Source organism: Dipteris shenzhenensis, chromosome 10 (assembly GCF_047967505.1).
Source record: "Dipteris shenzhenensis isolate YYH24624 ecotype China chromosome 10, Dip_SZ_1.0, whole genome shotgun sequence".
Lineage (NCBI taxonomy): Eukaryota > Viridiplantae > Streptophyta > Polypodiopsida > Gleicheniales > Dipteridaceae > Dipteris > Dipteris shenzhenensis.
Genome location: NC_141605.1, coordinates 22291010 through 22435188, shown reverse-complemented (window position 1 = coordinate 22435188; position 144179 = coordinate 22291010). Strand labels below are relative to the sequence as shown.

The 144179-nt window shown below is 41.9% G+C and overlaps 2 protein-coding genes and 1 pseudogene across 2 annotated transcripts; all 3 read left to right on the top strand.

Moving 5' to 3' along the window:
• Positions 1–16809: 16809 nt before the first annotated feature.
• Positions 16810–17797, top strand: LOC147897559 (uncharacterized). Its single transcript, XM_087380046.1, has 3 exons — positions 16810–17077; positions 17167–17573; positions 17714–17797. The coding sequence occupies exons 1-3, from the start codon at positions 16810–16812 to the stop codon at positions 17795–17797; spliced, it is 759 nt and encodes a 252-aa protein (XP_087236172.1).
• A 12457-nt stretch (positions 17798–30254) lies between these two features.
• Positions 30255–95024, top strand: LOC147897558 (uncharacterized; annotated as a pseudogene).
• Positions 95025–118969: 23945 nt separating this feature from the next.
• LOC147897557 (cystathionine gamma-synthase 1, chloroplastic-like) lies at positions 118970–143360 on the top strand. The gene is made up of 11 exons (XM_087380355.1): positions 118970–119591; positions 119882–119985; positions 124684–124757; positions 124851–125019; positions 138568–138627; positions 141249–141452; positions 141559–141645; positions 142239–142346; positions 142531–142626; positions 142713–142831; positions 143006–143360. The coding sequence occupies exons 1-11, from the start codon at positions 119114–119116 to the stop codon at positions 143127–143129; spliced, it is 1623 nt and encodes a 540-aa protein (XP_087236481.1). The 5' UTR covers positions 118970–119113; the 3' UTR covers positions 143130–143360.
• Positions 143361–144179: the final 819 nt, after the last annotated feature.

The following is a 144179-nucleotide window of genomic DNA, read 5'->3' as shown; positions in this document are numbered from 1 at the left end:
ACCTCTCCAAAGTATCTCTAGCTCATCAATCAAAGGCTCCAAATAAACATCAGGATTTTTGACTTTATGTTTCCCTGGAATTAGAAGGGACAACACAACATGTCCTTTCTTAATAGCCATAGAGGGTGGAAGATTATAATTCACCAATATCATTGGCCATACACTGTAAGAGGTGCTTTTGAGACCAAATGGGTTCACACCGTCCATACCCAATACAAGTCTCAAGCTCCTAGGTTCTTCCTTGAAGCTTGGCCATGTGTCTTCAATATGCTTCCACGTAGGAGAGTCTGTGGGAGTTCTCCACTTGCCATCGGTTGATCGATGGGAGGAATGCCATGACATGAGCTCTGCAATGGATTTGCACTTGAGCATATGTTGGATGCGAGGGATTATGGGAAAATGTCACAGAACCTTACGAGGCATGTCCAAAGTTTTGAGATTTGCTCTATATCTTGCCTCTCCACAAGTAGGGCACTCTGTTGCATCCTTATGTAGTCCACGAAACAAAATGCAATTGTTGACGCATGCATGGATATGCTTGTAATCTAATCCTCCAAGAGGGGTCACATGTTGCATTGCCATATCTCTTGAGTATCTCTTGAGGTCGGTAATTTATTCTCCCTTGGAAGCATTTTACACAATAGCCTACATGTGAAGACCATAAATGAGGAAAAGCATTCGAGTAATTGACCCACTAGCATAATTCACCATGTTTGCAAAATAGACTTTAAAGCTTACTTGAGTAATGCATTCAAACTTGCATTGCTCCATCCATAGATGGTTTGCAAGTTTAGAAACTCAAGGGAGGCACGTAGAACAGAGAATGTGCACCCCTCAAATAGTCACTACTACACACGGATCCTATTGCAACGTTTACGTACCGATGTTTAGCGCCCGCTTAGCGTTAATCATCGGTATGAAAAACGGGTTTCGTAAATCGTCGCTATATAGCGACTGTTGGTAAAAGTCGCTATATAGCGACACTGATACAAAATATTATAGCGACGTTTTTACAGAGAGGTTTTTTTTTTAATAGGCCTTAAAAGTTAGTTTTTTCCAATCACAAATTTTTTTAAATTTTCATACATGTTTGAGCTCATAGAGAATTAAAAAATGAGAGCATGTACATCAAGCCTTTGAAGCTCATATATTCATGTCCAAGTTTGAGATGAGAAAAATCAAATAAGAGCATTTACATCAACTGTTTCATCTTGAGCCAAGTCTAAGGTGCCAAGCAAGTCTATCTCCAACTCTATACCGAGTTGATCTCCCATATCATCATCGTACTCTAGCATCGTACGTTCACCTAAAAGTATTTGATCATCTTCTTCAATAAAGCTTAAGTGTGGTGATTGATCTTGATGATTGTTGTCTTCTTCATCAATATCGTGATCTCCATCCTCCTCCCGTGCGATGCCATTATGCGCATCTTCCTCTTGGCTCATATGGTGATCTTCCAATATCAATGATGGGGCTACGGTTCAATCTCATCCTCAATGAGATCAACCCTTGCCAAACTATCTACTTCAAAATCCAAACAAGTGTTTAGATCTACAAATACATTCAACCCACTACTACACTACTACACACGGATCCTATTGCGATGTTTACGTATCGACGTTTAGCGCCCGCTTAGCGTTAATCGTCGGTATGAAAAGCGGGTTTCGTAAATCGTCGCTATATAGCGACTTTTACAAGAGTCGCTATATAGCGACTTTTAAAAGTCGCTATATAGCGACACTGATACAAAATATTATAGCGACGTTTTTATAGAGAGGTTTTTTTTTTTATATAGGCCTTAAAAGTTAGTTTTTTCGAATGACAACTTTTTTTAAGTTTTCATACATGTTTGAGCTCATAGAGAATAAAAAAATGAGAGCATGTACATCAAGCCTTTGAAGCTCATATATTCATGGAGATGAGAAAAATCAAATACGAGCATTTACATCAACTGTTTCATCTTGAGCCAAGTTTAAGGTGCCAAGCAAGTCTATCTCCAACTCTATACCGAGTTGATCTCCTATATCATCATCGTACTACTCTAGCATCGTACATTCACCTAAAAGTATTTGATCATCTTCTTCAATAAAGCTTAAGTGTGGTGATTGATCTTGATGATTGTGGTCTTCTTCGTCAATATCGTGATCTCCATCCTCCTCCCGTGTGATGTCATTATGCACATCTTCCTCTTGGCTCATATGGTGATCTACATCTTCTTTGCTAGATTCATCAATTGGATCCGGCATTGGTAGTGGCATCTCCATATCCACATCTCGATCTTCAAAAATTTGCTTACTTCGTGGTGAAACTTGGATCACGTGCCACCATCTTGGATCAGAACGATCTGGATGAAAAACCACCTATATTGAAGATGGGTGCCAAATGTCGTCAATTATATATATATCAATGGACTTTAAAAACGAAAGCTTCGACTAACTAAATCATTAGTATGCACCTGCTCACAGTGCTCGGGAAGAACAAAAGTATCACTTTCATCGGTCCAATGTTTGGTGGAGTCTATTGCAAAGAGACCACTACTATCTTTTCTCACTGTCGCATGGGGACTGTTGTAAGTAGTTCTAAACCATTTTACATCAAGAATGAAAATAGTAAATCGTCTGAAATCAATTTCATAGATGTCGCGTATGGTTCCACAATAATCCAACTGTGAGGAGAGAAGATTGGTATCCGAAGCACTTGCTCGGCTATCTTGTGTGAAGTTAGCCATGACTCCACAATCATATGTGACTCTCTTTGAATCAATGCGTTCCACGCGAAAATGTCGTCCATATGACCATAATGCACTGTACTTTTTGTACTGTAAAAGAGCATCATTAAAACAATGAAGATGCACCTATTTTATAGCATATATTGCCACAAATAATTACTTAATTACGTCAAGAGATAAGAAACTTACATGCACCATACATCCAGATGATAACTCCCGCTCGCGCTCGTTTATTATCTCTCCATCACGTTCGGCTTTATGTAGAGCCAGTTGTAGCCAATCAAGTGACATGTGAGTAGGGAGAAGAGCCAGATCTCGTGGATATGGTTGTGATCGCCTGTACATTACTATGAATCTCGTCCTTGCATTTATTCTTTCTGCTTTGACCACTTCATATCTCTCAATCCACTTCTGCATCTCAGGGCTATTGAGGATACAAAACTTATTGAATTTCTCCATTTGCTCTTCGCTCATCTTTCTTTCAATCCCTTTTCCTTGGGGAACCTCGCCAATGATGCGATCATCATCCTTGTTGTGCCAAGCTTGCAGAGCATATCAGGATCCGTGGATGCAAGAAACTCTGTGATATATACTTATGACTCTTGCACAAGCCATCCCTCTGCCATGCTTGCTTCCGGTCTTGCTCTTTGTCTTACAAACCCCTTTAAATTTTTCATAAACCGCTCGAGAAAAAACATCCATCGACTATGAACGGTACCTGCTATAGCCACCTCATCAACTATGTGCACAAGCAAGTGGACTTGAGTTGTCATAATGCTTGAGGGAAAGTGCTTCTCAAGCAAGCATACGGCTTCGATGGATTCCACCCTAGCCTTCTCGATGCTCGATATAGAGATCTCTTTTTGAGATATCCACCTATTTCACATGTCCATGCATATGTAAGATATTTGAGATATCCACCTATTTCACATGTCCATTAAGAAAATACATAATGCGATTTGATAGTAAGCATACCTCACAATACCACAAATCTTGAATATAGCATTTCTAACATCTTCTTGTAAGCACCCTTTTATTGTAATTGGGAGGATGAACTATCAAAGCAACAATGAAGTCATGTCAACAATGTAACATAATAATAATTACGCTAACGCATCACTATTATTGGTACATTAATTCTACTTAGAATACCTGTAAGACCTTGTGCCAACCATGGGACTTGAGGCCACTAAGCTTATTGTCCTTTGAAAATGCTCTTTTCAAGCAACGCATGTACCCTGTCGGTGTTTGAAAAGAGGCAATGTCTGCCTTGACCGTTGCCTCCTCCCTCGTAGAGAGGATCCACGTTGCTTTCGGGAGGACAACTTTTCCCGAAGCATGCACTTGGGGCCACAAACGAGACATCCTATTCATAGCACGCAAGTCTTCTCGCACTCCTCTCGAGTCCTTGGAACCAACCAAGTGTGCCCAAATAGTAGCCCCCACATTCTTGAAGATATGCATGGGATCCAAGAGATGATTGATTTGTAACTGACCCCAATAAGGAAGCTCGTGAAAAATCGATGCCTCTTCATACTAGGAGGAGGTTCCTCTCCATTCACCCTCCAAGCTTGAATCCAATCACTTGCCTTCAAATACGATGGTGGTGGATCAAGCTGACCTCCACGTGCGAGATGGTCGAGCGGAAGGTATCGAGCATGACCTTCATAAACATTTTTCCTCATATGTTTGGAGTAGCGTTGTGCAAGCGATTTCAGAGTCGGTCCACAAACAGGACAAGCATGGTACCCACTTGTAACAAGTCCTGCACGCGTGCATGAATGTGTTAGTACAAGACATGCATGCAAAAGAGAGTAAAAAGGGCATAATCCCTCATTGTACATGTAAAGACACAACCACGTACCTGCGCACTCTCCATATCCTGGGTAGTCATGCATGGTCCACATCAAGATACCCCTGACCAAAATATCATTGGTATGTCTAGGAGCTCTGGAAATATCAAAGACCTGCACTCCTCTCCATAATATCTGTAACTCCTCTATCAAAGGTGCCATGTACACGTCCATGTTTTTTGCCTTGTACTTTCCTGGCACAAGTAGTGCAAGCATGAGGTGTCCCTTTTTTATTGTTAGCCATGGTGGGATATTGTAATTCACCACGACTATGGGCCATGTCGACCAAGATGTCGAGCGTAACCCGAAAGGATTCACGCCGTCCATGGCGAGTCCAAGATGTAAGTTGCGTGGCTCCCTCGCAAAGTCCGGCCACTCATGCATGAGCATGAGCTTATGCTTAAGTTTCCGCATGAGCTCATGCTTATGCATGAGCTTATGCGGAAATAGAGAATGAGAGAAGCTTATGCTTCTCTCATTCTCTATTTCCGCATAAGCTCCTTCTCTTTTTCCACATGAGCATAAGCATGAGCTTATGCTTATGCTTATGCTTATGCTTATGCTTATGCATAAGCATAAGCATAAGCTCATGCTTATGCTCATGCATGAGCATGAGCTTATGCTTAAGTTTCCGCATAAGCTTATGCTTATGCATGAGCTTATGTGGAAATAGAGAATGAGAGAAGCTTATGCTTCTCTCATTCTCTATTTCCGCATAAGCTCCTTCTCTTTTTCCACATGAGCATAAGCATAAGTTTCCCCCTTCTCTATTTCCCCCTTCTCTCATTCACATAAGCTCATGCTCATGCATGAGCATAAGCATAAGCTCATGCTTATGCTCATGCATGAGCATGAGCTTATGCTTAAGTTTCTGCATAAGCTCATGCTTATGCGTGAGCTTATGCGGAAATAGAGAATGAGAGAAGCTTATGCTTCTCTCATTCTCTATTTCCACATAAGCTCCTTCTCTTTTTCCGCATGAGCATAAGCATGAGCTTATGCTTATGCTTATGCATGAGCATGAGCTTATGCTTATGCTCATGCATGAGCATGAGCTTATGCTTAAGTTTCCGCATAAGCTCATGCTTATGCATGAGCTTATGTGGAAATAGAGAATGAGAGAAGCTTATGCAGAAACTCATTCTCTATTTCCGCATAAGCTCCTTCTCTTTTTCCGCATAAGCTCCTTCTCTTTTTCCGCATGAGCATAAGCTCACGCTTATGCTCATGCATGAGCATGAGCTTATGCTTAAGTTTCCGCATAAGCTCATGCTTATGCGTGAGCTTATGCGGAAATAGAGAATGAGAGAAGCTTATGCTTCTCTCATTCTCTATTTCCGCACAAGCTCCTTCTCTTTTTCCGCATGAGCATAAGCATGAGCTTATGCTTATGCTTATGCATAAGCATAAGAATAAGCATAAGCTTATGCTTATGCTTATGCTCATGCATGAGCATGAGCTTATGCTTAAGTTTCCGCATGAGCTCATGCTTATGCATGAGCTTATGCAGAAATAGAGAATGAGAGAAGCATAAGCTCATTCTCTATTTCCGCATAAGCTCCTTCTCTATTTCCACATGAGCATAAGCTCATGCTTATGCTCATGCATGAGCATGAGCTTATGCTTAAGTTTCCACATAAGCTCATGCTTATGCATGAGCTTATGCGGAAATAGAGAATGAGATAAGCTTATGCTTCTCTCATTCTCTATTTCCGCATAAGCTCCTTCTCTTTTTCCGCATGAGCTTATGCTTATGCATAAGCATAAGCATAAGCTCATGCTTATGCTCATGCATGAGCATGAGCTTATGCTTAAGTTTCCGCATAAGCTCATGGCATAAGCTCATGCGTATGCGTGAGCTTATGCGGAAATAGAGAATGAGAGAAGCTTATGCTTCTCTCATTCTCTATTTCCGCATAAGCTCCTTCTCTTTTTCCGCATGAGCATAAGCATGAGCTTATGCTTATGCTTATGCTTTTGCATAAGCATAAGCATAAGCTCATGCTTATGCTCATGCATGAGCATGAGCTTATGCTTAAGTTTCCGCATAAGCTCATGCTTATGCATGAGCTTATGCGGAAATAGAGAATGAGAGAAGCTTATGTGGAAACTCATTCTCTATTTCCGCATAAGCTCCTTCTCTTTTTCCGCATGAGCATAAGCTCATTGCTTAGCTCATGCTTATGCTCATGCATGAGCATGAGCTTATGCATAAGTTTCCCCCTTCTCTCTTTCCCCCTTCTCTATTTCCCCCTTCTCTCATTCCCCCTTCTCTATTTCCTCCTTCTCTCATTCGCATAAGCTCATGCTCATGCGGAAATAGAGAATGAGAGAAGCATATGCTCATGCTTATGCTTCTCTCATTCTCTATTTCCGCATAAGCTCCTTCTCTTTTTCCGCATGAGCTTATGCTTATGCTTATGCTTAAGCATAAGCATAAGCTTATGCTTATGCTCATGCATGAGCATGAGCTTATGCTTAAGTTTCCGCATAAGCTCATGCTTATGCATGAGCTTATGCGGAAATAGAGAATGAGAGAAGCTTATGCGGAAACTCATTCTCTATTTCCGCATAAGCTCCTTCTCTTTTTCCGCTTATGCTTAAGCATAAGCATGAGCTTATGCTTATGCTCATGCATGAGCATGAGCTTATGCTTAAGTTTCCGCATAAGCTCATGCTTATGCATGAGCTTATGCGGAAATAGAGAATGAGAGAAGCTTATGCAGAAACTCATTCTCTATTTCCGCATAAGCTCCTTCTCTATTTCTGATGCTTATGCTTAAGCATAATCATAAGCTCATGCTTATGCTCATGCATGAGCATGAGCTTATGCTTAAGTTTCCGCATAGCTTATGCTTATGCATGAGCTTATGCGGAAATAGAAAATGAGAGAAGCATAAGCTCATTCTCTATTTCCGTATAAGCTCATTCTCTATTTCCCACTCTATTTCCCCCTTCTCTCATTTTCCCCTTCTCTCCTTCTCTATTTCCGCATAGGCTGATGCTTATGCTTATGCGGAAATAGAGAAGGAGAGAAGCATAATAGAGAATGAGAGAAGCATAAGCATAAGCTTATGCTTCTCTCCTTCTCTATCTCTGCATAAGCTCATTCTCTATTTCCACATAAGCTTATGCTTATGCTTCTCTCATTCCCCCTCATCTCTTTCCCCTTCTCTATTTCCCCCTTCTCTCATTCTCTATTTCCTCATTCTCATTCTTTTCCTTCCTTTCCATCTTCTTTCCCTCTTTCCTTTCCCTCTTCTTTCCTTTCCCTCTTCTTTCTTCTTGCCTATGCCTATGCCTATGAGAATGCTTATGTTTGTTTTTTTGTTTTCTGTTTTCGTGTTTGTGTCTATGTTAGACATGGGATCACGTCGCTTATCCGACGAGTACGGACAGCCTCGCAGGAGGAGAGCTCATGATCTATATGCTCCAGAGGACTTTGATTCCTCTCAGGCTACTACCTCGAGGACTACCCCTGGTCCAACTCCTCTCGGACCTAGCACTACGACTACCCCTGGTCCGACCCCTCTTCCACGTAGCACTGCGACTACCCCTCGGGGAACTCCTTTGCTAGCCGCGCATGGCTTTGTTGGGAGTCCCGATGAGTTTGTAGCACAGATGAGCGATGAGGAGGCAGTGAGATTCTTCTCTCTGCTCTCTCAGAGGACCTCAGCAATTCCTCCCCCTACATCGATGGGTGGACGTACTGCCCAGCCATCCCCTCGCGTCCCTTCGACCGCAGGATCATCACCTGCGCATGCCTCTCGCAAGGGAAGGAAGAGTAGGATGGGCGGCTCATATTGTGCTGACTCGGGGGATGTAGATGAGTCAGCACATGCACGCTCCTTTAGGTCTCCACTTGGTCCGGAGACACAGTATCAGTCAGGCCCCTTTCCCTCTCCTACTCCCACTGCTACTCCTCGCTCCGGAAGTGCTCACACAGCTTCCACTCCTTCAGACTCTGCTACCGTCAGTCCCCCTTACTCATCAGGGGATCTCTCCTATCAAATCACATCTGCCAGAGAGATAATAGAAGATAAAAAGGGCAAAGCAGTCATGGCTGCCATGAGGAGGTTGATCAGTCATCACTTCAAGAGCGGCATAAATACCGATTGGCGGTATCAAGATGCCCAAAAGAAGCAGGCAGTGATCGATGAGTTAAAACAAAGATACCCTAATCCGCCAAATGTGGAGTTTAATGATGATTATATGCGAGAGAGCATGGGTTTGGTCCTGAAGCATTGTAGATCAACCTTGCGTACTTCCATTACAAAGGGGTTGGCTAAACCCAGGTGGGCAGACAAAGCTGATTGGAAGTACTTCAAGAAGAAACATAGGGACCATCCCGAAATGTTCGAGGGTCAGAGGAGGGCTGCGAAGAGACGGTTGGATGTCATAGGTACTTCGCGCAGGCGGATGGTGTGCGTTCGAGGTAACTGTGGTAAGTCTACTTCTTCCCATTTAATGTATTGTTCTATTTGTTTTACTTACATATTACATGCACTTTAGCTAACTCTAACTCTCGTAAATTGGATCCATAGCAAGCTGCGATGGGTCGTCTTCCTACAGATGCAGAGACACGATGCGCATTTCGGATCGGAACAAAGCCGTGGTTCATTGAGCAAGAGGCAATGGGAGCGACGGTCGATTGGGCTGAGGTGGCTGCTCGCATGGTATAAGTTTACTCCTACTTGTAATCTCACTTTTTAATTTAAGTTCCAATCTAATTTTCGATTTATATGGTTCACTCTTAGGGCCAAAGCTCAAGCGTCCCATCATCGGAGGCGAGCGATCAACAGGGCCAAGGATCGCGGACGCAGGTGGCGAGGGCGAGGGAGAAGACGCAGGTGTCGAGGACCAAGGAACAGGCCAACAAGACGAAGATGATTCGGATTCGGATGAGTAGTGGTAGTAGCATTTTGTATATCCGCTCGTTTGAGCAATTTTGTATTGCCCTTTCGACAGGGTAATTTTGTTACAAACACTGTTGTATATGTCCGACATGTATATGCATTTGTTACTCATCATTTCACAAGAACAATTTTGTATCACCCTGCAAGCAAGGGAAATGTTGTTATAAAATACTTTCTTTTGTAATTACCAAAAAAAAAAGGATTAGTGGGGCTAAACAGGGCCAAAAGGAAGCCCTGTTTAGCCCCACTAACCCGTTTTTTTTACTTCTGTTAATCGTCGCTATATAGCGACGTTTACCAGTGTCGCTATATAGCGACAATTATCAGTGTCTCTATATAGCGACGTTTCGATCATCGCTATATAGCGATGTTTGCCAGTGTCGCTATATAGCGACGCTCCTTTTTCGATGCTTTTAGCGACACTTATAGCGACATTTGCGCACGTGAAAAAAAAATTTTAATGTAAAAAGCGTCGATATTTCCATCGAAAAATGGCCTATGCCTTGTAGTGCTACTTGTGCTACTCATGTGCTCATCAAAATCAGCATTACCAATGGTAGGCTCGTCCTCACGAGTAATGGCCTCAATATCTGTATCTCCTATCTCATGATCATCCTCCTCTCTCGTATCACGGTCATCATCACGTCCATGGCCATGATCATCCTCCATATGCTCCATATTAGTAAATGTACTATACATCACTTTGGAACGTGGCATAATAGGTATGACATGCCACCATCTATTATTATCCACCATTGGTTGATAGACAACCTAATTCAAACACAAATACAATCATGTTATTTTTCTTGCATCAAATATTTAAAAGCGAGTATTTTTATATGTGTGCACAGTACCTGTTCACATTGTTGCAAGAGTACTAGTGTGTCCTTCCTACTTTGCCAAAACTTTGTGGAGTCAATAGTTACAAAGCCACTTGCATGGCGTTTTTTCAAGTTAGTTTCGTTAAGAAGCTAAACTTTTATATTGGCATCGAAAGTTTTATGCCCTAATCAAAATAAATGTTTGAAACATTCGCCAGGATTTGACACTTTTATGCAAAAAAATTCAAAGTTTCGCTAGGATTTACATTTTTTCCTTCAAAATTCAAATGAACATATATAAAGAAGTACTGCATTTTACTAATATTTTGTGAAACTAAAAAAACAATCTTGAAAACTTTCGCCAAGATTTTATACTAATATATAAGCATAGCTTCGATAAAAACATCCCTGGTTTGATTGTTGCATTAGGGCCTCTTTCCACCACGTCCTTAAACCACTTTACATCCAAAACATACACAAAGAAGCGTCGAAAGTCAAGCATAATAATATCTTGGATTATGCCACAATAATCATGCATGGCTCCATTGGCTCCCTCAAAGCTAGCAATGACGCTGCAATCTTGTGTGTTTCTCCTATCATCAATCCATTGTGTTCGAAAATGCTTGCCCTCACACCATATAGCATTGAACATAGTGCACTACACCAAAAAAAAATCAATTAAATAAGCAATCTAAATTATTGAAAGCTCCTAACTTATGCATAAGATTCTATATACCGACCTTGCTCATGCATCCCTAGCATACTCCTATTCTTCCATTGTGATATGCATCCCTTCGTCTTTCTCTGCTTTCTCCATTTCATCAAGTAGCCAATCCACATGAATATCCTTTGGAAGTGCTCTTAGATACTGAGGGTATGGCACACGAGATCCGTGGTGTGTATGAAAGAGGGCCCTTTCTTCTTGTCTTCTTGCCTTTGCATCCTCATATCTTGTCACCCATCTTTTCATCACATCACTATTAAGCACGCAAAAGAGGTTGATACTATTATGCAACTCCGTGTCTATTACTTTGTTGCGTCCTTTCCCTTGAGGCACAATAGAGGTCATCCTTAGGTCTTCATCATCTCTCCATAGTCGTGGGAGAGAGCTATCCACATCAACAAGAAACTCAGAAATATATACAAGTGACTCTTGTACCAACCAACCCTAGGCCATGCTACCTTCGGGTCTTGCATTTTGTCTCACGAAGCCCTTCAAGGTCTTCATGAAGCACTCGAGGAAGAACAACCATCATGCATGTATAGTACCGCATATATAGCAATCTCATCCACCAAATGCACTAGAAGATGTAGTTGGCTTGTGAGAATAGAACGTGGAAATGTCTCCTCCACTAAACAAACCACCTCCACTGACATAACTCAAGCATTCTCAAGCGTGGTGGGATCTATTTCCTTTGAGCTCACATACCTAGAAATGAAAAAGTACAGCATATTAGCAATATGCATTCAAACTTGCATGGAGCATTGATACGCATCATATTTTGTATCATGTAAAGTACCTCACAAGCTTGCCCATCTTGTAAATACAATCTTTCACATCCTTCGATGCACTATGTGAAATGCTAGTAGGTAGTATGAACTGAACCCATGAGGAGGTGGTTGATTAGTTGCTTATAATTATTCACTCACAAATTTGAAAGGAAAAAGATATTATGCACATAAAATACTTGCTTGGAGCATCTTGTGTCAATCATGAGATTTCAAGCCATATAATTGCTCTACACCTCTTTTCTTGCTCTTTGTAAAGGCTCCCTTCAAACACCTCATGCATCCAGTGGGAGTACGAATTGTAGTAATAGCACGCTTCACCGTCGCCATCTCTAGCTTTGATAACATCCACGGTGCACGAGGTAAAAAAACACACCCATTTGGTCTCTCTTATGGCCAAGCTTCATGCATCCTCCCTGTGATACATAGATCCTCCCTTATGCCTGCGGAAGCTCGTGTCCCATTCAAATGCTCCCAAATGGTAGATGCCACATTCTTGAAGATATGCATGGGATCAAGCAGGTGATTGATCCTAAACACTCGCCATAGCCAGGGAAGTCATGCATCGTCCACATCAAGACTGCTTTGCAGTTGAAGTCTCGTGACGAGGGAGGCTTGCTCACATCATGCACCTCGATACCTCTTCAAAGTATCTCTAGCTCATCGATCAAAGGCTCCAAATAAACATCAGGGTTTTTGACTTTATGTTTCCCTAGAATTAGAAGGGACAGCATAACATGTCCTTTCTTAATAGCCATAGAGGGTGGAAGATTATAATTCACCAATATCACTAGCCATACACTGTAAGACGTGCTTTTGAGACCAAATGGGTTCACACCATCCATACCCAATCCAAGTCTCAAGCTCCTAGGTTCTTCCTTGAAGCTTGGCCATGTGTCTTCAATATGCTTCCACACAGGAGAGTCCGCGGGAGCTCTCCACTTGCCATCGGTTGATCGATGGGAGGAATGCCATGACATGAGCTCTATAATAGATTTGCACTTGAACATATGTTGGATGCAAGGGATTATGGGAAAATGTCACAGAACCTTACGAGGAACGTCCAAAGGTTTGAGATCTGCTCTATATCTTGCCTCTCCACAAGTAGGACACTCTCTTGCATCCTTATGTAGTCCACGAAACAAAACGCAATCGTTGACACATGCATGGATGCGCTTGTAATCTAATCCTCCAAGAGAGGTCACATGTTGCCTTGCCATATCTCTTGAGGTCAGTAATTTATTCTCCCTTGGAAGCATTTTACACAATAGCCTACACGTGAAGACCATAAATGAGGAAAAGCATTCGAGTAATTGACCCACTAGCATAATTCACCATGTTTGCAAAATAGACTTTAAACCTTACTTGAGTAATGCATTCAAACTTGCATTGCTCCATCCATAGATGGTTTGCAAGTTTAGTAACTCAAGGGAGGCACGTAGAACAGAGAATGTGCACCCCTCAAATAATGGAGTCGATGCTGCAGTAAAAAGATCATCCTGCTCCATGCTATCATCCCTCCCTTGATGGACATATAAATCCCGCACCATATCATCAAACACCTCCTCCTCCACGGCTTCATGAGGTAATGGCGGAGGGCTACTATCACCATCACTCCATGCATCCGTAATGGTCCCTCCTGAAGATCCCACCTCATATCGCCGATGCTTCACCTCCTCACGGCGAGCATAGGGCAACATATGCGGGTGTGGCACTGCATCTTATATCAAATTAAAACGGGATCATAACTCAAACATATGAACACCCATAGGTATCTCAATCAACCTTAACTTACAAACCCTTACCCTGTTTACGGTCACATCCCATTCTCCATACTTTGAGATGTGATTGAGTGTAATCCTGCGTGCACGATACATGTTTCCTCGACATCGATCACACATACATTTGATTTTTTGCTCCAACCACATTTTGCAATGGTGGATACGGACGGATTCATCCTCACTGGAGCTACTTGTTGAAGATGAAGACATCCTACAAACAAACAACCCACCAAATTTGCTCTTCTTCAAATGTTTAATTTTAAACTCTGTGGCGTGTCTAAAGGCGCGTCTAAAAGCGCGTCTGTTTGTTCTGTGGTGCGCATCTAAAACCGCATCTACTCTGTGTATTTAGACGCGGCTTTTAAACATGCTTTTAGTGCGCTCGCTTTGCTTTTCTTCACATTACTTATACTTCGCACGGCTTGCTTGCTTCCTTATTAGCACATCCACATTTTCGACGCTTAAGAGGAAGGCTCCCACACTTACTTCCAAGCTTAAAGGAGAGGAGGACGAACAAGGAGGAGAAGCAACTTTGAAAAAGAAGAAGAACCTTCCATACCTCTATCCAAGGTAAGTCTTTTTGCAGTTGATCTTTTTTGGAAGTTTGCTCTCTTTGGATTTGTACTTTCTCGTATCCAAAAAACACATGATCTGGGTATCAATGTCACGTTTGTGTGTCGGGTGCAATGTCCTTTTCTACTTTTTAGAAAAGTCCGTCTGTCGGAGCACGTCTCAGAGCGCATCTAAAACCGCATCTAAAGGTGCGTCTAAACGCGCATCTAGCCTATTTATAGACACAGACAGCCGCGTCTATAGATGCGTTGTTATACACGAAAATAGATGCGCTCCGACAGTAATCCTGTCTTTCCTTCCCCTTTCTTCTCAGCTCATCAGCAATAGATTTTTTTTCTTTTTTCCAGTTCAACATGTGGCCAGGAAGCGCTTCTAGCTCACCTGATCCCTGGGATTCTATTTGGAGGGACTTATATAACCTTTTAGGGCACCCTCCTAGTCCTACAGAGTTATACGGGTATATGACGGGTACTCTAAACACCCCCCAGGAGTCGGCACTACAGACTCCAAACCACCCCACACCAGCTGAGATCACCCCAGCAGAGTCAGCACAGCCCAGCCGGCTACACAACGCATGCCCATCTCCCATGCCGTCTTATGCCCCTTCCCCCATGCCGTCTTATGCCCCTTCTGCCATGCCGTCTTATGCCCCTTCCCCCATGCCGTCAGGAGGTCCTTCTGTCTCGTAGAGCCGTCAATGTACTCCTGTGCAGTCGAGACTTGGTTCTCCAGCTACGAGTGGTCAGCATAGTCCCGTGCAGTCTCCAGCTACGAGTGCAGCATACGAGCTCGACATGACACGGTAGCAAGCGTAGTAGTAGGGAGAGCGGTGGGGGATGCATGGCACAGTGCTTTGGGAGGGGTGGCGGTGGGGACGATGATGATTCAGATGATTTAGATGTGCCTCCGAGTGATGGTACGATATTCTATGACATCACTCAGACAGGAGGCATCTTGATGGATGCGCGGGGGAAGGACATCATGGCCTTCATGCGCTCTGTAATTGCTAACAATTACAGAGATTGCTTTATCCACTTCAAAGACCAGCCAAAGAGGTTGGCTGATGAGACCCTCGCTGTTGTTCGCTCTAGGTATCCTAACCCCCCCCCCTTGCCAATTCACAAATAAATGGGCCAAGTCAAAGATTGTTACGATACTTGGCAATAAAAGATCTTCGCTTAAGAGGCAGGCACTAGCGGAGCTTGCCAGGCTCAAGGGAGATCAACCCCCAAGGGGCCCGCCCCACACCGCTCACAAGCACGAGTGGAAGAAAGCAATGAAGTCAGCAAGGGAGGACCCCAGTCTGCAGCATGTGGAGGCACGAAGGATCCAGATGGAGGAATATGGAAGCGCGCATTTTGGAGCAAGGGGTGTTGAATCATGGGAGGCCCAATTTGTAAGTATCGATTTCAAATTATATTGCTTATGTAGTTTATTAGGAGGTTGTTTCTTTGTAATAATCCCTTCGCAAATTGTGTCGTCTTGCAGCTTGAGATCGTGGGCAGATACCCTACTCCTGTGGAGACAGCCTACCACCGCCACCATCGTAGAGGAGATACATGGAGGCACTTCTATGATGACGGGTTGATTACTGAGGAGTAGTATACCCGGGCTACTGGAGCGGCCCCCGAGGTATTTGAAAGTAATTAAATAATGCCAAAATTATAAGTAAAGATTTGATTTTTCATACATTGATATATATTGTCCCTTGTTTATAGGCCCGTGCATAAGACGACAAGGAAGATGAGAAAGGAGGCGCAGAAGGGAGCATGGAAGGCAGCGAGGATTAGTCGTAGAAGTAGTGCTAGCTACTCTTTTTTGTACTTAAAGCCACTGGCTTGGCTTCGTGCCTCTTGTATATACACTCCTCTTATTTTTTGTACTTGAAGCCACATGACGTGGCTTAGCTTCCTTATTTTTTATACTTGAAGCCACATGACGTGGCTTAGCTTCGTGCTATATGTACATACAAGCACTTTTTGAGCTTTCAATTTAATTGCGTTTTGGAGTTGTAATGTTTTATTTGGAATTGTAATTAAAATGCAGTTGGCTGTAAGAATTGAATTACACAATGTGGAAATGGGATTCTTGTAACTATATAGCATACACAACATACACTCATGTTTGTGATTGCTAGGTTGATTCAAAGACTTGTAAGTTTTGAGATATCAGGTTACACAATGTGGAAATGAATTACACAATGTGGAAATGGGATTCTTGTAACTATATAGCATACACAACATACACTCATGTTTGTGATTGCTAGGTTGATTCAAAGACTTCTAAGTTTTGAGATATCAGGTTTCTCATTATCCAACCAAAAATATTTTTGGGGAACACTATTGCAATCTCGTTGTCTGTAGCGTTGAAAAAAGACATATGTTGTGTATTACAACTTTACAACCTTCGCAACAGCCGCCTTATCAAAACCCGACATGACATTACGTTTCAGTGACTACGACAAAAAGAGGCCAGCCCAGACGCGTCCTCGGCTCCTCGCTCAGCTGGATTCCAAACACGCTCGCTTTAAAATCGGACAAGCAGGCCATCCCTCCTCGCATTCTTGCAGATTCAGATTCAGTATCTTGCCACAATATGGAACGTCACCCCCGCATCTCTCCTGCCCCCATGCCCCGGCTCTTCCCTTTCATCTTCTTGTTCCTTGGCTTCACCATCATCAGCAGTATTGCTCCTATACCAACAGCCGCCCAGGACTGCACTCCCATCACCCCTAGTTCTCCCGGCACTACCCCATTGCAAGGAGCCGTCTCCATCATTAAAGGCGGGGATTATTATCTGCTTTACCAGACGGCGGTAGCTCCAGCAGCTGGCTTCGACCTCATCAGTTTCACTTCGGCGGCGGCAGACGTATTCAGGGGGGCGGGCATTATCATAGGTTTGTGCCAAATGCAGTTGGGTTGCTGTGCCCGTGACAGGAAGCGCTAATCAACATCGCTAATTGTTGCTAATGCGGGATGCATGCAGGTGTCCTTGTTGAGCTGTTTGAAGGAACTGCTGTGTACAATCTTCCCAGCAATGCCTGCTGGAACGTCGAAGGCAACTATGGTTTCCCAAATGGTAGGATGATCAGCTACCCTTGCCAGTGGGGCCCCTTCACCCAGGTGAATTTCAAGTTCGGAGTGACTGAGCCTGACAGTGACGGTTGGAGCCAAATAGGGGCAGAACCCTCAGGAATAGCATATTGCTTGAATGCCGGCCCCGCAGGCGGTGATCCCTTGTTCACTGTTGACTGTGATAGCAACGATGATAAACAAAAGTTCATGTTCCTCCCCGTCGGTGGCTCCGATTTCTTGTTCATAAACAAGTCTACATCAGAGTGCTTATTCTTTGCAAATGATGGGGGCATAGGCACCACTACGTGCAATGTGGATGTACGTTCTTCTCCAGATGATGCCTTTCATGATTTGGATTTTTCCTTTGTGATTAATTCCCTCTCTAAACGCATTCATCGACATAGCAAGTATATTCATGTCTTTCTCACTTTGGTGGCTTTTGCTTCTTTGTCTTATAGGATCCAACTCAATTGTTCCAGTGGTGCGATCATCTTTCTCAAAATTGCGTTGAAGCAAGTGGAACTATCTTCAATCCCTGTTGAGGATCATTTGGGGCTACTCATATGGCCCGTTCAAAGCTTCATGTTTGACATCAAAAGGTCCTTATGGAGCTTTTATTAATTTTTTATTTCTATTGAATAAATATTATGGGTCGCAAGCAACTCTTTGGTTCTCTTCAATAGCTAGTAACTATTGCATATGATCATGTTGTGGAGATCAAAACATTCTAGGCTCATGGTTTGAAGGTTTCTCAAAAATCAAGCATGTTCCATTCTTTTTCAAAGGGACTAGAAATAAACATGGTCTTTGTCATATTCTATATTTTATGGATTGATTGTTGAAAGGTATTTATTTTTTATAACTCAAGTTTCAAATTACCTTTCGCTTTCCCCCTTGTGAAATCCAATCAAGTGGGGCAAATGAGACAGGTTGATGAATGCAATCAAGAATGGAGTATCAATGCTTGTTAGCATTACTTTCATTCAAGTAGAAATTATTGTAATATGTTTTGGATTGAATAATCTATTAAACTTTTGTTTTGACCTACCAAGCCTTTTACAAGGCCCCTTTGAAGCTTTCCATTTGATGTCAAAAGATCCTTGTGTATTTTTTCTTTTTTTGTTCTCTTTTACTATTGTCAACAATTGCAAGTTTGTGTTCTCAAGGCCAATGTTGATCGAAGAGTGAGTTTTGTTAAGAAAACAGTCATCCCTTTCTGCTTCACAGGGATGAGAAATTAGAATCATGTTTGAAATATTACCATAAATTAATCGTTGAAGATTTTGGGTTTTGATTGGAGATCTCTCGGCATTTTTTATTATGCCTCAAGTCGTAAAAAGTGATCTTTCGCTTCCTCTCTTTGTAGATCAAGCCACGTAGTTCCAATAACATGATTTGATGCACAACATCAATATGACAGTTTGCGGAGAGTATCAATACTTATGATTCACTTATGATTCAACACTACGTGTATCAAATTAACAATGATATTTTTGGCACACAATACTATTGGATGAAAATTATATTTTGTATGGTTTAAATAAAGGTCAAATATGGGTGAATCCATGGATTTAAAACGTACGTTTATTAAAAAATAAATACATACTTTTTTATTCAAAAACGCATCCTAGAACCCTAAACTATCGATCACGAACATACCGCATGGTTTCGTGGAATACCGTGCAGTATGTCCCTTCACACACCACATAGTGTAATATCACACCGTGCGATATGAAGGATCCCGCATGGTGCCTCACTTATACCGCGCAGGTTTTTGTAGGGTGCCATGAGACACTGTCTATGGTGCCACGTGTGGCATCAAGGACCGTCCAATTTGCAAGGGTTTCCAATCGTGGTCCTTGAGACACCGCGTGGTCTGACAAGGTATCGCGCGGTGTCTGTGCAATATGTTATAAAAAGTTCCCACCCCACCTCCACCATGCTTGTAGCTTTCGCTTTCGTCCTCCTGTGTCTCTTTTGCTTTCGTCTATCGGTGAGATTTTTTGCTTTAGTATTTGGTGTTGGTGAGTCAGGCTCGGTGATGGCTCACCTTGACCGGTTGGAATCACCTCACCCTGGCTGACTGTAGGATGTTAGAGAGGGAAAGAGAGAGAGAGAGAGAGAGAGGCCATTATGATAATACATTTGTGACATCTCAAAGATCACAAATGTAGGTGTCTTAGAATATGTTTTTTTTTTTTGTGTGTGTGTGTGTGTGTGGTCATCTCAGAAAGTGTGTGGTAATCAAATCGACCCAAGGTTCATTTGTTGTGTTGCTTTGGGAAAACTCTCAAAATGATTCTATGTATGAGTGATCATCTAATCGACCCTCAAGGGGGTCACTCTTCATATGTTTTTTTAAATTTTCTAGCAGAGCGTCTATTTACGCGTCTATATGCACGTCTATCTGCTATATAGATGCGCCGTTAGATGCGGGTCTCTAGATACACAAATAGACGTGCAAATAGATGCGCCCGTAAGTTTTTTTTTAAGTTGAGTAAATGCGTCGGTGTGCACGTCTGTAGGTGCTTTGTCTTGTTGTGATATTGCTATCTAAGCTTACCCTCGTTTGCCTGCCGCCCTCGTTTTCCTACCTACCTCTATCATCTCCCACCCCAACTGCCCTCCCTCCGTCACCTACCTCCCCCATCACCTCCCTCTCCCTCCCCCATTGCCCTCCCTCCCTCGTGTGGCCTGTCCTGCTATTGGGGGGATCTACTGGGGTGTTTTGAATCCTATCAAAGACGAATCCCGTCACCTCTCTGCACGTCCTCTCCTACTATTGGGCATCGCCTCTCCATGTGGCCTTTCCTACTATTGGGCTTCACCTCTCTATGTGGTGCTTGTTCGTGGTTGTGAGTGTTGGAGGAGCTTGTGGGGCTACTAGGGTATGTGAGGATTATGATAGACGTGGCAAACATAGTAGGTATCTACAATGTAGATAGCAATACCTCATAGTAGGCTGTTGCAATGTAGATAGCAATACTTTAGGGTGGACGTGTAGGTGAGTTAGGGGTGGGTAGGAGGTAGGCTAGGTAGGTTGAGTTAGGGTAGGGATTTTATCTCCCCCTCTTAAAAAATTCAATATTGCATTTCTCCCCCACCTCTCCACCCCTTTTAAATCTCTAGCCCCTCTCCTAACTTTTAAATCTCTGTCCCCTCTCCTGCCTTTTAAATTTCACCCCATTTTATGACTCCCATAAAATGCTAGGTTTCAATACATCACAACCGACCTTTGGCCCTTTGTAATTTAGCACGTCTTTTGAATTTTTAGATTGCGTGTGCTTCCTTGTTTAATTTTTAAGTTGTTTTAATTTAGGTTTTTAATTTCACGGTCATGAAACCCAAATGCTCAAAGTGATCCACGATCAAAAATCAATGACTGGAAATGGTTTTTTATGTTTTCAAATTGAGCTAAGGTCGATTCAAAATACGAAAGAGATCTAAGGAAGGTGCACAACCCCACACCCAAACATAGACACACACAAGCACACACATGCCATTGATTGAAAATGGATCTTGGATCAATTTCATAGCTCATCGGATGTGATGATGACAATGATGGCTTGCACACATCATATGCACAAGTGCACACACTCATTCAAAATGGAGATTATGTTGTGAAGACAATAAGGGGACCAGATATTGCCAATTGACCTTGGGTAGATTTTAAAACTTTGACCATGTGATATGGGGATTTTCAATGATGTGAAGAGCACTAGATAAGGCACACATCCCCACACACTGACATAGGCACATAGATAGGGATTTCAAATCGACCTTGGGTCGATTTCAAATCTACAAGGATGTGGCAATGAGAATAGTAGCACTACTCAAATCAACCCAAGGTCGATTTGCAATACATCTTAGAATGTGTTTGTGTGTGTGTGGGGGGGGGGGGGGGGCGGTGAGAGAGAGAGCATCAATATTTGTAAATGATGGGGGCTTTTCTGTGGAATGTCTGGACTTCTTCCGAGATGTGAGTCCATGATTTGGATTTTTCCTTTGTGATTAATTCCCTCTCTAAATGCATTTATTGAAATAGGAACTATATTCATGTCTTTCTCACTTTGGTGGCTTTTGCTTCTTTGTCTAATAGGATCTATCTCAAGTGTTCTAGTGGTCTAATCATATTTCTCAAAATTGCATTGAAGTAAGTGGAACTATCTTCAATCCTTGTTAAGGATCATTTTGGGGCTATTTCTATGGCCTGTCAAACACTACTACACACGGGCCTTATTCTGATGGTTAAGCACCGACGTTTAGCGTGCGTGGTGCGCTAATTGTTGGTATGTAAGGTGGGTTTAAAATGGTGAGTATATAGTGACCTTTGGTTGGTATATAGCGACCTTTGTAAAATGTGGGTATATAGCGATGTTTACTCTTCTGACAAATTTTTGAAGGTAGAGATGTAGATATGGAGACGCCACTACAAGTGCCAGATCCAATTGATCCAGATGGATCTAGCAAAGAAGATGAAGATCATTATATGAGCCAAGAGGAAGATGGAGATCATGATATTTGAGGAAGAAGATGACGATCAAGAATCACCTGGCTTTATATATTGAACAAGATCAAGTCTTAGGTGAACATACGATGCCAGAGTACGCTGATGATATAGGAAATAAACTTGATATAGAGTTGGAGATAGGCTTGTTTGGCATGCTGGACTTAGCTTAGGATGAAGCCAATGATGTAGATTATCTTCATTGATTTTTTTCATCTCAAACTTGGACATGAATATATGAGCTTCAAACTTGATGTACATGCTCTTGTACTTTTATCCTCTCAAAGGATCAAACATGTATGAAAAGAAATTTTTTTTATCATTGAAAAAAATCTCTTTAAAGGTCATTCGTTTGCATCTCCTTGCTATTGAGGATACAAAACTTATTGAATTTCTCCATTTGCTCTTCGCTCATCTTTCTTTCAATCCCTTTTCCTTGGGGAACCTAGCCAATGATGTGATCATCATCCTTGTTATGCTAAGCCTGCAGCATATCGGGATCCATGGATGCAAGAAACTCTGTGATATATACTAATGACTCTTGCATAAGCCATCCCCTCTGCCATGCTTGCTTCCGGTCTTGATCTCTGCCTTACAAATACCTTCAAAGTTTTCATAAAGCGCTCGAGGAAAAACATCCACCACCGACTACGAACGGTACTTGCAATGGCCACCTCATCAACTATGTGCACAAGCAAGTGCACTTGGCTTGAGGGAAAGTGCTTCTCAAGCAATCAATGCGAGTTGATAGTAAGCATACCTCACAATACCAATGATCTTGAATATAGCATTGCTAACATCTTCTTATAAGCACCCTTTCACTGTAATTGGTAGGATGAACTATCCAAGCAACAAAGAAGTCATGTTAATAATAAAACCTCTCTCTCTCTCTCTCTCTCTCTCTCTCTCTCTCTCTCTCTCTCTCTCTCTCTCTCTCTCTCTCTCTCTCTCTCTCTTTCCCTCTCTTTCTCTCTCTACTTATCTCTTTCTCTTTCCCTCTCTAACATCCTACAGTCAACCAAGGTGAGGCGATTTTGACCAGCCGAGATGGGCCATCACCTAGCCCAACTGACTAACATGAAATCCTAAAGCAAGGAAACTCACCGATAGAAGACGAAAGAAAAATAGACATAGGCGGACGAAAGTGATAGCTGCGAGCGTGGTGGAGGTAGGGGCGGGACCTTTTTATAACATATCGTAGAGACCACGATTGGAAACCCTTGCAAATCGGATGGTCCTTGATGCCACACATGGAACCATATACATAACCGCATGGTATGGGTTTGTCACCTTACGGTGTCTCATGGCGCCCTACAAAAAACCATGTGGTATGAGTGAGGCATCATGCGGAGTCCTTCATACCGCACAGTGTGATATTACACCATGTGGTATGTGAAGGGACACATTACACGGTATCCTATCAAACCACACGATATGTTCGCCATCGACAATTTAGGGTGTTAGCATGCATTTTTTAATCGAAAAGTACATATTTATTTATTTTAATGTACATTTTAAATCCTTGGATTCACCCATATTTGGTAATTTGAAACTCGAGTTATAAAAAATAAGAACCTTTCAACCATCAATCCATAAATAGAATATGACAAAGACCATGTTTATTTATAGTCCCTTTGAAAAAGAATGGAACATGCTTGATTTTTTAAAAACCTTCAAACCATGAACCTAAAATGTTTTGATGTCCACAACATGATCATATGTAATAGTTACTAGCTATTGAAGAGAACCAAAGAGTTGCTTACGACCCATAATACATATTCAATGGAAATGAAGAAATAAAAGCTCCATAAGGACCTTTTGATGTCAAACATGAAACTATCACTACAAGGCAATATAGGCTGTTTTCTAATGAAAATTTCCAATGGAAATACCAAGCTTTTCTACACTAAAATGATTTTTTTAAAGGGGTGCAAAAGTCGTTATTTACGTCACTATTAATGTCGAAAAAGATGTGTCGTGATATAAGCGTCCCTATATAGCGACTCTGGTAAAGATCACTATATAGTGACACTGGTAAAGCGTCGCTATATAACGACCCTTAACAGAACTTTAAAAAACATTAGTGGGGCTAAAGTGGGCCACAACAAGCCCTATTTTGCCCCACTAATGTTTTTTTTTTGGCATTACAAAAGAATGTTTACAAGCACACAGGTGAGATAAAAATCTCAAACCTTGTTTGTTACAAAATTTCCCTTGGGAAAAGGGGTGATACAAAATTGCTCAAACAAGCCGAGAGATAGAAGCATATACATGCCAAAGTATATACAACCTGGTTTGTTACAAAATCTCCCTTTGAAAAATGGTGATACAAAATTGCTCAAATGAGCCGACATACAAATATATACAAACTACTACTACTACTACTACTCATCCGAATCATCGGAGTCATCGTCATCATCCTCGTGGCCACACTGGCCTAATCCTTGGCCCTCATCAAAGCCATCTAAGCCACAATGAGACAAAGCACCTACAGACACACACATAGATGCAATTTTTATAACTTTAGAAAAAACTTACGAGCGCGTCTATTTGCATGTCTGTAGACCCATGTCTAAAGGCGCATCTATATAACAGACAGACGCGCTTGTAGACACACCTATAGATGCGCAAATAAACAGAGAGACATGTACATAGATGCATTTATAGATGCTCTACAAAATATTTTTTGTTAATCAAAGCAAAATTTTGTGTGCTTGAACAGAATGCTGTGTATGTTGTGTAAGATATGTGGTTACAAGAATCCCATTTCCACATTGTGCAATTCAATTCTTACAACCAACCACATTTTAATTAGCACTCTTGCAAGCACGTCGATAGCGAATAAAATATTACAACTCCAAAACGTTTAGTTCACAAGGCATTAATTGATAGAACGTTGCACAAGAAAATTGAAAGCCAAAAAAATAAAAAGATCGTAGATTAATTCATAGCTCAAAAAGTGCTTGTATGTACATATAGCACGGAGCCAAGCCATGTCCTGTGGCTTCAAGTACAAAAAATAAGAGGAGTGTATATACAAGAGAGGCACAAGGCCAAGCCAGTGGCTTTAAGCACAAAAAAGAGTAGCTAGCACTACTTCTACGACTAATCTAAGTTCTCCGTGTCCTCGCTCCCTTCTACGCCTCCTTCTTCCTCGTCTTCTTCCACAGGGCCCTGTAAATGAGGGACAACATGTATCAATGTATGAAAAATCAAATCTTTACTTACAATATTGACATTATTTAATTACTTTCAAATACCTGGGGGGGCACTCCAGTAGCCTGGATATACTGCTCCTTAGTAATCAACCCATCATCATAGAAGTGCCTCCATGTATCTCCTCTGCAATGGTGGCGGTGGTAGGCTATCTTGACAAGAGTAGGGTACTTGCCCACGATATCAAGCTCTAAGATGACACAATTTGCGGAGGGGTTAGTACAAAGAAACAACCTCCTAATAAACTACATAAACAATATAAGTTGAGATCGATACTTACAAATTAGGCCTCCCATGATTCAACACCCCCTACTCCAAAATGCACGCTTCCATATTGCTCCATTTGGATCCTTCGTGCCTCCATGTGCTGCAGACTGGGGTCCACTCTCGCTGCCTTCATTGCTTTCTTCCACTCACGCTTGTGAGCGGTGTGGGGCGGGCCCCTTGGTAGTTGACCTCCCTCGAGCCTGGCAATCTCCTCTAGTGCCTGTCTCTTAAGCGAAGATCTTTTATTGCTAAGTACCGTAACAATCTTTGACTTGGCCCATTTATCTGTGAACTGAACATTGAGGGGATTGGGATGCCTAGAGGGAACAGCAACAAGGGTCTCATCAGCCAACCTTTTTGGATGGTCTTTGTAGTGAATAAAGCAATCTCTATAGTTGTTAGCCATTACAGAGCGCATGAAGGCCATGATGTCCTCCCCTCGTGCATCCATCAAGATGCCTCCTGTCTGAGTGATGTCAAAGTAGATCGTACCATCACGCTCTGGCACGTCTGCATCATCTGAATCATCCCCGTACCCACCACTACCCCTCCGAAAGCACTGTGCCATGCATCCCCCACCGCTCTCCCTGCTACTACGCCTGCTACCATGTCGTGTTGAGCTAGTATGCTGGCCACTCATAGCTGGAGAAGCGACTCTCGACTAGACGAGACTACGACAACCACTCGTAGCTGGAGAACCGAGTCTCGACTGCATGAGAGTACACCGACGGCTCTGCGATGCAGAAGGGCCTCTTGATGGCATGGGGGAAGGGGCTTGGCTCTATAGCCAGCTGGGTTGTCTTGACGCCACTGGGGTAATCTCAGTTGGTGTGGGGTTGGGGTGGTTTGGAGTCTGTAGTGCCAACTCCTGGGGGTTGTTTAGAGTACCCGTCATGTAGCTGTATAACTCCCCAGGACTGGGAGAGTGCCTCAAAAGGTTATATAACTCCCAAAATATGGTCTCCCGAAGATCAGGTGAGGCTGAAGAGCTTCCTAGCCACATGATGAACTGAAGAAAAGAAAAAAAGAAGATTACTGATGAACTGAAAAAAAGAAGAAAAAAGAGTGAAAAAGTGGGGATAAAAGAGAGAAAAAGAGAGAAGGAAAGAGAGGAGAAAAGAGACGAAAAAAAGAGAGAAAAAGAGAGGAGATAAGAGAGGAAAATTACCACAAAAAGAGAAGGAAAGAGAGGATAAAAGAGATAAAAGGTGAGGATAAAAGAGAGAAAAAGAGAGAAGGAAAGAGAGGAGAAAGGAGAAGAAAAGAGAGGAAAAAAAGAGAGAAAAAGAGAGGAAAAGAGAGGAGAAAAAAAGAGAGAAAAAGTGGGGATAAAAGAGAGGAAAAAGGAGAGGAAAAGAGAGGAAAAAAAGAGAGAAAAAGTGGGGATAAAAGAGAGAAAAAGAGAGAAGGAAAAAGAGGAGAAAAGAGAGGAAAATAGAGGAGAAAAAAAGAGAGGAGATAAGAGGAAAATTACCACAAAAAGGAAAGGAAAGAGAGAAAAGGTGAGGATAAAAGAGAGAAAAAGAGAGAAAGAAAGACGAGAGAAAGGAGAGGAAAAAAAGAGAAAAAAAGAGAGGAGATAAGAGAGGAAAATTACCACGAAAAGAGAAGGAAAGAGAGGATAAAAGAGAGAAGGAAAAAGACAGAAAAAGAGAGAAGGAAAGAGAGGAGAAAAGAGAGGAGGGAAAGAGAGAAAAAGAGAGAAGGAAAGAGATGAGAAAAGAGACAAAAAGAGAAGGAAAGAGAGGAGATAAGGGAGAATCACTTTTCTTCATTCATGCAATCACTTATTTCCATCATTCAATATGCAATCCTTTTCTTGGAGGTGGAAGGAGAAGGGGAAGGGAAGGAAAATGAAGAAATCTAAGACTGTCAAAATGCATCTATATCCATGTCTAACAGCGCATCTATAGGCGCGGCTATCTATTTCCAAATACAGACGCGTCTATAGATGTGATCCGACAGACACTTTTTTTAGAACCTGAAAAGGACATGCGCCTAACACAAAAAAACAACACTAGTACCAAAAACATTCGTTCCCTGCATACGACAAAGGATGAATCCAAAGAGAGCAACTTCCAAAGAAGATCAACCGTCAAGAGACTTACCTTGGATAGAGGTATGGAAGCTTCTTGTCCTTCTTCAAAGCTGCTTCTCTTTCTTCTCTTCTTTGTTCACCCTCTGCTTCTCTTTCTTCTCTTCCTTGTTCACCCTCTTCTCTTGTGTGCTTGGGGATGATTGTCTAAGCTTGGAGATGAGTGTGGGTGCTTGGAGATAAGTGTAGATGCCCCAAGCTGTGTCTGTGAATAGCAAAGCAAGCCACATGACATTAAAAGTATGTGAAGAAAATCAAGCGCGCTAAAAGTAGGTTCGAAAATCAGCTCGTAGTCTATGCGTCTACAAGCACGTCTAAACGAGCGTCTATCAATGCATCTATCAGCACGTTTTAGATGCACCTATAGACATGCACCACAATACAGATGTGCTTTTGGATGCGCCATAGAGTTTTTAACATTTACAACTCATGCAAGAGTAAACATTTTGGGTTGTTTATTTGTAGGATGTCTTCATCTTCAACAAGTAGCTCCGTTGAGGATGAATCCCTCCATATCCACCATCGCGAAATATGGTTGGAGCAAAAAATCAAATGTATGTGTGATCGATGTCAAGGAAACATGTATCATGCACATAGAATTACACTCAATCACGTCTCAAACTATGGAGAATGGGATGTGACCGTAAATATGGTAAGTGTTAAAGAGTTAAGGTTGATTGAGATACTTATGGGTGTTCATGTGTTTGAGTTATGATCCCATTTTAATTTGATATAGGATGTAGTGCCACACCCACATATGTTGTCCTATGCTTGTCGGGAGGAGGCGAAGCATCGGCGATATGAGGTGGGATCTTCAAAAGGGACCGTTACGGATGCATGGAGTGATGGTGATAGTAGCCCTCCACCATTACCTCATGAGGCCATGGACGAGGAGGGGTTTGATGATATGGTGCAGGATTTATATGTCCATCAATCTGAAGGGAGGGATGATAGCATGGAGCAGGACGATCTTTTTATCGCAGCATCGACTCCACTGTTTGAGGGGTGCACATTCTCTGTTCTACGTGCCTCCCTTGAGTTACTAAACTTATAGACCATCTATGGATGGAGCAATGCAAACTGTTTGAATGCATTACTCAAGTAAGCTTTCAAGTCTATTTTGCAAACATGGTGAATTATGCAAGTGTGTCAATTACTCGAATGCTTTTCCTCATTTATGGTCTTCACGTGCAGGCTATTGTGTAAAATGCTTCCAAGGGAGAATAAATTACCGACCTCAAGAGATATGGCAAGGCAACACGTGACCTCTCTTGGAGGATTAGATTACAAGCGCATCCATGCATGCATCAACGATTGTGTTCTATTTCGTGGACCACATAAGGATACAAGAGAGTGTCCTACTTGTGGAGTCCTACTTGTGGAGAGGCAAGATATAGAGCAGATCTCAAAACTTTGGATGTGCCTCGTAAGGTTCTGCGACATTTTTCCATAATCCCTCGCATCCAACATATGTTCAAGTGCAAATCCATTACAGAGCTCATGTCATGGCAGTCCTCCCATCGATCAACTGATGGCAAGTGGAGAACTCCTGCAGACACTCCTGCATGGAAGCATATTGAAGACACATGGCCAAGCTTCCAGGAAGAACCTAGGAGCTTGAGACTTGGATTGGTTATGGATGGTGTGAACCCATTTGGTCTCAAAGGCACCTCTTACAGTGTATGGCCAATGATATTGGTGAATTATAATCTTCCACCCTCTATGGCTATTAAGAAAGGACATGTTATGTTATCCCTTCTAATTCCAAGGAAACATAAAGTTATGTTTATTTGGAGCCTTTGATTAACGAGCTAGAGATACTTTGGAGAGGTATCAAGGTGCATGATGTGAGAAGGCCTTCCTAGTCACGAGACTTCAACTGCAAAGTAGTCTTGATGTGGATGATGCATGACATTGGTCCAAAGTTTGGTGGAGACCATTGCAAAGAAACCACTACTGTCTTTCCTCACTGTCACATGGGGACCTTTGTAAATAGTTCTAAACCATTTTACATCAAGAATGGAAATACTAAATCGTCTGAAATCAATTTCATAAATTCCGTGTTGGTCCCACAATAATCCAACTATGAGGAGAGATTGGTATCCAAAGCACTTGCTCAGTCATCTTGTGTGAAGTTAGCCATGACTCCACAATCATATGCGACTCTCTTTGAATCGATGCATTCCACACAGAAATTTCATGCATATGACCATAATGCATTGTACATTTTGTACTGCAAAAGAGCATCATTAAAACAATGAGGATGCATCTATTTTAAAGCATAAATTGCCACAAATAATTACTTAATTACGTCAAGAGGCAAGAAACTTTCATGCATCATACATCCAGATGATAACTCTCCTTCGCACTCGTTTATTGTCTCTCCATCGCATTCAACTTTACGTAGAGCCAGTTGTAGCCAATCAAGTCACATGTGAGTGGGGAGGAGAGTGACTCACAAGTTGCGAGTGTTTCGATAAGCATTGCACTTTTAATTATGAGTAGGCAACCGATGTGGTACCCTTAACCCACCTTCAACTCTTAATTGCATCTATTGTTCAGGTCTCACTACATCGGGTTACCATGCATGTCCTGTTTGTGGTCCTTCAGACACATTGAATAAGGTCATCTATGAGAATCACCATCGATTTCTCCCACCTGATCATCCTAGATATGTCGCTCCTTGGAATGAAGTCCTCCCACAATCACTCACTGTGGGAGATTGGATGAGAATTTGGGAGGGTTCCACGACTCCTCCACCACTTAGCATGAGCCGGTAAGGGTTTGTAACTATTGTGTGCTATATTGGCTGGAAATAAAGACTGCCCGCTAAAACCAGCTTTTGTTTAGATACTCCATCTTTTATCTTTTACCATATTGGTCCTACCTCAAGATCAATCACTTGCTCGATCCCATGCATATCTCCAAGAATGTGGCATCTACCATCTGGGAACATTTGAATGGGACACAAGATTTCGCAGGCATAAGGGAGGATCTACGCACCACAGGGAGGATGCGTGAAGCTTGGCGACAAGAGAGACCAAGTGGGTGTGTTTTTTTACCTCGTGCACCGTGGAGGTTATCAAAGCTAGAGATGGTGGCAGTGAAGCATGCTACCACTACTATTCGTACTCCCACTCAATGCATGAGGTGTTTCAAGGGGGCCTTCACAAAGAGCAAGAAAAGAGGTGTAGAGAAATTATATGGCTTGAAATCTCATGATTGGCACAAGATGCTCCAAGTAAGTATTTTATGTGCATAATATATTTTTCCTTCCAAATTTTTGAGTGAATTAGAAGCAACTAATCAACCATTCCTCATGTGTTCAGTTCATACTACCTACTAGCATTTCTTGCAGTGCATCGAAGGGCATGAAGGATTGTATTTACAAGATGGGCGAGCTTGTGAGGTACTTTACAGGATACAAAATGTGAATATTGTATTTACAAGATGGGCGAGCTATTGAGGTACTTTACAGGATGCAAGATGTTCATATTGCTAATATTGCATACTTTTTCCTTTCTAGGTATGTGAGCTCAAAGGAAATAGATCCCACTTGCTTGAGAATGCTCGAGTTATGTCAGTGGAGGTGGTTTGTTTAGTGGAAGAGACATTTCCACGTTCTATTCTCACAAGCCAACTACATCTCATAGTGCATTTGGTGGATGAGATTGCTATATGCGGTACTGTACATGCATGATGGTTGTTCTTCCTCGAGCGCTTCATGAAGACCTTGAAGGGTTTCGTGAGACAAAATGCAAGACCTGAAGGTAGCATGGCCAAGGGTTGGTTGGTACAAGAATCACTTGTATATATTGCTAAGTTTCTTGTTGATGTGGATAGCTCTCTCCCACAACTATGGAGAGATGATGAAGACCTAAGGATGACCTCTATTGTGCCTCAAGGGAAAGGACATAGCAAAGTAATAGGCATGGAGTTGCTTAATAATATCAACCTCTATTGCATGCTTAATAGTGATGTGATGAAAAGATGGGTGACAAGATACGAGGATGCAAAGACAAGAAGACAAGAAGAAAGGGCCCTCTTTCGTACACACCACGGATCTCGTGTGCCATACCCTCAGTGTCTAAGAGCACTTCCAAAGGATATTCATGTGGATTGGCTACTTGACGAAATGGAGAGAGCAGAGAGAGACAAGGGGATGCATATCACAATGGAAGAATGGGAGTATGCTAGGGGATGCATGAGCAAGGTTGGTATATAGAATGTTATGCATAAGTTAGGAGCTTTCAATAATTTAGATTACTTATTTAATTGATTTTGTCTTGGTATAGTATACTATGTTTAATGCTATATGGTGTGAGGGCAAGCATTTTTTAACACAACGGATTGATAATAAGAGAAACATACAAGATTGCGACGTCATTGCTAGCTTTGAGGGAGCCAATGGAGCCATGTATGATTATTGTGGCATAATCCAAGATATTATTAAGCTTGATTTTTGACACTTCTTTGTGTATGTTTTCGATGTAAAGTGGTTTAGGAATGTGGTGGAAAGAGGCCCTAATGCAACAATCAAATGCCATGCAAGTGGCTTTGTAACTATTGGCTCCACAAAGTTTTGGCAAAGTAAGAAGGACACACTAGTACTACTGCAACAATGTGAACAAGTATTGTACACACATATAAAATACTCACTTTTAAATATTTGATACCTTCGATGCAAGGAAAATAACATGATTGTATTTGTGTTTGAATTAGGTTGTCTATCAACCAATGGTGGATAATAATAGATGGTGGCATGTCATACCTATTACGCCATGTTCCTAAGTGATGTATAGTACATTTACTAATATGGAGCATATGGAGGATGATCATGGCCATGGAGGTGATGATGACCGTGATACAAGAGAGGAGGATGATCATGAGATAGGAGATACAGATATTGAGGCCATTACCTGTGAGGACAACCCTACCATTGGTGATGCTGATTTTGAAGAGCACATGAGTAGCACAAGTAGTAGTGGGTTGAATGTATTTGTAGGTCTCTTTACTGGTTTGTATTTTGAAGTAGATAGTTTGGCAAGGGTTGATCTCATTGAGGATGAGATTGAACCGTAGCCCATCATTGATATTGGCAAAACTATTTTACATATTGTCTCATTCTCCTTACCTCACTTAATTTTTGTATATGTGGCATGGGTTTGCAAAAAATCATTGATATTTTTGTTAAAATTATGTGCTTTGGTAATCATGGGAAATGTTTGAAAAGCAGTGACGTACATTTGTCAAGGTTCCCCAAAATCTCACTTTCTGTATTCTCTGTTCTGCGTCTAAATTCGCATCTAAATCTGTGTCAAATCCACAGTGCAGACGCACTGATAGACGTGCTAATAAACGTGGTAATAGGTGCGCTATTAGACATGCTATTAGACCCGCTAATAGATGCACTAATAGATGCACCAATAGACGTGCTATTAGACATGCCCGTAATTTCTCTATTTGAACAGCGCCTATAGACGCGCCTGCTATTTTGCGCATCTATGAAACATGTCTATAGTTACTTTGTGTTGTTGTGAGCCAAATCCCTTGAGACTCCTCCTTGTCATCACTGCTCACCTCCGCTGATGGGATGTTCGAGCTTGCACCCTAAGAGTGAAACCCTATTAATTGGAAATTAGATTGAAACTTAAAGAATTAAACAATTTAAAAAGTGAGATTACAAGTAGGAGTAGACTTAGACCGAGCGAGCGCAACCTCATCCCAATCAACTGTCACTCCCTGCACCTCCATCTCAATAAACTGTTGCTCCCTACGCCTCCATCTCAATCGACTATCGCATCTTGTGCCTCCATCCTATGTGGAATGCGTGTCTCATCTCTTTGTTTGTGGGAAGGTGACCCATCGCAACTTGTTGTGGGCCCAAATTACGAGAGTTAGATTTAAAGTGCATGCAATATGTAATAAAACAAATAGAACAATAAATTAAATGAGAAGAAGTAGACTTACACCCATGCCTTGAACGTGGCCCATCTACCACTGTCGAGGCGTAAAGCACCTACGATGTCTAGCCATCTCCTCACAGCCCTCCTCTGACTGTCAAACATTTGGGGTTCGTCCCTATACTCCTTCAAAAACTTCTAGTTAGCTTTGTCTGCCCAGCTAGGTTTAGTCTTTCCTTTTGCTAGAATTTCACAAGGTTGACCTACGATGCTTCAAGACATCACACATGCGCTCTCGCATGTAATTGTCATTGAACTCGCTGGCTTCCTTGCCTCTATTGAGAGATCCAAACTTGAGCTGCAATAGCAACAAACTAGTTAACATTGGAGTTTCTTGGAGTAGTATCAGATGACTTTGATGTGATGTCCCTTATTGAGGTACTTTTATCAATTTTTGGGTTTCTCTATCTCGATTGTAGTATGTATGTGTATATAAGTTAATTGCCTTTGCATGTTTTATTTATTGCAAGCTGATGTGGAGCTACAGTCTGACCACATGAAGGAGTTGGAAGGGCAACATGCATTGCTTCTCCAGATGGTCCACCAAGTGCAAGCAAGCCGTCAAGCTTGCCACCACTCATGATATGCTATTTAGCATGCATGATGTACTAGTTATCATGCGCTGCTAACAAATAGTTTTGGAGCTCTTTCTTACTTTGGGTATTGGTAATTGGACTGACATTTTTTGCAGATCCTCCAATGTGTAACTCATCAAGAAAAACATATGACCAAAACGTGTTTTCATCAGGGAAGATGGAGAGCATGCATGTGGTAGGTGGTCAAATGCACATGCAAGTAGGCAACAAAGACATATGCTATGCTAGAAATTTGGCTAACCTGAAGAATGTTGTTGATAGCTTGTGGGTCGGGTGTGGTGGTGAAGACATGGATGACTCATCAACTTCATTGCTGCAGCTGGGAATTGCAGATAAGTTAAAGATGTAGAGGAGACAAAGGTGCAGCATGCACATATTGATGGGAAGTTGAAGAATGAAATTCAAAGCCATGGGAGTTCTAGTGGCAGACAACTGTTAGAAATGGTTGACAACCTCATCACAAATCTTGCATCTACTGGATGATACCCTAGAAAAGATTGAAGAGGCAAAAGTTGAAGACGACTCTTCCTTGGTTCACCTACTAAAAATTTTATCGAGGAAGAAGGGACATGACCATACACTGAGTTGAGAGTCTCTTGCAAAGAAAGCCAATGGCACATCAGGTGCATCAAAATCCCCAAAACCCAAAGCCCCCACAAGGAAATCCCCCAAACCGCATGCATGCAAGTTGGATGCTATGAGGTGCCTTTTTCTAAGATCCCCACATCTAGGAGGTGTGTTTTTAAAGAACAATGATAGAGAAAACTCCATTTTGTCAATCACATTTATTAATGAAGTATCTCCCTTTCTTAATTATGCATGACTCAAAATCTTTTATTGTTGTGCTTAAGTACTACAACTTTCTTTGCAAGAACCTTTGCTCCTATTGGTACTTCCCTTCCTATGCATCACTACTACACATGAGCCCTATTCTGACGCTTAAGCACCAACGTTTAGTGTGCGTGGGGAACTAATCATCAGTAATCAAAGCAAGATTAGTAAGGTGTCACTATATAGCAATGTTTAAAGAGAGTCGCTATATAGCGACACTTTCTAGACTTGTAAATGGTGGTTATATAGCGACACTGAGATAGTTTCCTATAGCGACGTTTTATAGAGAGTGTTTTTCCCATACCAACCTCAAGAGATAGTTTTTCCCAATGACAAATTTTTTTCTTTTCATACATGTTTGATCCTTTGAGAGAATAAAAGTACAAGAGCATGTACATCAAGTTTGAAGCTCATATATTCATGTCTAAGTTTGAGATGAAAAAAATCAATGAAGAGCATTTACATCAATGGCTTCATCCTGAGTCAAGTCTAATGCACCAAAAAAGTCTATCTCTTACTCTATACCGAGTTGATCTCCTATATCATCTTCGTACGTTCACCTAAGACTTGATCATCTTCTTCAATAAAGTGTGGTGATTCTTGATGATCATCATCTTCTTCCTCAATATCGTGATCTCCATCTTCCTCCTATATGATGTCATTATGCGCATCTTCCTCTTAGCTCATATTGTGATCTTCATCTTCTTTGCTAGATCCATCTGGATAAATTGGATCCGGCATTGGTAGTGGCATCTCCATATCCACATCTCTATCTTCAAAAATTTACTTACTTTGTGGTGCAACTTGGATCACGTACCACCATCTTGGATCAGAATGATCCGGATGAAAAACCACCTATATTGAAGATGGGTGCCAAATGCCATCAATTATATATATGAAATTATGCAAGTACATGTATCAATGGATCTTTAAAAACAAAAGCTTTGATTAATTAAATCATTAGTATGCACCTGCTCACAATGTTCGGGAAGAACAAAAGTATCACTTTCATGGGTCCAAAGCTTGGTGGAGTCTATTGCAAAGAAACCGCTACTGTCTTTTCTCATTGTCACATGGGGACCATTAAAAATAGTTCTAAACCATTTTACATCAAGAATGAAAATACTAAATCATCTGAAATCAATTTCATAGATTTCGCATATGACAATAATCCAACTGCGAGGAGAGAAGATTGGTATCCGAAGCACTTGCTCAGCTATCTTGTGTGAAGTTAGCCATGACTCCACAATCATAGGTGACTCTCTTTAAATTGATGCGTTCCACATGAAAATGTCATCCATATGGCCATAATGCACTGTTCTTTTTGTACCGCAAAAGAGCATCATTAAAACAATGAAGATGCATCTATTTTATAGCGTATATTGCCACAAATAATTACTTAATTACATCAAGAGGTAAGAAACTTACATGTATCATACATCCAGATGATAACTCTCGCTTGCACTTGTTTATTTTCTTTCCATCGCATTCGGCTTTATGTAGAGCTAGTTGTAGCTAATCAAGTGACATGTGAGTGGGGAGAAGGGTGAGATCTCGTGGATATGGTTGTGATCACATGTGAAAGTGCTTCTCAAACAAGCATACGGCTTCGATGGAGTCCACCCTAGCCTTCTCAATGCTCGATATGGAGATCTCTTTTTGAGATATCCACCTATTTCACATGCCCATGTAAGATATATTCATAATCAGTCTACATATTATTCATCTTAAATTGAAGAAAATGCAATCAATGTGATTTGATATAGTAAGCATACCTCATAATACCACTGATCTTGAACATAGCATTTCTAACATCTTCTTGTAAGCACCATTTTACTATAATTGGGAGGATGAACTATCAATGCAACAAAGAAGTCATGTCAATAATATAACATAATCATAATTACACTAACGCATCACGATTATCAGTACGCTAATTCAAACATACTTAGGCTTTGAATAATGATGATTCTCAAAACAAACAATATCCAAATAATGAGTCAAATTAGTGTGGGAGCTAACCTCATTAAGGCCGAGACCCTTGTATCCGACCACCCATACTTTGCTTCTAGATTCAAGATTGAGAGACAAGCCTATAGTTTAGACATCGTAACACCCTCGTACAACTGTGTTGATTGCTTCTCTTATGCTTCTGCTTCTCCTATGCATATGCATTCCCTCATATGCTTTCGCTCTTATGCATATGCTTATTTCCTTATCCTTAGTCGCCATTTTGGCATTTTTGGAGAATGTCTCTTTTGGAGACAAATTTTGCTTAAGCATACTTTTGGAGACATATATTTTTTATATACATAATTTTGGAGACATACTTTTGGTCTCTATTTTATATATATATATATGAAAATCTTATTGGATTCCACTTGTCTTTCATAATTATTTATCATTTCAAAACTGGATTTTCCTAATTGTCTTAAGTAAATAATTGTCCTTTCATATTTATCCTTTATGCGTTGATGTCATTTCATAATTTTCACAAGTGATTAATTTCCTTGGCTGTAGAGGAGGAGTTGTTTGATGATATGGTGTGGGATTTATATGTCCATCAATCCTCAAGTAGGGATGATAGCATGGAGCAGGACGATGATCTTTTTACCGTAGCATTGACTCCACTGTTTGAGGGGTGCACATTCTCTGTTCCACGTGCCTCCCTTGAGTTACTAAACTTGGAGCAATGCAAGTTTGAATGCATTACTCAAGTAAGCTCTAAAGTCTATTTTCCAAACATGGTGAATTATGCTACTGGGTCAATTACTCGAATGCTTTTCTCTTTTATGGTCTTCACATGCAGGCTATTGTGTAAAATGCTTCCAAGGGAGAATACATTACCAACCTCAAGAGATATGGCAAGGCAACATGTGACCTGTCTTGGAGGATTAGATTACAGGTGCATCCATGCATCCGTCAACGATTGCGTTCTATTTCGTGGACCACATAAGGATGCAAGAGAGTGTCCCACTTGTGGAGAGGCAAGATATAGAGTAGATCTCAAAACTTTGGATGTGCCTCGTAAGATTCTGCGACATTTTCCCATAATCCCTCGCATCCAACATATGTTCAAGTGCAAGTCCATTGCAGAGCTCATGTCATGGCATTCCTCCCATCGATCAACCGCCGATGGCAAGTAGAGAACTCCTGCATGGAAGCATATTGAAGACACATGGCCAAGCTTCAAGTAAGAACCTAGGAGCTTGAGACTTGGATTGGGTATGGACGGTGTGAACCCATTTGGTCTCAAAAGCACCTCTTACAGTGTATGGCCAATGATATTGGTGAATTATAATCTTCCACTCTCTATGGCGATTAAGAAAGGACATGTTATGTTATCCCTTCTAATTCTAGGGAAACATGGAGTTAAAAATCCTGACGTTTATTTGGAGCCTTTGATCGACGAGCTAGAGATACTTTGGAGAGGTATCGAGGTGCATGATGTGAGCAGGCCTCCCTCATCACGAGACTTCAATTGCAAAGCAGTCTTGATGTGGATGATGCATGACTTCCTAGGCTATGGCGAGTGTTCAGGTAAGCATTGCACTTTTAGTTATGAGTAGGCAATCAATGTGGCACCCTAAACCCACCTTCAACTCTTAATTGCATCTATTGTTCAGGTCTCACTACATCAGGTTACCATGCATGTAATGTTTGTGGTCCTTCACTAGTTGCCTCACGAGCAAATGCATTGAATAAGGTCACCCATGAGAATCACCATCGATTTCTCCCACGTGATCATCCTAGATATGTCGCCCCTTGGAATGAAGTCCCCCCACAGTCACTCACTGCAGGAGATTGGATGAGAATTTGGGACGAATCCATGACTCCTCCACCACTTGGCATGAGCCGGTAAGGGTTTGTAACTATTATGTGCTATATTGAATGGTGCCCGCTGACACCAACTTTTGTTTAGATACTCCATCTTTTATCGTTTCCAAGATCAATCACCTACTTGATCCCATGCATATTTTCAAGAATGTGGCATCTACCATTTGAGAAGATTTGAATGGGACATGAGATTCTGCAGGCATAAGGGAGGATCTACAAACCATAGGGAGGATGCATGAAGCTTGGCTAAAAGAGAGGCCAAATGGGCGTGTCTTTTTACCTCCTCCACTATGGAGGTTATCAAAGCTAGAGATGGTGGCAGTGCAGTGAGCTATCACTACAATTCGTACTTCCACTCGATGCATGAGGTGTTTGAAGGGGGCCTTCACAAAGAGCAAGAAAAGAGGTGTAGAGCAATTATATGGCTTGAAATCTCATGATTGGTGCAAGATGCTCCAAGTAAGTATTTTATGTGCATAATATCTTTTTCCTTCCAAATATGTGAGTGAATTAGAAGCAACTAATCAACCATTCCTCGTGTGTTTAGTTCATACCTAGTTGCGTCCTTTCCCTTAAGGCACAATAGAGGTCATCCTCAGGTCTTCATCATCTCTCCATAGTCATGGGAGAGAGCTATCCACATCAACAAGAAACTCAAAAATATATACAAGTGACTCTTGTACCAACCAACCCTTGGCCATGCTACCTTTGGGTCTTGCATTTTGTCTCACGAAACTGTTCAAGGTCTTCATGAAGCGCGAGTGAAGCGCTTGAGGAAGAACAACCATCGTGCATGTACAGTACCACATATAGCAATCTCATCCACCAAATGCACTATGAGATGTAGTTGGCTTGTGAGAATAGAATGTGGAAATGTCTCCTCCACTAAACAAATCACCTCCACTAACATAACTCAAGAATTCTCAAGCATGGTGGGATCTATTTCCTTTGAGCTCACATTCCTAGAATTTTAGTTCATGGTTAATATTGGATACCATTATGATACGAAACCTTGATACAAGATCTTATATTTACACGAAATCTTAAAACAAGATGAGGAGGCTGACCAGGGTACGCATATACCTTCACACTTTGGAGACACTTTGAGCAAGACTATAGTCTCCCGGATGATGACGAGGGTATGGTCAACATGATGGATTCTATTTTTAGGGGCACTACATCCCATGTACATGTGATGTCAGAGTCTAAGGTCAAAATGCAAGAGTTGCAATCAACACAGTTGTACGAGGGTGCTAGGATATCTAAACTACATGCTTGTCTCTCAATCTTGAATCTACAAGTAAAGTATGGGTGGTCGGATACAAGTGTCTCGGCCTTAATGAGGTTAGCTCCTGCATTAATTTGACTCATTATTTGGATATTATTTGTTTTGAGAATCATCATGTATGGATTAGTATGCCGAATCATCATTATTCAAAGCCTATGTATGTTTGAATTGTGATAGGTTGCTCCAAAAGATGTTGCCTGCACCATATACCATGCCTGCATCAAGAGATGAAGCGAAGCAGATGTGCTAACAACGGTGGGTATGGATTATGACCGTCCATGCTTACCGTAATGACTGTATTCTCTTTCGTCGTGAGCATGGAGATTTAGCTAGTTGTCTGAAATGTGGAGAACAATGATATAGAGATGACTTGCAAGGTGAACAGATACCGGTAAAGGTCTTGAGACACTTTCCCATCGTTGCAAGAACACAGCACATGTTCTGATGCAAATCCATAGCAGAGTTGATGACATGGCATGCATCTCATCGGTCCACTGATGACACATTGAGGATTCCCACAGATTGTGCAGCTTGGAAGCACATAGACAATCAGTCGGACTTTGCGAGGGAGCCACACAACTTATATCTTGGGCTCACCATGGACGGTGTGAATCCTTTCGGGTTACACTCGACATCTTGGTCGACATGGCCCATAGTCGTGGTGAATTACAATATCCCACCATGGCTAACAATAAAAAAGGGACACCTCATGCTTGCACTACTTGTTCCAGGGAAGTACAAGGCAAAAAATATGGACATGTACATGGCACCTTTGATAAAGGAGTTATAGATATTATGGAGAGGAGTGTGGGTCTTTGATATTTCGAGAGCTCCTAGACATACCAATGATATTTTGGTCAGGGGTATCTTGATGTGGACCATGCATGACTACCCAGGATATGGAGAGTGCGCAGGTACGTGGTTGTGTCTCTACATGTATAAAATAGGATTATGTTTTTATGACTCTCTTTCGCACGCATGTCTTATACTAACACATTCATGCACGCGTGCAGGACTTGTTACAAGTGGGTACCATGCTTGTCCTGTTTGTGGACCGGGTTTGAAATCTCTTGCATGATACTCCAAACATATGAGGAAAAATGTTTATGAAGGTCATGCTCGATACCTTCCGCTAGACCATCTCACGCGTGGAGGTCAGCTTGATCCACCACCACAACAAGACAAAGCACCTAAAACGTGTACACAGACGTGTTTACTCAACTTAAAAAAAACTTACGGGCGCGTCTATTTACACGTCTATTCGTACGTCTATAGACCCGTGTCTAAAGACGCGTCTACATAGCAGACAGACGCGCCTATAGACGTGCATATAGATGTGTAAATAAATGCTCTGTTAGAAAATTTAAAAAACAGATAGATGCATTCTTAAACACGTTTATAGATGCATTTATAGACGCATTTATAGATGCATTTGTAGACACGCAAATAGATGCCTCTCGAATAGACAGATGCCTATATAGACGTGATTATAGACACCCTAATTGACGCACTACATAATATTTTTTAAATTTTGTGTGCTTCAATAGAATGCTATGTTTGCTGTGTGTGCTATGTAGTTGCAAGAATTCCATTTCCACATTGTGTAATTCAATTCTTATAGCTAACCGCATTTTAATTAGCACTCTTGCAAGCATGTCTATAGCCGACAATTACAATTCCAAATAAAACATTACAACTCCAAAATGTTTAGTTCACAAGGCATTAATTGATAGAACGTTGCACAAGAAAATTGAAAGCCAAAAAATAAAAAGAGTGTATATTAATTCATAGCTCAAAAAGTGCTTGTATGTACATATAGCACGAAGCTAAGCCACATCCTATGGCTTCAAGTACCAAAAATAAGAGAAGTGTATATACAAGCCAGGATGCAAGGATCCGTCTCTCTCATGTTATGATTTTATAGGTGATCTCTTTGCATTGGACATGGGTCCAATCGATATTGTCTTGGGCTGTTTCTAGGCTAAAGTGTAGAATAAGGCTTGTACGAGTATGCATAACACATGGTGAAAAATGATTATGGAGACTTCAACCATAGAAAACATATCCGATGCCTCAATGACACATATGCTCTAAGCATATCCTCTAAAATTTGGTTGATTCTTTACGTCTGACCATCCATTTCTAGATGATCCCCACTGCTCATTCCCAACTCAGTCCTTAGTGTCTCAAATACCGCAGTCCAAAAATGACCGGTAAATTTGACATCTCTGTCTGATACTATGGATTTTGGTAATCCATGCAGACGAAATATATGTCTAATAAACAAATCCGCCACTTGCGGGGCACTGACAGATTCTCTAGTTGGAATGAAGTGAGCCATCTTGGTAAGACGATCAACCACCACAAGGATAGAGTAGCAGTAGTGCCTCACCTAGCTATGACTTCTACGCATCAACAAGAGATGACTTAGTAGCTTCCCTGATCTTGTGATGCTCCCTGCAATGCAAGCGTTGAGTCTCACACAACAAATCATGGCACCTCCCTCTCCAATGACAACCAACCAACAACCAACCAGTGCCTGTGTCTCTAACATCCAGCCAAAGCTCCAACTGCATGCTCCAACTGCATACTGCCAACAATGACTGCCAATAGCCTAGGCTATCTCCTCCATCTCATGACAGCTCCTGCAACAGCGTGCACACAATGAGCATGGGAGCTGACACACGAACAATCACCGTCTATAGCAAGCTCTTCACAGAAGAGCTCCTATGAACTCTTCAAACCTCCAGAAGCCTACTTGTTGCCAGTAATGTAGCAGCCACAGGAGAGGATCTCCACAGAGCGACCAATAGATTTCTCTTCGCCATCGTCATTCAGAGCGCCGCGCAATATCCTCCATCACCATCTTTGTCTCAGATTGATCCGTGGCTTCTCCAAGATTTCTAAACCTTAGAAAAAGCCATGTGGGAGGATAGGACTATACCATGGTTCATTACTATGGTTAGCCCATGTAACTCAGGCTAAGTCCAGTGGCCATAGCTTAACCAAGGTCAGGTTCATCCAACCATGAGTTAGAGAGGTAAATCTAGAAACAAACATGTGGCACATAGGACCCAGGTCTAGTCAACTCAACCCACCATGGTTAGGGTTAAGGTTAGCTAAATGCCACATAAGCATGCACAGTCAGCAGTGCCACCCAAGCACAGTCCCTTTGTAAGCATAGGCTTGCATGCAGCATATGAACAGCCTCTGCCACTTGAATGTCAATTTAAAAAATACATATTTGATTAGAATACGTTGAAGGGTCTCCAACAAAACTTCTTTTGAGTCCTCTTCTTCTGTCATGTCCTCTTCTCCACCCTTGGATGGCCCAGCTTCCTCTTGTGGAGGGTTGGCTCCGACCCTATTGCTTTTTCTATCTTGGCTGTGTGTGTCCCTTTCTCCAGTGTTCAACTGAGCCATTCCAGAGCCAAGGTTGCTTCAACCGCCTCGTCAATATTTTCTTCTATATCTGGCATAGGTAGAGCTAACACGTCTTCCATGAACCTAGGCACAGGGGGATCCTCTGTCTCAATGATCGCTATGCACAAGTCCATCCCCACTGACCAAAATTGGGTCCCTACAACACCCGTTTGAATATGCGTCTCTTCCTCGCTCATTATTTTCATATAATGTCGAGGAACTACAGATTTAGAAACTTTGTACAAATTTTTCCTAAATGTGTGATCTTGTTCCTGTGAGATTCTAGGAGGAGATTGTAGGGGACCTAGAATCATCTCTCAAGGTGAATTTGAGAAGTGTTTTTAGAGATTACAGTATCTAAGTACCCTAGGACATCTTCAAAAATGTCATTGTGTTTTCTTGCAATCTTGATCACATCAAGTTTCTGGTCAAAAATATTGTAAATCTCATCCTCTCTACTCACATAAGGAGTGGATGCCATGAAATTGTGGAATGCCTCACGAGGGGTGGTCATTGGAGGAGTGGTGTGTGGTGGACAAAGGAGAGTGCTGGACAAGTTAAGAGGAGTTGTATGTGGTGGATAAAGGAGAGTGCTAGACAAGTGAAGAGGAGTGGTATGCAATGGATAAAGGAAAGTGCTAGACAAGTGACAAATGCAACACTATGTCCCAAGGCCTTTATAAGTGCAATGGACTCCTTATAAAACTATTAAAAGGTCAAGTTGATTTTATGTTCAATATGTTCCATTGTCTTGGTAATTCCTCAAATAATTATGGGACACAAAATTGTTCTACATGTAATTGTTAAAAAATTCAGTTAATAAAATGCAATAACAAATGCCACTTTTCCTAAAGTATTCAACATTTCAACAAAACAATAAATGCTCAGTACACAGAATCCAAAAGTTTTACATTCACAAGTGATGTCAATATCACATTCAAAATCTATTTATTTTATTATTCAATCAAAATATAAAGGGCTAAGGTACAAGGAGTCTATGTATTGCTTCAAGTTGCCTTCTTACCTTCTTTTCACCGAATGTATGGAACAAGCCCCTATCATCAAAGGTGATAGCAATGTACTCTTGAATGTGCTTCAAGCTCCACTTATCTGTAACCTCAATTCACCATTTGGGAAATGTATCTCTACATCTGTTGTGTCCACTACATCACAATCCATAGGAATCCATGTGCCATGATTATTTTTCCAACGCTTGTGACAAATACTACGCACTACTTGATACCTAATTGCTAAACTTTCCTTACTAACTATACAAATTTAAAATCATCTCCCTTTTAAAAACCTTCTCTGACATCCCTCGTTGGGTATAGGAGATTGTCAAGAAATCCCTCTGCTCTAGTCTTTGCATACCCATATGTTCTTTGTTTTGTGGATGAAGACTGATTTGAAGAAGTAAACAAATACAATGGAGGGCATAAACCAGCTCACACCCATAGATTTTGAACCGAAAGTAAACTTCATTGATGAGTGAATATCATATCTCATCTTCATCCTAAATGCATCTACAGAGAATGGACTAGGAAGAGGCCATTCTGGGGAATCAAAGTTAGGAAGAGGAAGTGGACATCGCCTTCCATAGAAAAAGATATTAAACTTTGTCAAGGAGGTAGTATTTCCACCCTGAGAACATGAATTCCCCAATGTTTGAATGAAAGGATTGAAATGTTCCCGTGAGACTCTCCAAGGGTTGGGTTTTGAATTTGGGGGAACTTGGAAGGAAATATATATGCGCAGTAACCAAGCAATGATACGCAATATGTCAACATGCCAATCTCTCTCTCTCTCTGTCTCTCTCTCTCTCTCTCTCTCTCTCTCTCTCTCTCTCTCTCTCTCTCTCTTGGCTGGCTTTATGCTCCTCCATGGCACTAATAGCAAAGGGGGACTAAAGGTGCTGGTATGCACACACTTGTAGATGGTTCAAGAGTCTTGGACTTGACATAGATAGCAGACCACCCCCTTTCCAATATAGTGCCAAGGCCCCCTCCATCCCACTCACATATCATGAGGTAAACCAGGTCATCCGCGATGATCTCCTATAGCTACACACTTTCAGGACTTGGTTGGTGCCATGTGAGCTCCGTGTGAAGCTCACCTTCTACAGAGACCAACCACTACTTACAGATTTCGGAGGAGAGCTTCATCGACCCACCAAGATACACGCAGATTCATCTCGTCCACTCCTTGAGGATTTCGATTGGGTAGTTCCAGGTCTCATCACACAGCCTCCATATTGAGAGTAGGCACGTGGAGGGGATCCCCAAGGAGGGTTGCATCTACACCTTATGTGACTCTCAAGAGATCGAGTTAAAGGAGAATTTTGCTTTCAGATGCCCGGTGTACTATGAGATCAGAGGTTAGTACCACTACCTTTTCAGAGATGGTTTCAGCTCTCTACCTCGCCTACTATCCTACCCAGACCAGCGATGTTTAGCGGCTTTCATACACGAGGCAATACGTCTCAGAGATCGTTTACTCAGAGCCCGCAGGGGAGATCGTGGCACACAGCAACAGAGCATGATAAGTTTTTTTGACCAGATAGCCTAGGTCCGGGAGGGCCCAGACAGACAATGACCCTGAGGACCCGAGCCTGTCGAACCCAAGCTCAGAACCCAAGCTCGAGCCTCCAAGCTCGAGCCTGACATGCGACAAACCCCCCCCACGATAGCACATTGAGGCAAACATCACACTTGGGGACCTCACCTCCATGCTTACTCGTCCAGCGACATGACCCATGGGAATGACTGTTCGTTCGCAAGACTACAGCCAGGAGACTTCAATGGGGTACATGTGTTGACAGTCGTCAACGTACCATCACAGGTTTTCTACCCACGCAGGATTTGTAGAATCCAAGTTCATATCTTGAACCATGTACACGTGCTAAACCTTCACCTTCAGACCCTTTTTGGTATTACAAAACCCAACAATGCGACCCTTCCAATCCTTCTCTTTCTTTGCTTTGTCCTTTCTTGAAACCTTGAATGGACCTTTTGTAGAAGGTTGCATTGTAACCCAAGACATTAGCCTAAACTCTTGAGCAATCCAAACAGCACCGTCCTTCAAAATGTGCCCTACACAATATTGAAAAGATAGCTTTGGTGTAGGGTAAAGGGAGGGCTTCACCATTGTAGAAAGATTGGGAATAAAGAGGAAGGAGGCCGAGAAAAGGTTGAGAGGAGCCTAGAGGCTGAGAGGAAGGTGGTGAGTGGATGGGGATAGTTTGGGGAGACTCCTAAGAGGTGTTTCGGGTAGTTGGGATACTTTTTTAAAATTTCACTTTTAAAAAAAGGGGAAAAATCCCCGTGAATTTGAGGAGGGTAGGGGGACCATCCAAAAGTCAAGGGGGTGAGTAAATGCCCCAAGGAGGTGGTGGGTCAAGAGGGAGGCAAGTGGCAAGTAGTGGGGACCAAGGGAGGTCTCTCCACCAATGGGAGGCCAATATAGAATCCTTGATTCTTTTAAAGCCCAAGCCTTTCCATTCACTGGTTCGCTAATATTGAGGTTAGAGAAATCTTAAGGGACTAATGTAAGAAGCCCTTTTTGAGTCCAAAATTCCCCTAATGTTTGTTATGTTTGTGCAAGCGCCACAACAGGATGATGCCTATTCATTTGGGTGGAAGACATTGATCCATGCCAAGTATATGCTAGATAGTTACTTCTAGAAGTGCAACTAGAAAGGAAAAGTATATAAATCTATATATTCATAGTGACTCTTGTACAAATGACATAATGAGACAAAATATAATCTAATCTTTGTTACACTTGTTCCTGCTTGCAGCTTACAGAGGATAGTTTTACATTAGTCTATGTGGATGGACATCAATCCGTTGCCATAGAAAAGTCCTTGGTTATGCTCATAGAGAACCCCGAGAGAGATCTAGAGCATGTTTTTGTAGTGAAGGACTACATCAATAAGGAGTGTGTTGTCATGGATCCTATTGTACTAAAGTGTAGGAGCCTACTGCCACAAGTGGTATAAACGAGCAGGAGGATGAGAAAACCATCCTAATTGAGGAGACTCCCAATGTGGAGGAGAAGCTGTGAAGATAGTGGGAGAGAAGGAAGGAGTCTCACTTGCGGCTTTCTCACATACACAATGGGGGAATACACACAAAGGTGGAGGCTGAAAACAGTTTTCCTCTTCTTAGTTGTGAAAGCCAAAAAGAACTCTAGTACAAAGAAATAGAAGAACCCTATATGTGGGTCTCAAACCAAACTCAACTAACTAAGGTGGCATACTAACTGAGCCACGAACTAGAGTACATAAGGATAGCTGTCATCCAGCTATTATTCATGGGCGGTGTACCAACCGCATCTGCAGCTAACAAGTCGGTGACATAAATGCACAACAGTCACCCTGGCATATCACGAGTGGAGCTCGATATCTCAACACTCCCCCTCGAGCTCAATCCCAATTCCTGCACACCAAGCAGGTCTTTGAACTTGCGCAGCTTCTCTGCGCCTTCTCTGCACCCAATGCCTTCGTGAATATGTCAGCGACCTGATCCTCTGTGCTGACATAAACTAGATCAATAAGACCTAGTAAAACCTTCTCCCACACATAGTGATAATGCACCTCAATGTGCTTTGTTCTAGCATGATAGACTGGGTTATTTGCCAAGTGTATACTGCTCATGTTGTCACAATAAATGACAACTGGCCCATCTGTAGACTGATGCATATCATAAAGTAGCTTATGCAACCAAGCTACCTCACATGCAGCCATTGCTGCACCCCTGTACTCAACCTCTGTGCTCGACAAGGCAACTGTAGGTTGTTTCTTGCTGCTCCAAGTGACTGCAGCACTCCCAAAGAGAACACATATCCACTGGTAGATCGTCTATTAAAAATACTACCAGCCCAATCAGCATCAATGTATCCATGCAACTGTATTTGAACCCCAGTCTTATAAAATAGTCCATTCTGTAATGTGGACTTCACATACCTGAGTATGCATCTAGCCGCATCCAAATGCGGTTTCCTTGGAGCCTGCATAAACTGACTTACCAATCCAACAGCAGAGCTCAAATCTGGCCTGGTAATAGTCATATAAATCAAACTTCCTACTATGCGTCTGTACATAGTAGGGTCTTCCAGAAGCTCACCTGCATCTACGCTCAGCATCACATTCTGCTCTAAAGGAACTGAAATAGGCTTACAGCCTGTCATCCCATATTTGGATAGAATGTCCAATCCATACTGCCTCTGCAAGAGCCGTATCCCACTTGGTGATCTAATCACCTCAATGCCCAAGAAATAACGCAGCTCTCCCAAATCCTTCATCTCAAACTTCTGCTTCAATAGCATTTTCACATGAAGGATATCTTCATCACTATCACCTGTGATGATCAAATCATCAACATAAATGACAAGCAGCATAATACCTTTCTCTGTTTTTCTCACATAAAGTGAGAACTTTGCCTTGGAAATTTGAAAGCCAATAGTGACAAGATACTGTCCTATCTTGTCAGACCATGCTCTAGGTGCTTGCTTCAAGCCATACAAGGCTTTCTTTAACCTGCAAACAAACTCAGGATGAATAGCATGAACATAACCTGGTGGCTGCTCCATAAAGACCTCTTCTTGCAAATCACCATGCAAGAAGGCATTCTTTACATCCATCTGATGTAAAGACCATCCCTTTGATGCAGCCATAGCAATGACTGCTCTTACGGTTGCCATCCTTGCAATCGGACTGAATGTTTCTTCATAATCAATGCCATATGTCTATGCATACCCCTTGACAACTAATCTTGCCTTGTATCCGTTCACAGAACCATCTGCATTGTGCTTCACCTTATAAACCCACTTACAGCCAATTGCATTCTTGTCTTTAGGCAAAGGCACCAATTCCCATGTAGCATTTGCTTCCAAGGCATCCATTTCTTCATCCATGGCTTTCTCCCATTTTTCTTTTCCCATGGCTTGCTCAAAAGAAGTGGGTTCTGGTTCCTGTATCACTTTGACCATATAGGAATAGTGAATGGCTGTAAATCCATCATATTTCAACCTATCCACAGGATACCTAGCTTTGGTAGACCTGCGCAAAAGAGGCTCACTTCCAGGTGCTCTCAAAAAATCCCTGGTCTTCCTTACTCCAAGTGTAACAACAGAAGGAATACCCAACTCATCATCAATGCTCTGTTCTGAGCCACTGGATTCACCATCCACATAAGAGTGACCTGCATTCACATCAAACATGGGCTGATCTACCTTCTCTTTTCCTTTTCATGATACCTGCATACCACTATCTACATTGCTTTGAGGAGATTCTCCTGATCTCAATCTGCCTGTCCATGGCAAAGTATGTGAACCACTGCTAGAGGACACTGTAGGTCCACTAATATTTTGTGATTGCTATTGTGAATTCTGTGCAACATTACCATTTTGTGCATCTACATCATCAATCACATTTACTGGTTTATACCAGCTACTCATCTCATCAAAAACAACATCTCTGCTCACTGTAAACTTACGAGTAGAAGGGTTATAGCATCTATACCCTTTCTGCTAGAGAGAATAACCAATAAAGATGCACTTCTCAGCTTTTGGATCCAACTTAGACCTCAACTCATCTGGCACATGAACATAGGCAATGCAACCAAAAATTTTCAAATGAGAAATATCTGGTTTCCTACTAGTATACATCTCCTCTGGCGTCATGCCATGTATTGCTGCAGTGGGAGTCCTGTTCATTATGTAAACTGCTGTAGCAACTGCTTCAGCCCAATAATAATCTGGTAGGTCTTTTTCATTTAGCATGGCCCGAGATACCTCTCCAATATGCCTGTTTTTCCTTTCTGCAAGTCCATTTTGCTGTGGGGTATGACTGCATGAATATTGCTGCTTTATGCCATGCTCCTGCAGGAACCTTGCAAACTCATTTGAGAGGTACTCTCCCCCTCCATCTGACCTTAGGCATTTTATTTCAGGCCTGTTTCTTTTTCAACCATAGCTTTAAAAGCTTTGAAATGCCCAAACACTTCAGTTTTCTTTTTCATAAAATACACCCAAACTTTTCTGCTGTAGTCATCAATAAAAGTGATAAAATAATGACAGCCTCCAATAGATGCAGCTTTAGTAGTCCACACATCAGAGTGGATTAATTCCAATCGCTTCTTACTCTCTTTAACATGTCTAGGAAATGGTTTCCTTGCCTGTTTTCCAAATTGACAGGCTTCACATACCTTATGCATTTCTGCAACCTTGAATTTAGGCAATTGAATTTAGGCAATCCTGCAACAATATTTTGGGCCTGCATTGATTTAAGTCGTTGTACAATAACATGACCAATGCGTTTATGCCAGATATCAATATCTGCAACTACACCGGTCCCATGTGCAAACATTGCTACACTCAATTCAGGCATGTCCGCATCCAACGTAAACATCCTGCCCTTCTTCTTTCCTTTTGCTATCAAGCGACCATTATTTTTCATATACTCAACAAAGCATCCATGAGGATTAAATCTGACGTGCAAGCCCTGCTCAACCATTTGACCAACAGAAACCAGGTTCTTGGTGATATTCGGGACATGAAATACATCAGACAAGTATTTCTTTTTACCATTTTACATAGACAAAGGAATTTTACCAATCTGCACAATAGGATGTGCAGTATCATCACCAGTCTCCACAAATCCTGGTCTTTCCATTTTCCTTGCATCCTGCATCCATTCTACATGACTTGTCATGTGGTTTGACGCACCTGAGTCAACATACCACACATCATTGCTTTCTTCTGCACTTGTCATAGAATTGGTCATGTGCTGCACCATAAATGCTCATTTCTGTCATCGCCCTGTCTACTAGAAGATGCATAATTCCCTTGCTGCAATTTTCCATTCATGATGTCATTCTACTTTTTATAGCAGTCTTTAGCCATATGACCCATTTTACCACAGTAGTAGCATTCAACATTGCTGTTTGCATTTTGGCCTCTCTGCCATCCACCATGACCTCTTTGGCTCCCCCTGCCTCTAGAGTTACCACGTCCTCCTCCATAGGACTGGTTTTCTTGAGTTTGATGCATATTCTGATTTCTACCACGGCCTCCAGATCGGCCTGCTCTACCTCTGCCTCTACCTCTTCCAGCATTTGAGTAGAAGACAGTTTCTTTTAAAGTTCCTCCTGAAGAAGATGCACCACCATTTCTCTGCTCTTCAGAAATTAGAAGAGCAAACAACTCCTCAAAATCACGAAATTTTTCACGGACGGCAATGGATGTCCGAAACTGTGCATAATCCTTTCCTATACCATTCAAGGTCACAGAAACTAAATCATCATCTTCCACTGGCGACCCAAGTTCATCTGCAATTTTCTTCACCTTCATGTGGTAGTCATTGATGCTCATATTTTCTCTTTGCACATTGTGCAACTCCTGCTTGAGCTACATTTTCCTGGCTTGCGTATTTGTGCTGTACATTTTTGCCAAAGTATCCCATGCCTCCTTTGGCGTACTTGCATCCTGAATATGCACATTCGTAGAATCTGAAATACTGATAGACAGCCAATACTCGTGCCATCCTTTAAATGCCTGCATTTCCTGTTGATTGGGAACATTAGGAAGAACTGGTTCTTCTTCATTTCCTGTAATGAACTCCCAATAGCCTTTTCCCATAAGGAAATTCGTCATTCTAAACTTCCATGCTTGGAAGTTGTTCTTGTCAAGCTTTTCAGTGACAATCTATGAAAGAGAATCAGACGCCATTACAGAACACTGCACAATATTCTGTCACTGCAAAAAACACAGCTTCTGCCTCACAAGGGCAAATCTGCAAAACTGACAAAAGTGGTATTTGACCACACAGTCACTTCCTAGTGACGATTTTGCATGAACAGGTAATAAGGATGATTCGGTAGCTCCCAATATCTCTGCGCACAGGCATACGATGCGATTTCTGTGGTAACTTTTCATCGACCTGCAGAGCAGTGGTCGCACAGCAAAAACAGGGCCTTTTTCTCAGTGCTTGCGGAGAACTTCCGCCTCCAAAATGGGCCCCGAAATGGCCTCGAATCAGAAAAATAAAGTCACCCCGAGCTATGCCCTTTCCCGTAGCATATACTGCCCTCTCACCACACCACGAAGGGCGTCTCAATCTGAGACAATGCACTCTTGCACTTTCCGGCTATGCTACCTGCAGAGATTTGCTCCCAAACTCGAAAAAGGAAAGCAACACTAGTCCTCTTACCAGGACACCGCGAACTTGGTTTGCTTTCTTGAGCTCCGAGCTCCTTACCACGAACCAGGCTCTGATACCATGTGAAGATAGTGGGAGAGAAGAAAGGAGTCTCACTTGCAGCTTTCTCACATACACAATGGGGGAATACACACAAAGGTGGAGGCTGAAAACAGTTTTCCTCTTCTTAGTTGTGAAAGCCAAAAAGAACTCTAGTACAAAGAAATAGAAGAACCCTATATGTGGGTCTCAAACCAAACTCAGCTAACTAAGGTGGCATACTAACTAAGCCACGAACTAGAGTACATAAGGATAGTTGTCATCCAGCTATTATTCATGGGCGGTGTACCAACCACATCTACAGCTAACAAGTCGGTGACATAAATGCACAATGGTCACCCTGGCATATCACGAGTGGAGCTCGATATCTCAACAGAAGCTTCCCCTAGAGGGCCAACATCCATATGAGGACGATCCACCAACACATGATGATCGTCCAACATGTAGGGATCAACCTCTTGGAGGTGAGCCCATTGTGTCTGAGGGGTTGCAGCCTCTACCTAATGAACAACCTTCACAATAGCCTCCACATCAACCTCTTACTTCATCTACATAGGATTAGATCATGTCATCATAGTTGTATTTTAAATTTTGATTATGACTCACTCCTTTTTGTACTAATACAATATATGTAATATGAGTTTTGATTATGACTCACTCTTTCTTGTATTGATACAATATCTATTATATGAGTTTTGATTATGACTCACTCTTTTTTGTATTGATACAATATCTGTAATATGAGTTTTGTATTCACAATAGCCTCCACATCCACCTTTGACTTCATCTACATAAGATTAGATCATGTCATCATAGTTGTATTTTAAATTTTGATTATTGACTCACTCTTTTTTGTATTGATACAATATTTGTAATATGAGTTTTGATTATGACTCACTATTGATACAATATCTGTAATTTGAGTTTTGATTGACTCACTCTTTTTTGTATTGATACAATATCTGTAATATGAGTTTTGTATTCAAAATAGCCTCCACATCAACCTCTGACTTCATCTACATAGGATTAGATCATGTCATCATAGTTGTATTTTAAATTTTGATTATTGACTCACTCTTTTTTGTATTGATACAATATCTGTAATATGAGTTTTGATTTATCTTAACAATCCCATTTGGGATGTCATTGCTTATGACTCTCTCATTTTTGTAGTTATACAATTGATTTGTAATAATATGGGTTTTTGATTTCTGTCAACAATCCCATTTGGGATGTCTTTGCATCAAATTGTGCTTTTTCTTCTTTGCAATACCTATAATATGTAGTGTTAGTCAATGGTATTAATTACAAGGTAGAAACATTGAATTCAAATTAAGACTCAAAGGTACCTTCTTGTAAGGAAAGATAAGCATATGAGAAATCAGTAAAATTAGCAAAGGTTGAGGCCTTATCACTTGTAAGAACCATAAGCTTTCCATTGTGAATAACTCATGTACAAAAGTTTCATATAGGGTCAAAAAATTTCCGTTTTCATTATTGTTTGGTACAATTGAAGGAGGAAAGTCACAATTTGGACTGTGTATATAGATTTAGAGTTAGACTAGTAGTAGAGCTTCCATAGTATGCTTCCCCAATAGTTCAGAGCATAGAGCTAGACTAATAGCAAGGCTTCTATAGTTTGTTTTCTCAATAGTTTAGAGCATAGAGTTAGACTAGTAGCAGAGCTTCTCTACTATGCTTCCCCAATAGTTCAGAGTAAGATCAAGAAGAGATGATGACGCTAGAGCAAAAGGTAGAGAAGCAAAAGGTATAGGAGGAGCCAGTGCTGCATGAGGAGAAGATAGAGGATTGTCCAGGTGCATCACATGCTCAAAGTCCTCTAGAGAAGCATCCACGTGTAGCAAAAGCTGAAAGTCTACCCCAAACTCCTCGACAGCAGAGTAGAAATTGCATTCAAAATAGGATCCAAAAAAGCAACAGTCTGTGAATAAGGATCCTCCTCCTCTATGAGTTGGACAGTAGTAAATATCTACACCTATACAGAATTACTAAGATCAGTGGGATGTTGGCTTAAAAATCATTGAGAAGTACCATACATGTACAAAAATCATGAGAACTCCTATGCATTGTATTATTGAGTACTTAGAAGTAATCTAAACAGTCCCTCTAGTCATGCTTTTACATTGAATTGTGCTCTCTTTCCTATGCAATAGCTGTTGCAATGTTTTGTTAGTCATGTGTATAACGAATGAATACAATGAATCATGTAAATATAAAAAATGAAGATAAAAAATTGATTTTTAAACAATCTAGGTATCTTTTTGTTGTTGACAATGAATGAGAATTCTTTTGAAATGCTGGCCTCTGTCTCCACATGAATGTCATGATGCAATGTACAACACTATCTTATTGAGGTAGTATTCCATCTTCATAGACCTTGATCTCCAATGAGTCTCCAATACTTCATTTTTGGAGCCAAATGAGTTAAGGTCTTGGTCCATTGGAACTAATTTATTTGCAATGATCCTACTGCATTTATAGTAGAAAGAAAATATAAAAGTATGGCTTGCAATCATATACTTAATGGTGACTGTACTTGGCACCACCACATATTAAATGTTGTTAGATGTTGATTTATCCCAACCATCATCCAAGAAGTCAAGGTTCTCTTCATTTCCAATCGCTCTGTAGGTGAGCATTGTTTTGTACACCTTGACTAGATACTTGTTAAATAGGTCAACAAAAATAGTGATTGGCATGCATACATTGATTTTTACAATTCTTATAGCAATGCTTGGCCGTAAATACACTAGCCTACCCATTAAAAAAATAGGCATTGATCGTGCAGTGTAGACAGCTTGAGCGTGCTCAATGTTCTTTCGAACAGTAGTCAAAATGCTAGAGAAATCCTCAGTGAATCGGTCAGCAGCCCCTCTACTTGATGTTTAAGTCGGGTCAAGGGAGTAGGAATGGTCTTGCCACCATAGACAATCTGAAATGGAGATTTGCCTGTAGCAGAGTGCTTAGTGTTGTTGTAGAAAAATTGTAAAATGGGTAAATATTTGTCCCATTTGCCTAGTTGACCAAACACATAAGCACATAACCTGTCACAAATAGTATTTATGTGACTTCAGTCTGACCATTGGACTCGAGATGAAAAGCGGTAGAGAAGTCTAATTTTGCACCAAGATTGTCAAAGAGTGCGATCCAAAAGTTACTACAAAATTTACTATCTCTATCTGACACGATTACTTTAGGAAGGCCATGGTGTACAAAAATGTGCTTGATGAACAAATGAGCAGCCTGAACGACGGTCAAGGTCTTCTTGCATGGGATAAAGTAAGCATGTTTGCTAAATCTATCTATGATAGTCCAAATCATATTGAAACCTAAGCTAGTCGTAGGAAAACTAGGTAATGAAATCCATAGAGATCTATTCCCATGGACCATCAGGGATTCGTAAAGGCATAAGCAAACCTTGATATTTGCCTTTGTAGCTCTTTACTTTCTGGCAAATAAGGCATTGTGCAACAAAAGATGCAACATCAACTTCAAGTTTAGGCCAAAAAAAATCTTGAATTACAGTTTGATACGTCACAGCGACACCTCTGTGTCCCATGTAGGGTGGTTGATGCACCTCTTCTAGTACCAAGCGACGAAATGGGATAGTGACACACAAGCGTTTTTCTCAACATCACGACGGCCCGCTGAAGAAAAGGAAGATTGAAGGACTAGAAGTACCTGCCATATACATAGAACACTCCATCCAATTAAGTGGTTTCTTGCCCTGGGTACAAAGTGGGTCGAGGCCTTAGCAAGGGTAGTCATCCATTCTCACAAGCGATACACCGAGATGACACACTTCAAATTTTATTACCATAGTGCAGCCTGCTACCAAGACTTGCAAGATCCAGAGATATACTCGCATCTGCAAAAGCAATCAGCCTGTGCCCCATTGTTAACAAGTTCCTGTTCTACCTAGATCTTAAGTTGGGATCACAATTTGTCCACCACTATAATGGAAACACCAACATAACATCCATCAAGGACACACAAGGCCACAAGCACCACTACCATTTTAGTGGGAATGCAGTGCGACGTGCATTCAATATGCTCGTCCTCAGCGAGCCCTTCAAGTACCTCTGCAACCTTGATAATAAGCTACTTGGGCTAGTCAATTTCTCATCCAAAAAGCATAAAGGCATTATCCCCTTCGATGAAATTCATCTTGTTGTTTTACATAAGGTTAATCTCTTCTTAGTTTGCTCTTTTCTTTCCTCACACTTAGGTGAAGGGAAATAAAAAAATTTCACCACCATATTATGTATTAAAAAAAAAATAAATAATATATAAATATGTATCTATATTCTGTTCATATTTAAATATATGTTTTCCTATATATATATGTATAAAAAAATTCACTCCCCCATCTAATTTTTTAATTTTATATATATATATATATATATATATATATTCTATATCTATCTTTATATATATATGGGGGAGTGAAATTTTTTATTTGTGTGTGTGTGGGTATGTATGTATTATTTATATATATATAACCTGTGGCATTCTTAGTGTTACTGTTCACTTTCAATGATGCATGTGCATCTTTGTGAAATTAAAGCACATGCAGCTCCCATGAATTCCAGGTGCCTCCATTTCCTAGCAGCTTTCTTTTCTATTCCAGCTTGACATTGCTTATATTCTTTAAAGTTGCCAAAAACTCATGCTTTGGCCGTGCCATCATTTTGTCATTGTCGCATCAATAATTTTAGTTGGAAGTTAATTTTGCAGCCATGCAATGCCTTGAATCATGAATGGGCTGTTGTTGATTGACAAGTTCCTGATTATAATCGTAAGGGAACAATCGTTTATCCCATGAATTCCAGGTGCCTCCATTTCCTAGCAGCTTTCTTTTCTATTCCAGCTTGACATTGCTTATATTCTTTAAAGTTGCCAAAAACTCATGCTTTGGCCGTGCCATCATTTTGTCATTGTCGCATCAATAACTTTAGTTGGAAGTTAATTTTGCAGCCATGCAATGCCTTGAATCATGAATGGGCTGTTGTTGATTGACAAGTTCCTGATTATAATCGTAAGCAGTAAGATGGGAACAACCGTTTATCTAAGCCTTCTCTATCTCATAGTAGAGGTGCCTTATATTCCGCAACACTTCTCAGATTGCTCATCTGATTGAGCTTGATACGTTGTTTTGGGGGTGAGCTTACTGCCCAAAATCGTGGAACGTTCCTACTTAAATTATTGCATCCCTGACAATACCCAAGGCAGTACCATGGTGCTTAACTGCAGTATCAATACATTACCAAGTGACATGAGATATTGAATATTGTATTGTGATAGAGCTCAATTCATCCATCGCCACATAAGTAGTAGTATTTCCCATTTCCCTAGTATGCAGTCGAGTGAGATAATCCATTCCTTTGTGGCTTCAGGAATGGTCTATTGCTACAACAAACCTCTGGGTTAAGATACAAGAATAGAACTTTAACAAACCTCTGGGTTAAGATACAAGAATAAAAAGTTATAACCTCCTAAACTCTAAAACTCTTCTAAAAATAAAAATAAAGATGATGACAAGGATCAGCTCAGGATCTCTCCCATGGGGTGCTGTAGAAAGGAGATGCTGAAATGGCGGGGAAGCCATCTCCTGTGGGTGGCGAGTGATGATAGCTCTGATCCACCGGTAGTGGGATGGTCGGGAACGAGGTCCTAGTGGGCATGGGCATCATGTGCGAGGGCTGTGTCTGGTGCACCGAAGGTGCCACAGGAGTTGGGGTAGGCAACTGGGATAGGTCTGGTAGTGAAGAAATCTGTCATGTCTCACTGGCGAGGTGGGTCCTGGTGTACTACCCTGGCTCGCAGAAGAGCCTTTTGATGGCATCTGAGCTCTAATAAGAAGAGCCCCAGGCGTCTCTGCTCCTCATACTCTATCATTTGCCATAAGGGGCCGAATCCCTCCCTAAAGAGATACCAGTATCTCCCTCGACTCTCATAGTACACAGTCCATCTGCATATGTAGTGTTCCTCTGTCTCCACCTCCTGGTAGCAAAGTTGGCAGATTCGGTCCTCAGGCTCGAGGTGCGGATCTGTCCAATGATACTACGGATGCCATGCGAGAGGTGAGTGTCCATTTAAGAGGGGCGAGTCACGGAGCCATCCAAGGAGAGGTGCAGAAAATGATCCCGATAATGGGTCTTCTTAGTTCCTAGTGGCGAGGGAGGTCGACCAAGTCCTCTCCATATCTACCCTCATTATGTCCATCCTGATAACCTTAGTCCATTCAGAACAGCTAAGGTCCAAGAAGGGAGAGTCAAGGCTATACTCAAAGGGGGGGAGTGTATCAATCTCCATGCCATGTAGTCGTAACCAAGTGCCCATTCGACTATACCAACACCGTGTGTCTCCCTCCTCTGCTAGCTGTCTAGAAGAGGTCAATGCCAAGTGAGGGTATTTGTGTCTCGGGAGCTTCCATATCTGCTGCAAAAATGTCATTGACTGACAAAGGGCCTCGGTGACTTCCGGTGCAGCTCCCATCTCTGCCTTGGTGATCTCATGTGGGGTAGATGGTTTGCTTCAGATCAGCGTGCTATCATAGTTAGCAGTGGTCTCTCCACAATGTGCCATCCGTCGTAGTAATCTCTTTCTGGCCCGTCATGCCCATTAAGTGGCCTTCATGTGTGATATAAGCTGGGTCCCCAAATAGGTGAGCCATAGAGTAGTGTGGGTGTGACCAAGGCATCAAATAACCAGAGCTTCGTGCATGGCTCCTGGAACTGACAGTTGGCACATTTCCTCTCTAGTGCTCCCAAGGCTGCATATACTTGTGTCAGTCTAGCCTCTGCTACACAACCTCATGGAGAATTGTGGCACACTGAAGGTAACTCCCAAGTATACATATGATTGTGTATGTTCCACCACCTCATCTCTAAACGTAAATTGATGTTCGGATCTGATCACCCAAGCTTGTATGGTGTTGAAGACCATCACTTTGGTTTTTCCAAGGTTTACCGTAAGATCCCTGTCCTCACAGAAAGACTGCAAAGCTCTCAAATGCTGCTGTAGGTCTTCCTGTGAATCTACAGTAAGTACGATATTATCTGCATATAGCAAGATGGGGATCAAGGTCCCTGCTGGCCTCCCAACCTGTCAATGTAATCCAATATCTCATCAATGTATAACCCAAAGAGAGTGCATGAGAGTGGGCATCCTTGTTACACTCCAATGGTACTGGTAACTGGATTCGATGTGCCTCCAGGGGATCATATCCTGCCTATCACCGTCTCATAAAGTGCATATATCCCCAATTGCAGCTTTTCTGGGACTCCAATATCCTGCAATCTTTTCATGAGTCTAGCCTGTGGTACTGTGTCAAAAGCTCTGCGAAAATCCACAAAGCAGCAATATATCCTCTTCCCCCTTGCTCGTCCCTCCTCATAATAGCTTTGAGGGTTAAGTATATGATCCAGAGTTGTGAAAACTCGTCTGAAACCAGCTTGGCCAGTGGCCCTGAGTCCATGTGTCTCGGTCCACTTACTAAGCTCTCATTCCAGGATAGATCCAAAGATCTTGGCTCGGTAGTGGCTGATCATAATTGTCCTGTAGTTGCTTGAGACTGGGGGATCTCCACTTTTGAGAAGAGGTACTGTTGTGTTTTCTGACCATCGAGGGAGAAGTGTTCTGCCATTAAACCATTGTGGTCTTGAGCTTTGCCATTATGGAGTGTATCAATAGCATCCAAAACCATCCTCAAAGTCACAAAGGTACTACGGCCCAGCCAGTTGTCTAAAGGGAGGGGGATGGGGGGCTGTCCAGGCATATTGCAAGAGGGTTTAGAGGAAGGCCTGGTCTGGGGGAAAGCAACCGTTGCTGACACATGTAATATGTCACCCAGTCCTCTTGTGAGCTCATCTAGGGGGCTGTTCGGATCCAATGTGAACAAGCCATCGTGTACTGCACTGCCATAAATCCTGGAGGTCTCCTAGGTGAAATGATATCTTGGCAAACGAGAGTGGTTTTGAGAGGTCACTCTTACACATCCACATGTCATAGAAAATGTCAGATATGCATGATCAGCTGCTAGACCTATGGGTCTCCCTGAAATGAAAAAGGAAGGTATGTCTTGTGTCATGGTGGGTGAACCCATCAGGTAGTCTACTGTGCTAGATCCCCGTTTATTATTCCAGCATGTCAGGGCATTCGAATCTGGCCAGCATGCCAAACCATTACAGATGACCAATCCATTTGCACTTCCTAGGGCCAGAAAATGTCTCCCATACTCAGTCACTTCTCCCCTATCTTGGGCAGATCTTTCGTTCCTATTTCATCTGCTGCTAATTCACGATACATGGGTTCATCCGTGATATAAAGGGCAGTTTGTTCTCCCTTATAAAGTGGCATGACTGCCCAAGTGATCTCCTGATCATGCCCCACCCTCACCACAGTATGGGAGACCAGCTTTGGTCGGAGATCAGAGGATGTACATAGTAGGGCCACCCTCACCACAGTGCTGAACTTGTGCACCACCCTCACCACAGTATGGGAGGTATCTTCTGGACTTGTGCACCACCCATGAGTTTTCCCTTGAGGTCCATGAGGAAATATAGGTTCAAACCAAGAACTATGGCACTTTGAGAGATCTGCAAAGCTGCTTTGCAAAAGTTATATGTGAAATCATGCAAGACCTGAACAATAGCCAGGCAGGGTAAGAGGAACATAGTTATGGAAGTGTAGGTAATTGGGTGAATCTATCAAGAACACAGCTATGGGCATGTATCTCATTGGGCGAACCTTTCCCCAATACAGAGTTACAAATAGTAGCCCATGGGTGGATAAAGAACACACCTATGGACGTGTATGTCATTGTGTAGCTTGTCTGAAGACATTAGTTACCACCATGTCTCCCCAGTCACGGCAGTTGTATTTATTTAGGGCCTTGCCCTTAGCATTAACCCATCCTCTTAGCCCAACCATGGCTGTTCTCCTTGCATTCGTCAGCCAATCCTCTTTGAGAGCCCCAGTTGTATCAGGCATAAAGATCCTTTCCCTCTGCGTCAGCCCATATCTGCACCCAATTACATTTGCATCAAGCCATTTCTGTCAGCTACTAACCCACACATCATAAGAGTATCTCACTCCCTTCTTGTACATAGACATGGCCAGCCTACGGTTCCTGAGGGCAAGCACTACAATGGTACATTATCCACAAAGGGAACCTTGAAAGCCAAATCGAGAAGTTGAGTGACTTCCTCCTCTCCACTCAACCTGAGCAAGCTTACTCTTCCAAATCAGCACAAGTTGCCTAATCAGCTCGAAGTCAGCTAACTTAAATCCTACCTCAGAGAATAGAACATCTTGCCAACGAACTTCCTCTCCCTTAAATCCTGCCGCCGCACCATTCAAAGTAATCCATCACCGAGTTATTATTGCCCACGGCTGCGCATCTTCTATCTTACTTACCCACCTAGCACACAATCTCCTTGATCTACTTCTGAGATCCTCCAATCCCAGCCGCCCAGCCCCTACTGGAAGTGTGACTGTGGACTAGACAATAACATGTTGCTGCTGCTACCATTAAAAGTCACACGGCTGCCTCTCCAACCCAGCAAATGATGGCTTTGAAAAAGGTATTATAGAGCGCACATACACAACAACAAAAGCTAAAATGTATTTCGCCACTGTGAGCTGGCCCAAAAAATGAGATTCTTATGCTTCCATTTGACAAATTTGTCTTCAATTTTCTCGAGGAACTAGTCAAACCTCTGCTGTAGAGGAATGCCAACCCCCACCAGATGCACGCCAATCCTATCACTTGAAACTATATCTTAGAAATCGCCAATCCTAATTCCTCTCAACAGATTTCATTTCAATTTTAATTGCAGACACAATATTATGCAAAGGAATTCAGAGTCAAATTACATTAACTGTAGCTGATTCAACAATCTGATGAAACATGCCTACAAATCAAGGACAGAAGCCTTTGCTCAACAGCAGTCAGCACAGCCAAGAAACTATTTCAAGAAAATATAATAGTCAGCCACAAGAACAGGGGTAATGCAAAAATGTGTTGCATTCATTAATCTTACAGATTCTCAGATTACATGCACTGTTAGTTGTGGGCAAAATTTTTCCTTCTCTTTTCAATATTGACTGACACACTAGCATTATTTACAAGTATGAACCCATTATATAGGATGCGGAAGGGGAGAGAGTACCAACTGCTCCTATACTTGCACTCAACCAGGGCATGCAATCAAGGAGATTTAGGTGATATTCAAGGAGTGATGGAGAGATGCATAGAGCTAGAGGATAGCTATCCTGATGTCTTGAATGAGTATACTACTCTCCATAATGTACAAGATGAGGGTATGGATGGCATGATAGATTATTGGACTCAAAAAGGGGACCTATAACAGAGCCTTTGGGATGGTGACATGAAAGGATGAGGTGAATAAAACTAAGTATAATATTGGCTAGTGGAGGGCAATAGAATATTGGAAATGGACTGACTTTCTTATTTCTTTATTCAAATGGACCAAAGTTTGATGTAGACCTCCCACTTGCTACCTCAACTCTCCCATCACGTTGTGTGGATAAAAATATAAAAATGTTTCACTTGTTGCATGCTGATGGGCAGGTGCATAGCTTTGTACATAGCACATGGGTGGTGGCTTTGAATTATGGACACCCTCATAAAGGACTCCACACTGATGATATACTTTCTTGAGATGGTAGATACCTCTACGGGGACTTTTGGGAGATGATGAGAAGCACTGTGGGTGCATCAGACACTCCAGAGCAAATTGTGTGGGATGACATGCTTTTCATTGCCGTCCTGTCCTGTGTTTATCTTGCCATGAGTGATTTTCGATTTGTTGCAAGTTGTGTGTGCATCCATGTCATGGTCTGTGGGCTTCATGGACATGCGGTTGTATGTGGCAATCAAGCAATAAAAATGTGAGCCTAGAAGGTTATGTGCAAATGTGGTGTGCCTAAGGTTGGAATATAGGCACTAATAGCCATGGTATAAAGTTTGAAGGAAAGGTGGAAGAGAGGTAAAAAAAGAAAGCATGAGGTGGCTAATTAGGATGATGTGGCACATATCAAAAAAGCATGCATGCAAAGGTGGCTACGTAAACGAGGAAAGAGGAGCTTCTAGAGAAAAGGATGAAGTCACGTACGCGGAGAGACAGCTTGCACGAGAGTTTGAGAGGAGATCATGGGCACACGGAGGATCATCATATAAAGAAGGAGCTACCGGAGAGTTTTGGGGGGAATCGTGTTGTTGAACGGGGGACTCTTCTTGATAGAGCAAGAAAACTCGCAGTGGGGAGGAGCTGCTACTTGTGGAGAGGATTCGCGAGACGAAGGGAGAGGTTGTAGAGGCACGGGGATGGTGAAGGCAGTCTAAGTAGAGAATGGGAGGTCATTGACTGAGGGTGTCTCTACTACGTGAGCTCGGGGGAGCATGCGAGCTCAGAGGGAGCGTAAGGATTCGTCGTGTGGGAAGAGCAAAGCTCTGTGATCAAAGGGTCTGCATGGTTCTGGCGAGAATATACGAGGAGGGGGAGTACGCGACGAAGGGGGTGTGTGTTCAGAGAGCAAGCTTGGAGAAGCTGCAATGCTCAGATTGCACGAAGGAGACAGGCAACTGGGATGCAACTCGTAGAAAGGGAGGGCGCAGTCGTGAGCTGCTAGAAGTGGTATTCCATCATATGGGCGCGGGATGGAGTGTTGAAGTTCGTGGATAATAGAGGCCAAAGCTCTGTGAACTAGGGAGAGCGGAGGCAGAGATGGGTAGCTGGGGTGGACTGGAGCTGACGGGTGTGGAGGCTCGTAGAAGGGGAGGACCTTTGGAAAAAGAAGAACTACGTGAGCTCGCAGGGAGTGGTGGGGAATTGTTTGGAGGTTCCAAAGGCTTGAAGGATAGATAGTTGCTGCGGTGGTGACCTTCAGGACTTGAAGGAAGGAGATCGCAAAAGCACAGAGAGGTTGACTGTCGCGTAAGATAAGAGATAGATAGTGGGTTTCATGCAAACCAAAGGTGTTATTCTATAATGGAGATGGCATGTTGTTGGTTGAAGAAATGGCTCTGTGATTGTCACCATACTTGATCGTGGATCTCGCAAGAAGAAGACTGGCCGATTGCAGTCTGGTATCATAGGAAGGACTTGTGTGGAATTCTTGGCTGCTTATGTTGCTCTCAGTGTGGGTTCTCTCACAGAGTTGTGGTGGGTTTTAATATAGCATGTTGTTCATGAAGTTTGCTCATAGGCTATGGGGTAGTAGTGTTTGATGGCTATGTGCAAATTGAAGAACTCTTAGTAGTGTTTGATGGCATAGAAGAGGGATGATGGCTTGGAGTATATGAGGCAAATGATTGACTTGAAGTCAAAGAGATCCGGGATTGTTCAAGGATTTTGTCAAGGAAGATATGAGCATGGTTGTTATACCTTGAGTTATCAGGATGTGTTCATGGTAGTTATGCAGTCTTGAAGTTGTCATTTTCTGGAGTTTTATGTTTCATAGGTCATCTATGTGTTTCCTGAGCTTGAGCTCAGTCACTAAGAGCTTGTGTTGGGTTGTGAAGTCCACTGGGTCTTTCTGAGGCTGTTAGGCTTCCAGAGGAAATGTGGCTAGAGTAAATGTGATGAATGTAGAGGTGTGTAGAGAGAAGGATGTTGAATGAATGCCTTTTACCTTCTGATGATGTTGTTCTGTTGTTTTAAATGTGGATGAGGGTGGCTGTGAAGGCGGATTAGGCTCTACTTTTGTCCATCCAACGTTTTTGAATTGTAACCAAACTGAAAAACCTAGTTTCCCAACCAAACTTGCACCATTTGTTGTGAAACCAAATCCTCCCATCCAACTACCACGCTCCTCTCATTCTCTCTCATTTCTCTTCCCTCTCCCTCATTTTTGAGCTCCATTTCAATTTTTTCTTGCTCCAACCTTATTTTCAAATCTGTTCCTTTCTTTTGAGTGAGAAACTTCTTTCTCTATTCTCCCTATCATGGGACACAATCTCACGCCAAAATCTCGTCATTTCCCTTCTTTGCTTGAATTTCCCTCCCATTTCACTTTCATTCTTTCAAAACTTTCAAGATTTTTGAACAAGATTCACCTTGCCTTCTTCTTGCTCTATCTTGGGTTTCTTTCAAATCCCGCCACTTCTTCTCTCATCTAAGATTCTCTTGTGATCTCAAATCATTTTTGTGTAGAAACTCGAGGCAATCAATGTTCTGTACAAACCATGAATGATGCAAGGTGTTTCAAGCTTAGGAGAAGTTACTAGATAATATTATTTGAGAAAGGATGAAAGAAGATTGATTTTCAAGCATTACACTTGCTTATACATGAAAATCAATCTTTCTTTTGTCCATCTCTCAACACTGGTCTGTAAGGGGGCATGATTTTGAAGAACTTGTGAAGTTTTGGTCCAAGTAGCTTTCATGGAGGTTGAGGTGAGATATTCTTTGGAACAATGCAAGACAGTGGAAGTGTGACGGATTTTAAATTTAATGATGCAATTTTGAAGAAACAATAAGTTTGTATCCGTTTTGTGTAGTTGTGTAGTTTTCTTTTACTACATTGTTTGAAAATGTTGAAAGATTTGTTTGTTTTAAAATTTTTTTAAATGAAAAGTGAGCTCATAGAGGCTTTCTTACAAGAAAGAATAGTGCACCAATAAAAGAGGAGTCACTACACGCTTATTATGTATAGTTTTCTACAAAAGATTGTTTAAAATAGATTTCGAGATGTTTAGGAGCAAGATCCATCAACTTCAACCTCCTAAAATACAAGAGGGGCAACTGAGGAGAGCACGTTTGATCACATTTTTTCTCCAAAGATCTATGTTTCAAGAATTGGGTACTGTTCATTCACATGTTTTTGATTTATTTTACATTTGAAATAAATTTCATGAAAAGTGAGCTTATAGAGGTTTTCTTACAAGAAAGAATGGTGCAACAATAAAAGAGTAATAACTACTCTTACTATGTTTTCTACAAAAGATTGTTTGAAATAGATTTTGAGATGTTTGGGAGCATATAATTTGTTTTGGAGCAAGATCCATCAACTTCAGCCTCCTGGAATACAAGAGGGGCCACTGGAGGAGAACAAGTTTGATCAAATCTTTTCTCCAAAGTTCCCTATTTCAAGAATCAGGCACTGTTCACTGACAACTTTTTGATTTATTTTACATTTGATAGTTTAATAATGTTTATAGTATTTAGATGTGATTTTTGTTGATTATTTACGATTTACGAAGTTAACTGTGCCTCTAAATTTGCTAAATGCAAGTCAATTTATTTATTATTTGTGTGATATCTTTGTATGTGATATTAGTTTTGTTTTCTATCATTTTACCATGTATATGTGCTGATGGTATTGATATTCATTATTTTTTAAAGCATGTTTGATATAGTTTGTTTTAAATTTTGATTTATTTTACATGTAGTAGTTTAACTATGTTTGTGATATTTAATTGTATTATGTGTTGTTTTGTGTAATTTACAAAGTTAAGTTTCCTACTATGTTTTTCTAAGGCAAGGTCATTTTATTTATTATTTACATGATTTGTGTATGTGGTATTACTTTTGTATGTTGAATATATATGTTGTTTGTTGATGTCAATATAATATTATGTTAGGTGTAGAGTGTATGAAACCATGGAGGCCCTCAGGAAAAAGAAAAAGGTGGACATCCATTTTCAAATTGATGTAGGAAATGAAGAGAAAGTGATTTGGTAGCTCTTTGAAATCAAGGAAAAACACATATGGATTTGTGGTTAGATGGGTAGATGTAAGGGTGAGAATGGTTGTTAGGATATTGTATAAGGTTGATTGCTCATGGAGCAAGGAGCCTTCAAACCCCTATGAATCTTTGCTTAACGAAAGAGACAAAAGGATTGCAATGTTAGTCTTGGAATTAACATTTGGTATCATCTATGCAAGCTACAAGTGTTTAGATGGCTGTGAAAGAAAAATGGGATGATGGCATAGAGAATAAAAATCAAGAATTATAGAAAAAGGTTGAAACATTAGATGCTCATTGCGAGAGCACACTGTAAATGTAATTCACTTACAGATGCAAAACACATTTCTTAAAGATGAGATCAGGAATTTGGAAAAAACACTAGCATTCATGAAGGATACTCCTATGGGTCCAAGACTTCATAAGAGAAAATTACGTCCAATGGATGAAAAGTGGTCACTGGAAGCATCGAGTGAGAGCTTGCAGGACTGTTTCAGAGCTCATGTCTGTCCATGATGAGCACTCTAGTGCTATGGGTGAAGTGATTGCATAACAAATATTGGAGTCTCCTATACAACATCCCAAATTCAAAAGTTTAAAATCAAGATAGCATCTGAGTCAATGAGCCAAGTTGTGGAGCAATTCAATGCGGCAGTAAAGCATCCACAGCAACCCAATGCAAACCACGAATGAGCGCACACGACTCAGACTGCAACCGGCAATGACCGCTAGTGAAAATAGAACCTGGGATGCCTTAAAACATAGGCATCACTGCATAATTGAACTTAGCAGGAAAATCTGCAAATATCTCTCTTCTACGAGAACTCCAAAATCCCAACCGATGAATGCAAAACTGGGAGTCAACCATTGCAATTTTCCAACAAATAAACCTTAGGTAACTTAGACCTTAGCAAAAAATGCCAACGTCTCTCAATTTGGGTATACTTGATTTAGTTGGTGAGCCTTGCCATGTATGTAGTACGCTTACTATGAAAGGGAAGGTTGGAGAGTCTAAAGAACTGGAACTCACAGTCAACAACTACTTTGTGATGGATGTTCGAAGAGTTTTATAGGACATGGTGAAGTTTTATGATATGCATGTGGAAGAATGCCCTAACGATTGTACTGAAGCTTGATGAAAGTGAGGTGGTCAAAGGTCAAAAATTAGAAACAGTCAATTTGAAATTGATGAATAAAAACACTAGACCTTCCGATTGAGCTTAATGATGCAAGGCAATTCAACGGGCAATTAGAACATGAGATTTGGTAGTTGGTTGCATTTGAGGTACCATGGAAATTTGAATTTTGATTTGGTAATGGAAAATGCTTAGAATATTTTGAAATAGAATGTGTGTTGGTTTTGCAGGTGACAAAGGTGTCACATTCAATTCTGAAGTGGTTCTTTGACCAAACCAAGTGTGATCAAAGGTCATAACAATGGTGAGCTGCTTGAAGTTGCGGGTAATGGATCCTACTGCTGCATAGAATGGCATCTAGCTCTGCTGACCTCAAGACTAATGTATGTTTAATGTGGCACATGGAGCAAATACAAGCCATCATTGTCCATTGTGCATGAAAAAGAGAGTACGATTGTAGGCAAGTAAAAAGAATGGGCTTGTGAACTTGCAAAGGTCGATCAGAGGAAGGCACCAGATTGTGACGTTCCAGGGAAAGATCCATCATGGAGACCAATTCTTGAAATTCCTCTTGAGAGAGCTTCAAGCCCTTGTCAAAATAATTACCTCCTATGAATATAATAAAGTGTCCTTTTTTACAACATATGTAGTCTATGTCTTTGTCATTGCAACCTCCAATTTCCTTACAGGCAATATGAAAAAAGAAAATAACATTTTGCCTTTGTCTTGCAACCTCAATTTTACTTACATGCAATTCAAAGAAAGGAAATAATAACAAAGAAAGAAATCAATTAAAAATTGTAGTCTTTATTGATTCGGAGTGAGTTTAGAAGGATCAGCCCTTTAGGGCACATTTCACTCTAGCTGTAGACACTTCTTTTTGTTAGGTTCTGGACCCTCTTTGGCTTGTCTAAGAAGAGAGGGTTGAATGATTTCCCTTTCAATTTCTTAGGGATCAGTGACACCAGCTAGCCCTGCAATGGCTATGATGATATAGAGGGGTTCAGATCGTGTGTCCGAGAACAAATATAGAGCAATGCTATGCTTTATCAAAACAACACGATCTGCAGTGTGACAAATAAGCTTCCTCTTCACCATCCGACTAAGAACCCTGAACTTCATAATGTTTAATTTTCCATCTAGCGATAATTGCCGATGGAAGATCAAAACGTGTTGAGCCACTTTGTCAATATAGTGACCAATTGAAGCCATCCCTCCCCCGGAAGATCCTCTGTGCATAGCACATCCATCAACCGACAAAACATCCTAGAATGAACATATTATATCAAAACCTTTTTTGTTCCAATTTAGGGTTTGAAGTGAACAATTTTGTTTTTTATTTTCCTAGAACCCATGTGCTCCACCAATTGCAATTCTTGTGCACCAGATGCATTTGCAGGCCAAAAAAGCCCTAGAAGCATGAAATCCGACATTGTGCGACCAAGGCTCAAAAAAGTAGGCCTTGGTTACACGATGTCGAATTTCATGTTTCCAGGGCTTTTTTTGGCCTGCAAATTCATCTGGGTGCACTACAATTGCAATTGGAGCACATGGGTTTAAGGAAAAATTGTTCACTTCAAACCAACACACTATTCAAAATTTTTGGACTTGTGTAAAGTCCAATTTGAGAAATGGACTAAAAAACAGTCCAAAAATTTTGAATATACTAGTAATGTTGTTTTTTGAACTAGATTTGCCAACTCAAAACAAAAGATTTAATGATTAAGTACTAAGAACATCGATGCACCATCTATGCCTCCTGGTAACTCCTTCTGGTCATGCTTTGCCTCGTCCATACCTTCTTTGAGTAAGGCTTCCTTGCTTGATCCACTTGCCTATCCTTCACCCAAGATCGATCCACTTGCTTGTCCTTCACCCAAGATCAAGGGTGCCTTCCTCACTTTTAATTTTAAGGGAAGTGCTTCCACCTCTTTAGCCTTACCTTTTCCTATGACGTGCTGTACTACTGTAACATCTTGCTGCCGCGGGCCTTCTCGTATGATGAGTGGAACCTCCTTGACTCTAGTTGACAATCGATCACCCTTATTCTTTGTGCGGATTTCTTCTTGCCGTAAGTCATCGGATGCAGAGCTTTCATCCTCATCATCACCTGAGCTAGAATCATCACCCTCAAACTCACTACCCTCTTCTTTGACATTTTCCTCTTCAAAGAAGGTAGTGCAACTGTAATATGTGTCAAAGAACTCAATTTGATGGGGGGTATCAATGACATTTACATATCTACCTTGGCGTAGCAATTTCTCAGCAGCAAAACCCATTCGATACAATGCTACTTCCCACCCATCATTCAATAAATTCTTTGTCATCTCTAGTATCACATCAGGATCCATCGGCTTTCTGTAATCCACCATTGCTGCATCAAGCTTAACCTTATTGTCCTCAAAGTAATGAAGCTCGAGAGTCCTTAAAGGAATCTGGATTAGATTGCCACCACCCCTCGATAAGAAGCACATCAAGAAAGGCTGCAAGACTTGAATGGCAGTGCCTTCCAAGACAGAGTCATATGATTACGTAGGACTATACCATGGTATACTTTTGAAAGTAAATACCCAAATGCAGATGTCAAACTCACATATAAGACATCCCTTTGTGATTCTGTCACAAACAGGACCAACGTTGATCTTTTCTTATCTGCCATAGGACCTTCTACGATAAACTGCACAAGTTCAACTATCTGTGACATTGCAAGGTCTTGCAATTCATCTGTGAAAAATACACATGGCTTCTCCTAAGCATGACCGCTCATTGTTATGAAATGCTCTGTATCAATGCCATTGATGTGTGCAAATTTTGTATCATTCTCTAATAGCAGGATATCATAAGAGAAGCTGAATGGAGAACCATCATCTAAACCACCAATTGCTCTACCTTGGGTAGTGGACTGCAAGGCCTTTTTCTTGATGTCCATATATTCTGTCTCAACAACCTTTGGCATTTTAGCTCTTAGATCCTTTGTTGGTGTGGCATCTGCATCCATTGAAGCCAATCACTTTCTAGCCCATGTCTTATCAAGGAGTTGACCTAGGCTAAGTGCTTTCTTCTTATCCACATCAATTGACTTGCCAGCTAACTCATCATCAGATTTTAATAAAAATAATAGTGCCGAGAGAGCAGCCTCACTTTGAATCATTCAGGTGACCACTTCATCTAAGTTGCTATGCTTGCTCTTCTTTCCAAAGAAGCAGTCACCTTTTAGGATCTTCTTGCATACTTCTTCTGTTATTGCATTTGGAACAAACCTTAATGCTCTTCACCAAACAATAGACATCGGTTTCTTTATTTCTTTCCTCTGAGTTGCAATGTGCTCTGGTGCCTCAAAGGATATCTTCCCTGTTTCATATGCTTGGCAAACATCCATGATGCTCTGAAACACTGAGTCCTCGCGGAAGACAATGCAAGTAACATCCCTATATCTTGCAACGGCGGTGTTCAAATCCTTTGCCTCAACCTTATTACCTGGTATGCCTTGCGTATTGCTTATAGCACCTTTCAAGCATCTATAGAACCGAGTCCTCTTTGCCATGTACTGAGATGTAGGTCTCCTGCCCTTCACTGTTTGTGGCTTTCCACAGCCCATCCATAACTCCCTTGCCTTTATCAAGATCTCAGAAAGAGAAGAACCTTTTTTTCAACCTAAATGGAGCAGAATTCAGCCTTTATGATTCTAGAATGTACTTCGAGTCATCATTAAATATGCATATATGACAAATGACCCGTTGAAACTTTTCCATCCACTCAATCTGTGGCAAGTTTCCTTTTCTTCCCTCATCAAGGGCGATCCTGCAAGCTTCACAAAAGTGTTGCCCATCAATGGGCTCAAACCTACATCTTTCCAAGAATCTATTCTTTGCCAGCATGTATCTCTTCTTGATGTCACTCCCATATCGGCTTTGGTACAAAGCCTCTCCACGAACAAAGTCACTCCTTCTAAAGTTCTCAAAAGCATTAAGAAAGTCCACGCACTTTTGAAATGTGACATCAGGCAATGTAGGATCATCTTCTTGAAGTCTCTTAAACGCCATAGGACGAAGAGTGATATTAGTGGCAACTGGAGTTCTTGTTTTCCTCGTATCTTCATACAATTTGCGTGCAAATATCTTATCTAGCTTTCTTTGATTTGTGAACAACGAAGCTCGATCAATAAGCATTGTGGCCACGCTGAATTGTGAAAATTCCCAAATGTATCGCTCATCCTCTGGAGGATGTAAGTCTGCCACACTTATAGAAAAGTCTTCGAGAGTTGTATCTTCTTCTTGTGGATCCTCCTCTTCATCGCTATCCAATTTTTCGCCTGGTTTTAAATAGCCTGCACTTGAACGATCTGCACATGGAGTAAGAGTTATATTTGCTCTCTTTCTGGGAATAGCTGTAGAACTTGAATCTGCTCCACGATCACTCCTTCTTGTTCCTGTAGTTGCAGCAGTCGATGGTGTAGGTACAGTTGGAGATACTGTAGTTACACTTGCCGGAGTTATCGGAGTTACCGCCACAGATATTGACGGTACTTGAGGGTTATATGTTATAGATGGCGTACTTACTGCTGCTGAAGGTACAACACCACCACTTGGAAATGCATCCCACATTTTCTTTAATGCTTCTAAGGCACTAAGTAATTCTTGGGATCCCTCAATTGAATCTGGTAACAGCTTCAAGAAGTGCTTGTGAGTAACTCGTAACTTGTAAACCACCTCGTCATTCTTTACTTTGCACACAACTTCTATCAAATTGTTTTCTTTAATGTTGATGTTTGAGACCATGCCACCATTTCTTACTACCTCTGTAGAATATTTCGCGCTTGATATATTCTCTGCAGTGATCACCAAAAAATACTTTGATTTGCGCTCCATAAAATACCAAGCATGTTCAAGGTACTTGAAAGACACCTTGGAACCAAAACTGGAAGCCATTGTTTTATGAAAAACAATCAAAAATAAAAAATGAGAATTACAATGATTTTCAAACTTAAAATATTAAATAGATTTTTAATTAAATATTATTTTAAGTTTTATTTATTTTTAATTTTTAAAATAAAATAATTTTTTTCCTTTTTTAATTATTTTATTTTAATTAATTAGTTTATTTTTATATTTAAATTTTAATTTAATTTTTTATTTTTTTTTAAGTTTTATTTATTTTAACTTTTTAATTTTTTTAAGGGAGGGGGGCAGGGCGTGGGGAGGGAAAGGGGCAAGGGAGGGGGAGGGTGCGGGGGAAGGGGGAGCAGGAGGGGGCGGGGCGACGGTGGGGGAGGGGGCCCCTGTTGCACACGCAACAGGTGGGGATCCCCCCTCCCCTCCCCCGCCCCCGCCCCCGCCCCCCCTTCCCCTGCCGCTGCCCCTCCCTCGCCCCGCCCCCTCCCCTCGCCCCCCTGTCGCTCCCCTGCCCCCTTCCCCTCCCCCTTGCCCCCCCCGCCCACCCCGCCCCGCCCCCTTCCCCTCCCCCTTGCCCCCCCGCCCCCTTCCCCTCCCCGCACCCGCCCCCTTCCCCTCCCCTTTCCCCCCTCTCCCCGTCGAGCCCCCTCCCCCGCGCCCGCCCCCTTCCCCTCCCCCTTCCCCCCCCTCCCCGTCGAGCCGACGGGGACGGGGGGAAGGGGGAGGGGAAGGGGGCGAGGCGGGCGGGGCAGGCAAGGGGACGAGGCGGACGGGGGGCAAGGGGGAGGGGGCAAGGAGGGGGAGGGGAGGGGGCGGGGAGGGGGCGGGGGCGGGGAGGGGGGGCGATGCCCCCCTCCCCGCCCCCTCCCTCTCCCCTCGCCCCCTCCCCGCCCCTCCCCCTCCCCTCGCCCCCCTGTCGCTCCCCCTCCCCCCGCCCCCTTCCCCTCCCCCTTGCCCCCCCGCCTGCCCCGCCCGCCCTGCCCCCTCCCTCGCGCCCGCCCCCTTCCCCCCCTCCCTGTCGGCTCTTCCCCCCCCTCCCCGTCGAGCCCCCCTCCCCCGCGCCCGCCCCGCCCCCTTCCCCTCCCCCCCGCCCGCCCCGCTCGCCCCGCCCCCTTCCCCTTCCCCGCGCCCGCCCCCTTCCCCTCCCCCTTCCCCCCCCTCCCCGTCGAGCCCCCCTCCCCCGCGCCCGCCCCCTTCCCCTCCCCCTTTCCCCCCCCTCCCCGTCGGCCCTTGCCCCCCCCCGCCGCGCCCGCCGCGCCCCCTTCCCCTCCCCCGCGCCCGCCCCCTTCCCCTCCCCCTTTCCCCCCCCTCCCCGTCGAGGCGGGGGGGGGCAAGGGAGAGGGGAAGGGGGCGGGGCGGGCGGGGGGCAAGGGGGAGGGGAAGGGGGCGGGGCGGGCGGGAGGCAAGGGGGAGGGGAAGGGGGCGGGGCAGGACGGGGGAGGGAAAGGGGGCGGGGCAGGGGAGGGGGGGCAAGGGGGAGGGGAAGGGGCGGGGGACGGGGGGAAGGGAGGGACGGTAGAGGGGGAAGGGATGAACGGCGGGAGGGAGGGGCCTGCGGGGAGGCGGAGGGAGAGGAAGGGAGGGGGAAGGGCCCGTGGGGAGGGAGAGGAGGGAAAGCGGAAGGGAAGGCAGGGAGGAGAGGGGAAGGGGGAAGGGAGGAGAGGGGAAGGGAGGGGAGAAGCGGGAGGAGAGGGGAAGGGAGGGGGAGGGGAGGGCAAGGGAGGGGAGAGAGGAAGCTGGAGAAGAGGGAGGGAGGGAGTACCTGAGTGGAGAGGTGGTGGAGCTCCAGGAAAGTTGTGAGAGAGAATAAGAGAGTTGTGAGACAGAATGAGGAGAAGTAGAGTTTTATAGGAAATGGATAGCTTTTAGGTCAAGTCAGCTTTTTTTAGTTTTTAACGTTTTTTTAGTTCTTTTAGGTTCACTATAAGTAGAACATTCTTCATTCTCTCTTTCATTCAAAGATCATTCGTTTACACTCCACGCTTCTCTCCTCTCATCAACCTGTTGCAGGATTCTCAAAAATTTTCAAAATGTTGCAAGAGGTGAGTTCATTTCTAACCTATTGCGTACGCAAGAACTTCTAAGAATCAAGTTTTTATAAATTTGAATTTTTTTCCAAATCCGATCCTTTTCTCAAAAACTTGTGTTTACGCAACAACTTAAAAAACCATTTTTGCATTAAATCTTTTTTCCCACAAATTTTCCTCTTTACCTCAAACTCTCACAACCCCTCCCTACCTATTGCGTATGCAACAACTTCAAAACAAAATTTAATCATAAATCTCTCCAAAAAACTCCTCAAAAAAAAAAAACAATCTATTACAAATTTCTCTCTCAACCTCAAAACCACTCAAACCCTACCTATTGCGTACGCAACAACTTCAAAATAAAATTTAATCATAAATCTCTCAAAAAAACTCATCAACAAAAAAAAACAATCTATTACAAATTTCTCTCTCAACCTCAAAGCCACTCAAACCTCCCTACCTATTGCGTACGCAACAACTTCAAAACAAAATTTAATCATAAATCTCTTCAAAAAACTCCTTTTAAAAAAAAACAATCTATTACACATTTCTCTCTCAACCTCAAAACCACTCAAACCTCCCTACCTATTGCGTATGCAACAACTTCAAAACAAAAATTAATCATAAATCTCTCCAAAAAACTCTTCTCACGATACTTTATTACAAATTTCTCTATCAACCTCAAAACCACTCAAATGTCCCTACCTATTGCGTACGCAACAACTTCAAAACAAAATTCAAGCATAAATCTTTCCAAAAAACTCTTCTCACGACACTTTATTAATATAAGAAATCCATTTATAATATTTTTACTCCATAATATAATAAATTTTTATTAACTAATGTTAAAATATAATTTTGCTAAAAATATATATTATTAATCTATAAATTAATATAAATATTATATAATTATTATATAAATAAATATATAAATACATTAATTAAAAAAATATAACTTGAAAGGGAGGTCTTCTAGCATATGTGCTTTATATAATACTTACTCTTAAAACAATGAAGAATTAGTGAATATATTGCTATTCTATATACTATTAACTTAAAAACTAATATAAATATAAATTAATTATTATATAAATTTAAATAAATATATAAATAATTAATATTATACATTAATAACATTTAAAATTATGTAGATTATATACTAATAATCTTTCAATTTTAAAAAGTAGTCAATAAAAGAATTAATTTAATTTAAAAAATAAGAAAATATTAAAATTTACACTTACTTTTAGCATGTATGCTTTTATTCCATGTGTATAATACTTGTTAGTTAGTCGAAGAATGAAAAATTAGATAATGTATTTGTAAGGTAGGTATTTAAAACCATAGAATCTAGAAGACTACAGTATCATTGCATCCATATCATTTTTTTACTTTAGCAACCATCAGATATCCATGATTCCATGTGTATAATACTTGTTAGTTAGTCGAAGAATGAAAAATTAGATAATGTATTTGTAAGGTAGGTATTTAAAACCATAGAATCTAGAAGACTACAGTATCATTGCATCCATATCATTTTTTTACTTTAGCAACCACCAGATATCCATGGTATCCATGATATGGAATACATATTTCTTCGAATATTTCTTATCACATACTTTTTCATTTCTTCTCATACACCATGCAGCATGAATGTAAGAAAATATGAATCGGTGTGCTTTTAGCCTATGTACTTGTCCCTAATCAGTAGGATACTTTGACTAGGTAGGCTTGTAACTACTTAAAGTAAAGCCTTTGCAAAGGATCGTACCTTCTGATACACCATGCAGCATGAATGTAAAAAAATATGAATCGGTGTGCTTTTAGCCTATGTGCTTGTCCCTAATCAATAGGATACTTTGACTAGGTAGACTTATACTTACTTAAAGTAAAGCCTTTGCAATGGATCGTACCTATAAACAAAATACTTTGGAAAGCATATAACATATAGTCTATATATATCTAAACTAAATACTTTAGAATGCATATATTATATAGTCTATATATCTTAAATCTTACACCCTAAATCTTAGATCCTAAAGTTTCCTAAATCTTAGGTTATACAATCTAAGCTCTTAAACTTATATAACAGTTATAATCCCTAAACCTTAAACCCTAACCCCTATAACTTAAATTCTAAAACCTAATTTTCAATTCTAAACCCTAAATTCTAGACTCTAAGCTCATGATCTTATATACTAAATCCTAAAACCTAAATCCTAAACCCTAAAACAATAATCATAAACCCTAAATGCTAAACCCTAAACCCTAGATTTTAAACCCTAAACCCTAAAAACATAATCATAAACACGAAACCCTAAACACTAAATCTTAAATCCTAAGCCCTAAATCCTTAACCCTAAATACTAAACCCTAAACCCTAACCCTAAAATACAATCAAAATTTTATGATTTTTTTCAATTTGTGCAATAGGTTTGATATATCCTCCAAACTGTTGCAAGTCGAATAGGTTAATGGTGCACTCAACCTATTGTAAATATCAAGGAATTTTCTTGATTTGTGCAACAGGTTGGATATACCCCCAACCTATTGCGTGAGCAACAGGTTGGGGGGTATATCCAACCTGTTGCACAAATCGAGAATTTTCTTGATTTGTGCAACAAATTGGATATACTCCCCAACCTGTTGCTTGAGCAACAGGTTGGGGGATATACCCCCAACATCCAACATGTTGCACAAATCGTGAATTTTCTTGATTTGTGCAATCAAGCAACAGGTTGGGAGGTATATCCAATCTGTTGCACAAATCAAGAAAATTCTCGATTTGTGCAACAGGTTGGATATACCCCCCATCTCACTCACCTCCATATTGCATACCCTAACCAAAAAGGCATTTCAAATGCTTTTCTTCACTCTTTTTCACTCAGACCGCTGTATGGATCACACAGTCCCTGACGGGAGACACAGTAGACACCCAAGGGCTGATCCCCCCATCAAGGCCGATCCTCCCATCAGGGAGCAGACATAGACCAAAGAGCTCAAAGCAACCTGATGAAGGGACCTCAAAGCATAAAGAAATCAAACCCTTGAAGGAAAGGTACAAGAAGGGCCCCCATCTGGTGTCCAAACCAGGACCTACTGGATAACCGAGCTACTCAAATGCCTTCTCCTCATATGGGGGGCTTACAAGTAGAGCTAGCTGGTTCCTGCGTAGTTACACGAGAGTGGAGCATTGATATCTAACACCCCCCCTCAATGTCCACCCGCGAGGGTATATCCAACCTGTTGCACAAATCGAGAATTTTCTTGATTTGTGCAACAGATTGGATATACCAAGCAACAGGTTGGGAGATATATCCAACAACAGGCCTCCAACCTGTTGCTTGGGGGATATATCCAACAACAGGCCTCCAACCTGTTGCACAAATAAGAAAAATTCTTGATTTGTGCAACATGTTGGATATACCTCCCAACCTGTTGCTCGAGCAACAGGTCGAGCAACAGGTTGGGGGTATATCCAACCTTGCACAAATCAAGAAAATTTTTCAATTGTAGGTTGGATATATTCCCCAATTGTATATCAAATTATTGCACAAATAAGAAAAATTCTTGATTTGTGCAACAAGTTGGATATATCCCCCAACCTGTTGCTTGATATATCCAACCTGTCGCTCAAGCAACAGGTTGGGGGATATATCCAACCTATTGCACAAATTAAAAAAATTCATTAAATTTTGGTTGTATTTTAGGGTTAAGGTTTAGGGTTTAAGATTTAAGATTTAGGGTTTAGGATTTAAGATTTAGGGTTTAGGATTTAGAGTTTAGGGTTTAAGGTTTAGGATTTATTGTTTAGGAGTTTAGGATTTAGGGTTTAGGAATTAAATGTTTAAATTTTAGGATTTACGGTGGTTAAGATGTTTTGGTATTAATTATTTAAAGTTTAGGATGTAGGGTTTAGGTTTAATGCCTTCTCTGCTAGTTTTGATATAGAAGTTATTAAGTAATAATAAGCTCAATGATTATTTATTATGTTCATTTTGAGTTGCTAATCTACTTTTATACATAAAACAGGTATTCACCCTAACAGAGGTTATGGATGTGGTGTTATATAAGAAGAATGAAGTGGTGGCTTTTGGACGAATTCATAGTCTTGATCCTATGAATGTGTGTCATTTCCAACGTTGTGGTGAGAGAAGATGTGTAGTGATAATCACCAACGTTGTAAATCCTGAAGTACATTTAAAATATCCACATGGAGACTTTAAAACATTGGGAGATATCTTACAATGTGACATATTTGATATATGCAAGCACACAGAACACTCTGGGACCAAGACGAAATTGTTCCAAAGACATACTTTCAAGATATCAAGAAAACTTATTTTCAGGGGGAAAAAGTAGAGATGTTATCTTGCTCCGGAGAAGTTTTAGCAATTGGCAACTTTAAGGGCTATGCTCAGAGTTTTCTCTGTATAGTGGAGATAATTAAGTTGACTAGTGCAGGTGTCATTCAAAATGCAATGGATAGTACTTCACAATTAGATGTCCATAATACTACGTCTCAACTACAAGTTCATAGTACTTGTAAATGGGGGTTAGCTTTTTTGAAATCAAGTTTGCCCAAGACAGTTTCCTTCAATGTCATGGAAGACACAATGGAATATTATTAGAAGAAAAAGACTATAACACAAATGGGATCCAAATTGATAAGAAGCTATAGTAGTAATCAAGAGTATCATAGTGGCATGCTCACAGGTATTGAGGACATTATAGTAACAGATGTTGATGTAGAAAAGGTTTCTTGTGTTGCAAGTGACTCAAATATACTCACTGGTATAGAAGACTTGTCTTGTGTTGCAAGTGACTCGAACAGGCTCACTGGTATAGAAGACTTGTCATGTGTTGCAAGTGACTCGAACAGGCTCACTGGTATAGAGGACTTGTCCTGTGTTGCAAGTGACTCGAACAGGCTCATTGGTATAGAAGACTTGTCTTGTGCTGCAAGTGACTCAAACATGCTTATTGATATAAAAGACTTGTCTTGTGTTGAGAATAATAAGATGGGACCACAAAGAAAAATACATGCAAAGATCGATGGGATAAGTGATGCAATAACAGGAATTGATGATATTAGTGACAATGATCATGATGTTACCACTCGAATACAAGGCAAAAGGGGCAAAGAATTTGAGACTTATCATGTTGTTCGTAATATTGTTGCTAGCATGCTAGAGAATATAGATGGGAGAATCTTGAGTTACGAAGGAGAAACAGTTCAACCACAAAATTCAAGAGGCATTGGCAACAAATTGACATCAATGAACATGTCGACCAGATTGCCATTTCCAAGATATTATAAGGTATCAAATAATTCTCAAGCCCACACAGCATTTGATTATAAAGATGAAGATTCAAGGGAAATGGATTCGAGGTTTGATGGTCTTACAACTAGAAAACGCAAGACACTATTTACAAAAAGAAAGTATGTGAGTGTGAAGAGGCGAAGAATCATGGCATCAATTCCAGAACCAAAGAGACATGTGATGCTATCCGAGGAGAATATGGAAAGGATGCTTATGCGAGTTTGTTGCAAGAGACTTTGCATTAGAAAAGTTGGGAAAGATGATTGTGTAGCCATACGCCTTGGTATTTGGAGTAAGACAGCGCCTAATAGACATAACTATCTTCTTCAAGAGTTTTCATGCTTTCTTCATCAAGGCACTATGAGCACAAGACACTGTAAACCTAGATTGAAACCCATGGTTAATGGGAGACCCATTTGCAATCGAGGATATCAATGGTTAACTAGACTTTCACATGGCACATACTGGACCATCTGGGCAGAGGTGAAAGAAAAAGTTATTCATACAATTCATGGAAATACCTACAAGCTTAAATGCCATGGAAGCACTATAAATGCAACCGCAACATTAAAGCAAGTTCTCGAAGACCATGCATTACCGCAGCCTCATCTTCAACAAACAATGCTAGATGGACGTGTCGAATGCCAACAACATCTTCCTTTGGGAATGACAAAGAAGGTCGTCCTAGAAACTGTCAATAAAACTTTACAAGACAGAGACGAGAGCATGATTTCACGATCAACCTTGTATAAAATTTGGCGTAGAGATTTTTGAAAATGTGAGCAGCAGCGAGGAAGATATATTAAATGGTGATCAATCCATTTACGTCATGTGCAGGATGCTCAAAAGTTGTATGCTTCTTGGAGAGAGGAAGCTATTTCACATGTCGATAAGTCCATGTGCATCACCATTGATGGCATGGACCAGAATACAACCACTTTGCCACGATATAGACGTATCCCACCGGCATTGGAGGGCAAACGTGGACTAAAAACACACTTGTGTGGAGTATTAGTACATGGATACCGAATCTTTTGTGATGTATGGATTGATAGTTTGCATGACCATGATAGTAACCAGGTTGTTACATCAATCATGAAAGCAATAAGAAAGGTCAGAGATGCTCACGGATGTTTGCCTAACACATTATTGCGAATACAAGCTGATAATTGTTGGAGAGAGAACAAGAATAAATATATATTTGCTTTATGCTCTATGCTGGTTGGTTTGAAAATATTTGAAGAAGTGGAAGTTGGCTTTCTTCTTGTCAGCCATACACATGAAGACATAGATCAAATCTTCAGTGTTATCTCTGGTGAGTTGAAGGCAATGGATGTTTTGACAATGGAGGATATGCTATTTCGAATTGGGAAAAAAATTGGAGGTTCTCGCAAGGAAGAATCAGAAGTGGCTATCTTAGAGAGGATGGTAGATTGGAGAGCATTCATAGAGCCACATTTACAAACAGGAGATGATGCCCTAATAGGACACACAAATCCACACTACTTTCGGTTTCACATGCATAACAATATTCCAGTGATGTAATGGAAGCACTACTCAGTAGATGGAGATCATTTATGGAGTGAGTCATATGCTTTATTACAACGAATAATTCCATTGGAGGAAACTAGATTTGTTCTTGCAAAAAACAAATCACTTGACATAAATGAAATGAAAGGCTTGAAAGCCTTCATTAAACATCTTCAAAGTATGATGCAGAAATATCCTGAGCAATCGACTAAGAATTTGGAGACAATTAAATCAACTGAAGCACTTATCCAATCTTTAGAAAGACAAGAAAACTTAATGAGCATTGAATACTGTGAATCCTTTTGGCCCGAACAAGCTAGGTCACAAAGTTTTCCTTTGGATATAAATATGTTAGTAGATATGGAGGAAACAAAGGAATGCCTTTTACCTTGAAAATATTGTGGCAGGAAGGGAGACAAACCCTTACCAGAGTTTATACCATCTAATGAGATTGAAGAGGGTCTATTTGTTGCAGTTTGGGCATCTGATCTAGGTTGAGAGTTGGATGACCAAGGTGGCCCAATTTGGGTTGAAAAGGCTGCTAAGATAGAAAGGGATGACAAGGGAACTCCTATAACATTTACAGCTTTATGGTATGAACCAAAGCCATTGAAAAATCTCCCGAGAAGATATACAATAAAACAACTCTATGAGGGATGCTTGCAAAAGAAACGTGAATCGGTTCTAAATAATGAGGGATTAACAGAGGTGGAAGTCAGTAGCATTATTCATTGCTGGAAATCGAGGACACAAAGTTTTAAAAAGAAGCATGGATACAATGTTGAAAAATGTATCACAATCCCTGATCCAAGTCGTGTCCATATTAAACATCATTTGGCAAGACTTGACCCATCAAGCGCAAATACATTACATGAATCTGATGACTCTGAACGAGATTCAGATGCATAAGATAATGTTTTGTATGCTTTTTTCCATACAAATGGTGTATCTATACACCACCAATAAGATAATTTATTGTATGGTTTGTTTTTCAAAAAAAGGGTGTATCTATACACCACTTATATATTGAATTCAACAAACTCTTTTTTTTCAAAAAAATGGTGTATCTATAGACCACTTATATGTTGAATTCAATAAACTCTTTTCATATGGTGTCATATTTTCATGTCATAGTGTTAAAATTGAACTTGAGTTAGGAGACTACTATTATTATTATTATAGTTATTGGATGGGGACACCATGCACGAGTTTGGGAACTATAGCTTCACTGAGCCATTTTTTTTAAAATTAGAGGTTACCACTTGACTTTTTAGCTTAATAAGGCCATATTTGTATATAAGTGACCCATTTAGTGCTCAAAAAAACCCAATTTTTTAGCTCACTAAGTGAAGTTGAGTGGAGAGGATATGCTCCAAAAAAAAGTCCAAACCAAGAGAGAAAGTCCAAAAATTTTGAATAGTGTGTTAACCCTAAATTTTTAGGTAGGAATATTTTCTTCTAGTTTGTCTGCAAACTCACAATATGCTTCAAATGTGTTGGATGATCACATGGATTCAAAAAAATGAGTTTTGTTTTGGGATGCTAAACCCTAAACCCTAGTTTGATTCCCTACTGCTTCAAGCTAGAATAGTGATTTCTTTGCATAATTTTTATCAATATTGGACAAAGACCCTAAACATTGATGAATTATATATGGTGGAAGAATATTTTGGTGGAAAACTAGAAGATACTCATTCAACCTAAGAATTTAGGGTTTGAAGTGAACACTTTTGTTTTTTATTTTCCTGGAACTTAGGTGCTCCAATGGCAATTCTAGTGCACCTAGATGGAGTTCTAGCCCCATAAAAGCCCTGGAAGCATGAAATCGGGCATCATGCAACCAGGGCAAGCCTTGGTTGCATGATGCCCGATTTCATGCTTCCAAGGCTTTTTTTGGCCTGCAAATTCATGTAGGTGCACTAGAATTGCCATTGGAGCACTTGGGTTCAAGGAAAATAAAAACAAAATTGTTCACTTCAAACCCTAAATTCTTAGGTTGGATGAGTATCTTCTAGTTTTCCACCAAAATATTTCTGAGTTATTGGGTTTTGCTATGCTAAACCCTAAACCCTAGTTTTAGTTCCTATCGATTGAAGACATAGCAGGGATTTTGCATTTATAATAGAACCTACCGAAGCATAAAGATGATATGAATCAAATGATGAAAATAAACCCTAAACCCTAAGCTATTAAAGGTACATACCTTTTTCGCCTCATCGCAAAGGGTATCAGCCTGCCGGAGTGTCCAATTGGAATCCCTTTTGTGGTGTGTCTTGCACTTCATGTTGACTTGAGGTTCCAGCTTCCTCATCTTTGTCCCCGAACAATGACCTTTGCAAGTCCAAGAATTCATCCTCAAACATCTAGTACTATGGCTCAGCATCCTCGATCGCTTTCTGTGTGAGATGGATTGCCTCTAAATCATTGAGGCTTGAGTCATTATAGCATGCTATTTCATTGACTTTTGGATCGATGGGAGCATTGAAGTCAATGACATCCTTGCAGGCATCATTTGTGAGCTGGCATAGCACCTCATCCTCTTGAAGATCGGTTTCCTCCATCAATTCTAATAGGGTAAGGTATTCCTCACCCTCAATAGTGATTGGATCAACTGATGTGAGGTGTGGCTTGGTTGTTGCCTCATCACAATTATAGATGGAGGATGGGTATGCACGACTCGGATAGGCTGATAGGATGACCTGGCTCTCAATTTGCCCTTCGGCTAGGTCCATAGCATGCTCCTCGAGTTCTATGCCTAGGTTCACCTTGCCCGCTCCACCACTTGTGGACGTGGACCTGCTCCACCACTTGTCGATGTAGAAGGACCTTGGGCCATTGTTCGACATCCTCATCAAACTTGCTAGTTGTGAAGAGAAAGGCAAGGATTACATCTCTCTCTATCAAATGAATGGGAGAAGATGAAGCATCCCCGAGGGGAATAGCATACTCATAGAGAGAGAGAGAGAGAGAGAGAGAGAGAGAGAGAGAGAGAGAGAGAGAGGCACGTTTTCCATGTCCCTACCAAGAGTCTTCTTGAAGTAGCGCTCTGGTCAAGGGACCTCAAAATATCCAATGGGACCCATTGGTGAGGGGAGACAGCAATCATGACAGATTGCCCCCACAAAGAAGTCTATCGATAAATTGAAGAGAGGGATTATCGCCAAGAAGGAAAGATATCAAGTGTGATTTGAGATCGAGTGGCTTGTAGAAGATAGGGTAAATCTAGTCTACTAAGGCATGAGAATGCTCCCCCTCTGCCTTTGCCTCTCCCTCTCCCGCTCTTTCCCTCTCCCTCTCCCTCTCCCTCTCCCTCTCTATCTCTATCTCTATCTCTATCTCTATCTCTATCTCTATCTCTATCTCTATCTCTATCTCTCCCTCTCCCTCTCCTTCTGTCTCTCACCCTCTCTCCCTCTCCCTCTCCCTCTCCCTCTCCCTCCCTCCCTTTTTCTTTGTCTCCCTCCCTCCCTACCTCTCCTTGTCTTTATGAACCTCTCTCTCTCTCTCTCTCTCTCTCTCTCTCTCTCTCTCTCTCTCTCTCTCTCTCATGCATAATACAAATACACAAACATCCGCACAGATTTAAAATTACAAAGATGTATAAATTTGTCCTTCATACACCATAGAGAGCCATTGATTCAAAGGTTCAAATGATTAAACACAATGAATGAAACATCGCTTTATATTATTTGTTCTATTTATACGTCTAACAATGCCCCATGTCCAAGTGCTTTGTTGAAGCATTGAGAATCCAAACACTTTATCTCAAATCTCTGGGACAAAAAAAATGAACCCTGTCATCATGTCTCTATTATTTCAAGAGTATGTGGGGGACAACAATTCTTACAAAGGGTGTTTGTCTCATCCCTATATCTAACTTTGCAATTGTTAAGTCTAAAATAGTAGTCAAGACTAAGGAGGGCTTGTTGTTGCCAAGTGCATTTCTTCTCTGATGAACCGCATGGCCCACTCCTCTTCCAATTCCAACATTAGATCAGGCTATTCTTGCCGAGAAATAAACACTTCAACAACGAGACTATGAGTCGCATCATGAAAATCATCATTGGGTCAATGCAAGCATGGATGTAGCCGATTTTGATGAGGTTTAGAATTTTCTATATATAGGTATCTTGCATGACCCATAACTTATGCATTGCTCAATGAAATTCGGCAAACTTTGTCTTCAAGTTGTAGTACACATTCCAAACTTGAACATGAGACCAAAAAATTATGGAATAACAATTTGGAACAAAACCATTAAATCATTACAAGGGCTATGTTGCATGTGAAGCATGCATCCTCAAGAGTATAGGATATAACAATTTATTTAAACAAAGTAAAATTTTATTCTGTACATATATGCAACAAAGTAATTATTCAAAAGTACACTACGTGAGCTTCTCCTCAACCGAAGGACACACCTAAAGAAGAACATTAGGTATGGGTTAGCGGGCCTCCAATGTTGTCCTAAAATTATGCACACCCATTTGAGGGCACGTTGCAGATGTGCAATTTGTGCATGTGCAAAGATCTTTTAATAAATCCAATATTATTTACAATTTTGAATTGTTTCTTTTTTCATGCACTTGCTTGTTGTATGGCTCATAAGCATGCCAAAGTTCATTGCATTTCATAATACAAAGCATCAAACCTGATAGCATGCCCTTTTGGCCTAGTTGTGTTTTGAAGCATTTTAGGCCACATTGCACTTGTTTGGGATATCCAATTCTGCTGATGTGTATCGCCCGAGGGGGGAAACCTGCTAGCTTCTCTCTGTTTGGAGGGTCTATTATGGTGGTTCATTGATCGTCGCCATGGCATCAATGGCAACATGCAGCTCACCATGGCTTGCAAGAGAAGCAGATAGAGGCTACAAGACAGGAAAGCTGAAAAGCTTCGTCAAGGCACAAGGAATAGATTGCGGATCGAGGAAAGCAATGGCACGATATCAAAATGGCAATGGAAGACACTTTTGCAACGTTTGCGAAGGGAGAAACAACGAGAAGAAAGAAGACTCCTTGTAGGGCAACATCCGGAAGCAGTTGCAAATGCATGCATTCGATCATTGCCATCGGAGCGAAGAACTCAAGTTGTGGTGTCATGATTGGTGGGAGCATTCGAGGCAACAACATCAAACCATTCAGGTGAATACAACATTGCTCCCCATGTCTCCCCGATGAATGCATAGTCTAAAGGCCACCTAGATCCTCATCATGTGTCATAAGAAAGGCCAAGTTTGGTAGCCTAAGGTCTTTGTGGGAGCCAGTGGTTTGTCCGAAGGGAGACCTTTAGTGGCACTACATTGAATGCATTCGTGGTACTCTCATGGCACATGCAAGCATTGTAATCTACAGTTGCAGAAGAGGCAATTTCATGTCTGTCCAAATGAAATGAGGGAAGACAGCCCTATTGCTCTAAAATGGAGGAGATTTGAAAATGTCAATGTTGAGATGGCTACTATCATATAAGAGCACTCAACTGAGGGAGCTTATAGGTCACTTGGTTCAATCCATCCCAAAATATGTGCATCATAATTTCATGGCCAGTTGGTAAGATAAGCAGTTCAGGACATGCTTTGTCAATTTTCCCTATGACACTATTGTATATGTCATAGATTTTGCCGAAAATTATTCATTTTAACAAGAACAAGATGCAATATAAAATGCTCACTGGTACAGCAAGCAGATAAAAATTCTTATGCATATTAAGTATAGTCATTTGCTTGATTCTTCTACGACTAATGCCAATTTGCTTGCTGACTCACAAGAGTTCAAGCTAGTACAGGAGTCCAGGTCAGTGCAACACAGATACCATTTCTACATTTTGGATGATAGGGAACATGACACCTTATTTGTGCAGCATGCTTTTCTAATGCATTGGGAATGGCTGGAAAAAAAACATCCCCATGAAAAAAATATAAAACAACATTGGGTGTGGTCAGATGGTGCCGCCTCTCAATTTAAATCAACTTTTGGATTCTACTTTATCTCAAGGTTCAAATCCCTAACCGGTCTAGACATAATGTGGAATTTCTTTGGGTTTAGCCATGGCGAGGGTGAACATGATGGATGTGGTGTTGTTATTAAGTGAGCTCTATTTAAACACCAATTAACATGCCCTCAAGAAAAGCTCAATGATGGCCATGATGTTGTAGCGCATTCAAACAAAGCCTTAAGAATAGTATAGTGCACAGAGTGTTCCAGGAAGTGAAAGTGGATGAAGTGCAAAGGTACGATTGTGAGAAAATTAAAGGAGTTCATAATTTGCATAGCATATGGGCTTTTCAAACAACCATTTGATCAAAAACAAGAAAACTTTCTTGTTTTAGCAGTGCGTGCATCATAGGGGATCATGACAATTGTGAGGTGCAACTGTGAAGACATGGAGCGAGTTCAAGTTTTCCCTCTACGTTCAGATGGACCAACAAACAATGGAGAGATAAACAATGAATCGCCATAGTTTGGGGAGAGTTTTGATGATCTAAAAGAGGGGGATAACTTTGCAGTTTTCGCCACCTCTGGGGAGAGTGAGGAAGATGACCCATACTTTGTGTTGCAATGCACAAAACCTAAGCAAAAGGTTGAGGAAGCATTTAAGGATCACTGGGGAACGACCTATGAGAAGTGGGATGTAGTTGTTGGAGGATTTTGTTATAAAAAAACATCCAAGAGAGGCCACAATTACATTCAGTTACATAAGAGTCCTTGAACTTTTGTGTACTCTCAACTAAAAGTTCCAGATGCAACCTGTGTCCCAACAAAATAAGGGCAAGGGTTTCTTCGAAATGGATTTAGACATGCATGAGCACATCCTGGGGTGTCTTGGAGTAATGGACGAGGACAACTAAGATAGAACTAAGAAAATGTTGTCTCATTGCAAGGAAACAATATTCCACTTATCATAGAAAATGGAAAATGTATTTGAGACTACACTTCTTTTAGTAAATCCCAAACAACCACCGCGCTTCTTTTTGTAAATCCCAAATGATAAATCCCACGCTTGTTTTTAGTATATCCCAAAAATAACCACCGCGCTTGTTTTTGTAAATCCCAAACAATAAATCCCTTGCTTGTTTTTAGTATATCCCAAACAACCATCGCACCTATTTTAGTAAATCCCATAACTATAAATCCTAGTAAACCTCAAGAGATTAGGATTAGATTGTTATAACAATAATCCCTGACTATCAGGGATTAGCATTGAGCCAGAATCAAACTCTGTAAGAACAATAGGAAATCTAACTATTAGAATTTTGGAATTTCTAGTTATAATGCCATTCAAAATGGTTACAATTTTTAGTATTGAATTATTATTATCTTTGGCTCCGATGGCCAAGAAATTCTCCCATGGCAACCATCTAGTCATGGCAACCTTCTAATTGCACGTCATGGGATCCAATTGCATTTTTTTTGGTTGCACAAGGAAAATAACTCGTAGAACCAACACTGTGGTTGCATGGAAATACATGAAAGATACAATTAAACTATTAGAAAATGCATTTGTTTATGGTGTCCCCTTTAGGATGGTTCTCTTTAATTATTGTTAGATTTCAACCACCAGGCTGGTGACCACAAATCCACAAATCCTAAACAAATGAATTGTATGCCATTCATCTTGTAATGATAGAAGCAAAACACCGCACTAGTGGCAGTTAATATCTAGTGTGCAACCAACCACCGCACTGGTGACCACTTATCCTCCACTACTACCATGCTATCCTAAAACAGATCGTATTGTTGCAAAGTGCAAAGTGCTATACTAAAATAGTCCCATTTAGGCTGGTTCTCTTTATCTATTGTTAGATTTTCAGCCATCGCGCTTGTGACCACAAATCCTAAACGAATGAATTGTATGTCATTCATCTTGTAATAATAGAAGCAAACCACCGTGCTAGTGGCAGTTAATCCTAGTGTGCAACCAACCACCACGGTGGTGGCAATTAATCCTAGTGTGAACCAGTGCTATACTAAAATGAATCACATTGCTATACAAAGTGCTATCCTAAAATAGATACATTGCCAAAGTAAACTTTGGAGAACATTAATAATTCAATAGATTACATACATAATAATAGATTACATCTCAAAGACTCCTTTCCTTTAGGGAGCTGGTTCCACATTGCTTTGAGCAGGTCACCTTTTTGAGCTCCTTGATTGCAAGCTTGGTCCTTCTTGCTCCTTTCCTTCAAGGGGCTGGTTCCTCCCTTCATTAGTTCATCTTTTTGAGCTTCCTATTGCATGTTCAATGCTCCTTGATCCTTTCCTAAAGGGTGGTAGTTCCTCCCTTTAGGGGGCCGACCTCTCCCTTCATGTCGCTTCCTCTTTCCTTACTTTGAGCTCCTTGGTTGAAGGCTTGTCCCTTCTTGCTCCTTTCTTGCATGGGGTTGGTTCCTCCCTTCAGGCTCCTTTTCTTCGCAGTCTCGGGCTTGGGCTTCTTCAATTCAAGCTTCTTATCTTTTGCAATTTTTGCCCAAATGGCAAATTGAGCTGTAGCATCTACTTTCTTGCTTCTGATAGCTATAGCAAGCAAGCACATTTGATTTCTCCATGACCTGGGCAGTGGCACCTTACATAGTCTACATGCCGAGCTTGCATCCACAAACACCCCCAAGCAAAAAACATGCACAAGGTGATAGCACAAAGGCCATTGGATCATGCATTCATCTATGATGTGGGTCTTGCAGATAGAGCATTCTAGACCGTGCTGCATAACATGATAGGCATCCGATTTAACTATTGCAGCCGTCAATACCATAGTCTGAATCTGGACATGAAGAAGTTGCTTCTTGATTCCTTCCTCCCTCATCCTAAGGTTGCAGATGTTCTCCTTTAGCTCCTCCACATTTTGCTCACTCTGTGCAACAGCTTCATCTGATTCCCTCAGTATCCTCTTGATTCTTTCCTCCCTCATCCCACGGCTGCAGATGTTCTCCTTTAGCTCCTCCACTTTTTGCTCACTCCATGCAACAGCTTTATCTAATTTTCTTAGCATCTTTTGAAGTTGCTTGAATTGATCAATAGCGTCAAGACAGGCCATTTCTAAGGCTTCCACTCTAGTTTGTACCTCTCTGACGACGATGAACTGCTTTTCAAAACTTGTCAAAGCCACTGCAAGCTTGTGCACAACCTTATCGTAATCTCGTTGTAGGGTCTTGTGCCTATCTTTCCAAAATTACAAAAGTGTTTCTAGATAAAAAGTTCCACTGTGGCTGCTACAACTTGCTCCACCATGGCTGCTCTCTGCATCCTTCTTGGCCTGGGGAGCTTGCCTCATTGTCTTCTCCATCGTGGCTTCTCTCTACCCCATCCTTCGTAGCCTAGAGAGCTTGCCTCATTGTCTTCTCCATCATGGCTTCTCTCTGCCCCATTCTTCCTAGCCTTGAAGCTCTCTTTCAGCTCATGCATCACTGCTCTTGTTTCTGCACTCTCCCTTTTTAGCTCCTCCATCATCTTGTCTTTTTCAATGTTCAATGTGTTCTACATGTTGCAAAGCCGTTTGTAAAGAGCTTCCTTTTTTGCTCTCTCATCTTCTCATTGCTAGCTCCTGCTTTGCGATGTCCCCATTTGTTCTGACGTCTTCAAGCCTATCCCAGAGCTCCTTGATGTGCTTCTCTACTTTTTCTCTTCTATTCCTTTCCATGTCAACCATTTTTCCAGCGACCTCAGCTTGCTTCTGCCTCCTCTACCTTGGCTTCTGCACCTTCCCTGAGCATTTTCTCATGTAGCGTTACCTTTGCTGCATCGGTGGCTTTCTCTTGTAGAAAAGTAATCTTGTGAGACATCTTCTTATCGTATTGCTCAAAAATCCCTTTGGGGGTAGATGTGATCAGATGCATTGCAACTCTAGTGGATTGAGCTGACAATTTGGACTTACCATCCATGCAATTCTTTAAGTTGATTATCACACTCTTGGAGATCAACCTTGATAAAGAGACATTACGTCTTTTTAGTTGCTCTACTACTGCCTGAACATGCTAGAACTTCACAGTTCCTCTCATATCAGGAAAGTAGTGCATTATCTTCTTCAGAACATCTTGGAGATATGTTGGCAAGATAGAAAGCTTGACTCCACCATTTGCACTAATATGAGCGTTGGGGTATACATCTAGAATATCCTATCTCTTCCATTGCTTCTCTAGGAATAGTTGAGATGAAGGGCAAATAATCTTCCCTTCACCCCCCATTCCAAGATCGGTTTCAAAATTGATCTTGGAATGGGGGGTGAAGGGCAAAGGCTTAGCCCTTCATCCCCTCTACCAAGATCGGTGTCAAAATCGTTCTCGGAATGGGGGTGAAGGGAAAAGGCTTTGCACCTTACTCCCACCACCAAGATCGGTTTCCAAACCAATCTCGAAATGGGGAATGAAGGGAAAAGGTTAAGTGCAAAGCTTTTGCCATTCCCTTCACCCCCCATTCCGAGATCGGTTTCCATGTTTGGAAACCAATCTTGGTGGAGGGAGTGAGGTGCACAGCAAAGGCTTTGCACCTCACCCCCTCCACCAAGATCGGTTTGCACCTCACCCCCTCCACCAAGATCGGTTTCCAAACCGCTCGGAAGGGGGGGTGAAGGGAAAAACCGATCCAAACCGATCTCGGAATGGGGGGTGAAGGGAAAAGGTTTTTCCCTTCACCCCCCATTTCGAGCAATTTTGAAATCGATCTTGGGGAAGGGGGTGATGTGCAAAGCATTCGACCTTCATCCCCATTTAGAGAATAATTTTGAAACCGATCTTGGTGAGAGGGTGAAAAGAAAAGCCTTAGCAGTTTATCCCCCATTCCGAGATCTTTTCCCTTCACCCCCTCCACCAAGATCGGTTTCAAAACCGATCTCGGAATGGGGAATAAGCCGTAAAGGCTTTCCCTTCACCCTTCATTCCAAGGTGGTGGAGGGGGTGAGGTGCAAAGCCTTTGAAGTTCAACCCCCACTCCGAGATTAGTTTTAAAACCGATCTTGGTGGAGGGGGTGAAGGGAAAAGCCTTTGCCCTTGATCCCCCATTATGAGATCAGTTTCAAAACTGATCTTGGAATGGGGGGTGAAGGGCAAATGCCTTACACCTCACCCTCCATCAAGATCGGTTTTGAAATTGATCTTGGTGAAGGGCAAAGGCTTTTCTCTTCACCCCCTCACCAAGATTGGTTTGAAAACCAATTTCAGAATGGGGATGAAGGGCAAATGCTTTGCACCTAACCCCCTCCCCCAAGATCGGTTTCAAAACTGATCTTGGAATGGGGGGTGAAGGGAAGGGCAAAGGCACCTCACCCCCTCCATTGAGATAGGTTTCAAATTGATCTCAGAATGGGAGGCAAAGCCTTTTGCGGGCCCTTCACCTCCCATTCCAAGATCGTTTTTAAAACTGATCTTGGAGGAGGGGGTGATGTGCAAATCATTTTGCCTTCATCCACTTTCCAAGAACGCTTTTGAAACTGATCTTGGTGAGGGGGTGAAGGGAAAGGCCTTTGCCGTTCATCCCCCATTCCCAGATCGGTTTTGAAACTGATCTTGGTGGAGCGGGTGAAGGGAAAAATATTTTCCCTTCACCCCCTCCACCAAGATCCCAATCTCGGAATGGGAGATGAAAGGATAAGCCTTTGCTCTTCATCCCCCATTTCGACATCGATTTCAAATCCGATCTTGGTGGAGGGGGTGAGGTGCAAAGTACTTTCCCTTCACCCCCCATTCCGAGAATGGTTTTGAAACTGATCTTGGGGGAGGAGGTGAGGTGCAAAGCATTTGCCCTTCACCCCCATTCCAAGAACCCTTTTGAAGCCGATCTTGGTGGAGGGGATGAAGGGCAAAGGCTTTGCCCTTCATACCCTCCACCAAGATCGGTTTCAAAACCGTCCACCAAGATCTTGGTGGAGGGGATGAAGGGCAAAGCCTTTTCCCTCCATCCCCTCCACCAAGATCGGTTTCAAAACCGCCGTTCTCAAAATGGGGATGAAGGGCAAGCCTTTGCCCTTCATCCCCTCCACCAAGATCAGTTTCAAAACCGTTCTCAAAATGGGGGTGAAGGGAAAATGCTTTGCACCTCACCCCCTCCACCAAAATCGGTTTTGAACTTGGTGGTTGAAACTGACCTCAGAATGGGGGGTGAAGGGAAAAGGCTTTTCCCTTCACCCCCTCCACCAAGATTGGTTTTAAAACTAATCTCGGCATGGGGGGTAAACGGGAAAGGCTTTGCACCTCACCCCCTCCACCAAGTTCGGTTTCAAAACCGATCTCAGAATGGGAGGTGAAGGGCAAAGGCTTTGTACCTCACCCCCTCCACCGAGTTTGGTTTGAAAACCGATCTCGGAATGGGGGGTGAAGGGAAAATCCAGGGCAAATCCTTTGCCCTTCACCCCCCATTTCGAGATCAGTTTTAACTTTTTTGATCTTGTGATGTGTATTTATCTAATTTTGTTGATATTGTGATGTGAACAGATAATGGCAAAAGATGACCATTCGAACAAGAAGCCAAAGGATGATCCCAAGGGAAAGAGAACAGCTTCATCTGGTGGTGGTGGTTGTTCAGCCAACAAAAGAAGTAGAACTAACGATCAATTCTTTGATGGTTGCAAAGATCCGCAGTGGAAATCGTATGTGGACACATACAATGAAAATTGTAATCCTTTCTAGATGGTGCATTTGTTTGTAAAAAGAGAGAATGATTCTGAATTCAACGACATTGGCCTTGTTAATGGGAGTGACAAAGGGAATAGTGGGCAATAAAGGTGATGAGGCTATTTTTGTTAGGCTTGGCTTGAAAGTCTATCACTTGTCGCCAACTTTTTATGATGATTTGAAACATAAAACTGCCAAAGAAGGAATCGATGGAAAATTTGGGTTGGAATATAAAGATTGATTATGAAACCACACCTGACATTATCATCGAGGCAATACAAACTGTTTGTCAGATGATCAACATGCCAAGAAACTCAAGCGACAAGAAAGTAGCAACCGAAGAAATTGAGGAGGGACACAATAAAGCACTTGTTACGGTCCTTGATATTGAACCAATTAAGATAGCTCTTTCAGAAGATGACATTAATGATTGGAAGGAGAAAGAGAAAAGGGAGAGAATTTTTCATCATACTATCCTTTTGGAATGGATAGGTTTTCAATCCATGTCCGAAATTGTTCGCCAGCACCAATTGAATACATGTACAGACCTCTTGTGGATCAACATGTGTGCAATTTGGTGAGGGAGTTTTGTATAAATCATAGAGATTGCTCCGCAAAAGCAGAATTGATGCCCTATGATCCAAATACAAAGTTGCCACTCACAAAGGTAGCAGCTAAGGATTTGTATACTTATTCTTATTGGGCGCTTTCGAGGCAACACTCAATTCAAGCTGCAAAAACCCTCCAGCTTCATGATCACCTTGTGATTCAACATATCAAAAAGGTTTATGCAAAAAGGACCGCTAGGATTGTGGTAAATTGCCCAAAGCATATTTGTTAACGTATATCATGAAAGGCAAATGAAGAACTGCAACCAAAGGATTATGAAGAATGCACCATATGCAGAACAACTCACATAGCTTTGGAGTCAATGGGTGGCATTTGGAAGACCGGAGAAGCTGGAGCTAGTAAACGACATATACCAAGAAAAGGATGGGATGTAAGCATTTCTTTATTCATTTCTTTTGTGAATTTTTGCTTTATTTATTACTTGTATGCATTGCTCATTGTGTCATTTAGAAACAAGATCGGTTTTGAAACCTATCTCGAAAAAAAGAGACATTTTATATTTTTCTTTTTGCTTCTTATTCTTTATGAAAGTTTGATTTTAAATATGCTCTTCAAATAAATTTTTCATAAGATGTTATTGTTTTGTAGGACTTTATTGAGACGTGCAAGTGTCTTTTGGAAAGAGCTTCAACCAAAAAGACATCCACATGATTGTCTGTTCATATGAATCCTTTGAAGGATGGATGAATATCATGAATAGATATGTCAAGGGAAACTTGCCCAATCAAAAGGGTGAGATTTTGGTCTAGGAGATCATCACAACACATACTCCAACCTTCGGTGAAGTGGGAGAAATCACTCAGGCTCAAGGTACTAAAAAGTTGGGACTGACGATGTTCCTTTGCTTGTTGGGCATAGAAGATTCTATGATATTGGATTTGCAGCATGAAATTTTGAAGAGAAAAGTGATTTTAGCGGGATCCAAATCAACGACCATGACAACAATGGATGACAGGTGTTGGGAAATGAAATGTAATAAAGTTCTTCGGTCGGAGATTTTAACTTTCCTCAAGGCAAAGTCACATGCCAATGCAGGCAAGAGTTGGGATGAGCTGAAAGAGTTTTATGATATCACATATCAGAGGTATCAGATCATATTTGGATATTGCAATGAGTGGTTGAAAGACCGCTTAAATCTGAGCAAGTCAACAAATGTGATGCTACCTCAAGCTGCATTGACCTACATTTCATGGATTCACAACACAATTTAGATGGGAGCCTCTGGTCAGGACAAGAAAGAGATGCCATGGAGGACTATAAATGCTGGAGTTGACTTGGAAGGCCTAGAGAGTGTTAACAAATATACATAACGAGTGATTGGATTAGTTGTTTAGGAGACCTAGGTATCCCTTGTGCATGAATGGAACATATCTTCATTTCAAAGGTTCTTCGGCATGTTGAATGAAATAACAAATGGAGAACCACAGTTTCGATTTCTTGCCTTTGTTTCTATACGTAATGTTTCTTATATGTTAGAGGCAATCAAAGGGCTTTGACTTGCAATTCGATTACCAAGTCGGCTCATATGAAACTAAGTCTTCAAAAGATGGTCTATTTGATGATGCCATCAGTGATATAGTTGTAGCTGGATTGGTTTACAAAACTTCATGTGATGAAAAAAAAAAGACAATTGAAGGACCTGGTCAAACCGTCTCTAAGTTACAGCTCAAATGACGAGGAATGTGAGGAGGATGAAGAGACTGAAGTACAAGAATCATGCAAAGAATTGCGAAATGGACAATTTGTGTCGTCTTTCATTCGGTACTTATGCTGACTAGATCAACATGTTGTGGATGGGTTCACGGATGGAGTGCCTATCGTAGAGTCTTTGAAGTTGAAAAGAAAGACTCTTGTATTTGTTCAAAAGCATCAAGATGAGACTGAGGTGAATGGCAAGTGCTCAACCGTGGTCTCTGAATCCAAGAATCTTACAATATGGGCAAACCTTGAGGAAGTTTCTATAGATGATTGAGAGGAGTCACACGATGCTGATATGCCACCTTCAAACGAGTAGCCAATGGAATCATCGGTTGGTCTAAAAGACCCAAAAGCACTTATGGACATTCAAAAAATGACCGAGCAATTGCTTGCATTTGAAAGATCAAATCAGCAGCCATAAAATCACCATGCTTTCAAAAGCATTTTTGTAGAAATATAACTCTTGAGTTGTAATAAAAACATCTTTGGTTATTCCTATAGTGCGTTTTCGAAACTATAAAGTCCTTCAAGTTTAATCATTGGTGTAATTTTTATAGTTTCTTGTGTCCTTCGGCAACAAAAAACTTTAATTGAACCAGCAACGATGAGAGACTATGATCGGTTTTAAGAACGATCTTGGTCTTTCAAGCTCGCTGAAGGACGAGAGATTAAGATCGGTTTGAAAACCCTTCTGGAACATGAAAGAGTAAGATTGATTTCTTGCTCTCATGCTCCATTGGGCCTGAGATGTTAAGATCGGTTTTTAAACCGATCTTTGTCTCTCAACCTTTAGCAAGCTTGAAAGACCAAGTCCAGTTTTAAAATCAATCATACCCTTTCATGGGTGGTGGAGGATGAGACTCAATCACTCATCCTGCACTAACAATGATAGGTTTGATCGGTTAGACCAATCATACTATATCATCATTAGTGCAAGATGAGAGGCTCATCAACCACCAAAGATGAGGGGGTGTCATTGGTTTTAAAACCGATCTTGGTCTCACTAAATAACGAGAGAACAAGCACCCGTGAAGATTATGCTATACACAAGAAAACCTAGATAAGCATAGGACCCCATGAATGAGGGAAAATAGAGTAGATTTATGCCTACCCTACATTTATTAAATCCTAACTTCAAACCTTGATGCAACTTGTGTGTCGCCGTGACACAGATGGGAATCCATTGCATCTAGAAATACCATACAGGGAACTTGTGCCATTCTCCATCTATGAGAACAAAGAGATTACTTATCCTTGACTTGAATGGAATTTTGCTTCTCAAGTGTGAAAAACCATCCAATAATCATATAAGCATACAAGTTCGAAGGACAAAATGGGTAGTGCTTCGGAAAGGCTATGTGTAATTCTTGGATAGATTGTTTGAGCACTTTCATAGGGCATATGGTCAATAGCATTAACCAAGAATGTGGGTTATATGATAAGACTGATTGAGAAGCATGCACATAAAGAATTTTCATTCTACAAAGTTATGGGCCAAGAGCAATGCTACATACTAGTCTCAGATACATTATATAGACTGGACAAGCCATGTGTTGAGTGCATGTTCAAGCCCTTGCTTGCCATTTGGGCTAATAATAAGGAATTCACTCCTAGTAATACCTTGCTTGTTGATGATTGTCCGTTTAAGGGGTGTGTTAACCCTTCAGAAAATTGTATATATCCAGATGCTTTTGAGATAGATGAGACTAGTGACATCTTGAATATTGAACTTCTCACTTATCTCCTTCGGTTGAGAAATGTGCCACACATAAGGACTACTATCAAGCTTGATCGTCATGGCAATGAGCCAATACATATGAATCATCCTCGGTATTTGTCTTTCAAAGAAGTGATTTTGGAGTGGGAGGAGTTTACTACTAGGTATCTAAAAGAGTCCTTGGAGGGAACTGCTCCAAGCGCAATACTTAGTTTGACCAGTTCAAGTAATTTGGAGATCTCCCATCACAAAAATTAAACTGGAGATTCTTGTGAGCCAGACAAGGAACAATCAATACAATTCCAGACCAGGAGCTTGAAACAAGCTGAACTACTTTGGATTCTACAAAACTACAGCTCTTGGAGAGAATAAGGCGGCCCAGCTCTTTGAGTGATATGCAAGCTTGTTTGTATGTGCTAAAATTGGGTTATGCTCGACCGTATATCACTGGAACATCTGCAAAAGTGTACATAACAAGTCTACAAGCTTCAATTGGATTGAACATACAATAAATCTTTGAGAACAGTAATTGCTCATGTTAATTTTCTTATTTATCATACATCATTTTCGTAATCTCCTTTCTTTTGAATTTTGTATGACTTTTCAATAACTCATCATTCTCTTTCTTTTATGCACAGGGCTTGATGACTTGCCTGAAGAAGTAAAGAATGAAGTAATTTGTGAATTTGATCCTAAGGTGAATGGCTTGTGGGATCAAGATCTTCCGATACCAATTGGTTGTGTATTTGACTTCAAAGGTGTGCAATTTGAAGTGAAAAGATCATCAATTTCAGGAACTAGTTATGGCTTATTTGTACATACATATATATGTAGAAGCAAACAAGGATACTTTGGTATACAATGGTCCACGGTATGGTTATGCTACTTGAATTAATCTTTACTCTTACTTTGCAAGGTTTAAGAAGTATGGTCTCCTTGAAGATCCAAATGTTACACCATAAGAGGATACACAATATATCGTGGGAGATGTGTTGTATGGGAATGTAGCTGGATACATTAGTACTAAGTAGCTCAATTAATTGTAAGGATAGGACGAATGCTATGTATGTATATGACCCTAGAGTACCACCTTGGATTGAAGATAGACGAGATGTTTTGGACCCTAATATGTTTGGGTATATTAGTGTGCAATCCCTTAGGGATATCCATGCAGGATAGGAGTTGTTTTGTGAGTACGAGTTTTGCGATGTAACACCATTTTCTTGTCGTTGGCATACTCCGAATTTAATATATTTTGATCTATATTGGTGGGTATTTTAATATCAAAGGTGTTTCTAAGCACCACCACTCTCTTGAGGAAATTCACAATGTTTATATTTTAACACCACCTTTCTTTTGAGGGAATTCATAATCTTTGGATTCACAATGCATGAAAATTATATGATTGCATTAAATTGGTAATTCACTTGCAACCTTCTCAACATTTCAATGTAAGGATATAATATTTAGCTAAATAAAAACTCAAATATATCTTCAAATATATGATTTTTAAAGTTAATTTCCTTCCACTTTAACCAAAGTGCCTTTGATTTTTGAGATTTAAAAAAAAATGGGAATTGGGATTTTCCCAAAATTACTAAAAAGGACTTACAAGCTTCAACATACAAATGACAAACATCATGGAGGTCCAAGCTCTCACCAAGTTCATCCAGGAAAGCTTCTAGTGGTTGGCCACCCATCCATGAAGAACCCGAGGTGGCTACAAATTCATCACAGGTAAAGGCTTTGTCATGTCTATCAAGAGAATTCCTTGAGCAAAACAAGATTAGCTCCCTGGAAGGAGTTGCAATCATGAACAGCTGCTATATTTGAGCAAGAGGTTTCTCATTATTGTAACTTTCCCCTTGCCCTTATACGTCCCTTTGGAAAAGCTTGGTAGGAGATCCAATTGACATGGAAGCCTGGAGTTGCATCCTCTGTGATACTACTCTAGCTGTTCCCTTCCGTGCCTTTTAGCACACTTTTCAAGCCATCATGTATGAGTGAAAAGCCCAAGGGAGGCTTTTCCTCAACGTGAGCCATTTTCACGTTGAGGAAAAGCCTCCCTCGAGCTTTTCACACACATCGAGGGGCCGCGGGAGGCACTGAATGCTTTCTACCATATCAACAAGTAAGAAAGTCCTCAGTTCAGAGAACTGTGGGACGAAAGCTGGTAAGGAGTCTCAATTCGTTCAGGCCTTGAACGATGGATGAATCACAGGAAGCATACGCCTTAGGGAGCTGATGAAGCTTCTACAGTCTTTGTTGACATACCCACCACAGTTCCTCTCCGTCTGCAACCTTATCTAGTCCCAGATGAGTGAATTCTAACTCAGAGAAGTCGCCGGACTTTGCTGCCATTAACATAAACTTCTCCAGGGAACCTCCAATCTCTGCATAGCGCATACCCCTTGCCCATGAGGGCGGCTCTTCTTTGGGCTGCCCTACTCGAACAACCAGCGATTGCAACTTTCGAAACCCCTTCACCATGCAGTTGATCTTTTGCAGCTTTTCATCATAAGATGAGAAACTGCCAGGACATACAATCGAGAGCGAAGAAACCCGAACTGACTGCTGACGAAAGGCCTTTGAAACGGACATGCATCGAACCAGAGACTTGCAATCCGATATACACGAGAAGATAAGTTGAATGACTTCATCCGGGAGGGGATCGAAATAGTCCGTGGAGATGTCCATTTAGCAGTACATGGCATCTCTGTCTCCCAAGCTTCTTGGGAGTCACATTTGCAACAAGAAAAGGAGCCTATATTGTACTTACCCGGAGGAACTTCAGGGGAGCCGAAAGGCACGATGAAAATCCAGATGGAATGCTTAATCCTCTACGGATTGAGTGAGGTGCTGGGAAGGTAATCTATTCAATCGTTGCAGAAACATAAGGAGTTTCTGGAAGTAGAAGAGAATGTTGACAGACTTCGTGCGGCGAGCAGATCTACAACATCACAGTTGCTGTGATTCCCAGCTCACCATCAGCGAGCATTAAACAAGCTCAGGAAGCGTTCATCACCAGGTTGAACCAGAGTCCAAACCAGGTTCTTTGCGGGATGAACAGAGCCTGGAAGGAAGATGGCTCGATTGCATCGATTGCATCGACTGCAAACATTTGCCCGTGCCTCAAAAAGCAGACCTTGCCAAGCTCCGATCGCCAAAATATACCTGTGAGAACAATAAGTCCGCAATCCAGGCCGGAATTGGAGGCGGAAAAGTCGGAGGGACGGTCTCCCTGTTCCGCGAAGAGCCGGAAGCGAGCAATTTCGTCTTCCGGGATCGAACGAGACTGAATTTCCTGCGATTTTCGCGAGCTGGCGGCAGGGATCCGATCTGTGATAAGGCTTATGGCGGACGAAGAACATCTCTGTGAGAGAAGGTCGTTGGCTATGTCAACTAGTTAATTACTCTAATTAAAGGCCTTAATCTATTCACAGCCTTTTAATTTCTTTTTTGGGGGGGGCTAAATGGCCATTAGATTTGATAATTTTTGGCCTGCCCGGGGGGTTAGGCTTATGTAAAGTGAAAGTCTCTTTGAGAAACGATGAATCAATGGGTGTGATTGGTGCTTCAATGTCCAGCATGGTAACTTCATCTCACCTTACTTGTCAACTTGGATGAGGTTCCCATTCCCTGCTACATGAAGGATCTAGGTGTCACTTATATGGTTCAGCCCCCTTCACACAACTTTGTCCATCTTTGTTTCAGGTGGGATGCATCTCGATCTCTTCTCTACTTCTCTACTTCTCTATCTCTACTATCTATAAAGCTACGGTTGGCTCAGGGAGCAATTCTAGAGGTTCGGGTGGAGCTTCAAGGAGCCTCGGGGGTTATAGAGTCTAGGAGATGACGACACGTGGCAAAGGCCGCAGTGTGAAGAGAGAGAATGAGGTCAGTTGCAAAAGGTCCCAGTGGCCCGTGACTGACGTGGTGTGTAGGGTCAACGTTGCCACATGGAAGGATGGGGCAGAGTGCATGGACAGCGTGACACATGGGGCTACTCGCCATGCTGGCATAACAGACATGCAGCAACAGACGAGACCAGATTGCAGTCAGAGCCATCGGCAGTCTAGACTGTTGTGGCAGCGACGAGCACCGAGAATTCCGTAGTCTGAGTGTGACAGCGTAGAGAGGTAGTCGATTGCGCACAGCAGGCACAGGTACGTCTTGGGCCGTGGACTACGCTTCTAGAGCCTCGCGGCACGTGTCGCGTAGCTCCAACTCATCAAGCCACAGCCATCTAATCACATGCCAGACTGCCACGCTGTTGACACGCAGAGAGAGAGAGAGAGAGAAATATCTATTTACACACACATATATATAATATACAAAGGTAAATATATAATACAATAAAATGTATATATATATATAGAGAGAGAGAGAGAGACTGAGACTGAGACTGAGAGAGAGAGAATATATAATATATAATACATGTTTTAATATATATTATTATATTATATTATATATTGTATAATCTAACATATTATATATATATATATATATATATAGTGCCTCTCTCCAAGACCATAATGGGTGCAATAGGTATTTAGCTTATTAGCTCTCTCTCTCTCTCTCTCTCTCTCTCTCTCTCTCTCTCTCGCACTAGCATGCATGCGTGTTCCACACACACACACATGAATCCATCTATCTTTTAGATATAATTTGTGTTCCACATGGCAAGAGGAGGGTTTCATGTGAGCGGAGTCCTTCACAAATCTTCGAGCCACATAGCTTGCAGCCTCTCCCATCTAACCATCCCTTGCCTAACATGCAATATCATAAGAGAGAACCTTCATGTGGCCTTTCATGACACATCCCCATCTAGCATGTTGACCTCTTCATGTTATGCCTATCTCAACTCTCTCCATCACTAAAATGGGTACATAGGCATTGACCTCTACATAAAGGCATGATTCTTCCAATACATGAGATGCATTATCTTCCCATGCAAGGTGCAAGAGTCATGATGCTTTTATTCTATTTCTTAAGCATGCTATGCCATGTGGCAAGATGAGCTGAAATGGAAGCAGAGCTAGGATATGTGCCACATGGCTCCCTCTCTTAGCATGCCTTGCCCAAGGAACCCCCCGTCCTCCCCCCCCCCCCCCTCCTTCCCAATTTTGAAGGAGGTTGCCAAGCAACTGCATTTTTTAAAGTGGCCATCAGTCTTTTGCATTGATGTCTCTGAAATGAATGGATGGAAGAGGCACTACCTACATGAATGGCTTCTCCAAGAGAGTATCTGCAAGGTTTGTTCCTCAACCTCGACCTCTCTGCTATTGTCTTCTACAAGATCCTCGACTTCATTCATTGCAAGATCTGTGGCCTCAATCTTAGCCACAAATGATCCCCTTAACGAAGTGGTGCCAAGCTTGAGAGGTGCTAAGGTGATGTTAAGCACCACAAATGGCTAAAGCTGACACCACAATAAGTTTGTACTAGCATATGCAAATAGAGACCGAGCGGAGCAGGTCTCTAACCCATCATAGACAGGTCATGCTACTCGTATCAATAATGTTCATAGCCCAAGTCAATCCATGAGAACTATTTAAGTAGTTCCAATAAGGTCATTGTCCTCTAGCAAGTAATTGAGAGACATGGAAGCTAGCTAGGAACGGAATGGAAATATGGAAAGCATAATGAAAGGCAGAATGGAAAGGAAAGAAAGTACAAGTGCAAGGCAATAACCAAAATACTCACAATGTATTGATAGCTTGATGTCGACTGTTGTATTAGACAATAGACAAGTACAACACTATATAGTGTGACACTAGACTCTAGAAAGTCACAATGTCTATGGGATATCTCCCAATATGACACGTGGCACATCTAGGACTCACTAGACTATAAAACACCACCTAGAACACACATTTTTTACTCACTTTGGCTTCATATTCCAACACCCCCCCATGAAGGCAAGGTGAGAGACTACTGGAATGGAACCAATAACATAACATGACAATGACGGTCATCAAAACTATGCATGTTAATCTAGAACTAGACATGGCTTCCACACAATCTCAGAGGCAAGTGAGCATGGCTCAAAGGCTAGTGAGCATAACATAGAAAGCTCATCTAGCATGGCTCAGAGGCTCATCATGCATGGATGCATGAAAGCCAGGCCTGATAAACAAATAGACCTATCAATGCCAATACATGGCTCCCATAGTACATCCCCCCTTGGCTTCATAATAGGACATGTTAGGAAGCCACACACCAAAATAGGAAAACCAATACATCTTTTTAGGAGGACTATCCAAGGCAGAGGACCTTTAGACTCAATGACAACCAAAGACTCAGTTACATATCATTTTAGGGGGACTACCCAAGGCAGAGGACCCCAAAATACATCAAGCTGTAGGAATAATAAAAATAGATCTCTTAAGAGTAAGAGATGTCCTCCAAGTAGCCACTGTACATGTGTGCACATCCTTGCGATTCGATGAAGCACTAGGCATGGATGCCCCAAAATATGTGTCGGTGAAGTCCATGGGGTAGCTACATGGAGCGGTTGTGGCATGACTCTCAAAATATGTGTCTATGAAGTCCATGGGGTAGCTACATGGAGTGGTCATGGCATGACTCTCAAAATAGAAGATGGAGAGACACCAAAAAGTTAATGTAGAGGCTGGAGGTGCCACAATGACTAGTAGAGTCACTCAATATGCTAGCCTAGCACCACGGGCAATCAGAAAAGTAATCGGAGAAGCCTGGAAGTAATCGTACCTCACATCAAGATCATTTTTCTTTATCTTCTTGCTGCAAATTAGTGTGGAGTCTACACACCGTTATAGAAGGCAGATGAGGTGTGCAATGTGGCAGCTCGAATGGCAAGAAGATAGAGCTTCGTGGGTAATAGGAAAAGCGTGAGCAACAGCGTGGGCAGCTAGAAGCAATGTGCGCAGCTAGATGGTGGGCAGAGAGGATAGCTACGTGCACAACAAGAGAAGTTGCATGGGTAGCTATAGCTTAGCTTCATGGGCAACAACTCAAGTAGCAAAATATGGAGGTGGAGATGAAGATAGTGATAGTAGGCTGGAAACTATCATCCTGTGAACTCAAGAACAAAATCACCGTGTAGGAATAATTTTTGTCACTTTTTGCAGGAGCTATATCTTTTCATAGAAACCTCGGATTGCAATGATGTAAAAACAAAAATTGTAGTACTCAAGGTCCTCTACAACTTTCCTAAAGACACAAGTCATGATTCTGCTTCCAGATTTAGATAGAAGTGTCACATCGTCCGCTAGTCACAGAGAGAGCAACAGAAACAGCACCACTCCAGGACGTCTTTGTAGTTGAAGAAAGAAGAAGAGCTCACCAAGGAAAGGGAAGAGAGGTGGCAGAAGCTCAAGTTGGAGAAGAATCCCAATGTTGATGAAGCCTTCAATGGAGAGGAGTAGGGAAGGGGAGCTCCTCCAAGAGAAGAGAGGGAAGCTTCTCTTTTTGGCCACCCTCTACCTCATGGAGAAGCAAGGAGGAAGGGAAGGGCTAGAAAGGAAGGCTCTAATACCATATAAAGAGACATGGAAGCTAGCTAGGAATGGAATGGAAATATGGAAAGCATAATGAAAGGCAGAATGGAAAGGAAAGAAAGTACAACTGCAAGGCAATAACCAAAATACTCACAATGTATTGATATATGGTTGCAGGGGTTGGATGACTTAGAAGGGAAGATTTCCTACCCCACATCCAAGTATGCACTATTGCTATAGAAAAACATTTTAATATAAAGGGTATTCTCGAGTTCAATCAGAAAACTCTCTAGTGAATGTAGTTCAATGAAGCCAACTTATGTGCCCTTTTTAGTGTGCAATTATGGCATGAAGCTATCCCCTATTGATAGATGATGGACCTAGTTATTGAAATTCACCCTTTGCTTTACTGAGGGATTCAAAGCCTACAAGAGCATGCCTCAACAAACACATAGCAAGGCTACAACGTAGCATTCATATGATCAAGCTCTTATGGGCATCTCTTGGTCACATTCCATCATCTCAAGTCACTCTTCCACTCTTCTCACACCCCTAGGCACTTCCTTCACTACATCTCCCTCCTAACTTGCCCTATTTACTTCCCATCTTCTTGTGATCTTTAAATTGCCGCAATTTTAGTCATCAAAGCTAATTCTCCTATGCTCCATCCGTCCGTCCGTCCATCCCTCCCTCCTTCTCTTTCTCTCTCTCATAATAAAATTCTACTAGACAAACATGTTGTTCTCTATCTTGCATAATTTGTTATCTTTTAGTGAGATTTTAGTAATCCAAGGTATAGGGGTACACTTAGGACATAGCTTTGGTATACACATGATAATACCAAGAAGAGATCCATAACACCTTAAGACTTGTCTTTACGACATGAACTTTAGCTTAGAAGTGACAATTGGTAGACATACGATAACACCAAGAGGGGATCCATAACACTTTAAGACTTGTCTTTACTTTAAAAAAATTATTAAACATCCTATTGAAATCTCAAAATCTAGTGTCCAAGGGTTTAAAATAAGAGAGTATATATATGAAAAAGTAAATTTTCTTTGCTATTTGGTGACATAGGATGCTTCTTATTTTGGTAGAATGGTTATTTCCAATGCTTTTTTCTTTGCATGTCAATTAACATAACACTTTCTTTTTCTAATTAAGTGAATTCGGGGGTAGGATGGGGTGAACCACATGTTTTAATATAGCATTAATGCTATGTTCATGCAATCTATTGGACTTTACCTATGACATTATTTGTGATTCCTAATTGAAGCTTTAAAATCTCTCTCTCTCTCTCTCTCTCTCTCTCTCTCTCTCTCTCTCTCTCTCTCTCTCACCCACCTTCTACGTATAAGCTGGCCCTCTCCCACTAAGTTTTGTAAAACCCGCGTGGGTCTTGGTGGTTGAGGTAACTGGTTCGTGTCGTGGTGTGTGTGTGTTCGATCCTCAAGATCGACATCGGATGAGTCAGAACTGGCTCCTTGGGATTGTTCCTACGACGTTAAAAGAACTCCTCCTCCTCCTCCTCCTCCTCCTTCTCTCTCTCTCTCTCTCTCTCTCTCTCTCCCCCCACTCCCTCCACACTATCAATTGGCTTTGCTAAGCTCCATGGACCAAGCCAAGGGGTTAGTTCTCCAAACATGGATGCACTCCATAATGTTGTCATCGTCGAATTTAAGCTTCCAATAATCACTATACCAAACTATCACCACGCTGGATTGAAGAGTTATAGAGAGCCATTTTTTAGTTAGTTGACAAAGTTCATTTCATTTCAAGATGCTAACATGTGTCCTTCTTGCCATTGAATCTACTATTCCGTCACTGCCCTTTGGAGCCACTCGAGGGAGCTTCTAATGTGCAATGTGCAGCACATGATTGGAGTTTTTCTAATGGTATAGCTTTCCTCTTCTATAGGGTCCTTCATGTATGTGCTGACACAAGTGGTGCTATGTTGATTGATAAGTCGATGCACGCTTGATTACAAAACATGCTTGGAGTTCACTATAGGTTACTTTGTTGCTCAAATAGAGATTGGGTTTTTCCCCTCCATCGAAAAAGCATCAGCCACAACATATCAATTTCTTTGTGATAGAGGCTAGGTTTAACAACCCATAAGCAGTCGTCGTGATGTAGTAGCCACATCTACTATCGAGATGGAGCCCCATATCAATTTCTTTGTGATGGAGTCTAGGTTTAACAACCCATAAGTAGTCGTGATGGAGCAGCCACATCCACTACCAAGATGGAGCCCCTAAAAGCACTAGGAGATACCTTATGATGGATTCAAAAAGAACAAGTAGTCTCAACATTAGAAGCAACATCTACTATTCCAAACCAAACTAGTTATTCATGCTCCTATTTTGATCCTAGCCTTTGCTGTCTCTCCAAACTCTAAGAGTAATTCTTCATGCCATAACAAGAGTACTAGGGATTCAAGATGTGGCTTCAATAGTTCTTGGAAGTATTTAGAGCTAAGGCTTGCTAGCATGGAGAACAAATGGAAGCATGAAACTACATAAGTAGTAATGGACAAATACATATTGTGTGCACCTCAACATTTTGCTTATTTTATCAATATTGTTAGAGAGATTTTGAGCCTCACCCCCCTGATGACATGTCTATGATTGAGGGGACATTGGTCATATACAATGTGTGGAATTGATATGCCAAGGATAGAAAGGGGAGGTTAAGTCCCCATTGAATATTCCCCTTGGGTGCTTCTAGTACTCACTAGGCTTTGGCATGACTATGGTGCAAGGTGTGGGACCCTATACTTGGTGCCCCTAATAACACATGGCCCCTTTTGGGACATGATATCAGAACTGTCCTACAACTATATGTGTTGGCCCCTTTGGCATGACTATGGTGCAAGGTGTGGGACCCTATACTCGGTGCCCCTAATAACACATGGCCCCTTTTGGGGCATGATATCAGAGCTGTCCTACAACTATATGTGTTGGAGGATGCATGTAGTAGTGTTCTTGATATTTGTAGATTGAATTGTCTGGTTTGATGTGCACCTGCCCATTACTAGCGTGCAATGGGTGACCTATTTTTAATTGATTATTCATGTGTGATTGACATGTGGTGACCCATGGTTGCTAAGGCAGTGTGCTAAGACTAACAGTTGTTATTACCTATCAATGGTTCCATGTGCTATGATCATGGCAATACTATAATTTGATGATGAGTTGGCCAAAAGTATTCACTTAAGTTTATATCGGCTCATGGGGCAATGTGCACTCATCATGAGCTCATTAGAATGCTTCACTCAAGCGTATATGGGTCATGGAGAGTGTTAAAGAGGTGTTGAGCACCACCCCTTGTGATGTTGTGTAAGAATTGAGGTACATTACTCCCATATACAATGTGCACAATTGATATACCAAGGATATATAAGAGGATCTTTAGAACCCTTTGAGTATCCCCCCCAAAAAAAATTTGGTGCTCATTGGTCTTTGGCATGACTATGGGGCAGGGTGTGGGAACCCTATACCCAATTCCCTCCTTCACTGACACATGCCTCTTTCAGAAAATCTAATAGATATAATGATTAAACATTAATCACAAATTGAGGAGATATAGTCTAACCTTGGAAAGGTGCAATAATTAAAATTGAAATGAATGTGGGAAGAGATTAAAGAGGAGAAAAACAAAGATGTAGATGCATCTAAAATTCTAGTTGGAGGAAAATATGATTGATGATATGAAGAAGAGGATACAATATACAAAAAACATTGATGCTTTACAAACGGGGATGCCAGATATTGTATGGGATAGTAATGCTATGCCACTTATTGACCCCATAAGGGAATTCAAGGATGCTTACATTCCATTTAAGAGAAGGAAAGATCATTATCCTCAGCCAAAGAAATAAGCTCAAGGGGGGTCCTCAAACATATAGATATTAGAAGAGTTCAAACCAAATCAGTTCAAGTAGCAATGAACATGAAATAACAAAGAGGGATCTCTTGCAATGGACCACCCAACCACAAGACTCTACAAAGAGAGTGAGAGATCTATCCAGTATGATAATCTAAAACCCTTGTCTTGAGCTACTTTCCTAAACCCCCATCTCGAGCTCCTTTCCTCTTGGTCCTCTCAGATGGATCTCTCTCTTTCTATAGTCTTGCCAAATTGCCTCCTTATTTGGTGCCATGTGTCCCACAAGGGACCTTACCATGAATCCCCTCTCATGGGCTCCTTTTGATTAATACCTAGGCCTAGGTGTTACCCTAGATCCAAGTCGTCTAGGCCCCAGTAAAATGCAAGTGATGTCAATCCCTCTAGTTTCCCAACCAAGCCTCAAGATTACACGATTATGGTTGATGTAGAGTTCCATTCCCCTTAATAATAGTTTACGTCCTCAAAAACAAAATTGGAAAACCTCCTCTAGACACTTTTGCATGTTGAACTCTCTTCGGGTATATCTTTCCACTTAACCAAACAATCTTGATGTATTATATGTCTTGTTCTTTTTCTTGTCTATCTAAAATTCTTTTTGGTTCATGTGGTAAAGTAGCAGGTTCAATGAGTTCAACTAGGACTTCATTTCCAATGAGATTGTCCTCATCTCCTAACCTCATTTTTAGACTACTTATATGAAAAATTGGATGTATTCTACATCCCTTTGTGGTGGTAAGGCTAATTTGTAAGAAAATTCTCCAATTTTCTTAAGTCGTCAATGGCCCATAATACCTATGCCACAACTTTGAACATCTACCTGTCTTTAGGGTTTTAAAGATTCGGGCACCCTAAGAGAGACTTTCTCATTTAATTAAAACTTCAACCTTATATGGTGTCGGTTTGCATAACTTATTGCTCTATCTTGATCCTTCTAATTCTATATTTAACTAATTTTAGCATTTGATTCATATCCTCAAGAAAGTATTTGGCTGCTTGAGTCTTGTCTTTTTCAAGTCCCACCATAATTTGGGGTCTAGGTTGAAATCCATACATCATCATAACGGCTAAAACCTATAGTAGTTGAATGCTTAGCGTTGGTATAAGCAAATTATGTTTGTGCAAATACTTTTCCCAATTAGTTTTCTGATCATGTTGTGGATGGTCTCAGGTGCTCATATTCAAAGTAGTTTCCAACCTCATAAAACACAGATGGTATATGCAAATTCTATATGGGCAAATACATTAACATTTAGTTTTCCAATTCTAATATGCATATCCTCAATGACCTAATTGACCCCTTTCATTTGACCATCACTTTGTGGATGGTGGTCTGTGATCCTCGTATTCAAAAGTCGTTTCCAACCAACCCTCCAAAAATGTCTATTAAATTTGTTATCCCAATCACTAACAATATTGGTTTGGTAGCCCATACAATATATAGATATGCTCCACAAATAGCTCTGCTAATTCAAGAGCTTTAACCTCTTCATTGGTTTCAATCAAGTAAGTCATCTTGCTCAACCAATCCACGATTACCTACACAAAGTCATGCCCCCTTTATGTCCTAGGTAATCCAATAATAAAATGAGTGCAGGATCATGCCTAGACATGAAGGGCAAGATGATCAAGGAGTATAAAAGCTCATAAGTAACACCATGAGAGAGACATGAGGTAGGCAACACTCAATATATTCCAATTTGTACTTAGTGAACAATACAAGATAGGCTTCTTATATAGAGAGAGCCTTTTGAATGGTCAACCCATGTGGGATCCTCTGATTCACATCCCTCCTAGTGGTAGTCCTTACTCCACATCTCATGTAGTACACATCCACGTGTGGCTACTTTAATTCGCACAATACCATACCTTTGGCACATAGGTTGTTGGCCAGTATCTGTTTTGTGTATTGTAGCTGCTTGCTTTTGGGCTTGTGATCCTCACAGCTACTGCTGCAACCTCAAAATAGGCAGTTGTCTCTATTTGTAGCCCCATTTACTTCTCGAATCTCTATCATATGTTCTTCTTCATAGGCTCTCTACCTCTCAATGCCAAAACCAGACTTTGCTTGGTAGGTTGTTATGGTGGATAGACAAGAATGCTACAGGAGCTACCTTGCTTGTGTGTTGAGTCGTAGTGACTTATGTCTTTCATTTCTGGTGCTCGACGTTGAGCTACATGAGTTCGTTGTGCGTTGCCTATTGTGAGATCGTGTAGCTGATTTTGCTTTGTGGAGTTTGCAATTGTTGAAGCTTTGCCTTTGTGAGCCACTTGCTATTTGTCTTTGCTTGTAGAGTCAAGTGCATGGGTTGGATGCTTGTGTAGCCCAAGTATATCAAAGCTTGCAGAATTGGATCTTAGTTGTAAGATCAAAGCTCTTTCCCTTATAAAACAAGAGATATAAGGCCCTATCTCTCTTCTTTCTCATAGAACAGAATGGATCTATCTCTCTCAATTCTAATGGGATTCTTTCCTGCATAATACTTGGCTCTCCCTTAAGAAACAAGGTTCCTCAAGGAAATCTCATGGAACTCTCAAGAGAGACCTATCTCTCTTCACTATATCTATAACTAATTCTAGGCTTGGCTAAGATTGCTTTGATACCATGTGAAAACATGAGTGCAGGATCGTGCCTATCCTAGTCTAGGTACATGAAGAGCAAGATGGTCAAGCAAGATCAAAGCTCATAAGAAACACCATGAGAGAGACATAAGGTAGGCAACATTCATTCTATTCCAATGTGTTATTAATCTTAATAATACAAGATAGGCTCCTTATATAGAGAGAGCCTTTTGAATAGTCAATCCATGTGAGATCCTTTGATCCACATCCCTCCTAGTGGTAGTCCTTCCTCCACATCTTCTCATGTAGTCCACATCCACATGTGGGTGCTTTAATTCACACAATACAACACCTTAGCCTTTAATTATGTGCACATGGCACCATATCTCTCAACATAAAATCCATGGAGATACTTTCCCATTTGCTAAATGGGATCTCCAAGGCATGTAAGAGACCGGTCACCTACCTTAAGGCATTAAGCCTTATTGACCTGGCATTTTTGGCACTTGAATACAAAATATTGGGCGTCCTTATCTATTTCAGGCTAATTGTCTTTTCAAAAGTGCAAATGTCCTTTGAAATTCCCAAGTGCCCAGCACTCGAACCATCATGACACTTAGAAACAACTTGGCACCTAATGTCATTATTATCCGAGACACATACTCTACCCTTGTAAAGCAGGTTGCATCTTCAACTTGGCACCTAATGTCATTATTAGTCGGGACACATACTCTACCCTTGTAAAGAAGGTTGCCTCTTTAATACTATATTTTTCCCACTTGAGTCCTTTATCACCAACCTGTGGTGTGTCACCATTTCCATGTGACTCCTCAATGAAAGATCCTTGATTTGTTGGATCCCTCCTTATAATTGCTTTCAATATTTAAAAAAGGTGAGGATCAAACTCACATTTTCCTTCTAAGGACTCTCGAAAATCATTTTGGAATTGAGTAAAACTCAATTCACCAACCATTGACATTCGACTTAGGGAATCTACTAGCACATTAAACTTCCCCTTCCTATATGTCAACTGGATATCAAACTCTTGCATTATTTCAACCCACCTGTCTTTTCTTCCTTTAAGCTCTAGCTAATTGCAAATGCAATTGATATTTTCTTGACCAAAACGATCTCAAACTTGGCACCATGTAAATAGTGCCTCCATTTCTTCAAAGTGTAAACTATAGTCCCTTCTCATATGCAAAGTAATTCCATTGAGCACCATCTAACTTTTTGCTTTCAAAAGCCACTGGTCGGCCCTTTTGTAAAAGTACTACCCCAACAAGAAATTCACTGGTGTCTGTTTCAACCATGAATGGTTCATTGGGATCCACTACCTTTAAGATAGGAGGTCATACTATAACAACTTTTAATGTTTCAAATCTCTTTTTTTAAGGTTCATCCCATATGAAGGTACTTCCCGTCCTCTTAAGCTAATCCGTCATTAGAATAGAAACCTAGCATAGTCTTGGATGAATCTCCTATAAAATCCAGACAAACCTAAGAATATCTATAATGCCAATGAGCTACGAATGGTTCATTGGGATCCACTACCTTTAAGATAAGAGCTCATGCTATAGCTACTTTTAATTATTCAAAACTCTTCTTTGAGTTTCAACCCATCTGTACTTATTGGCCCCTTAAGCTGATCCATCATTAGAACACCAATTTTAGCATTGTCTTGGATGAATCTCCTATAAATTCTAGACAAACCTAAGAATATATATAATTCTTGGATGAATCTCCTATAAACCTAGACAAATCAAAGAATATATTCTGTAAAATCTAGACAAACCTAAGAATATATTCTGTAAAACCCTCCTCTGTGATATGTAAGAAGTGATCTCTATAGAAGCTCAGCTTCACTGGGAGATCACTCAGGCCCAGCCAGGTCTAGAATGTGTGTAGCTATAATAGATCCTCACGGATAACCTGGTTGACCTTATGTGATAAGAGGGGAGAAAACGGAGCATCCATGCTGTACTGGAAAGGAGATAGTCTGTCCATCTGGAGCCCCAGTCCCTCAAACCATCTCTTTGTGTGTGCATACCAGCACCTCTGGTCCCCTCCCGCTGCAAGTGCCATAGAAGAGGACAGTGCTAGCCATGGTAACGTGCTATGTCCAAAGGTGTAATCCCCATACTCCCTAACTCAATACGGATACGTGATGACTTGAAATGCAACATCTAACTGTAATGGGGGTGACCCAAACTCCACCTGAATGATTTGGTGAGGGATGGATGGCTTACCACGGATCATTCGTGATAACATGAGAATCTGTAGCTACTCCACCTTGGCCCACTTTGTATTTGACAAGTCTAGCCCTAAGGTATTGAAAGCAATATATGTCATGCTAGGTCCCTAAGGGTGGAATAAGCTCATTTGCTACGAATGAAGATACTTGTCAAGTACATGTGGAAGAATTAAAGGACTAGAAAGGGATGTAAGGCCCATATTTAACATGCTCCTCAACCTTGTGGGTGTGGTTGGGTGGAGGGAATGCAATGCAAAATGCCTAAGATGCAAGCACTCACCTCTTGGATAGTTGCCCTCACCCCCACAAGACTAGGGATAACAACCCAACGTTATTCTCTCCATAAGATTGGCACCAACCCATTGATGATAAAAGGCTATGTTACAAGTAGGTCAACACCCAAATTTGACTACAATATGTTTAGAAAACACTAAAGACAAAAATAAGGTATTCAAAGCAGCATATGCCATGCTAGGTCCCTAAGGGTTGAATAAGCTCATTTACTTTCAAATTAAGATTCTTGTCGAGTACATGTGGAAGAATTAAAGCAAGACTAGAAAAGGATGTGAGGTCCATATTTAACATGCCATTATAATGTTACCACACGTGAACTCGCTAACCAAATTAAATAAACCTTTAAATCGAATGTTGTGTATCTTAAACCTGAAAGCAAGGCTAGAAAAGGATGTAAGGTCTATATTTAACATGCCATTATAATGTTACAACACGTGAAGTGATTAAATAAGCCTTTCAATAGGATGTTATTTGTCTTAAACAACTCTCTCAACCCATATTAACAATGCCATCAACAAGACTAAAATTATGATTTTTCAAGGCCCAAAAATCCATCATTATAAGAATCGCTTGACATGATAATGCATGGTCATCTTACCCCTCCATATTTTGGAGAAGCTACCATTGAGTGTATGTAAGGATATCACTATAGGTGACATACCACTATCACATCGTAGGGCCATTCCCTTAGTAAGTTGGTGTGAATGATAGGCTAGATAGGTATGTAATATCTCAACAGGGCCATGCTTGTTATCATTATCCACCATACTCTCACAAAACCATGATGAAGCACTATGGCAGCCAAGGATGGTGGGTAGTCAACCTCCAAAGTTTGACTAAGGCATGGAATAAAAAAGAAGCTTGATGTATGTGGGAAGACACTATATTGGAGTCTTAGGCACACCTTTTAAAAAGATGTGATCAACCACAATATCCACATGTACCTAGCGGAGATCCTCTTAATGTGAGATTCTTTGTCTATGAGCAAATCTAAGTGGTCTATTCAAAGCCCAAAGGATTAGTGCACATGCACTCCATTTTCTAGACATGGTAGCCAAAATTTGGCGAGTACTCATGTAAGCAATACAAAACCTTCTCTACATTTTACAAATTCTGGGAAGTTTGAGAGAATTCTTCATAGAGGGGTACCTAGCACTCACTTGAAACTTGAGACTTGCAAACTTCTAAAAGCAAGCAATTTCTCCTCTTAGTTCATGCAGGCTAGCGTTAGAGAATAGGCGCGAGGAAGTAGTTGTCTCGAACACAAATACCTTCCAAATGGTTGATAGTTGATAGTTTGATATTCGGGATGCACTCTTAGTTTTGTTAACCTTGATTGAGGTCTTGGGGGGTGGACCTACTAAGAAACCCTACGTATAATGTGCGTTCAAAGGGTGTCCTTTCCTAAAATATTTTCATGAATTATTTACCCCTTTTTCTTTATGAACTTACTGGTTTACTTTTTTTGTTGGGAAAAATGCATTAAAAAACTCCCTTCTTAAAATGTATTTATGTAAATGTACATTTAATATTTGAATTAAAAACCCCCTTTATTTGAATGCACATGGTAACTTACATATATGTTAGGTGAACCCCCTGAGCTTGAGGTTTTAAGACGTCAGTGCTATAGTTGAGTGCATTGGAATCATCCATCTCTGAAGGAATAGAGCTTGGTACATTGGCATATTCTTTCAATTCTTTGATGTTGTAGTATACATTATGTTTATCATTAAAAACCACATGCCGAGTCTTTCCAATATTTAAAAATTGCATGCTCCATCTCAAATCCTTACCTACGTCATAGTAGGGACCATCCAATGACATTGAGTTATCATCCATACCATCATCAGTAACTTTTTGAATTCTCATCTGCGCAAATGTCCAGTGTTCAACTTGTTCAAATCCCAAGACTTGACCTTCTGCTACATACTTATTTGTAAATGATAACATTTGTAAAATATCTCCCACTCTAAAATCCAAAGATATGCACTTTGTATTCCTGATGACATGTGTTGGATAAGTCTCATCTTGCCCATTGGCCTAGTGATTTGGGCACTGCATTTCCAATAAGGTCATATAGTTTGGGCAAGAGCTTATGGTTGCGATTGGGCCTTGTACAAGGCATGCTTGTCTTTCTCCTAGAAGAGGTATGAGTGCCCCCAATTGGGGGGTCTACACTGAATGAATGTTTCACCAGTTAAAGGCTGCCAAAAAAGGCACTTGCAGAGTTTCTTACCATCGATTTTTAGGAGTCCTGCTAACATCGGGAAAAAGCCAATGTTAAGCGTAGAAGTAGGATTTCCACCATCTTCGCAAAGAGCAAATCAAATGATGTGAAATGTTGCCCTTCCCTTAGCAACATGCTCAAAATCATGGGAATCCTTTTGCATATCCCATTCCCACGTCTCTCCACTTTTTGCAATGACAACAAGGGAATGCCTTGTTAGGGCCATCCACACGCATTGAAATGTGCACGTGGTGTGACTTCAATTTGTAAATCCTCGCGTGTATTGTAGTTCGTCATTGTGAGCATTAAATGAGCCTTTATGTGAGCCCAGAGAGCCTGTGTGAGCATTTCTCGAGCATCCTTGACATGTTTTTAGGCTTCTGGGAGTTGGCAGAGGAGAATGTAGAGGAAGCTCATTAGTTGAAGCCACAACTGTGCAGCACTGCTGCTCAAAATTACACCTTCAATTTTGAAGGTGCCAATTTGAGAGCATTGGAGGCGCTTTGCCATTTTCTGCAGCTGCGCATGTACAGAGTCACGTGTGCATTGGTCTTAGGCAGGGTTTAGGCTAGGTCGGCGGAAGACCTCCAAAAGGAATGTTGAAGGGGCATTGTCCCACATTGACCAATCAAAGTCGTGGTCCTGGATTCTCAAAGGAAAAAAAGGTTGTCCAGTGTAAGAAGGCCGCCCAAGCAAAGCATTTCTGAAAAATTTGAATTGCGAATGAATTTTATTGGGTATTGAACTTGGGTAGCGGGGTCTATACCCATCTCCTCATCCACGAAGCCAATAAGGCATTGTTGAAATTAAATGCTCAATTGTCTTTTATCTCTTTTCTGCCGGGTGGTGTGAGCCACCACACAGGCGGTCATGTCCTTCTTCTTCAAAACCTCGAGGCCTTCTGTCGGCCTACTCTGAACCGGGCCTGAACAACCTGCCGATTGTGACGCACTGTGGCAGATGGAGGAATGGAGCCCATGGAGTTGGATGATGTTGTGTTGTTGCATGGGGCCCTAGTGTAAAGGAAAGGCCCTCCCCTCTCGCGCCCTAGGCAAGTTGCACCATAGCTGTCGTCCACTGTTGGGCCTTTGAAAATGGGAAGGAATGGGGGGAAAAAACCGTACTTGAGGGCGATATTTGCGGGCCTATCACAATCGCAGCAACTTGTGGGGATGTCCCATAAATAGAGAGCAATTGGGTGTGGGATTCTTGGATGGCAGGAGGGAGAGGACAGGCACTTGGAGAGGCAGAGAGGAATCATCATTGCTGGGAGCCGGCCTTGTTGGTTTTGCATAAATTGGAAGGCTGGCAGTAGGAGCAAGCAGTTTCATCATTTAGGCAGAGAGGAATCATCGCTGGGGTTTTTTTTTGGGAAAAAGGAATTGGGGTTTTGTCGGTAGGAATTGGAAGGTTGGAAGAAGAAGAGAGTAGATTGGATTGGCTTTGCAGTCGTGTGGTGCTGAAGGTTTTTGCAAGAATTGGAAGAAAGCAGCAGATCGGTTTTTGCAAGAATTGGAAGAGATCAGACCGGTTTTTTCTGCTTCTTCTTTGCTCTCGCATGGCTATGGCTTTCTCTCCTGCTGTTGCCGCACCCTCTTCCTCCTCCCTCCTCCCCCCCCCCCCTCCCGAGTTTCGATCCGAGCCCTTCTCCTCCTGCCCCCCCTCCTTCTCTTCCTCTTCCCCCCCTCTTCCCTCCGCCTCCCACCTCTTCTCCCACCCCCTCTCCCCTCCTCTCATCCTCCGTTTCCCCCCCAATTTCGTTCGCCAGCTCAGTATCAAGGCTCGCCGCAACTGTAGCAACATCGGCGTCGCCCAAGTGGTCGCAGCTTCTGTCACTGGCTCCCCGCCTTTCGTGCCCGATAATGCAGCCTTGACGGCTGCTGCAGCAGGGGCACAGGCGGTCTCTACCATTGTTGAGGCCGATCTCCTTGCTCCGGAAGTGCCTCCCGCTTCTTGTAACACTAGTGTAAATGGGTTCGCGACAACTAAAGCTGTTTATAAGCCGAAGTCTTCATCTACTCTTGCGGTTCACGGTGGTGAGGTTCTGTCTTTGCTGAGTATTTGGACAGGCAATGTTTCTACCGGGTGTTTTTTTTGGAGTTTTTTGATCAGAGTACAAATATCTGTGATCTACTGCACATCACATCTATATCCTGAAGTTATTCGTTTCTGCAGTCAGATTTGGTTGGGATTTCGTTCGTCTCCTCATTGGTGGTTGCATGCTTTTCCTCGATCCCTTTCAGCTTGAAAGCGGATTTTAATCAGGTTGATCTGTCACGCAGCTCTAAAAAGTTGTGTGGCATGTTGTCGTGGGCATAATTGGCAGGTGAACGGACAGGACGCCCTAAAGTCTCGGATGCCTTGACAACTCCTATAGTTCAAACTTCAACTTACACGTTTGCCAATACAGCAGAGCTGATTGCTTTTCAGGTTGAAAGACTCCTTGCGCTTCCTAAGAGGAGCGTTAAACTTTTCACTCCTTGCAATGAAATTTTTCTCTGCTTCATACTTCGTCACTTGCGTTGAAATGGTTTTGAGCGTTTTGTTTGGAGGGAAGTGGGTTTGTGCAGAGCATTGGAGCAATAATAAAACATAGGTTTTTGATGTCATCATGTGAAGTTTGTGTGTTCTCCATTCAAGGCCAACAAGTAAACTTAGCTAATCACATAACATAAATAAGGAAGCAGGGGAGGTGACATATGATTGCACGTCTTGGCATGTGTGAGAGAAGAGAGAGAGAGTGTAACAGTCAAGGGATCTTAACTCAGACTCTCCCTCTAGCCTGTTATCTAATAGTAAGGGCAGAAACACAAACACATGTGCTGGCGATTGTGGGTGTGAGAATACATGCGGGATTTGGTTGCAACTGCTCCCCTTTCCCCCCCGTACAGAGTATTTACTGTTTTATTCCTGTTTTGCCGATAGGCTTGAGATACAACTGTTTGTTCAAAGGGCTGAATACATTTGTTGCTGAAGGGCCTATAGATGGAGATAGAGAGGCAGACTGCTCTTCTCCCTATCCCTATCTGATGTGTCCAAGTGGGCTGCTGGTCGTGCTGTGTTGGAGGACTGACAAGTTATTGAGAGGTGGTGAGTTAGCAGTATATGAGATTTGGTGATCAAGAACTTGATGAGAGTGGTGGGTGAGAAGTTAGGGAGACACTTGGCTGATTTTATTTTAGTGGGAGTTGTTAGACTAGATCCAGATCAGAAGGATCTTGGCATCATGGACCGGAATAAGGGGGAACCTTTGCAGAGTTGTGGGATCTTGTCAATGCTCAAGTATGTTTTTTCATCTTCCTCAACTGTGCAATTCAGATGATCAATCAGGTGAAGCCCATGATACCGGCCAAAGGAATTTGGAAGTACTTGGCACTCTCTACAAGAGGGTATCACCCATGAAGCATGTCTCCTGGAAGTGCAGATGTGTGTGTTGAATCCTGTAAAGTCTTCAACGATGCGGGAGCACATCAACAAGTTGCAAGCTCTTGAGCAGGAGGTCCTTTAAGCAGTGAAGGAGATATTGTCGGTTCCCACAGTACTCATCGTTCTACTCTTCTTTGTTTACCAGTGGGAGGCTCAACACTCTCACATGGGAGGAGTTGGTGCCAATGGTCTTGGACCAGGAGGGGCAGTTTGAGAACTCTCCATAGGGTGAAGGATTGGAGGCCTTGGATGTCCCACTGCTGAACGGGCAGAACAAAAAGGGTAAGAGGAAGACTTGGAGAAGTGGTTCAATGCAGAGGAAGTGCCCTGAGTAGGGCTACAAGAAGGGTACCTGATCCTTTGCTGCAACTGCGACGACCCCAACGTTTGTACACCTGGAGATCATGGATACCGGATCTCCATCTCCTTCTAACAGATTGTCGGTGGTTCTCAGAAATGGATTGTGGACAATGGTGCTTCTGTTAGAGTTGGCATCTCCTGATGTACATATCAGTGGGGGCTTCTTTGTGGGTGTGCCCACTCTATGTGAGGCTAGAATAGGAGGGGGATGGCTGAATTCTGGGGCCATATTTCAGAGCCAAGTTATTGTGGAGGATCCAGCGTGCTCTGGAGCAGATCTGGATGCAGGTAGGCTGCTTCTGGGTACTGCATACTGGCATGGGCCTGTGCGGAGGATGGCTAAGTTCAGGTCACAGTTCTGGGTCCCCTCGACCTGGCTTGTTGCTGTGTGGAGTCTGCCTTGTGCTGCGCTTGTTTCGGGCCAGTTGGGGGGCCAACTAGGGCACCCCCTGGTCAGGATACCCCACTAATCTAGCCGGGTTACCAGGTCCTATACCTGACTTGTGGGTTGGGGCAGACTGACCTATAAGTTGGCCCATTTCACAGGCCAAGTTGGTCACGAGGGCGTGAATTTTTGATTGTGAGATCTACCAGTAAATACCTTTAGCCTACATGTGGGCGAGGACATAGGTTGTTAGGTATGCAAGGTCCCCCTAGGGATTAATGGCCTCGTGGATGAATTTATTGTTTGGTCCAAAAAGGGACACGAGGCCCTTAGGATTTAATGTTCGGCCATTAGTATGGTCCCAAGAGAGGCGTGCGACAATGTCCGAGGTGCTGAGGGCATTCTAGTCACATAGTATGATGGCGTGCTGATGTGGTAGAACAACCACATAGATGACACGGCAACAATAGCCCCTGGTCAGGATACCCCACTAATCTAGCCGGGTTACCAGGTCCTATACCTGACTTGTGGGTTGGGGCAGATTGACCTATAAGTCGGCCCATTTCACAGGCCAAGTTGGTCACGAGGGTGTGAATTTTTGATTGTGAGATTTACCAGTAAATACCTTTAGCCTACATGTGGGCGAGGACATAGGTTGTTAGGTATGCAAGGTCCCCCTATAAAGAAAGTTCTTGGAGACAAATAAAACAATACTTAAGACTAATGATAGCTGAAGAAGAAGTATATATCACAAGCGGAACTCAATACAAGAGAAGATATGAGAGAGAAGCTTTGGAGGGAGCAAACATCAATCCTCCAGAGAAGGCAACTGTAGTGGACTTCTGCAGTAGCTCCACAAGTTGGAACTGAACCAAATCTGAGACAGCAAACTGATGCAAGGATTGCTGCAGATCTGGAATAAAAAGAACAGTATCTGAAGCAGAAGTTAGGGGCAGATCCGAAGCAGAAGTTGGGGGCAGATCTGGAGCAGAAGTTGGGGGCTGATCTGGAGCTGGAAGAGGAGGAACAGATCTGGAGCTGGAAGAAGAGACAGATCTGGAGCTGGAAGGAGAGGGACAGATCTGGAGCTGGAAGGAGAGGCAGCCAGGAGGCAGAAGAGGAGGCAGTCAGGAGGCAGAAGAGGAGGCAGCCAGGAGGTAGAGAAGGAGGCAGCAGAGGAGGCAGCCGGGAGGCGGAAGAGGAGGCAGCTAGGAGGCAGAGGAGGAGGCAGCAGAGGAGGCAGCCAGGAGGCAGAAGAGGAGGCAGCAGCTCAGGGTGTGCAGGGACCTCAGGAGCACAAGATGATGTAGGAGCACCTAGGCCCCCCCCCCCCCTTTAAATAGGGAAGGGCCAGTCGGTCAACCAGCTGGTCGGCCAGCTGGTCGGCCCAGATCTGGCCGACCTGGCCAGTCTGGTCGGCCAGATTTTGACCGACCAGGTCAGTCTAGTTGGCCAGTTTTTGGTCGGCCAGATTGTGGCCAGTTGTGGCCTCCGATTCTGGGCTTTTCAGGAACCTGTTTTTGACAGGGTTTTGGTTTTGATTTTTTGTCCTGACGGAGATTCACCTGTGGCGTTTTTTTACCTGTAATTTATCGGACCTTTGCGCCAATTTGGCCTTTGATTATCCTGTCCGCTAGAGTTGGAGATTGCCTGGCTTAACACCCCCTAGGGATTAATGGCCTTGCGGATGAATTTATTGTTTGGTCCAAAAAGGGACAAGAGGCCCTTAGGATTTAATGTTCGGCCATTAGTATGGTCCCAGGAGAGTCGTGTGACAATGTCCGAGGTGCTGAGGGCATTCTAGTCACATACGGTATGATGGCGTGTTGATGTGGTAGAACAACCACATAGATGACATGGCAATAATAGCCACGTGACAGGTGTTGGCAGCGGGCAGCTAATGATGTGCCAAAAGTTGGCTGATGACATGGCAATGTGGCATAGAGTCCACATGGCATGTGGACTCTAGGTCGGCTCGTGGCCAGTTATAGTTGGCTCAAGCTAGATGCTGGTCGATGTAGATCAAGGGCTAGTAAGTCCAGCCTTGTCCATTGTATGGGCTATATAAAGTGGAGTTTGCACTTCCACTCCATGAAACACACAAGTCTCTTCATCTCGTCTTAGGAGCTATGCAAGATTGTAGGGTAAGGGCAAAGGACATAAGGGATCCCCAAAAAAGGACGGCTAGGATGATTGATCTTTGGATTAAAGAAGGAAACAACGCTCAAGTGCTTCTATTGCCATAAGATGGGGACCATGCCAAGGAGTGTGGAAAGAAAGCAAGCGACAAGAAGAATGACAATCAAAATTCCAAGGAGGAGACCAAGAGCAGCAATATTGTTATCGATGTATTGTTTCTTATCATCGACAAGATACATTTGATAGCCACAGTATACGTTTGGTATGTTGATAGTGGTGTCACCTTGCCCATGACCAACAAGAGGGAGTGATACATGATCAATGGATCCCAGATCTTAGCCATAGTAGGACGCAAAGGTACTTAGTAATGTGTGCTACAAGTTTGAGTATTGATTGATGGAGTGTATGGAATTTGCTAGTCATAAAAGTAGTAACTCTTAGGGCTTGTAATGTTTGCTTTACAAGGGAGCTTAATAACTTCTCTTTGCATTGGTGATTTTAAAGTTGCAAAGTGTAGCTGAAATGTTCTATACTGGAACTAACTTGTTTGTTTCTTTGTGTTTTTTATGGCGGAGGTGCTATCTCTAAAAACTCTGATTGTGCTGTGCACTCATAGCAAGTTGGGATTATCCATTTGGATTTACTTGTCATAAAAAGAGAAATATAGGGCTTGTAATTTTAGAGGTTGCTAGTCAAGAGAGTAACAAATTTTGGCTATTGAGCAGTAGTGATTTTGAAGTCGAACATAGTTGAATATTCTATGCTTGACATGGAAGTCATATGGTTAACCTTAATGCTTTATGTATACTTTGGAATAGGAGGGAAGGCATGCAAGTTTTGAATACGGGCGCTATGGAAATCCAACCACACATACAGCAGAGGAGAAAATAAGGTATACTTAATGATTTACCATTTTGTGGAGCATAAGCAAGCTTACAAACACCTTCTTGCATTGAAGTTTAACTCTCTTTCCTTTTTCGTGCAGTGCACTTGAGGGAGCTGAGGAAACTCTGTTGCTGTCTTCAGGCATGAATGCTGCAACAACTATGTTGTTAGCTCTAGTGCCCAGTGGTGGCCATATAGTAACTACAACGGATTGCTATCGTAGAACTAGGCAGTTCATTCAAACTATACTCCCCAAGATGGGCATTGGGGTTTGTTTCAATCAACTTATTTTCTAGTGCTTTTTGTTATTTTTGATGTCATATCATTCCCTTGAACAATTTGTTGCCAGTTTTTTATTGTTGTGAATGACCATGTATGACTTTGAATTTAGTTTTTTATATATATTGATTGAGCAGTGCCAACTGAATCCTGTGGTCTGAACTTTGTCATGAATTTGTGCTTTTATCACCTTTCAAATTTCCAGGCTTGCTAAATTTTGATTTGGCTTAAGTTTAGAAATAAAATAGCCATAAATTCTTGTAAATAGTTTTTACATATATGTTGGTCGGAGTATCAAGTTATGGTTCAAGAAAAGTGGTATATTTCTCATCCACAGATTCTCTTCCCTTGTTATGTCTTCCACCTCCTCATTCCAACCTCGAGATCGTGTGAGCTGGTCCTCAGCTTGCATATGAGGTGTCTTGAGAAGCTAATCCCGTCTCACGAATACGACCATCTTCTTGTTTGTTTCACTTCAAATCTCGTGTAATAAGTTTTTGATGCTATCTCTACGTTCAGAAAATCCATGGCGCACCCGTTTCTGCCAATGTTATTGGTTAATGGGGCTTTGCTTCTTGACCCCAAGCTCTTCAATAAAAAATCTCTTTTGCACTGCTTTTACTTTCTTTCAGCATTCCAACTTTCTTAGTGACTTTGAGAACCCAGGCATTGGCATCCGTACAAAATTGCACCAATGTAGTGAAAACTGATAGGCTGATCTCAGTACCAAATGTGTGCCTTATGGCATTTGTTCTGGAGGCTTAAAGCAGCTTTCATTCCTCCTAGGATACTTTTGTCCACGTTTGTTGTTATCTTCAACCTTCAATTTGAGATATTTGTAGTTATCGGGCAGAGAAAAGCCACAAGCAAGATGACGTTCAACATTGGTGTGATATGCATGATGCCCTGTACTGCAATAAAACGCATTGAACAGTATCAGCCATCTACATATCTGTTTTCACACAGCCTTCCTTGCTGCTATTTGGACCAGCCCTTTGCTAGAGTTCTGAGTTCCGTTTGGAGCTCTACTTTCCACATCTGTGAATGACAACACAGAGTTCCTTTTGAGGGTGTTACTTGCTGTTCTGTCATCTGCAATTCATTGTCATATGTTGGTTCATATTCAGGGTATTGCTGAGTGTGTATTGGAAAGAGTTGGTCATGCATGCTTCAGCACTTTAAATTCTGACATGGTATTAGAGCCTTGTCAACGACTCTTGTGATACCCTTCATCCCTGGAGGAAGGTGCCCTTCACAAGAAAGAACAGACCCCCTTTCAGGATGTCATGTGCACGGATTGATATCTGACGTGTACTAGGTACACAGGACTAGCTCAGGTAGCTTGGGGAGGCTTAGAGCTAGGCAGGCTTGATTCTCGGGTTGAGTGGCAAGGGTACGGACTATTTATAGGTCTTCGCTATTTTTGGCGCTCGAGGCCCGAGTCTATAAAAGGGGCCCAGGGGGTTCAGTTCTCAGTGTGCAGTTGGGAGCAAGTTTCGTTCCCAGGTGCCAGGTCTGTTCCTGGATTGAGTCGCGGACGGGCACTTGCATCTTAGCGTAGCCCAAGGCCCAGTGGCAGATCCAGGGCTTCACAGCGCCACCTGGTGGTATGGGACGCCAGGTTGGTTTGGATCTGATTGGGAGTTCGTGCCAGTAGCTCAGCTCGTGGCTCGTGGCTCGGAGGGGACATCTCCTGATTCGGGATCACATCCCGTATTTGTCATGGTTGGGTGGTGAGCAGCTTGCTTTGTTCTCGTGTGGTGTGTGTTTGTTTTGCAGATCAGAGGTTTCAGGAGTGGGGGGATGTGTCAGTTGGTATCAGAGCCAGCTCTTGAGGTAGGAACTTCTGATGCGAGAATTTTTGACGAATTTTTCCTTCAGGTATGCCCTAAAATTCGAAATTTGTTGCTGCAAATTCTGCGTGGTTCTTGGGTTATCAGGGGTGGACAGTTGGTAGGGAAAAGGTAGAAGAATGGAGGGAGAGTTTCGAAATTCCTGAAGAGGCTGAGAGAGAAGGCTGTAGGAAGCAGGAGTGAGAGCAGAGAAGAAGGAAAGAGAGGCGAGGGACCTGACAAGGGTTGCGGGGGAGGCGGAGTTTGGGACGCCAAGGCTGTACGGAAATTCGGCCAGGGCAGGGACAGGCGAGATGTGCAGGAACAGGGTGCGGCCAGCCTGCGATGAGGGTTGCACCCCCTCCAAAGCTGGGAGGGTTGGCCTATTTTGGAAGCAGGGCTTCTTAATTAGGCTGCCCTGCTCCCTATATAGATGGGCAGGGTACTAGCCCAGCCATAGCCTTGCAAACCGCCTAGTTGCGCCATCGTGTTGCATGCCAGCCTTGCGCCAGCCATTTGTACAGTGCTTGCGCCAGCTATCCGTACATCTGCGCCAGCCAGCCGTACCTGCGTCGCCAACCATCCGTACAGCACCTGCGCCAGTCGCCGTACAGCCACGTCAGCTGCTGTATGGCCTGTGTCAGCAGTCGTACGGCTTATGTCAGTCGTCGTACGCACTGCGTCAGCAGTCGTACAGCCACGTCAGCAGACCATACAGTCGCGTCAGCGGTTCGTACGTTGCAGAATTTCGTACGCTGCATCCGGCAACGGGTTCAGCCAGATTTCGGGATTCGTGTGCTTTCAGTTTGCCAGTTTCCAGCACCTCCTTCCGTCAGCATCTCTTGGGACGGTTTTCCTCTGCTCCATTCTCCTTTTCGCTTCGATTCAGTCAGTTATTTCTCTCAGTCTGTGTTCAAATCAGATTTCCGTTATGTCTGATTCTGCAAATCTTGAGTTCACCATGGGAGAGCATGATTTGGATTACACTTCTGTGGGAGAGGAGGATCAAGGTCTTTATGATGACCTGATTACGAAAAAAGGCCTTTAGTGAATTTACCACTGCTCTGGATGGAAAATTCGAGCAGGTTAATGCAAATCAAACGGGGTTGACAAAGCAACTCCAAGGGATTCAGGCGACTCACTCTTCTGGCTAGCACTGTGCAGGCACTCACGCATGTGGATGCCATGGCTTCAGTGCTAGCCTCGAATATAACTCCAGACCCTTTTCCAGGAGATCAAAAGTCTCGAACGAAAGAGGTAGTTGACACTTGGTTACACAAGTGGCAGGTATACTTTCAGTTCCACCCATACCCAGATGAGAAGAAGATCCAGCTTGCAGGGGGTTTCATGTCAGGTAAAGCGTTGCTATGGTGGAAGGAACTCCAGCCTAAGCCCGATACATGGACTGATTTTGAAGGGGTCTTCAGGAAGGAGTTCCTGAAGAAGGAGGATGATTATGATATCGTTGGCAAGCTGAAAGCCCTCGATATGCCAAAGTTAAACTTGTCCTTTGAAGTTTATCTTCAAAGATTTCGGGATCTGCAAACCAGGGCCACTAAGATGGATCGAGTGACCTTGTTAGGTTTCTTCGTGGATGGTTTGCCAGATTCATACAAGTTGCAGATAAAGAACAACAAATGCACAACGTTGCAGGAGGCCATGAATTATGCGCGCATTTATGATGATACCATGGCCGGTGCTAAAGCAACCACAGTTTCCGACACGAGTGGAAAGAACAAACGTAAGTTCTTTCAGCCTACGATTGGTACTGGGGAGACGAAGTCTACGGACAACGCCTCCAAGAAAAACTTGACTCCAGCAAAGAATGATAAAGCCCGTTTCCTTCGTACTTTGAGGCTAAAGAAAGAAGGACGTTGCTTCTATTGCGAGGAGCAGGGCCACACCAAGAATGAGTATCCAAAGCGCAAGAACCAAAAGTTGGTGCTTGGACCCAAGCTCCAGGCGGGAACAGGTACCAAAGCCAAGGGAGCGAACCAAGTCTCGATGACAGGTATTTCTGTATATGTCGTTACCTGTCCACTTTCTTATAATTGCACTTTCAATACTTCGTTGTTTGGTTCCCATGATCTTTTCCGAGTTTATGGAGAAGTTAAGGACCAACAGGTTCACATTCTCTTTGATCCGGGCAGCTCTCACAACTTTGTTAATTACAAATTTGTGCAGAAGATGGGGCTGTCCACAGTACCTAGTGACCACACCTATGAGGTGCAGCTTCCAGCTGGGAAGCAATTTTGGGATCGCAAGGTTGAAGCGCTTCCTATCCGGATTCAAGCCTACACGGGAGCTCTTACATGTTATGTTATGCATCTGGAGCATGTAGACTTGTTGATCGGAATAGAGTGGTTTAAAACCCACAATATTCAGATTGGATGGACGGAGCATACGCTTTCTTTTGTAGATAAGGACACCCAATTTTGTATTCAGTGTGATAAAATTCCCTCTTCTCAGGGGCCTATTGTATCTGCGATGCAACTTCGGAATATATTAAACACTTCTCATTATGATGTCTATCAGTGTGTTTTGATTCCGCTTTCTTCATTTGTTGTTTCGGTAATTAACAAGAATGAATTAAGTGTGTTTGAACATCGTGAATTAAGAATGTTGCTAGATAGTTTTAAGGACGTATTCCCTGCTCAATTGCCGGAAGGTTTACCTCTAGAACGGGCAGTAGATCATCGCATAGACTTAGTCCCAGGGGCTCAACCTATCAGTGTACCACCTTATAGAATGAGCCAGGTAGAGGAGGATGAGTTAGCTACCCAGCTACAGGATTACTTGAATATGGGCTATATCCGCCCAAGTAAATCACCTTGGGGTGCACCTGTTCTCCTAAGAAAGAAGAAAGATTCTTCCTGGAGAATGTGTATAGATTATAAATGATTAAATAAAGTGACAATTAAGAATAGACACTCTCTACCTCGTTCCGATGATTTGATAGACCGTTTGGCCGGAGCGAAGTACTTCACTAAGATTGATTTGCGTACGGGATATCACCAAATCCGTATCTATGCTAAACACATAGATAGGACCGCATTCCGAACTAGGTATGATCATTACGAGTTCCTCGTATTACCTTTTGGTTTGACCAATGCTCCTGCTACTTTTCAGCAGATGATGAACGATTTGTTCAGGGATTTTCTGGGCAAATTTGTTGTAGTGTTCTTAGATGACATCTTGGTATGTAGTCGAACGCTTGAGGATCACATAGGACACCTCCGGATTGTCTTAGTTATTCTAAGACAGCATAAGCTTTATGCCAAGATGAGTAAATGTGACTTCTTTATGAAGGAGATCATTTACTTAAGACATAAGATTTCTTCTGAAGGAATTAGCATTGATCTGGATCGTATCCAGAAGGTTTTAGAATGGCCTATTCCTCAGACTGTGAAACAACTTCGTTCTTTCCTAGGATTTACGGTATTTCTTCGAAAGTCTATGCGTGATTATTCACATATCACGGCACCCTTGACAAACATATTGAAAGGTCGTGGACGCAAGTCTACTCAGCCGATCTCTTGGAATGATGCAATGAACAAGGCTTTTGAAACCTTGAAGTTTTCTATCAAGGAAGCACCCGTTCTTGCATTACCCGATCCTAACCGGCCTTATGTTTTAGAGGCCGATGCGAGTGATTATGCGATTGGGGCAGCTCTATTCCAAGAGGGCAGAGCTGTAGCTTTCGAGAGTAAGAAGCTAGACGACACTCAATATTGTTGGCCCACACTCGAGAAGAAACTTTATGCTGTAGTGTATGCTCTTAAGGTTTGGAGACACTACTTGTATGGTTCAAAGTTTCTTGTATTGACTGATCATCAGTCAATTAAGTATGTGTGTGATGGATCCGAATTGAGGGGAAGGAAAGCTAGATGGGCAGAATTAATGCAAGATTTTGATTTCGAAATACGTTATCGTAAGGGTTCGTTGAATAGTGTGGCGGTTGCCTTAAGTCGAGTTAAGTTTGTAAATGTTTTGTCATTTACGAAAATATCCTCAGACCTATTTCAATCCTTGAGAGGGCTATACGCAACTGATAGTCATTTCAGTTCTTATTGGCAGAGAGTCCAGGATGGGAGCTCCATGGTTGATCAGGACTCAGGGATTGTGCCACCTATGGTACAGGCGGCGGGAGGTCAGTAGATGATTAGGAACGGCTTGCTGTTCCGGAATGAAAAGATTTGTGTGCCAGATGTTTTGGACCTTAAATCCAAGATTCTCTGGGAGTGTCATGATGCTCCTAGTGCTGGACATCCGGGTATACATAGGACTCTGTCTCTTGTGAAGCATACCTTTTATTGGCCTAAGATGCGTGCATTTATTGAGAACTATGTAGTAGGTTGCCGGGTTTGTCAGGTTTCTATGGCAGAACGCCTTAGAAGCGCGGGCTTATTACAGCCATTACAGATTCCAGGTAATAAATGGGAAAGTATTTCCATGGATTTTATTAATGGTTTGCCTCGAACGCGCAAGGGTCATGACTCCATTTGGGTCATAGTCGACCGCTTGACAAAAATGGCTAGGTTTTTACCTACTAGAACAACTATTTCAGCTGTTCAACTGGCTCACGAGTTTGTGGACCACTTGTTTAAGTTGTATGGTTTGCCCTCTGACATAGTTAGTGACATGGACTCAAAGTTTACAAGTAACTTTTGGACACTTGTTTTTGAGAAGTTAGAAACTACTCTAAGTATGAGTTCCTCGGATCATGCACAATCCGATGGCCGTACAGAGAAGGTTAACCAGTTGGTTGAAGACATGCTTTGGGCATATGTATCTAAGAGACAGTCTTTATGGGAAGATTATTTACCTATGATAGAATTTGCTTACAATAGTGCAAATCATTCTAGTACTGGTTACAGTCCTTTTATGCTTATGTATGGGTTTCAACCTAAGTCACCAGTTATGGTTGGATTAAAAGGAATTCAAAATGACGCTGCTAAGAACTTCTTGCTAGATATGCAGGAAATGTTGCAGTTTGCCAAGGAGTCTATTAGAAGTGTCGAAGATCGGGACAGATTTTATGCTAATAGACATTGTTCACCTAGAGAGTTCTCTGAAGGAACGATGGTATATTTGCGAATTCCTAAAGAATCCAAGAGCCTAAGTACTGGTTTGGTTCCGAAATTATCCCCCAGACACTGTGGCCCATTCAAGGTCATTAAAAGAATTGGACCAGTTGCATATCGACTAGAATTGCCTCCTGATGTTAAAGTACATCTAGTCTTTCATGTCAGTAGACTGAAAGAAGTCTTGGGTGCAGATGATCAACTTGTTTCTCCTCATGAGATAATAGAAGTTACAGATTTGACTTTTATTCCTCACGAACCTGAGTGTATTCTTGAATTTCGGGACAGACAGATTCGCAATCGATCTATCACGGAATACCAGATCAAGTGGAAGGATCGTGTTGAGGAGGATGCAACATGGGAGACATTACAAAACCTCCAAAGAACATTTTTGGGTTTTTTAGCGAACTCAGGAGTGAGTTCTTAGAGGAGGAGGAGTATGTCATGTGCACGGATTGATATCTGACGTGTACCAGGTACACAGGACTAGCTCAGGTAGCCTGGGGAGGCTTAGAGCTAGGTAGGCTTGATTCTCGGGTTGAGTGGCAAGGGTACGGACTATTTATAGGTCTTTGCTATTTTTGGCGCTCGGGGCCCGAGTCTATAAAAGGGGCCCAGGGGGTTCAGTTCTCAGTGTGCAGTTGGGAGCAAGTTTCGTTCCCAGGTGCCAGGTCTGTTCCTGGATTGAGTCGCGGACGCGCGCCTGCATCTTAGCGTAGCCCAAGGCCCAGTGGCAGATCCAGGGCTTCACAGCGCCACCTGGTGGTATGGGACGCCAGGCTGGTTTGGATCTGATTGGGAGTTCGTGCCAGTAGCTCAGCTCGTGGCTCGGAGGGGACATCTCCTGATTCGGGATCACATCCCGTAGATGTCATGGTTGGGTGGTGAGCAGCCTGCTCTGTTCTCGCGTGGTGTTTGTGTGTTTTGCAGATCAGAGGTTTCAGGAGTGCGGGGATGTGTCACCCCCTTTCAGGAGAAGACCTGAGTTTACAGGTTCTGAAAAGTATTAACTCCTCCTCCTAAGCCTTTCACATCCTTGTAATGGCCAATAGACTTTCTTTGGGACTTGGGAAAGCTCGATGGTACGAAATACCCACTGTGGAAGGTGAAGACTTGGAGCCACCTTGTGGTGAAGGTGATTCAGGAGATTTGGAGCTATGGCCCCAGGACGTCAACAATATTGCTGGGTTGTTACACCACCCGATCTTTATGCAGTGAGATTGGGAACTACACGGTGCAGTGGGCATAGCCATAATCAGTGGCACGAATGCAGACTTGGTCCTCCCGCATATCCAACTTGCAGACATAGTTTTTTCCATACGTTACCATACGCATACGTCATACGAGTATGGAAGTATGATTGGAGTATGGTTCAGCCCCTAGGGCTGAAACATACGTGACCGTAATTTTACTCAAAAACATTTGGAAAGATTTACATTGACATGGAGCTACAAACTTTCAAATTGAAACTTCAGACTTCAAACTTGTATTAATATTAAAGTCATGATTCACGAAAGTTCAAAGAGTCCAGCCTCGGCCCTCCAGAGACCAGAGTCATCTGGAATCTGGATTCTGATACGTAGTGTCAATGATATATCAATACTACACCAAACATCATGATCAAAGGCAGTAGGTAGTAGAAACTTGAAAGTAGGTACTACATCAAAACATCAAAGGCAAAACATCATAGAAGAAAAGGCTGCCACAGCTCGGAAATAAAGCTGAAAATTGAAATGCATCACAATTCACAACTGATGAGGCTCAAGCCTCAAGCTGCAGCCTGCGTCCGCGTCCTCATTCTCTTGCTCATCCTCATCCTCATCATCATCTGCATCATTGCCATCCTCCTCCTTAAGATCATCCTTGAGCCAAAGTCGGCCAACAGTGTACGGAGTACGGATTAGCAACGTACAGATTCGAATATTGCTAAAAATGCATTTTCCAAGGTTTTGGCCAGGCACAAAATCGATGCCTCCTCCCAAACACCAACCCCCCCCCCCCCAAAAAAAAAAAAAAAAAAAAAACTCATATGGAAAGCTGTATGGAAGACCGGACGTATGGAAAAATCATCTGTACACGTACGGATGCAACTATGCTTGCAGATACAACATTCAAGCATGACCATTCTAAAAAACTTGTATGAGATCAAACAGCTAGAATCCTTGACCTCGAGACAGACTGTTAAAGTTGGCCATCTCCTTTCTGTACGTTAGGGAGCGAGGGCTTCTATGTGGGTGTGCCCGCCCAGAGATAGATTTAGTATTGTTGTCCTTTCTCACTGCATTTTTGCAGGCTGTTTGGGGGTTTTGCCCTGGCATACGACAGGGTAAGTCAGGTTGGTTTAGGCCTGTAAGACAAGCGAGGTTGTGGCTAGTCAGGCGTGCAGGGTTGGCTAACTTGCCCAGACCAGACGGGTTAGCTCGGTTGAGCAAACCTACTGTTGTGTCAAGTTGGACAGGCCAGCAGGGTTAGCCCTCCCTATAAATATGGCACATTGTCCCCTTGTATTCTGTCATGTATTTGGAGGTTCTTTCAGCTATTGAAGCAGAGTTCTTCCTGAAGTTACTTGTGCAGTACCCTCTCTCTTCGCAAAACTGCTCTCTCTTTCTGGTCGAATGTTCCACACACTGACATGGTATTAGAGGACAAGGTCGTGGAAAATTCTTGGACTAGGAGAGCACATCGAGCAGGAGCTGGTAGCAGTTGATTACCTGAGGCGCGGAGTATGTGGAAGAAGAAGGTGCTGCTGGAAATCTGCACAGTGCCAGGAGTAGGTGTTTATGCGTCTGCACAGTGCCAGGAGTAGGTGTTTATGCAAACCTGCGTACAGTCTCTTCTTTATCTTCTTTCCTCTAATATGCTCATCTGACGAGATGGTAACTCTACTTGAGGTTTCTGAGAAGCCGGTGAAGATCCCAGCCCTTCCCACGTTCCTAGTGGTGAGTTGGATGGCAACTACTATGGTGTGTGGAAGGGCAAGATGGAATCAATGGTGCAGTCCTTCCCCTGCCTGATTTCATTCTTGTTGGAGTTGTCAGGCCAGATCCGAATGCGGAGCACCTTGGCATTCTTGAGCAGAAGGAGCGAAGACCTTGGCACAATTATGGTCCGTATCAATGCTCAGGTCCGTTCTTTCGTCTTTCTGAACTGTACTCAGGTAATCAATCATGTTAAGCACATGATGTTTGACAAAACGGATTTGGGAGCATTTGGTATCCCTGTACAATTGGGTATCTTGTAACCGGCCTTTGACTAAAGGGCAGCATTTCTTTTTCTATTTTCTCGCAACACCAAAATACAACCACCATGTTCCATTGCCATTGCCCAAATACAATACTTGGAGCATACAGTTCCACAGCATAGCATCACTGAACCAAACAAAACAAGGGAGGCTAGAATGCCCCTACTCAATAACATACACAGTGACAGCTGTTGGCCCCAATCCTTGGCGCCCCTTGTGGTATTTATTTATTCACTGGTTAGTTCAAATACAAGGGACTCCCTTCTTGAACCCACCCACAAGTGCAACCCAATACAATGCCACCCGTGGTTGTGCAAGCGACCAACTCCCAGTGCTATCCTCTTCGTTTCCCTCAGTAGCCAAACCCAGTATCATGCCAAGCAATGCATCCACATAAATCAAAGCCATTATTGAGCCCAAGGCTTGCCACTGCTTCCCCAAGAAGAGAGTATCACAACCAGGCAGCGGCAGGGCATCCAACCTTCCAAAAACTCAGCAAGAATGACAGTAGCACAAAGCAAAAGGAGAAGACAAGAATTCGGCCAACAAAAAGAGCCTATTTCAGCTCGAAACAGCCTCAGAAGATGGTTGAACAACAGATAGTAGACTCTGGTAGGAGGGAGCTGTCCTTGACTGCCTTCCAGCACTTGGAAAAGGTCATAAGAGAGAGTGTCCAGCAAGCTGCAGCAAATCCACCATGAATTCGTCCACCAGAATGAAGATTTCAGCCCACAGGACTTTAGTGCGCCTTGCACCAGTTAGCTATACAGGTCCCTACTCTATGAGGAGCTTCTATTTTATGCTGCTGGTTAATCATTATAGGAGGTTTGCTTGGGTGCATTTTCTACCCTATAAGGACCTAGTTTTTGCAGGTTTTAAAGATTGGTGTGCTCTAGTTACAAAGGAATATGGATTGTCAGTGAAGGCTCTTAGGGCCTTTCAAAAGAGGGTATCAAGAGGAAACTTGCAAACAGAGGGACTTTTCAGAGAATGGAGTAGAGAGAGAACCGGACAGTAGTGGAGATGGCGAGGACACATAACGGCATCCCCCGTTTTGTGGAGAGGCAATGACGATGGCAGCCCATACCCTCATTTGTTCTCTAACAACGGCTATTTTAGCGATAACTTCTTTTCAAACTTACTTTGGTAAGAAGCGAGACGTGTCCTATCCCTATATTTGTGTGTATGGGTGCAATCCCTATGTTCATGTCCCAAAGAAGGAGAGGGGAAGCTAGACTTAGAAACACAAAAGCTTTGTCTTTGTATTGATAGATAACACTCTGTCAAAGTGTTACAGGATGTATGACCCCGTGAGGATAGATGTTATCATTAGAAGGCATGTGCAAGTTTCAGTCTCCATGGATGAGGAGCTCCCTTTTCTTGGAGAGCCTCGTGATTTTGAGGTCCCAAGCTCTTGTTCTTGCCCTAAGCTTGAGCAGGTGATGATGGTCTAGAGGTTGATGATGAGCCAATGCAGTAGGCAGAGGCTCATGGTTCTTCTCGAGTTCCCAAGTGGTTGATACACACTTCGAGATTGTGTAGTGATAGATTTCCCTTCCAAATGGCTCATGGAGAAGGGACCATGGAGGTTGCACCAAGTAGAGATAAATCCGCGGAACCTTTACAAGTAAATTTTGCATTGATGGAGAGAAGGAGGCTTCCTCAGTCAAAGAAGCTCTCTCTCAAGAGACTAGGAGGTTAATGCAGTTGTCCACATCTTGAATAGGACAATGACTAAAGTAGTTGTGGGAAAGACACCACTAGAGGCTTACTCAGGTAAGAAGCCTATCATAAAACATTTGAGAATTAGTTCTTGACACATAGATGTGTGTCCATGAAGTCATAAAAAACAAACTAGAATCTAGAAGCAAGAAATGCAGACTTTGTCTCTTGAAAGACTACATCTCTACTGACCAACACCTTCTATCTCTCCTTGTCGTACAACCGATAAGCTTTGAAGTCATCATTGTATTCGAGGAATACTATCTAGACAATGAAACAACTTTTCTTACTTGCATTACTCTAGACGGTGCCCAAGCTCAAAGCAGAATCAAGCTTTGCAAGTTCGGAATCAGATTCGAAAAAGGAACATAGCCAGAGCCGCCAAAGATCAATTGGAGCAAATCAAGGGGCTTCCTCATAGCGGTTGAGGAGGTTTTGGATGGGGGCGCTGCACTCGGCTTCAGATGGATTCCACACGGGCATACATCGAGGTATATATGTTGTCAGGTGGGCATCGTAATTTAGTTGGCAGTAGATTGCCCCGATGCTTGAGAGTACAAGCTTTTGTACATGAGCTTCGCCAAACTCTCTCTAGCAAGAAAGGCCCTTTTGGCCAATTAGGCCCTTACGGCTACAGCTTTGTACATATCCTCTTGCCGGTGCTTTCACAGAGGACGTATGGATCAGCTTAGGCGCCTACTACGCAATTTCTTGTGGGCGGGTTTGGATGGCACAAGGAACACTAGAGCTGGGGTTGCTTGGCAAACATGATCTTGCCTCAAGCGTAGGGAGGACTTGGCATCATTGATCCAGAGATGCAAAGCAGAGGCCTTTTGGGTAAGCTGGTTGTACACACTCTTACCGCACGTTCGGGGCCCTTGAAGCTCTTGCTTCACCCTTCTCAGGTGTATGGGAGATGGTGTCCAGCATCACTGCCTTGAACATTTGGGTTGCTTGCTGTAGTTTAGTGATGGAAGGCCAGAAAGTCCCCGGCAGCCCCTTCGTTGTCATTTGTCAGGATAGCATTTACACCCTGTGCACCATTTGGGATCGCGGGACCTCATGATTGCCAAAGGTTGGAGCGTTTCTACAAGGATTGCCTGCAGGTATCTTTTATGGTCTTACTGAGGGAGGTATTCCCTGGATGTATATACCTTCACCTGGTTGTTAGCCCTTGTTCCATATATTCCGTAGGCAGTGAGCTGGATTCTTTGGAAACAGGCTGGTTTTTCTGACAGCCAATTTTCTCCTGTTCCCCATGATCAGTGCCTTTTGGACTGCTGATTTGTATGGTTGGTTTAGCATTAATAGAAAGTTCTTTTCTCTTGAAAAAAAAGGAATGATCAAAAGCAGCACAGAGATAAAGCCCGAAAATCGCTTGATGTAAATGGCCCCTGGCAAGTGGGCCTAACCCATCCATAAATTAATACTTCGTTTTTTCTTTAGAACATTTTTAAGTAGTCTTGGCTTCAAGCAAAGCTTACGATGCTGCTGTTAAAGATCAGACTATTGTCTAACAGGATTGTGTGAATTTTTTTGGTTGTCTTGCTGGAAGGTCAAATTTTTGGAGGTTTCAATTATTTATTTCTTGATTTTGTTAATGTGTAGGGTTTAAGGTGACTGCAGAAACTGAATTTTTAAATATTTGTTTGGAAACAGGCGACCGTTGTTGATCCAGCTGATATAGTTTCTTTAGAACGTGCATTGGAGGAGAACAAGGTACTGGCCTTTTATACCGTTCTTGTTTTCTTTTCTTGGATAAAACAGGAGTTTAGTATTTTAGTCCTCAAAGAAAAAATAAGAAAGTAAGCCTCTAAAGATGAAAATTCAAGGGGGTATGGTGTATCTAGATTCTACTACTGCGGTGTCAAGTCCAAGATGCTGCATAGCAGCTTCTGTCACAGATTAAATGTATGGTGTCCCTATGCACACAGAGCAGGCTTTGCTTAACCAGGCTCTCGTGTGGACAGTTCTAGGAAGTGCTACCATGTTTCATAAATTAAATTTCTTTCAAAAGGATGCGTCAGACTATGGTAGAGAGTCCTACATGTGCTGGCTGCAGCATCCATGTCTACCCACCTAGCCATTTTTATTTCACTAAAATTCACTGGTTCAAAGGTCTCCCAATTTTGCGTACAGCTTTTCTGCCTCATGTGTTCAGGAATCTATTGTTCCTAAAGGTTCATATACCATGCAGGCAATAAAATGTGGACCACTTACCTGCATGCATCAGTTCTTCTCTTTGTAAAGGGAATATCATTCTCTAATGCCCACAGGCGGCGGGCAGACTCGTGTAAACTACTCGGTGCTTTCTATCAATTCAGCCAACGGATTGTAGAGGCGTTTGAAATGAAATGATTGCGAGTTACCAATCACATATACTTGAACTTAAGAGATTGCAATTAAGCTGGAATTAAGACTTATACAGCTTAAACACAATGTGACATCATTGGAAATTGCAATATGATTGAGGGGCCAAGACGTCCCCTCCCTATGTGGGCTCACTTTATTTTTGAAAATGGAGATACAAGACAACCTGCCTCAAATCTACCAGATTTGGGGCCAGACACTTGGCCTGCATGCCCTGCGACTTGCCATGCATGCTGCCACATGTGTGGGACAGGTGGACTGACCTGCTAGCCCAGATTCCATGTGGCAGTCTGCCACGTGTCACTCCCAAAAACCCTAAAATTTCAAAGTTGTCAAAATTCAATTCTGATCGCACCCACGGGTTCCTAACAGCTTGGACTATCTACTGACGTACTCTAAGGTCATAATTGAGCCATATTGAGCTCATTTGTTTATCGTCTTATCTTGTATCTCCATTACTCTTGGCATGCTGCTAGGCCCACACCCAAAGCTCAGGGAACATTCTTTTGAATGGTTTCGAGGTCAGTATGCAATCTGTGCATTTGATTGGTCCCATGTTTGGGTACTCAGGTGGGGTGTGGTTTCCAGATGCCCCTTCAAAGAGAGGCCATCACTCTTATGGGTTACTAATGCCCATAACCCCAAGCAAGGGGTTCCACCCTTAAATGCTAGACCTAGTCCCCATTGACTGTAATTGAATAGTAGGAAAACATTTTATTTCTTAATAAGCATACTATTGAAAAAACAAAAAGAAATTTTACCAAGCAAGTGGATGCATGTTGTTGAAGCAGGATGACAACTTGCCTTTGGAAAAAACCAACTTCATAGTTACAAAGGCTGTGATCTCTTTAACAATTGGTTTACAAATTACCCTTGATTATCACAAATATGAAACTTGTCTTGGACTCGGTCTCATGGCGTCTAGTCCTTCATGAGAGGGTCCCAAATGACTCGTGAAGCAACTATGTCATGGTTGCAAACCATCCACACTTCTTGACATCTATAGACAATGAAATCTTGATTTAGCAAGCAAAGCTTGAGAGAAGAAGATGTGGCCTCAATGTAACATATGCCATTTGATTTATCGAAGGCTCCAACAACATTTATGACACTTATGAATGGTGTCTTGAGGCCATATTTAGAAAATTTGCTATAGTATTCTTAGATGATATCATGATCTACAGTAAAACAAAAAAAAGCATATGGAACATTTGAGAAAAGTGTTAGAGACAACTCTCTTTTTGTTAAACAATCTAGTGTGAATTCTCTGCAAAAGAAGCTCGGTACTTGGGATATATGATATGCTAAGAAGGGATTCGAATGTATGGATTCCAAAAAGGTAAGGGCCATATTGGAATGGCTACATCTAACGAACATAGAGGAATTACTAATACTCTTACACATCTAACGAACCTAGAGAAATTACAAACATTCTTATAGGAGATTCATCCAATAGAGCTCGGTACTTGGGATATATCACATGCCAAGAAGGGATTCGAATGTATGGATCCCAAAAAGGTAAGGGCCATATTGGAATGGCCACATCTAATGAACATAGAGGAATTACTAATACTCTTACACATCTAACGAACCTAGAGAAATTACAAACATTCTTATAGGAGATTCATCCAATAGTTGTTCCGATGACTGATTAGGTTTAGGAGAATATGGGATGAACCATAAAGGAAGAGTCTTGAAAAGTTATAGTTGCAGCTCTTTTGTTTAAGTGTAGTGGATCATTCTGGTCAAAACAGATGCCAATGTTGGGATAGTACTTTTAAAAAAGGATTGACTGGTAGCTTTTGAAGCCAAAAAGCTAGACGGAATCACTCGGCATATGAGAAGGAACTGTATGCTATAGTCTATGCTTTAAAGAAATGGAGGGACTATTTTTATGGCGCTCAGTTTGAGATCATTTTTTATCAAGAAAGTATCAATATGCTAACTGATGTCAACCTATTGATTTGCAGGTCTCAATTTTTTTGTCGGAGTCCCCAACGAATCCTTATCTGCGGTGTATTGATATCGAACTTGTGTCTAAGCTTTGCCACAACAAAGGTGCTTTGGTTTGCATTGATGGCACATTTGCCACCCCTGTCAACCAGAAGGCTTTGGCTCTTGGTGCAGACATCGTGTTGCATTCTGCAACAAAGTACCTTGCCGGTCACAATGATGTGGGTTTTTGTCACTTTGAACCCCTGTTTTTGCAATGTTGTATGCTTTGATGGACCTGATCCTGAGGACCTGTTTGGCAATTTTTAATCTGACTGCATGAAACAGGTCTTAGCAGGCAGTGTGAGTGGCTCAAGAAAGGTCGTTGGAGCAGTGAGGGCATTGCACAATATCTTGGGTGGTGTCATAGACCCAGTAAGTCAACAGAAATCTGAGGCGCTTATATAATTGTTATTTACTGCTGCCTCTTTTGTATGGCAATCACTCTTGTACAATTGGATATATTCTAGTCTTACAAAGGTATATAATCGCGCTTGTTAATGGGATAATTGTTTGGGTTTTCTTTTTTGGGGGTATAGTTTTACAGGTATCTTTTCTCATGTATGTACTTTTGTTTTTAATTCTTTAGTTAATACTCTAGTTGTTCTGCATTTATGCGGAGCTTTAGAAAAGTTTGTTACTTCACCCCTTATGTCCAGCTTCTTGAATAAGCCTGGCCCTCTTACAGCTTCTCACTATTTTACCTTCTTGAATAAACCTGGCCCTCTTCTTCCCCACAAGACAGTTATCTCAGCACACATATGAAGCTGCAGCAGTCCGTGGAGAAGGATTCTTTGCCCCATAAGTATCACTAAAAGCTTGCTATGGCAATTAATGCTAGTTTGATTACCTATTTGCATATTATATATATTATACATGTTGGGTTCTCTTACCTTTTGAGTTATAGTTGGGCCCAGTGCAGTTTCTAGATGCCTGAGACACTTATATGGGCTACCATTTTCCTACAGAATTCTGCATATTTAATCATCCGTGGGATGAAGACTCTTCATCTTCGTGTCAAGCAGCAGAATGAGACGGCTTTAAAGCTTGCTCGGGCACTTGAAGTCCACCCCAAGGTAAGTGTGTTTCATGGTAAAAGGTGGCCATCTTGACTGGATGTTTTGGTAAAACATGATGGTCAACTCAATCTTAAGCATTTTCTTTGGGAGTGTTATGGTGATCTTGAATTGGTGAGCACTTGAGCTATATTGCAAGCTCACCACATTTGATTGATACTGTGCATGGGTTTATGGATATCAGGTTGCACGTGTACATTATCCTGGTCTGGAAAGTCATCCGGAACATGACATTGCCAAGCGACAAATGGGTGGCTTTGGTGGAGTCATCAGTTTTGAGGTGAGACAAGCTCTTAAGGTCTACATGGATTGTACTCTAATTGAATACTTGGAAATAGCCTTTCAATTGATTGATTGATTCTGCAGATTGCAGGGAACTTGGATGACACATCTACATTTATTGATGCATTAAGAATTCCTTATATTGCTCCCTCCCTTGGGGGTTGTGAAAGTCTTGTGGAACAGCCTACTATAATTTCTTACTGGTATGTTGATGGTCAAATGCGCTCAGACAAGTATTGTGCTTGATGTTACTGTTGAGTAATGTGCTGCCAGTCAATGGGTGCAGCTACTCCCTCGCATAGGTCATATGCTTAAATCTTCCATACAAAAGATACTCAGTACGCTTACCTGTAATTTTTTTTGTTTGTTTCAAACAGGGATCAAGGTCCATCTGAACGGGCAAGATTAGGCATCAAGGATAATCTTGTTCGATTTAGCTGTGGAATAGAAGATTTTGAAGATATTTATGAGGATGTCTTACAAGCCTTGGAAGCAATTTAGTGTCCGTCGTTTTTAGCTGGACTCTAATAGCCTTTCTTTCCCATAAAGGGGTTTCGCCTCTGCTTGCTTGGCCTGTAATTTACTGCAACTTTTCTTCATATTGCAGTTCCAACGTTTTTTTTGGAAGTAAAGAGTAACATTCTTTTATGAATTTGCATCCCTGCAATTTTAATTTGTACTTCAAATGTGTCACTTGCCCATGCTTTGGCCAGTAAACAAACATTTTTTTTCAAATCTGCAAAGCACTAATGATGGCAATTATGCATCGTCATGAAATTGTGATGACATGTACGTGTACATGCCCAAAGATAAAGATGAATACATGCCCAAAGATAAAGATGAATGCATGGTCTTTGTCGCAGTGAGGTCTATTATTTGTGCTAATGTGAGTTCCTTTTGACAGGAATGGCTAATGTAAGTTTGCAAGCTCCTTTTGACAGGGATGGCTAGATTGAAAAAGCTAACAGTATTATCTGATGCTTGATTGTAAGGTTCTGGAAAAGCCTGTACGAGGAAAGAGTGCTTCTTTCTGACACCAGCTTGAACAAGTGATGCTTTTTTTTGGATAAATGTATTTCAAATAGAATGCTGCAAGTTTAATTTGTATTACATGTTATTTGAGTTTATAAATGGAAGACTATGCTGGGGCCAAGAGCTGATTTGCATCTTGCTTTAACTTATTGCTGTTTTGTTTTTTAGTCTGGTTTCCAACTAAATCATTCATTGCATCATATTGGAAGGTCGGTGCAAAGCTTGCTGATGGGTTTTTACTTGACTAGAGTATCCAGAGATGAATCATGACATCTAATACCTTACACAATCAAGGTAATGAGTACCTAGCTTGCTATGTAGCAGTGCTTCTTCATAGCGTGACACAAGGTATGCGTAGCTGTGTAGCAATGCTAATGTATACTTGGTAGTGTAGCGATTCAAGCAAGCTAGCTAATAGTGAATTAGTACAACTACCTCTCTGTGTGCTGCCGTGCTAGTAAGTTAACTAGCAAGGATCTAGAACTAGTACTTAAGCACATAACAAGTTGCTACTAGACA

Excerpts from the sequence above, each read along its gene's own strand:
- LOC147897559 (XM_087380046.1), top strand. The coding sequence starts at position 16,810 with ATGCCCCGGCTCTTCCCTTTCATCTTCTTGTTCCTTGGCTTCACCATC. Across the intron at positions 17,078-17,166 it reads GGGGGCGGGCATTATCATAG|GTGTCCTTGTTGAGCTGTTT; the intron begins GTTTGTGCCAAA and ends GGATGCATGCAG. Across the intron at positions 17,574-17,713 it reads CCACTACGTGCAATGTGGAT|GATCCAACTCAATTGTTCCA; the intron begins GTACGTTCTTCT and ends TTTGTCTTATAG.
- LOC147897557 (XM_087380355.1), top strand. The coding sequence starts at position 119,114 with ATGGCTATGGCTTTCTCTCCTGCTGTTGCCGCACCCTCTTCCTCCTCC. Across the intron at positions 124,758-124,850 it reads ACAGCAGAGGAGAAAATAAG|TGCACTTGAGGGAGCTGAGG; the intron begins GTATACTTAATG and ends TTTTTCGTGCAG. Across the intron at positions 125,020-138,567 it reads TCCCCAAGATGGGCATTGGG|GCGACCGTTGTTGATCCAGC; the intron begins GTTTGTTTCAAT and ends GTTTGGAAACAG.